The following is a 144179-nucleotide window of genomic DNA, read 5'->3' as shown; positions in this document are numbered from 1 at the left end:
CGTGAAATATTTTTGAGTTGAAGTTGGCAGGAAGTGGAAAGGGCTTGGATATGTGGTTTGAAGGAGAGATCAACATCAAGGATTACCCCGAGGCAGCGAGCTTGTGGGACTGGGGAGAGTGGGCAGCCATTTACTGTAATGGATAGGTTCGTTGGGGGGGTGACGTGAGATGGGGGAAAGATGATGAATTCTGCTTTGTCCATGTTAAGTTTCAGAAATCTAGCGGAGAAGAAGGATGAAATAGTGGACAGACATTGAGGGATTCTGGTTAGTAGGGAGGTGATATCTGATTAAAAGTTTGTAGAGACCTGTAATGCTAATTACAGAGCACATCTTAGTTTAACATGTCCCTATGGTTAAATTTCACTCTTTTCTAGGGGTACCGTCATTTTTGTCCAGGCCATTTTCATAACTTTGTTTTTATTTTTCTCTTTATCCACAATTTGAAAGCAAAGTCCGATTATCATTAGTTGATATTCAGTAAATTTAAATAAAAAATTGCTTATGTCAAATTCATGTTATTTCAATGACTATTGGGAGTTTCCTTACTTGAAATGGAAAATTACTTATGTCAAATTCATGTTGTTTCAGTGACTATTGGGGGTTTCCTTACTTTACCAAAAGACTAACAACCATTTTGTCCACGTGTGTAGGTATGTTTCAACTGCTCCCCCTGTCTCCTGAATAGCCGTTTCAGAAGTTTTGAGGAGCCAGTGCTGCTGGCACACTCCCTTTAAATCATCTCAAGTCAGAGCAGAAGAAGCCCCATCTGAATTTAGCCGATGTAGCCTTAGGTTCTATCAACATGAAAAAAAAAAAAAGAAAACAGAAAATGACATTTCAAAGAGATTGGTCTCCATTATATTACTTATCAGGTGTTGCTTCCAAGCAGGAGACACTTGGAATATTACAAGAAATTCATCATAAAACATTTTTATGGCATGCTGTATCTTTACAGGTCTACGAAAGTCACCAGTTTACAACATATAAAAGTGCCAGATTGATGACTTGCAGAGGCATGTTAATCCCCCTATACATGGGTATTTCAGACAGCTTGTCCCTCTTTATGGTGACTGCCCCCATAGAACATACTGTATGACGTTGTTGTGTCCTCTGCTTTATATAGTCAGTAAGTAGATTCTGGCATTAGCATCAAACGACAATAGGTCATATCATTTTTACTCATTTTTTTTGTGAAATCTTGAAAAAAAAGTCCAATTTCTACCCAATGACCATGAATAAGCTTCTGTTGACTGATCTATTGTATTTCTTGTTTTTTTCTATGTTGTTTAATTGTTAGGGTGTGGAAACCATAGACAAACTGTTGATTACCATCCTGTTAATCTCATTGTCTGTATCTTAGGCTTTGGTGTTTTCAAGAAACCATCATTCAAGCCAAACCAAGTTTTGTTTTTGTCCCATGAAATTTTGATACATGGAGACCGTCAGCAAGCTGCTTTTTTAATTCTGATGCTCTTTTCATATGTTGTTGTTTTGCCCTTTTCTTTTTTTTGTTGCTACCTTATAAAGGTAATTCCATTTGGTCAAACCCTTTTTTTTCTAGCAGAAGACCTGCTTACAATAAATAAAATGCTGGGAATTCAGTAGTTAAAGGGATTGTCCAGCATCCCTACATACCTGCCGAGACGAGTGAATGTTCAGCAAGCAGGTATCATGCACGTTTCCTATCATAATGATAATTTTCTGCTGTATGCCTCTTGGCAATTATGCAGAGTCATAAAGTCATCAGGATCACCCCTTTAAAATCTTTGACAATCAGCTGTCCAGTGCAATCTGTGAGCAGGTGCACTATTTTTCTGCAGTGGCCACTACAGGGGAAATATGGTATTACATGGTGTCCATTTAAATAAATACCATATGTGCTGATGAGGCGCCCCCAGGAGTATGGCCGCCACAGTGGCTTTGCCTTCCTCCACGGGAGGGTAATGCCAGGCTTGGAGGCAATGATGGGCCTCTCTCGCAGTCAATCCATACATGCAACACAGTACCACTCCAGGCCAGCAGGGGGAGCTCTTAACCAGAATTAAGGGGAGGAGTGCTCTCTGAGGGCCAAGAGGAAGGAGTGGTCAGTTAGTCTGCGGAGGGTGAAGTGTGCAGATGTGTAGAGAAAAGCTGGAGGTTGAGCTAGGAAAGGAGAGCTCCCTCGCAGTGAGAGCGCATGAACTGGAGCCTGGTCTCCACGGTTGTACGGATACTAACGGTCCTACAAAAGATACCAGAGGAGTACGAGGCTGTAAATGCCCTACTCCCATCCAAGACTTGAGGGCATAACAGCAGCTTGGATAGTGAGCCAGGACTCAGAAGAGAGGAGTCCCCAAGATAGGCTACAGCTGTCTGCCGTGCAAGTAAGGTTCTTGGGAACATCTGAGAGGAGGAACTTCAGTGTAACTCGGTACTGGAGATCCTGCAATTAAGCGCTAGTAAGGAGACTGCACAACCCATCTGCTGAGAGAGAATCCCTGAATTGCTTCCAGGCTAGCCTGCTCCAATACCATCTGTAATCAGGACCCTGGACTGCAATTATCAAGTAAAGGTACAGAAATTGCACCCCGCTGTGTCTTGTCTGCTTCCTACCCTTACGGCACTGCTACATATCTGTGCCAACCACATCTACACTGCCCTGGGACTACAGCTTCACCTGTGGGGAGCTACTACATCCTTGCTGCACCATGCCATCAGTCCCAGCGGATCTGCATGCAGCGTCGGCTTAACACCTCCCTTGCCGAACACCACAGGTGGCGTCACGAACTATTCCATTCCACCATTCACATCTTCCTATTACTTGGGCGCCCAGGGCCATGGTCCGGGTCACCGCTGCTGTGACACATCCCACCGATCCCGGCCCGGTACCGAGTACCCCACAGCCCTGGGAGGGCGACCCACTGATATAATGATGGAGTCATCCAGAGCCAAAGTTGGACACAGTTCTCCAATTTGCCAAAAAAAGAGGTGTATGGAACAAGGAACCCCCTTCTATTAAGCCAATATACCCTAAATAAAGCATGTGGATAGCGGTTGCCTTCATAGAGCAGCCCCTTTAATACCAGCTAAATCCTGCTCCTTATGGCATAGTTAGTAGCTATCCTGCTTGTTGATTGTTTCCATGAATCAGCAGGAGCAGCACAAAACAAAGAAACCAGATTTTACTTTTGCTGACAATAAGGACAACAATCAAGCAAAATGACGATCTAATACCGACATGAATAAAAATAACATCCTCTACCATAGTTTTTGGAACAGCGATTACGTTCATTTCATTTTATAATGCATTAGGAACACAAAATACGTCCGCAGAGTTAATGATGGCTGCAAGGTCTCTTGGAGGTCATGGATTACAAAAACTGACATCTTTAAGTGAAAGATGACACTTTATCTGTAAGATGACACAAAACTCCTGGGTAATATACGACTTCTACATCCAGTTTACAATCAATGTCTAATGGAGTCCTGCAAAAATTGTAAAAAAAAAAAGTCAAAAGGTTAATAGAGCGTTGGCCCTTGTTTAATTGGAAAAATGAGTGAAATATCATAAAGAATGGAGACTGCCGATGTAATAGAAAAATGTGACATCTTAAAGGGTTTGTCTGATACATAAAATCCCCTGTATAAATATCTGTTTTAAAGACCTAACCAACTTTGCAAGCTGCTTTATTTGAAAAGTCCTTCCTGTTCTCCCTATTTGTAACGTCACAGGAGGATGGTCCTGCATTCACTTTCCCACAGCTTCTATCATTCCCCTGGAACAGGAGGTTATCAGGGTGGGGTGTTGCGGTCACTTACCACAACTTCTGTCACTGCCACTCTTTGCTGATGTCCAGAATCAATTTTTCTTATAGAAGCAGTGAAGTGACAGCAGCGCCACCCCCTGAGGACGTTCTGTTCTGGGGGGTGGTGGTAGAAGCTGTGGGAAAGTGACTGCAGGACCATCCTCCTGTGACGTTACATATATGGAGAACAGGAAAGACTTTTCAAATAAAGCAACTTGCAAAGTTGGTTAGGGCTTTAAAGTAGATATTTATACAGGGCATTTTATGTATCAGACAAACCCTTTAAGATGTCACATTTTTCTATTACATCGGCAGTCTCCATTCTTTATGATAGACATTAGACATCGTTGGGACTCCCCTCGAATGGAACGTCATAAGAATCTTCATCAGGGTGCGGTGCTGCTGTCACTTATCACAACTTCTGCCACTGCCACCCTCTACTGATGTCCAGAATAAATTGTTCAGGTAGAAACAGAGAAGTGACTGCAGTGGCACTCCCTCATGATGTTCTGATCCAGGGGTTGATAGAAGCTACGGGAAAGTGACTGCAGGACCATTCTCCTGTGATGTCATGTTTGAGACTCCCCTCACAGGAATCGTCATCAGTTGACAGGGCTGCCATCACTCTTACTACTTCTACCAACACAGTTCACTGATGATATCCCGTTTGAAAATCCCCTCAAGCAAAAAGTCACAGGAAGTGAAGTAAAAAAAACAGATAAAGGGATTAACTGTATATGGAGAACCAGGATCAGAGGTCGCGACTGGGCCCATGCAGGTGTGGACTCCCTGATGCCAGAAGGACCTTCAACTGGATGAGTGTCCTCGAACGCACATCCAGTTGAAGTGTATTGCGGCACATAGACCTATTGGGTCCGTGCACAGCAATACACTCTGCCGGCCAATCAGAAGCCAGCAGCTGACGTCGGCATGCACGTGACTGGAGGCGCATGGCAGTGACATCATGCACTCCTGTTGCTTGCACGCTGAGGTCAGCTGCCAGCTTCAGAAGAGGATGCTGTGAGGCAGGGGAGCAGAGGGAAGGTGAGCATTTATTTTTTTAAATCAGTGAGTACACGGTGGCCATACTAATACATGGATGACTATGGGCTGTGCATTACACTGTATAGAGAGCATGGGCTGTGTATTGTATGAAGGATATTGGCCGTGTATTATACTATTATGGAGGTGTATTATACTATATGGAGGACTATGGAGAGTGGATTACACTATACGAAGGACTATGGGCTGTGAAATATACTATATGGAGGACTATGGGCTGTGCAGTATATATGGAGTACTATGGGGTGCATTATATTATATGGAGAACTATGGAGGGTGAGACATATTATATGGGGCATTATGGGGTGCATTATAATATATGCAGGACTATGGGCTGTGCATTATACTGTATGGAGGACTATGTGCTGTGAATTATATTATATGATGGGTATGGGCTGTGTAATACTAATATGGAGGAATATGGGATGTACATTATACATTGAGATGGATTGTACTATATGGAGGAAAATGTGGGTGCATTATATATGGAGGACTATGCAGGGTGCCTTATATTATATGGAGATCTATGGGGTGCATTATATTATATGGAGGACTATGGAGGGTGCATTATGTTATATGGAGGACTATGTGGTCCATTATACTATATGGAGGACTATGGGGTGTGATTTATACTATATGAAGGATCATGGGGGGTGCATTATAGTATTTGGAGGACTGTGGGGTGCATTATACTATATGGAGGGTTATGGGGAGTGCATTATACTTCTGCTATGGGGCCCATGACTTCTATATACCAGGATGGAGCCCAGAATAAGGGACATATTACCAGGATGGTAAACACGAAATGACAGTTCTGTGCCGACAGTGACAGTCCCAAAGAGGAAATAAGTAAAAAAAAAGTTTAAAAAAAAAAGTAAAAAAGAAATTGTAAAAATATATTTTTTAAATTACAAAATAATAAAAATGAAAACATTATAAACCAATAAATACACATTTTTTATGTAAAAAAAGAAACAAGAAAGTACACATATTTGGTATCGCTGCGATCTATAAAACTGTCACACTAGTTAACCCCTTCAGTAAACGCCATAAAAAAATGTAGCAATCAATGTTTTTCATCATACTGCTGGAATAAAAGTGGAGTAGAACGCTATCAAAAAGAGCAAAGTTAATAAAAATGGTATCACTGAAAATGTCATCTTGTCCTGCAAAAAAACAAACCCCCATACAGCTCCATCAGTGGAAAAATTCAAAAGTTATAGCTCTCAGAATTAAGTGTTGCAAAAATAATAAATTAAAAAAATAGTTTTTATTAGGGAAAAAGCGACAAAACATAAAAAAATTACATAAATGAGGTATCGCCGTAATCACACTAACCCGAAGAATAAAACTGCCTTATCAATTTTACCACAAGTGGAACAGCATTAAAAAAAAATCCTGAATGGCTGGTTTTCAAAATAGAAAGCAATAAAAAAATGTTATGTGCCTGAAAATGCTGAAAATGTTACCAATAAAAACGTCAACTTGTCCCACAAAAACAAGCCCTCACATGATTTTGTCAGCACAAATATGAAAAAATTATAGCTCTCAAAATATGGTGATGCAAAAACTAGTTTTTGCAAAAAAAAGGTCTTTTACTGTGTTACAGCACCGACCCAATGGAACAGCAAAAAAAAATAAAACCAATTCCTTAACTGCTCTTGATTTGTTCATTCTGCCTCCCAAAGATCGCAGTAAGGCTCTGCTCACATTTATCCTGCAATCGGAGCTGAGCACTTGCACCAGGGTTTCCGTGTCAATCTCTGAAATACATGATTCAGATGGATCCCCTGGCAGAAGATTCCTTATAGCGAAGCAGATGGAGGCACTATTGAAAGCCGTTTGATGGCCTATGATCCGGTGCTGCCCGCCTTTTTAGGCGCAAAAGCGCTGTCCATCAGAGTTTTGTGCACTTCTAAAAAGAATTACAATGTTGAACAGAGGCCAGAAGGAGACCAGAGTAAAGGGGGTTTTACACATAGCGATATCACTAGCGATATCGCTATAACGTCACCGATTTTGTGACGTTATAGCGATATCGCTAGCGATATCGCTATGTGTGATACTTACCTCCGACTGGCTCCCCCGCTGATTATCGCTGATCGCGCGAGAATGTCCGGCTCCATTTCTCGTCGTCTGCTTCCTGCTGGGAATCCTGCTGGCGCCGACGAGCGACGCGTGGAGGCGGGCAGGAGGACGTCAGGATCGCTGTGTGTGAAAGGTGAGTATCGTGCCCTGCGTCACTGCTGCATCGCTGTGAGGTCTGCCTGTGTGGCAGCTCACTAGCGATCATTTAGCGATGCACCAGCGATCCTGACCGGGTCAGATCGCTGGTCGGATCGCTGGTGCATCGCTAAATGTAAAGGGACCTTAACTCTGCTGCCTCATTATAGTGAATGGATCCCTCTGGGTTTTTATCTGAATGTCGTCACTTGGAGATTTAGATGGAAATTGTGATATAAGTGCTCAGCGTTGAGCACAGGATAAATATGATCCAAAATTTTATGTAAAATGTTACTAATAAACGCTTCAACTCAATCCACAAAAAAGCAAGCCCCACTCAGGTCTGTCATCTGTTAACGGAAATATAGGAGGCTTCCACGTTACTGGTAGTACAAAGTCTTTGGAAAACTGAAATGGCTCCTAACCCTCCAAAATAAATCCTGCGAATTCTGCGTTCCCAAATCCAAATGCCCCCTTCCCTTCTGATCCCCACAGAGTGCCAAAAGCACATTTAGCATCCACATGTTGGGCATGGGTGTTATTTGCAAAATGGGGTCGTTTAATGAGGTTTATGCTCTTGTAGCGCTTGGGTGCTATGTATATGGAGTCTGGAAACTATTCTAGGAAAATCTGCACTCCAGGAGGCAAATAGCACTTCATTCCTTCAGAGTCTCCCGTGTGGCTAAGTAGTACTGTATAGCCACATATGAGGTATTACCACGTTCAGCACAAATTGTATGACACACATTTTGGTGCCATTTTTACCTATCTCCTCACGTGAAAGTGTAAAATCTGGGCCTAAAACAAAATGTAAAAATGGTAAAAATGTAATTATTATTTCTTCACTGCCCAATGTTATAAAATTCTGTGGCACACCTATGGCGTCAATATGATAACTACACCCCTAAATGAATTCATTGGGAGGTGTAGTTTGTAAAATTACATCACTTATGGGGGGTTCTGCTGTTCTAGCCCCTCAGGGGCTCTCCCTGTGGGTCTTGGCACCCACAAACCATAACAGTAAAATCTACAGTATAATATGGTGCTTCTTCCCTTCTGAGATTTGCACAGTGCTTAAAATGTAGTTCCTGATTACATGTAGGGTATTGGCACACTCAACAAACTGAGAGGTCCATTTTTTCCTATTAGCCCATATAAAAATTAAAAATTTGGGGCTAAAACAACATTTTAGTATTAAAAACGTAATTATTCTTTCTTTACCGCTCAATGGTATAAATTTCTGTTAGGCGCATGTTGTGTCAACTTGTTCATTGCATCCCTGTATAAATTTATTGACAGGTGTAGTTTGTAAAATGATGTCAATTATGGGGGTTTCTGTTGTTCTGGCACCTCAGTGGTTCTGCCAATGTGGGGAGGAGGACTCCCAGACAGTGAATGGGCAGGTACCCAGGGGACCGCCATCAGGGTTCCTGAGGGAACGATACTGGGAGGACAGTAAAAGGAAAGATTTGACTGAAGTTGTCAGGGAAACAGGGGGCGGGGCAAGTTTAAAGGGTGCAGGAGGCGCGCTGAAGTGGCAGTTGACAGAGAGCTGGACAACAGACAGGGAGTCGTGTGAGACAGAGAGAACCGAGGGAGCGGACGGTGTGTTGTGGAGAGACCGACAGGGGCCTGTGAAAGGAAAGCTGCGGACGCACCGACACGTGAGACTTGAGAGCTGGTCACCGGCGGCCGCTCCCCTCATACGGTCGCATACAGCCGCCCCCGCTGTTTCCCGCCCTGTTGTGGCAAGTCCACGACCTCTACTGACCGCTGCGACGGCAGGCCATTCCTTTACAGCGGTCAGGACACTGCCCCCTGCCTTCTCCCTCAGCTGCGGCCCTGTCATCACCGGGCCCAGGAGGCGCCACCTCGCTACAGGCAGCAGGAGAGGCCCCCGTCCGGTTTGCTAAGGGGCCCCAAGCAGAGGTTGGTGAATGGTTATATTTAGAGACTGCGTCATAACTCCGCGGTGGGACGAGAGCCGCAAGGAGACGCCTGTTGCGCCCCACCGGCACAGTTTCTTCAGGGCCTGTTGTGCCCCACCGGCATAGTTTCTTCAGGGCCTGTTGTGCCCCACCGTCATCGTTTCTTCAAGGCCTGTTGTGCCCCACCGGAATCATAGAATCATAGAATCGTAGAGTTGGAAGTGACCTCCTTGGCCATCTGGTCCAACCCCCTGCTCAAAGCAGGATTCGCTAAATCATCCCAGACAGATGTCTGTCCAGCCTCTGTTTGAAGACTTCCATTGAAGGAGAACTCACCACTTCTCGTGGCAGCTTGTTCCACTCATTGATCACTCTAATTGTCAAAAAGTGTTTTCTAATATCTAATCTGTGTCTCCTCCCATTCAGTTTCATCCCATTGCTTCTAGTCTTTCCTTGTGCAAATGAGAATAAAGATGATCCTTCTACAATGTGACAGCCCTTTAGATATATGTAGACAGCTATTAAGTCTCCTCTTAGTCTTGTCTTTTGCAAACTAAACAATCCCAAATCCTGCAACCTTTCCTCATAAGACAGAGTTTGCAGACCGGTCACCATTCTGGTTGCTCTTTTCTGTACTTGCTCCAGTTTGTTGATGTCTTTTTTAAAATGTGGTGCCCAAAACTGGACACAATATTCCAGATGAGGTCTGACCAAAGAGGAGTAGAGGGAAATAATGACTTCACGTGATCTAGACTGTATGCTTCTGTTAATACATCCTAGAATTGCATTTGCCTTTTTTGCTGCTGCATCACACTGTTGACTCATATTCAGTCTGTGATCTATTAGTATACCCAAGTCTTTTTCACATGTGCTGTTGCTTAGGCCTATTCCTCCCATTCTGTATATGCTTTTTTCATTTTTATTGCCCAGATGTAGTACTTTGCATTTTTCCCTGTAAAAAAACATTCTGTTAGTTGCTGCCCACTTCTCCAGTTTATTTATATCTTTTTGAATCCTCTCTCTCTCCTCTCTAGTATTAGCTATCTCTCCTTGCTTGGTGTCATCAGCAAATTTAATCAGTTTACCCTCAATTCCTTCATCTAAATCGTTGATAAAGATGTTGAACAATACAGGGCCCAGGACAGAGCCCTGTGGTACCCCACTTGAGACATTCTTCCAACTGGATGTGCAGCCATTTACAACCACTCTTTGGGTCCAATCACTAAGCCAGTTATGAATCCACCTAACAGTTGCCTTGTCCATTCCATACTTAGTCATTTTTTCAATAAGGATTGTATGAGATACTTTGTCAAATGCTTTGCTGAAGTCAAGATATACTATATCTACAGCATTTCCTTGATCCACCCAATCAGTGATTCTGTCATAGAAGGAAATTAAGTTAGTCTGACATGACTTATTAGTTACAAACGCATGCTGACTCTGTTTAATCACTTCATTCTTATCCAGGTACTAACATACATGTTGTTTAATAATTTGTTCAAAGATCTTTCCTGGTATAGAAGTCAGACTCACCGGCCTATAGTTGCCTGGATCCACCTTCTTCCCCTTTTTGAAGATAGGAACAACATGTGCTCTTCTCCAGTCTTCTGGGACTTCTCCTGTTCTCCAAGAATTTTCAAAGATTATGGAGAGGGGTTCAAAAATTTCTTCTGCTATCTCCTTCAGTACTCTGGGGTGTAATTCATCTGGACCTGGAGACTTGAATTCATTTAGGTTAGCTAAGTGTTTCCTCACTATCTTTCTGTTTATATATATATCCTGGATTCTTCTATTCCCTTAATAGGACAGTGAAGAACAGTTGATGTTACATTTCCTTTCTGAGAGAAAACAGATGCAAAATAGGAATTTAAAAGTTCGGCCTTCTCAACATCCTGTCTTACCATTTCATCATTTTCATCCTGTAAAAATTCTATAGCATCTTTGACTTTTCTTTTACTTTTGACATATCCCCAAAATCCTTTATTATTGCTTTTGACATCTCTTGCAAGCCTCAATTCATTTTCAGCTTTAGATAATCTGATTTGTGCCCTGCAGGTTCTGCAGACAGCATTATATTCTTCTTTAGATATGCCTCCCTCTTTCCATTTTATAAACATTTTTTTCTTTCTTTTTAGCATGTGCTTAAGTTCTGTGTTCATCCATCCTGGCTTCCTTAAATGCTTCCTATTCTTCCCTCTTTTCGGAATTGTTAACAATTGTGCTTTGAGAATTTCATTTTTCAAGATTTCCCATCCTTCCTGGACATTTTTGTCTTTAAGGACATCCAGCCATCGGATCCCTCCAATTCTCTTTCTGAATCCCTTAAAATCTGCCTTTCTGAATTCTAACCTTGAAGTCTGAGTCTTCACAGGTCTTCCTCCTCTAGTCATCCAAAATTCTAAAATAGCATGGTCGCTACCTCCTAGGGTCCCAGCCACTTTTACCTCCTCAACCATTTCCTCCCTGTTTATAAGGATTAGATCCAAGGTAGCAGTTCCCCTTGTTTTCTCCCCTACCTTTTGGAAGATAAAGTTGTCAACAAGAGAGGATAAGAATTTCCTTGACCTGTTAGTTTTGCCTGAGAGAGATTCCCAACAAATGTCTGGATAGTTGAAATCTCCCATGACAACTATGTCATATTTTTTGGAGAACTTGGCCATTTGATGCATAAAGAGATCATCCATATCTTCAGCTTACACAGGCGGCCTGTAGTAAATGCCTACAATGGTGTCCTTTCCATTGTTCTGTCCTTGTATTCTTACCCAAACAGTTTCCACAGAACTCCCAGTCTCTGAAGCTTCAATCTCTGTGCATATATACGCGTTTCTAACATACAATGCGACACCTCCTCCTCGTTTATCAAGTCTGTTTCTTGCAAATAAGTTGTATCCTTCTAGTCTTGTATTCCAATCATGTGTATTGTCCCACCAAGTTTAAGTGATTCCAATGACATCATATTTCTTTTCCTGTGTTAGTAGTTCCAATTCTCCTTGTTTGTTGCCCAAGCTTTGTGCATTAGTATAGAAACATTTTAGTTTGTGATTGGTTTCTCTTTCTCCAATATTTTTATTAATTTGATTCTTTTGTCTTTGTTCTTCCTTTCCACTTCTAATAGCAGAGTTCTCAATAGCATTTGTCAGGTGTATGGCTTTTTATGGCCTTTTGCTTCCCTTCCCATGTTGTTCTAGTTTAAAGCTCTCCTTACAAGTGTAGCAAGGCTACTTCCAAATACATGTTTTCCAGTCTTCGTAAGGTGCACCCCATCTCTAGCAAGTAGTCCATCGTATAGGTAATTCACTCCGTGATCCATAAATCCAAATCGTTGCTGACGGCACCATTGACGTAGCCAGTTGTTCACCTGCAGAATCTTATTCCACCTCCTTGTTCCATGGCCATCTACTGGGAGGATGGAAGAGAAGACCACCTGCGTGCCCAGTTCTTTCACTTTCTTGCCTAAGTCTTCAAAGTCTCTGCAGATGTTTTCCAGGTTGTTTCTTGCGGTGTCATTTGTCCCCACATGTAGTAGCAGGAATGGGTAGTCATCTGTAGGTCTGAAGAGTCCTGATATCCTGTCAGACATATCTTTAATTTTTGCACCTGGAAGACAGCACATTTCTCTTGAAGTTATATCCGGTCTGCAGATAGCGGCCTCTGTTCCTCTCAACAAGGAATCCCCCATGACCACCACTCTCCGTTTCTTCTTCACAACATTTTTCTTTCTCCATCCAGGAGGTTTCTTCAGGGCCTGTTGCGCCCCACCGGCATCGTTTCTTCAGGGCCTGTTGCGCCCCACCGGCATCGTCTCTTCAGGGCCTGTTGCGACCCACCGGCCCAGTTTCTTTAGGGTCTGGTGTGCCCCACCGGCATCGTCTCTTCAGGGCCTGTTGCGCTCCACCGGCACCTTTCCTTCAGGGCCTTTTTCGCCCCACTTGCATTGTTTCTTCAGGGCCTGTTGCGCCCCACCGGTATCGTCTCTTCAGGGTCTGTCAAGGCCAGTTCCGTCCAGGAATATCGAGGCGTCAAGGCAGCCGCATCAGCGACCCCTACGCGGCCACGCTTGTGATCCTAACAGACCCCCTGGAAAGATAAGTTTAATATAGGAGATAAGGACCTGTAATTTGGTCATATGTGGCCTATAGCACCTGGGCAAACCGGGTTAATCGCATTACAATAAGGAAGTGTTGTTAGGAATGTTGAGTCCCTGCGTGGACTAGTTTGTTGTTAATACTTTTGGTTTGCTCAATATAGCCCCAGCGGCTACAGTTTATAAAAGTTCATTCCACAAACCACACTCAGTCTCGTGTCTCGTCACTGAATCCTGCGAACCTGCTGAACCCTACACCAATGTGACATGGCACCCTCAAACCATTCTTACAAAATCTGAACTCCAATATGGTGCCTCTTTCCTTTTGAGCTTTTCCCTGTGCTTCAAAAGTAGTTTTTGACCACATGTGAGGAATTGGCGCACTCAGGAGAAATTGCACAAAAAAATAATAAAACATTTGGGGCTAAAAGAACATTTTTGTGGGAAAAATGTGATTTCTTATTTTCACGACTCTATGCTATAAGCTTCTGTGAAGCATCTGTGGGTTCAAGGTGCTCACCACACATCTAGATACATTCCTTGAGAGGTCTACTTTCCAAAATGGGGTCACTTGTCGGGGATTTCCACTGTTTAGGGGCTCTCCAAACATGACATGGTGTGCACTCTCGATTCCAGCCATTTTTGTGTTCAAAAAGTCAAAATGTGCTCCTTCCCTTCCAAGCCCTGACATGCGCCCAAATATCCCCACATATGGGATATCGGCAAACTCAGGAGAAATTGCACAACAAATTGAATGGGGCACTGTTTCCCGTTATCCTTGTGAAAATAAAAAATCTTGCGCTAAAGTAAATTTTTTGTGAAAAAAGTAAAATGTTTATTTTTTCCTTCCACATTGCAATAATTCCTGTAAAGCACCTGAAGGTTTATTAAACTTCTTGAATGTGGTTTTGAGGACTTTGAAAGGTGCATTTTTTATAATGGTGTCACTTTTCTGTCATATAGGCCCCCCAAAGTCGCTTCAAATGTGAGGTGGTCCCCAAAAAAATCGCCGGCAAAAGTGTACCAGCGCACGACCAGCGTACCCAATGCTAACTATAGGGTACGCTGATCGCATGCAGTGTCATGTGATCAGAGGAGGAGCTGACCGGAGGAGGCGCGGCTGGGGGCGGAGCTTAGCGGTGGCCCTACGCTGCACCTCTGAACGCAAATCTGAAAGTAGCCTAACATCCTAACAAAAAAATGATGTTTCAAAATTGTGTTGATGTAAAGTAGACATGTGGGAAATGTTATTTATTAACTATTTTGTTAAGGGCTTAAGAATTAAAAGTTTAAAAATTGTGACATTTTCTAAATTTTCACAAAATTTCCGATATTTTCACAAATAAATGCAAGTCATATCAAATAAATTTTAGCACTATGATGAAGTACAATATGTCATGAGAAAACTATCTCAGAATCCGCGGGATCCGTTGAAGCGTTCCAGATTTATTGCTTCATAAAGTGACTCTGGCCAGATTTAAAAATTGAGGCTTGGTCATTAACGTGCAAAGTGGCTCGGCTAAGGGGTTAAAATAGATACAGTTGTGGCCAAAAGTATTGACACCCCTGCAATTCTGTCAGATAATACTCAGTTTCTTCCTGAAAATGATTGCAAACACAAATCCTTTGGTATTATTATCTTCATTTAATTTGTCTTAAATGAAAAAACACAAAAAGAATTGTCCTAAAGCCAAATTGGATATAATTCCACACCAAACATAAAAAAGAGGGTGGACAAAAGTATTGGCACTGTTCGAAAAATCATGTGATGCTTCTCTAATTTGTGTAATTAACAACACCTGTAACTTACCTGTGGCACCTAACAGGTGTTGGCAATAACTAAATCACGCTTGCAGCCAGTTAACATGGATTAAAGTTGACTCAACCTCTGTCCTGTGTCCTTGTGTGTACCACATTGAGCATGGAGAAAAGAAAGAAGACCAAAGAACTGTCTGAGGACTTGAGAAACCAAATTGTGAGGAAGCATGAGCAATCTCAAGGCTACAAGTCCATCTCCAAAGACCTGAATGCTCCTGTGTCTACTGTGCGCAGTGTCATCAAGAAGTTTAAAGCCCATGGCACTGTGGCTAACCTCCCTAGATGTGGACGGAAAAGAAAAATTGACAAGAGATTTCAACGCAAGATTGTGCAGATGTTGGATAAAGAACCTCGACTAACATCCAAACAAATTCAAGCTGCCCTGCAGTCCGAGGGTACAACAGTGTCAACCCGTACTATCCGTCGGCATCTGAATGAAAAGGGACTGTATGGTAGGAGACCCAGGAAGACCCCACTTCTTACCCCGAGACATAAAAAAGCCAGGCTGGAGTTTGCCAAAACTTACCTGAAAAAGCCTAAAACATTTTGGAAGCATGTTCTGTGGTCAGATGAAACAAAAGTAAAGCTTTTTGGGCAAAGGCATCAACATAGAGTTTACAGGAGAAAAAAAAGAGGCATTCAAAGAAAAGAACACGGTCCCTACAGTCAAACATGGCGGAGGTTCCCTTATGTTTTGGGGTTGCTTTGCTGCCTCTGGCACTGGACTGCTTGACCGTGTGCATGGCATTATGAAGTCTGAAGACTACCAACAAATTTTGCAGCATAATGTAGGGCCCAGTGTGAGAAAGCTGGGTCTCCTTCAGAGGTCATGGGTCTTCCAGCAGGACAATGACCCAAAACACACTTCAAAAACCACTAGAAAATGGTTTGAGAGAAAGCACTGGAGACTTCTAAGATGGCCAGCAATGAGTCCAGACCTGAATCCCATAGAACACCTGTGGAGAGATCTAAAAATGGCAGTTTGGAGAAGGCACCCTTCTAATATCAGGGACCTGGAGCAGTTTGCCAAAGAAGAATGGTAGAAAATTCAAAGCAGAGCATTGTAAGAAACTCATTGATGGTTACCGGGAGCGGTTGGTCGCAGTTATTTTGGCTAAAGGTTGTGCAACCAAGTATTAGGCTGAGGGTGCCAATACTTTTGTCTGGCCCATTTTTGGAGTTTTGTGTGAAATGATCAATGTTTTGCTTTTTGCTTCATTCTCTTTTGTGTTTTTTCATTTAAGACAAATTAAATGAAGATAAGAATACCAAAGAATTTGTGTTTGCAATCATTTTCAGGAAGAAACTGAGTATTATCTGACAGAATTGAAGGGGTGTGAATACTGTTGTCCACAACTGTATATATACAGGGCATTTTATGTATCAGACTTCCCCTTTAACTTCTTTCCATGGAGCATAATGATAGAGAACTTTGCATTGTCTGTAGAGAGAATTTCTCCGGATCTGCTTTACTTCTAATGTTAGTGTTTACTTGTACAAATGTGAATATATGAATCCTGGAAATAATAAATCCTCACCTTTCAACAGCCTTTGGTTCACCTTGCCCTGACTACAGGCTTTCTGTTCAGGTCAACAAAAAAATCTACCTAAAATTATAAAGCTGATAATGGGACATGTAGCTGCAGCTTTAATTCTTAAGTGTGACTTTGAGATTGCGTGCTGTGAGAGGGGAGAGGGAGCAGCAGGGGAGACATCTAATTGGCTCATAGCCCAAAGCAAAGCTATTATGAGTGTAAATTGGGTTGAGGATGTGTCTGTTATTGATGTTCAGTCCTTGTTTCATCTTGTTATCTTGTTGTAACATCTGTGTTGGTACCTGCCTCCTCTATTTTCTCCTCAGTCACTGGCCAGTGCCACACCTTTATTGCCAGTGTAGCAGAGTGACAACGTGACACGCTTGTTTATTTCCCTGGGACTTCTGGTATTATCCCAGGTGTGGTGACACCTGTGACACTCAATTTCGAGGAGCACTCCACCCTCCAGAAAATAGGAAGCCGGGAGGAAGAGGAGTGGTGTGCACTTAAAGAAAGATGATAAGGAAAACCTTTTAAGCCTGATACTAAGAAAATCCTGGAGACATGACCTGTTGGTGACTCTTGAGGATTGTAGTTGGGGAACACTGGTATAAACAATGGATGGTCCAATGAGAACCAAATCGTCTAGATCAGGGGTACTGTAAGTTGTACCCTACGGCCCCTTCATTTTATAGAGTGGCTCATACGGGAGCTCAGACATCCAATGATCAATGATGGAATATCTTAGCCATATGGTGTCACTTACTAGGATGAGAATGCCCTTATAAGACTGATAGTGTGCAGATAAGCTTGCAAACTTATGATTGGAGAACCAAAGAGAAAAAATAAATGAACTGATAATGATACATGACCCTATTGTGAAAAATGTGACACGCGTCTCATTTTAATTCAACACTGTTTTTTTCAATACGTTTTGAAACCAATTATCCACTTCTTGAAAATCTTCACTAATTACCCAAATACTGTAAAAGTATCACTTGACCCCACTTGACCTCTTTTATTGCTTCCAAACACTTGTACAAAAAGATGTCATTTTCACCACAGACACTCTAAAGATTTCTGTATTAAATGCTTTTTGCCTGGGCTGTAAATCCCCAAATACAACACAAGTAATGGTCCCCACAAAGGATTACCCCATAGAGAAGTCCTAAACCATATTATGTATTTCTCGTCTTTGAAAAAAATGCTTAAATGTGTTTTTTGCATTTTTTGTGGCACAGTTTATACATTTAATTCACGCTGTTTTAATTGTAAAAAAAAACAAAAACTATATCCTGTGGCCGAGTGTGTGGGGGGTCACAGGGTGCAAAACTTCACACGTAGGGTTATAATTATAGTTAGAACTAGGGTTAGGGCTAGGGATCGTGCTAGAGTAAGTGAAAGGATTAGGTTTAGTGATAGGGTAGTAAGAAAGTTACATTAAAAAACAAAATACAAAGTTATAAAAAAAAGTAAAGAAAATATAATAATGTTTGATATATACATACATCATTTTTGTCGTATTTCAGCAGCAAGCGGAAAACAATTAACGGGTCAAAGGACAAACTGTGATTCAATGTAGGTTCAATACTAGACTAGTAAAAGGGACTTAGAGTGCCAATGCTCGCCGGTTTAGAAGATGCAAAATTGTTGCCTTGCCCAAGGCAATGATACGAGTGCTTCTCATTAAATTAGAATATCAAAAAGTTAATTTATTTCAGTTCAATACAAAAAGTGAAACTCATCTATTATATAGTCATTACACACAGAGTGATCTATTTTACGTGTTTATTTCTGTTAATGTTGATGATTATGACTTACAGCCAATGAAAACCCAAAAGTCATTATCTCAGTAAATAAGAATAATTAACAAAAAACACCTGCAAAGGCTTCCTAAGCGTTTATAAAGGTCCCTTAGTCTGTTTCAGTAGGCTCCACAATCATGGGGAAGACTGCTGACTTGACAGATGTCCAGAAGGCAATCATTGACACACTCCACAAGGAGGGAAAGCCACAAAAGGTCATTGCTAAAGAAGCTGACTGTTCACAGAGTGCTGTATCTAAGCATATTAATGGAAAGTAAAGTGGAAGGAAAAAGTGTGGTAGAAAAAGGTGCACAAGCAACCAGGATAACTGCAGCCTTGAAAGGATTGTTAAGAAAAGGCCATTCAAAACTTTGGGGGAGATTCACAAGGTGTGGACTGCTACTGGAGTCATTGCTTCAAGAGCGACCACACACAGACGTATCCAGGACATGGGCTACAAGTGTCACATTCCTTGTGTCAGCCACTCATGACCAATAGACAACGCCAGAAGCGTCTTACTGGGCCAAGGAGAAAAAGAACTGGACTGTTGTCAGTGGTCCAAGGTGTTGTTTTCAGGTGAAAGTAAGTTTTGCATTTCATTTGGAAATCAAGGTCCCAGAGTCTGGAGGAAGAGTGGAGAGGCCACAATCCAAGCTGCTGGAGGTCTAGTGTGAAGTTTCCACAATCAGTGATGGTTTGGGGAGACATGTCATTTGCTGGTGTAGGTCCACTGTGTTTTATCAAGACCAAAGTCAGCGCAGCCGTCTACCAGGAAATTTTAGAGCTCTTCATGCTTCCCTCTGCCGACAAGCTTTTTGGAGATGGAAACTTCATTCTCTAGCAGGACTTGGCACCTGTCCACACTGCCATAAGTACCAATACCTGGTTTACTAACAACAGTATCACTGTGCTTGTGTAAGGGGATACAAAGACTGGGATACGCCCCTATATCTTTAAGCGAGTCCTGGTTCTTAATGTTGTATGTAAATGTGCTGCTATGTATATACTGTTTTATAATACTGTGTATTGTATTTTCATAGTTTTCTAGGGACAGTGTAGGACCTTAGTTAGGGCACATGACACCTTAGCATAAATACTGTATATAGTTAACTGTAGGAGGAGTAAACTGGTGTAAGGCAGGAACAGTTTCTTGGTAAGAGTCAGAGAGGCTATAGAGCCCAGACAGCTTGGGTGGGCTTTAAAGCCCGAGCTATCCAGTAGCTCTGTAACATTCGAAGCCAGGAACCCAGCCATCCAGGGCCCAGTGGGCCAGAAGTACAGCCTTAGCAGCAGTGTGACATCAGTGGTGGAACAGATACTACAGCTGAGGCCACATCAGTATGAGGACGCAGGTGGCTCTATAATGTGGTAGCTTAATTCATGGGTTGATGCCCTCGTATCTGGGATGAAACGGACGAGGGAACTTTTAAGTGTAGTAAGTCTCAACAGGGCGGACGCTGCATTACTGCAAGAGGTGGTACAACCTGGGCACATTCTAAAGGCCGTAGAAAGAAGGGCAAGGAAAGTGGAGAATGTGGACTGTATGGAACCCTATGCTGATGTTGTACCTAAAAAGGATATGCTGTGCAAAGAAAGAAGTAAAGTTCTGTGTTTTAAGTAGCAAATGGACTGTCTCTGTTTGTGCTCAAACTACTGGAGGGGGTCTGAGGCAATGTAGAGAAGACTCTGAAGGTGTGGATAATGGACAAGCAGGTACACTGACAATGAGACGTTCTTTGCATGTAACAGGAGACCAGGGCAGCGCAAGACCCAATATTCTCAGCCAAGACTATGGCCCTGGCGCTCCCTCACACTTGATTGGCCAGCAAACTCGCATGACCTTAACCCCATTGAGAATCTATGGGGTATTGTCAAGAGGAAGATGAGACACACCAAGACACCAGACCCCACAATGCAGATGAGCTGAAGGTTGTTATCAAAGCAACCTGGGCTTCCATAATACCTCAACAGTGCCACACTCCAAGCCCCAACCGAGTATAGAGTGCATTTACTCAACTTACATTTCAGTAGGCCAACATTTTGGATTTTAAAATCATTTTTCAAGCTGGTGTTTTAAAGTATTCTAATTTACTGAGATAATGACTTTTGGGTTTTCATTGGCTGTAAGCCATAATCATCAACATTAACAGAAATAAACACGTGAAATAGATCACTCTGTGTGTAATGACTCTATATAATATATGAGTTTCACTTTTTGTATTGAAGAACTGAAATTAACTTTTTGATGATATTCTAATTTTGTGAGAAGCACTTGTAACTCATGCAATGCCACTGTCTCTATCTACAGTGGATGAAATAAGTATTAAACACGTCACAGATTTTCTAAGTAAACCTATTTCTAAAGGTGCCATATATAATCTCACCATAACTTGGTTCCAGCCAGGTGCTCCCCACAACATTTCAGACAGGAGTGAAAAGAATTATTCGAATTGTCCAATAGCATTGGACCACCTATGGAGAGCTACAGAATGACCTGGAATCAGCAGGTACAATTGTTACAAACAAAACTATAAGTAATGCACTCAACCTTCATGATCTGTATGCATGCTCAATGTTCTGACTCATGGATATGTAGAACGTATGGTGCCTGGATAGACCTCTCTTTCTGGGCCCTTTCCGTATCGACCTGTACTCACGTTCATACCGATTAATCAGACAGCTTAACTCAGCCACGATCTCATGTAAGAAGACTCCAGGAAAAGAGGGATGCTTTAACTGAAATTCTTGTATTATGATGAAAGCAGCAGGTAAAAAGGAATGTTCTTCAGAGGACATGTAACAGGATGCATACAGATGGAGGGACGATCACAAAATGGAGAATGAAGGAGGGAACAAACATACATCACAGGACTACAGGGAGAGAGTTGGAACAAAATACAGGGAAAGGCAAACTTCTGCCTAGCAACAGATGATGCAACACAAACAATGCAAATATTAAATGATTTCCCAAGTCGTGGGACATGACACTCCTCGTCTGAAATCCTTGGATTTCACTTTGTCCGTAATTCTTCAAAGTCGTTCGAACCTGAAAAACAAGAGAAAAGAGAAAAACATGTATGCAATAATAAACATGAAACATTTTTAAAGTCCAACTCGTTGTTGACCCGTAGATCACACCGGAAGATAAGTCCAAGACTATAAACCCATCTTCGGATTGGGGAAGCCGGAAACATGCCAACTCTTCCACCAACCCAGCAATCCAATGGAAAATGTCAATGTTCAATAAAAAACTGGGGAATGAGGAGGAATGCTCCCCGCCGTGAGCAACGTCCAGGAGCAATGTTCAGTTCATGTGACGTCCTCCTTTGGCAGTAGCAGCACGAGATCAGTGACCGGACGGAAGAAGGTTCGGGTAGAGCCCCCTTTTGTCACCTTAACTTCTGTCTTACGAGTCTTTCCGTCCTCGCTGGGCATGACCTTGGTGATAAGACCCATTGGCCAGTCGTTACGATGTGCCTCTTTGTCTTTTAAGAGGACAAGGTCTCCTTCTTGGAGATTGGGACTGGGTGTCTGCCATTTGTGACAGTTTTGAAGCAGGTGCAAGTATTTGGTCTTCCAACGGTGCCAAAACACGTTGGCTATGTGTTGTACTTGCTTCCACTGACGTTTGTAAATGTCCTTGTTATCGAAATTCCCGGGAGGAACTGTAGCAGCTCCAATCTTCTGTGTAAGAAGTGTAGCTGGGGTAAGAATCATTGGAGAATAACAACGTGGGACTTGGAGTTGCTCTAAGAACTTCAAGGACTTCTTCCATGTCTCCCACATTTGCGGTTTGTGAGTCGGAAGCGGGGTGTCCCAATCAGTGTTCTCGGCAGTGAGCTGTCTTAACAGTATCTTGCCTTGAATAGTGATGGATGCTACAAACCCGAGAGGATCGTAGATGCTGTTTATGACAGATAGGACTCCTCGTTTGGTAAAGGGTTTGTCACAGGGCGACACTTGGAAGGTGAAGGTGTCCTGTTTGATATCCCACAGTAGACCAAGGCTGCGCTGTGTGGGAGGAACATCAGAACCTAGGTTGAGGTCCTTTAGGTTCGTGGCATGGTCCTCAGAAGGAAACGCACTCATTACTTCTTGACTGTTAGAGATGATCTTGTGGAGTCTGAGGTTTGACGTGGATAGCATTTCCTGTGTCCTGGAGAGTAGGTCAATTGCCTCTTCACTTGTGGGCAAGGACTTGAGCCCGTCGTCTACGTAGAAGTTCTTCTCTACGATTTGACGAGCATCGGATCCGTACTCTCTCTCACCTTCCTGGGCTGTCCGTCTCAGTCTGTAGATCGCCACAGCAGGTGAAGGACTGTTGCCGAAGACATGGACCTTCATCCGGTAGTCTATGACTTGATTGTTGACATTGTTCTCTTTGTGCCATAGGAACCTAAGATAGTTTCTGCTGTCTTCCTTCATGATGAAGCAATGAAACATCTGCTGGATGTCGGCCATTATAGCAACAGGTTCTTGTCTGAAGCGGATCAATACTCCAAGGAGGCTGTTGTTCAGGTTGGTTCCAGTTAGTAGCAGGTTGTTGAGAGAGAGGCCTTCATACTGAGCACTGGAGTCAAACACCACTCTGATCTGGTTAGGCTTGCGAGGATGATAGACACCAAAGGATGGAAGGTACCAACATTCTTCTCCTTCCTTCAGTGGTGGCGCAGGTTCAGCATGATCTTTGTCAAAGATGTTCTGCATAAAGTCAATGAAATGCTTCTCCATCTCTGGTTTCCTCTTTAGGGTACATTTTAAGGATGAGAACCTTGCAGTTGCTTGATGCAGGTTGTTTGGCAACCTCGCTCTTGGGAAACGAAAGGGTAAAGGAGCTACCCAACTGTTGGAGTCATCTTGAACAAATTCTTTGTCCATAACCTTTATGAATTCTTTATCTTCCCTTGTGGGTGCTAACTTGTTGTCTTCACTTGTAGAATCGAACACTGTTGACCCGAGGTTTTCGTCCCAGGGCTGGAGCATGTTCATGTTGTTGAAGGATTCCTGTTGCCTCTTGGTGTTGCTCACTTTCTCTTTCACCCAGTAATGATGTGGGCATGGCTGAAAATGAGTGCTGCGACCATTTGGCAAGATGTGTGTTTTGTAAGAGGAGATGTTATTAGGTCTCTTCATCTTGTGTATGCAAACATCGCCTATAATTACCCAGCCTAAATCAAAGCGTTGGGCAAATGGTGCGTCGTGTGGTCCGTTAATTTGCTGACGTACCTTGTGCAGCCGGAGAATGTCTCTGCCAAGCAGAATCAGGATATCTGCGCTGTTGTTGAGGGCTGGTATCTTGTTTGCTATCCCCTTGAGATGTGGGTGATGAAGAGCAGCCTCTGGCGTTGGGATCTCTTCTCGATTGGATGGAATCTGGTTGCACTCGACAAGTGTGGGTAAGGGTATCTCCACGGTGTTGTCGAGGGATGTCGCTATAAGACCACTGGCCCTTCTCCCAGAGACCTCTGTAACACCGCTGCAGGTACCTAAGGTGTAAGGGTAAGCATTTCCCTTTAAGTTAAACATATCAAAGAGTTCTGACCTTGCAAGTGATCGGTTGCTCTGATCATCCAAGAGGACGTACACCTTTGCGGCTTTCTCTGGGTGACCGTTGGGATATACGTTCACCAGGCAAATCTTCGCACAGGACTTGTCCCAGAGACCTTCTCTGCAGACTTCTGTGCATGAAGAAGATATTGTGGTATGACTTGCAGTTTGAGCTGCGTCCTCCCCGCCATGGCTCGTGGTGGGGGAAGGAGTACGTGTAGAGTCAGGACGGTATGGGTGGAGTGCTTGTACGTGATCCTCACTGTCACACTCCATACACTTAATTGTACTTTTACAGTCTTTAGCAAGGTGTTCAGTAGAAGCACAACATCTGTAGCATACCCCGAACTTCTTTAGAAGTTCCTTGCGTTCTTGGAGCAGTTTCTTCCTGAAGCCGATGCACTTTTTTAAGGGATGTGGCTTCTTGTGCATGGGACACTCATGATTTGGGTTCTCTATCTTTTCACCCTTGTTGCTCTTGCCTGGGGCTGATGTTGGTAAGGGAAGAATATCCGTCTTCTTCACTGAAACTGGACTCCTGCGGTTTCTGTCATTCGAGCGTGTGCTCACGTATTTAGAATTAGGTGAAGCTGGGCCACTGGATTCTCCGTAGGAAAAGCTTGGGTCGTTCTTACGCTCTGCAATGTCTTTTATAAACTCACAGAAGTAAGAGAACGGAGGAAATGACACTTGATGGTCTTTCTTGTATTTTGACCCTATTGCAGTCCACTTCTCTTGTACATTGTATGGTAGCTTGGAGATAATGGGGTTTACTCCACGAGCAGTGTCCAGGTAGCTGAGGCCAGGTAGGTGGATGTCTGCCTTGGCCAGCTGGAGCTCTAACAGCAGGTCACTGAGCTCTAGGAACTTTGAACTGTCCTTGCTTGATATCTTTGGAAAACTCTGTAGTCGCTTGAACAGTGCATCCTCTATGGCTTCTGGACTGCCAAAGTTTCTCTCTAGTCTTTCCCATGCAGCCATGAGACCAGCCGTTGGATTACTGATATGTACAGACCTGAGTCTCTTGACACGCTCTGTGGATTGTGGTCCTAACCATCTGATCAGCAGGTCCAGCTCTTCCGCAGCAGTGATGCCTGAGGTCACTAGTTACGGTTCTAAAGGCACTTTTCCAACCTCTGTAATTTTCAGGTTGGTCGTCGAACCTTGTGAGACCGGTTTTAGTAAGTTCACGGCGAATCATGTACCTTGCGAAGTCGGACATGTCTGTTCTTTCTGACTTGGGATGCACAATTGTAGGCTGAGCGGTGTTGTAGATAGGGGTGGAGACGTCTTGGCCTTGAAACATGGGGAAGTATGGAGTGGCATATGCATTTAGTCCAGCAACTGGTTTGGTGGGTATAGTTTCTGCTACCTGCGGAGGTGGCACTGTGCAGTTGTCGAGGGTATAATGACCTGCCAGCATATTGGGTTGCATGTAGGTATTAGCCTGTGGATTTTGGTGAGATGCAGGGTTTTGGCGCATACTGGAATATGAAGGAAGTTCAAGTTTGGGAGCATTGTACTGACCTTGAATGCAGGATTCTGTAAGTGGATCGGCATCCTGGTACTCTGGAGAAGCGTCAACACCATCAGGAGTGTTGGTGATGATCTGCGGTTCGCCATCTTGGCTTAGCACGTAGTCTCTTGTGCGTTCAATAGGGTCTTCTGCCTCCATTTCACACAAACTGACGCTGTCTCTTTGACTCCCACTGATAGCCTGCTCGAGTACCTTTAATTCTGCCATGGCTGTTGCATGCTCACATTCCTTCTCTAGAGCTTCCATGCGTGCCGCTTCAGCGTCCATTTCTGCTCTATTTTGTGCAGCAGCTGCATCCATTTCTGCTCTCTTTTGTGCAGCAGCTGCATCCATTTCTGCTCTCTTTTGTGCAAAGGCAGCTTGTACCTCAGTAGTTTCAGCCTTAGCACGTGCTCTTATAAGCTGCTCAGTAAGAGTAGAATATTTTGATGAACTTGACCTAGATGAACGTTTTGAGTGCTTACACGATTTGGATGAGCGAGTTGATGCATCTGGTGTTCGTGCGATTCTAGCCTCTATCTTGGCTTTAATGTCACGTACAGTGCAGTCTCTTTCAGAATTAAGCTGCTGGAAACCTTGCAATTCGTTTAAAGTCTCTGGGAGATTCAGTTTCTTCAGGAGAGTAATGTATTGGTCACTCTTCTGCATATACATTTGGTATGCTGTGCATAATTGTTCTAGGACTCCCTCTGGTGGTAACTCATGAGAAGCAGGCCTTGATGCAGTGTCTATATGACTCAGCACTTTCTTCCATACTGAAGACACATCACTATATAATTCACATTTTGCAGTCTCTAAATTCTCCATGACTTTCCATGTGGGTTTGACTGTACGTTTTCCCCTTTCGCTAGATGGTGGATGGGGGTCTGGGTCTCTTTCCTGTGCTTGTAAGTCTGGTAGGGACATTGTATTCCTTGCTTCAGACATGATTAGATTGCAGGCAGGAAGAGTTGATGATGGGGGTTATACTTCTCACTGTTCAGCAACAGGAAATACACAGACTCTGCACAGAGTTGATACTTTGTATCTAATGCTGGAGCAGCTGCAGGGTCCAGTGTAATGATGGGAGTTATATTCCTCTCTGTTCAGCTGCAGTGTGGCTTCTATGCACGCTGGGGTCTGGCTGGAACTGGGTTACAGTCTATCTGGAAAATGTCCTTTTCCACTGAGATTCAGCACAGACCTTGAGTTACTGTCTCTGAAGGCAGGTTATTCCTTTTTACTGTTCTGACTCATGGATATGTAGAACGTATGGTGCCTGGATAGACCTCTCTTTCTGGGCCCTTTCCGTATCGACCTGTACTCACGTTCATACTGATTAATCAGACAGCTTAGCTCAGCCACGATCTCATGTAAGAAGACTCCAGGTAAAGAGGGATGCTTTAACTGAAATTCTTGTATTATGATGAAAACAGCAGGTAAAAAGGAATATTCTTCAGAGGACATGTAACAGGATGCATACAGATGGCGGGACGATCACAAAATGGAGAATGAAGGAGGGAACAAACATACATCACAGGACTACAGGGAGAGAGTTGGAACAAAATACAGGGAAAGGCAAACTTCTGCCTAGCAACAAGGATACGACACAAGCAATGCAAATATTAAATGATTTCCCAAGTCGTGGGACATGACACTCAACATGCAAGACTGATTAACATAAAACATGTTCAAGCGCATTTAAAGTTTGCTCAACAACATTTAGACAAGCCTGTGAAATACTGGGAGTATATAGTCTGGTCAGTTGAGACCAAGATTGAACTCTTTCGATGCCATAATACACGCAATGTTTAGTGGTCAAAAGGCACTGTATATCATCCCAAAAACACTATACAACAGTGAAGTTTGGAGGTGGGAACATCATGGTGTGTGGCTGTTTTTCACCATATGGCCCTGGCAAACCTCATCTAATTGAAGGAAGGATGAATGTACAAATATAGTTGTGGCCAAAAGTATTGACACCCCTGCAATTCTGTCAGATAATACTCAGTTTCTTCCTGAAAATGATTGCAAACACAAATTCTTTGGTATTATTATCTTCATTTAATTTGTCTTAAATGAAAAAACACAAAAAGAATTGTCCTAAAGCCAAATTGGATATAATTCCACATCAAACATAAAAAAGAGGGTGGACAAAAGTATTGGCACTGTTCGAAAAATCATGTGATGCTTCTCTAATTTGTGTAATTAACAGCACCTGTAACTTACCTGTGGCACCTAACAGGTGTTGGCAATAACTAAATCACACTTGCAGCCAGTTGACATGGATTCAAGTGGACTCAACCTCTGTCCTGTGTCCTTGTGTGTACCACATTGAGCATGGAGAAAAGAAAGAAGACCAAAGAACTGTCTGAGGACTTGAGAAACCAAATTGTGAGGAAGCATGAGCAATCTCAAGGCTACAAGTCCATCTCCAAAGACCTGAATGTTCCTGTGTCTACCGTGCGCAGTGTCATCAAGAAGTTTAAAGCCCATGGCACTGTGGCTAACCTCCCTAGATGTGAACGGAAAGAAAAATTGACAAGAGATTTCAATGCAAGATTGTGCGGATGTTGGATAAAGAACCTCGACTAACATCCAAACAAGTTCAAGCTGCCCTGCAGTCCGAGGGTGCAACAGTGTCAACCCGTACTATCCGTCGGCGTCTGAATGAAAAGGGACTGCATGGTAGGAGACCCAGGAAGACCCCAATTCTTACCCAGAGATATAAAAAAGCCAGGCTGGCGTTTGCCAAAACTTACCTGAAAAAGCCTAAAACGCTTTGGAAGAATGTTCTCTGGTCAGATGAGACAAAAGTAGAGCTTTTTGGGCAAAGGCATCAACATAGAGTTTACAGGAGAAAAAAAGACGCATTCAAAGAAAAGAACACGGTCCCTACAGTCAAACATGGCGGAGGTTCCCTTATGTTTTGGGGTTGCTTTGCTGCCTCTGGCACTGGACTGCTTGACCGTGTGCATGGCATTATGAAGTCTGAAGACTACCAACAAATTTTGCAGCATAATGTAGGGCCCAGTGTGAGAAAGCTGGGTCTGCCTCAGAGGTCATGGGTCTTCCAGCAGGACAATGACCCAAAACACACTTCAAAAACCACTAGAAAATGGTTTGAGAGAAAGCACTGGAGACTTCTAAGGTGGCCAGCAATGAGTCCAGACCTGAATCCCATAGAACACCTGTGGAGAGATCTAAAAATGGCAGTTTGGAGAAGGCACCCTTCAAATATCAGGGACCTGGAGCAGTTTGCCAAAGAAGAATGGTCTAAAATTCCAGCAGAGCATTGTAAGAAACTCATTGATGGTTACCGGAAGCAGTTGGTCGCAGTTATTTTGGCTAAAGGTTGTGCAACCAAGTATTAGGCTGAGGGTGCCAATACTTTTGTCTGACCCATTTTTGGAGTTTTGTGTGAAATGATCAATGTTTTGCTTTTTGCTTCATTCTCTTTTGTGTTTTTTCATTTAAGACAAATTAAATGAAGATAATAATACCAAAGAATTTGTGGTTGCAATCATTTTCAGGAAGAAACTGAGTATTATCTGACAGAATTGCAGGGGTGTCAATACTTTTGGCCACAACTGTATACTGAGACATTCTTAATAAAAATCTGCTGCCATCTATCAGGATGATGAAGATGAAAGGAGGGTGGACATTTCAGCAAGACAATGATCCCAAACACACAGCCAAGGAAACCCTCAACTGGTTTAAAAGAAAGTAAATAAAGATGCTAGAATGGCCGGGCCAATAACCGGACCTGAATCCTATGGAAAACATATGGAAGGAACTAAAGCTCAGAGATTTGAAGGGTGTTTGTGTTGAAGAATGGGTCAAAATCACACCTGAGCAATGCCTGCAACTAGTTTCTCCATACCGGAAGGTGTCTTGAAGGTTCATCACTAACAAGGCGTTTGTACAATGTATGAAATACATTTCAGTAAGCGTGTTCAATGCGTTTTCCCTGTTTCATTTGTCATTATTACATGTCTTAGTTATGGACATCTATGGATAATTTATTTGCCTGTGTGGATTGGATGGATTGTTACCGAAATCTGATTAGAATTTCGTGTCAATAGCACCTTTTGAAATTTATTTACTTAGAAAATTGGTGACGTGTTCAATACATATTTCACCTGCTGTATATAATTCCTTCATAATTTTTTTACTTTTTTTTTTTACGCCGCTTACCAATTACTAGAGATTAGTGCATTAAAAAAGTGTTTTGTGTTTGATTTGTCCGAAGTGGCCATATATTTAGAGAGGTGTTTTAAAAAGACGTAGGCAGCACTGTGCATCAGTGTTTAGCACTGTTGCTTTATAGTACTGGGGTCCTAGGTTTAAATCCCACCATGGACGACATCTGCAAGGAGTTTGTGTGTTCTCCCCGTGTTTCCGTGGGTTTACTCCGGGTACTCCGGTTTCCTCACAGACTCCAAAGACATAATGATAGGGAATGTAGCTTGTGAGCCCCAATGGGAACCTTGATGATAAAGCCTGTAAAGTGCTGTGGAATTAATGGCACTATAGAAGTGAGTAAAGACCCCAAAGCGTAATAAGTTGAGACAAGGGAAGAAATTAAAAAATAATAAAAGATTATTATTACCTGTATGATGCTCATGCCCAAACCAACCCTGCTGCTGCAATTTTTGGTCCTCTGGTGCTGACTAGATCTCACGTGGTCATGTGGAGCGCTCCCGTAACTGGAGGAATCTTGTAGGAATCCAGCAGAGAACACATTGGTTAAATCCCTTCTGATCAATTCCCCTTTGGTCATTAGATGTGTTCCTAATACAAAAATATGTCGCTTAGGCTAGTTTCACACTTGCTTTTTTTTGCAGCGCGTTTTTCCCGCAAAAAAACGCATTAAAAAAACGCATACAAATGCATACAAACGCTGCGTTTTTTTCAAGCATTTTTATGCGCATGCAGGAAAAAAACGCAGCGTTTTTGCGCGTTTGTATGCGTTTTTTGTGCGTTTGCGTTTTTTTACAGATTTTGGAAAAACCCCACAAAAATGAAAAAACAACCATTCAACAACACACAAGACCAATGGGACTTCATTGTGGGTGTGGTATGTTAATATATAGACCCTGTCTACAGTATTCTTCACATTTGCTTGATTCTTCTCGTGACCATGGATCTGCGCTGGAAGAGTTTTCACTTCAACTTGGATTTGGACATCGCGATGGCTCAGGCGTATGCAGTTGCTTGCCATGAACAAAGGAAGAGAGAGAGGCAGCGAAGACGGCGGCGTATGTGGATACATCCGATTGTTGAACTCCGGGAGAGCCGTGGGGCATACCACACCCTCTACAGCGAGCTACAGGCAAACCCGGAGAAATTTACAGATTATATCAGGATGTCCCACGAAAGTTTCATGGATTTGCTTGCTCGTGTCCAACAATCCATCCGGAGACAGGACACACAGCTCCGTCGTGCGATTCCTCCTGAGGAACGGCTACTGGTGACATTACGGTATGTTTTAAAAACCAAGGGGTGCGGTCTGATGGTTTTTTTTTAAATTTAGTATTCAAAACCGTGGGTAATTAGTTTTCGTGAATGTACTAATATTTTATTTTATAGTTTTTTAAAATAATATACATAAATATTAATTTTACTTCTTTGTCTGTTCACAGATTCCTGGCGACTGGAGAAACCCTATCTTCACTACACTTCCAGTACCGTATTGGAATCTCTACCTTGTCTGGAATTGTTGCTGACACCTGCCGGGCTCTCTGGAATGTTCTTTGCCCAGAATTTATGCCCCTGCCCACCGCTGAAAAGTGGATGGAAATTGCTGACAAATTCTGGACAGTATGCAATTTTCCCAACTGTTTGGGAGCTGTTGATGGTAAACACATACGGATCATCAAACCCCAAAGAACGGGATCTGAGTACTATAATTACAAAAAGTACTTTTCAATAGTACTCATTGCGATTGCGGATGCCGGATGTATGTTTGTAGCAGTGGACATTGGAGCATTTGGCCGTGGTAATGACTCACAGGCTTTTAAAAACTCAGACATGGGCTGTAGGTTGTATGGCAACCAATTTAATTTCCCTATGCCACGGCCTCTTCCTCACACCGAAGCTCCGCCACTGCCCTTTGTAATGGTTGGCGATGAGGCTTTTCAAATGTGCGGAAACTTACTGAAACCCTACTCCAGCCGGGACTTGGACCACACCAAAAAAATATTTAATTACAGGCTGACCAGGGCCAGAAGAACTGTCGAGTGTGCTTTTGGGATTCTTGTTTCCAGATGGCGAATTCTGGGCACGGCCATTAATCTTAAACTTGAAACAGTCGATGAGGTGGTGAAGGCCTGTGTGGTTCTACATAACTTTGTGATGGCTAAAGAGCACCCGACCTTTGAACTGGACGATGATGCTCCTAACCCATTGCCTGAATTCACTCAGCACACTCTCAGGTCATCCGTTGAAGTTGGCCAAATGAGGGACCAATTTGCGGCCTACTTTATTTCTGATGTAGGACGGGTGCACTGGCAAGATGAAATGGTGTAATGTTTTTGTTTGTTTATGGTAATAAAAAACCTTATTTGATACCATTACTGAGTGCACTATATTTTTTAAACTCCAATTTAATAAAAAACTTCCCATGTATAACTGAATTTTTTGATGTTCACACACCTGGGCAGGTAAATACACATATGAGTTAAAATGCAGCATTGCTAGTCTGCGTGAAATATATTGGAACGAGCAAAGCTGCAGGCCATGAATCAGGAAACCATTTTTTTTCAAGAGAAAATTGTGCAACTAGTTGAAAACAAAGTATGTGATTTTCTCAAAACACAACCCTCAAAACCCAACCCCAATGAAAGTCCATGGGGAATACAAGTCAGCATTGAGTGGATGAATGTAATCTGCTCCATTCCAACTTACAAGTTATTACACTAGGCCTTGGAATGACTATACTAGGCCGTGGTATTTCAAATATGAGTATAGTATGCCTTGGGCCTACTAGTATAGTCATATGTGAAATACCACGGCCTAGTATAGTCATAACAAGGCATACTCAATTTTTGCCAACTAGGATCTTGTTTCACGAAAAACAAACGGGTGAAACTTGAAACCAACAGTTTGCTTTTCATGAAACCAGATTCTAGTTGGTAAAACTAGAGTTATTACACTAGGCCTTGGAATGACTACACTAGGCCGTGGTATTTCAAATATGAGTATAGTAGGCATTGGGCTAGTAGTATAGTAATATGTGAAATACCACGGCCTAGTATAGTCATACCAAGGCCTACTGTAATAACTCGATTTTTAACAACTAGCATCTTGTTTCACAAAAAAAAAAACTGGTGAAACTAGAAAGAAAATTATTTTTAAGACAAGTTTCAACAGTTTGTTTTTCATGAAACCAGATCCAAGTTGGTAAAACTCGAGTTATTACACTAGGCCTTGGTATGACTATACTAGTCCGTGTATTATTTCACATATGACTATACTAGGCCTTGGGTTGGTTTTTAACATGTATTTACCCATCAGTGTGTGTGAGCGGCGCAAACAACATTAATGAAACTTAGTAATGGTGAACCACAAATGTAAATTTATTTTTTATCACAAAAATAAACCAAAAAATTATTTTTTCCGGCGTTTGGGGGCAGATGGTTTCAATTTGGGGGTGTGCAGGGAATATGCAACACTTGCTGTTGAAGACGGTGTTTGAGGGGAAGGGGCAACAAAACTTGTGGGGGAAGGTAGTCCAGTTAAGGGAATTAAACTAGGAACACTTGGAGGAGAGGAAATCTGTTCAGGTACATTAGTTGTAATGGCATGTCGCCGTAGGCTTGTGTGCCTGGACCGACTTTGGCCCAATGCCCGCCTTGATAGATTTCGCCTTGAACTAGGGGCAAATATTGAGTGTAGGTCCCCCGTCTGCAGGTGTGGCTGCTGCTGCTGCTGAGGTGGCGGCTGCTGCTGCTGAGGTGGCGGCTGCTGCTGCTGAGGTGGCGGCTGCTGCTGAGGTGGCGGCTGCTGCTGAGGTGGTTGCTGCTGCTGAGGTGGTTGCTGCTGCTGCTGAGGTGGCTGCTGCTGCTGCTGAGGTGGCTGCTGCTGCTGAGGTGGCTGCTGCTGCTGAGGTGGCTGCTGCTGCTGAGGTGGCTGCTGCTGCTGCTCTTCGTTGTCAGTGCTCGTCCTTGCAGGAGGACTGGTGGCGGCAGTGATGGTCCAGGTTTGCAGAGTGGTGGTGGCAGGGCTACTACATGTTGTTGTAGCGGCAGGGCTGTTCCATGTTTGCCTAGTGGTGGCTGAGCTCCACGCATGCATGGGAGTGGCGGTGGTGCTCCAGACAGGAGCAGCGCTTGCCATGGTGGTGTCGGTGAAGTGACCAGCTGCACTCAGACTTGTGGTGGTGTAACGGTGGGTGTCCTGGCTTTGAATAGAGGTGTCCGTGCAGTGGTATGCAGCACAAGTCGGTAGTGAGGTGAAGCGAGTCAATGGTGGCACAGGTGGAAAGGACACCACTGACTGCTGACCGTACCGATTATGCTGCATAGCCTGCAAGAAAGCATTGTTGCAGGCCTGCAGCACATTCAGCTGTTGATCAGGACTAAGGTGTTCAGCCATGCCCTTTTCAATCTTACTAAAAAAATGGTGTGCTGGTCTGTTGAGGTCGGCCTCCAGACGGTCAAGGCGCTGTTCTACAGAATTGAAGCGGTGTTCAAAGTGGTTAAAACCACATTCCATGAGTGCAAAACCGCTTTCAACTCTGTCGGACAGTGACTTGAGGCTGGAATTAAATGTCTCGCTCAAATGCATAAACTCGGGCAAGACATTCCTGTCCAAGGCCCTCTGCCGCTGGCGGGTAGTGCCCGCATAACCAGTGGCAGAGACCTGGGACAGGGGAACACCTGATGGCCCAGCTTCCTGGTCACCAGCTGTGTGTGTGGTTGACCTGCAAGGTGCTTCCTGGCTGTCGGATGGCTGGGACGGGTCAGAGGACGTCCGAGGAAGGACCGCTCCAGGGCCAGGTTGCAGGGTGCTGCTCCAGGTGCTGTTGAAGAAAGGAAAATCATTACTACCATGCCTTTACAAGAAGCATCAGCTGTGGATTAGAAAAACACAGATTAATAAAAATAAAAACCCAAAATTTATAATACTTACGATCTCGTGGCAAGGACCGGTCTTAGGAACTGCAACGCGTGATAGTGACGGTATCTAGTTCTGGTCCTTGATGCAGATCCACTGCGAACCTGGCCCTCAGCACGAACATCACTGTTGAAGCGGTCCTTGATCGAACGCCAACGTGTTCGGACTTTGTCCACTGTTGATAAAAAAAAAACAGTGCCGTCAAGGACAACAGTCACTGCGGCACAATGTAGCAATACAATACTCAAAGCAGTCACTGTAGACCCCGATGACACTGTTGGGTTTCCTGCTAGAATATGCCTAGCACGAAACCCAACAGTGCCATCAAGGACAACAGTCACTGCGGCACAATGTAGCAATACAATACTCAAAGCAGTCACTGTAGACCCCGATGACACTGTTGGGTTTCCTGCTAGAATACACCTAGCACGAAACCCAACAGTGCCGTCAAGGACAACAGTCACTGCGGCACAATGTAGCAATACAATACTCAAAGCAGTCACTGTAGACCCCGATGACACTGTTGGGTTTCCTGCTAGAATACACCTAACACGAAACCCAACAGTGCCGTCAAGGACAACAGTCACTGCGGCACAATGTAGCAATACAATACTCAAAGCAGTCACTGTAGACCCCGATGACACTGTTGGGTTTCCTGCTAGAATACACCTAGCACGAAACCCAACAGTGCCGTCAAGGACAACAGTCACTGCGGCACAATGTAGCAATACAATACTCAAAGCAGTCACTGTAGACCCCGATGACACTGTTGGGTTTCCTGCTAGAATACACCTAGCACGAAACCCAACAGTGCCGTCAAGGACAACAGTCACTGCGGCACAATGTAGCAATACAATACTCAAAGCAGTCACTGTAGACCCCGATGACACTGTTGGGTTTCCTGCTAGAATACACCTAGCACGAAACCCAACAGTGCCGTCAAGGACAACAGTCACTGCGGCACAATGTAGCAATACAATACTCAAAGCAGTCACTGTAGACCCCGATGACACTGTTGGGTTTCCTGCTAGAATATGCCTAGCACGAAACCCAACAGTGCCATCAAGGACAACAGTCACTGCGGCACAATACAGAGCAGGGAAATACTCACTAAACGCCTTTTTGGAGGATGCTGTGGCGCTGTCCCAGCCATCCATCAACGCTGCGGCCACCTCATTCCATAGCCGCCGGGTCACCACAATGTCCTTGTGCAGCCGGTCACGGCTGTCCCACAACGGCGAACGCTCCTGGACCAGGCTGATGAGCTGCTCATTATCCAGGTACACGTCTTCATCTCGTTGTGGAACCTAGACAAAACACATTCATTAGAATAATCCAATTTAAATTGAATAAAAAGTTACAAAAAAAGAAACATAAAAAAGAGTAAAAATAGAAGATAAAAAATAAAGAACATTACAAATCATTTGATACTTACATTCCGTATCACCACCGGGACTTGGCTTCGCTGCTCCTGCTCTTCGCCCTCACTAGTCCCGTCCACAGAAGAGGATGATGACGATGTCTTAAAAAAGTTGAAAAAAACGTAAGAGATTTGGAGAAGCAGCAGATATACTTACCAGATGCACAAAAATAATCACCTCACGGTCTGCTTGCGCCAATTCCTGCCGCGATGGGGAATACTCTGATTCTGAAGACATACTGCATGTAAAAATAATAAAAATCATTAGTACATACATAATTTAAAAGGACAGGCATATAATGTAATATACTCACATTCTTCGCTGATATAATGGGTTCTTGGTTGACTGTCTGCTCTTCAATCTGTCAGTGTAGTAGTGGCAGAGTTTTGGCAGGCACCTCCTTTATATAGACTTTTTTTTTTTGACTTTAGAAGATTATAACTAGGACAACAAGTGGACACCACCAAAAAAACGCAGCGCTAAAAAAACGCATACCTGCGCATGCCAGTGCGCACGTATGCGTATCCATAGGCTATAATGGCCATTTTTAGCGCAAAACGTGCGCATACGTACGCATGCGCTTTTTTCAAGGGCCAAAAAATGCAACATGCTGCGTCTGGAAAATACCAACGCACACCCCAAAAAAACGCAGAGCATGAAAATCGCATACATGCGCTTACCAGCGCGCAGGTATGCGCACCCATGTTAAATATAGGGGAAAAAACGCATGCGCAGGTATGCGTTTTTTTCCAGCGCTAAAAAACGCAAATGTGAAACCAGCCTTACTAGTATAATTGTAGTAGTATGTCCTGGCAAATCCACTTCCAGCTAGCCTCCTTCTCTGTAATCGCCAATGCAGAGACCAGTGATCTCCAACCTTTCTGACCTTGAGAGCCACATTCAGCACTGAGAGAAGGCAACATCCTGTGCCTCCCCAGTAGTGATACCCAGAGTCCGCTATTACTTTATAATGACAACGAAAACTGTCCAGCAGGAACTTCAAGAACTTGTGTTCTACTCCCTCATAAGAATCTAGGGATTACTACTTTACCGTATATTTGGAATTCTCACATCAAGCACACTCATTAAACTGTGGGTCCAGTTTCAAGCACCTCTCGAACGGCAGTATCATCCTGTCTATGCAGGGCTACTCAAAACAGTCACCATCCAGACACCTTCTTCTCATAACTGTTTGCCTGACCTGGTATTATTGCACTGAGCTGGTAGACTGCAGAGAGCCACATATCATGGGCCTGTGAGCCACATGTATCTTCCAAGCCACAGGTTGGGGACATCTGGCTTAGAGCAAAGACAGAAAGGGGCTGGCTTGGCTATTAAAAACAAAAAGTCTGAGAGCTGCCTTCACACACAGTATTAATGGCATGCCAACAAAGGAGAAGAAACCGGAAGTGGACCTGCCCGAAACATAGCTGGAAAAGTGGAGTTGCAATGGAGACTAGATGTAGCAAAGGGGTACAGCGGAGTTGTAGTGGAGACTAGATGTAGCACAGGGGTACAGCGGAGCTGTAGTGGAGACTAGATGTAGCACAGGGGGTACAGCGGAGTTGTTGTGGAGACTAGATGTAGCACGGGAGAACAGCGGAGATGTAGTGGAGACTAGATGTAGCACAGGGGGTACAGCGGAGGAGCTGTTGTGTCGACTAGATGTAGCACAGGGGTACTGCGGAGCTGTAGTGGAGACTATATGTAGCACAGAAGGCACAGCGGAGTTGTTGTGGAGACTAGATGTAGCACAGGGGTACAGCGGAGCTGTAGTGGAGACAAGATGTAGCACAGGGGGTACAGCGGAGTTGTTGTGGAGACTAGATGTAGCACGGGAGAACAGCGGAGATGTAGTGGAGACTAGATGTAGCACAGGGGGTACAGCGGAGGAGTTGTTGTGTCGACTAGATGTAGCACAGGGGTACTGCGGAGCTGTAGTGGAGACTATATGTAGCACAGAAGGCACAGCGGAGTTGTTGTGGAGACTAGATGTAGCACAGGGGGTACAGCAGAGTTGTAGTGGAGACTAGATGTAGCACAGGGGGTACAGCGGAGTTGTAGTGGAGACTAGATGTAGCACAGGGGGTACAGCGGAGTTGTAGAGGGCTACAGTGGAGTTGTAGTGTAGACTAGATGTAGGACGGTGGGTACAGTGGAGTTGTAGTGGAGACTAGATGTAGCACAGGGGGTACAGCGATGTTATAGTGGAGACTAGATGTAGGACAGTGGGTACAGTGGAGTTGTAGTGGAGACTAGATGTAGCACAGGGGTACAGCGGAGTTGTAGTGGAGACTAGATGTAGCACAGGGGTACAGCGGAGTAATAGTGGAGACTAAATGTAGCACAGGGGAACAGCTGAGTAGTACTAAAAACTAAATGTAGCACAGGGGTACAGAGGAGTTGTAGTGGAGACTAGATGTAGCACAGGGGGTACAGCAGAGATGTAGTGGAGACTAGATGAAGCCCAGAGGGTACAGTGGCGTTGTTGTGGAGACTAGATGTAGCACAGGGATACAGCGGAGTTGTAGTGGAGACTAGATATAGCTTAGAGATAAACGGAGCTGTAGTTGAGACTATATGTAGCACAGGGTGTATAGCAGACTTGTAGTGGAGACTAGATGTAGCACAGAGGATACAGCGGAGTTGTAGTGGAGACTAGATGTAGCACAGGGGGTACAGCGGAGTTGTAGAGGGGTACAGTGGAGTTGTAGTGTAGACTAGTTGTAGCACAGGGGGTACAGTGGAGTTGTAGTGGAGACTAGATGTAGCACAGGGGGTACAGCAGAGTAGTAGTGGAGACTAAATGTAGCATAGAGGTACAGCAGAGTTGTAGTGGAGACTAGATGTAGCACAGGGGCTACAGCGGAGATGTAGTGGAGACTAGATGAAACACAAACGGTACAGTGGAGTTGTAGTGGAGACTAGATATAGGACAGTGGGTACAGCAGAGTTGCAGTGGAGACTAGATGTAGCACAGGGGTACAGCGGAGTAGTGCTAAAAACTAAATGTAGCACAGAGGTACAGCGGAGTTGTAGTGGAGACTAGATGTAGCACAGGGGTACAGCGGAGTTGTAGTGGAGACTAGATGTAGCACAGGGGTACAACAGAGTAATAGTGGAGACTAGATGTAGCACAGGGGTACAGCGGAGTAGTAGATTAGATTAGATTAGATTAGATTAGATTAGATAAACTTTATTGATCCCGGAGGAAATTACAGTATTACAGCAGCAGAACAAAGATCAAGAACATTACAAGAACAATACACACTTTACAAAATAAGTCTATATGGACAGCAGATGCGGATAGACTGGTACTTGTAACTCACCAATTCCCCCCCATACACTTTGAACTTCATTTAGTCTTGGGATGCTTTACACTTATACATTTGTTAAACATCCCCACAGCTGTCGGAACAAACGATTTTCTATATCTTTCCTTTTTACACATTAGTTGGAGTAGACGCTTGCTGAATGTGCTCTTATGCTTCGCAAACAGTTCATAGAGCGGGTGTGTATTGTTGCTCATTATAGCCTTGCATTTCTTAGTAATTCTATCCTCTAATACCTCCTCGAAAGTCCTGAGTTGTAGACCCACCGCCGCACTAGCCTTCTTGATAAGTTTATTCAGCTTATTCGCGTCAGCTGTGCGCACACTACTACCCCAGCATATAATTGCATCAAAGATTGCACTCGCCACAATGGATTGGTAGAACATTTCAAGCATTTTGCTACACACATTAAACGACCTTAACTTCCTTAGGAAGTAAAGTCTACTCATCCCTTTCTTGCAAACCTTCTCCATATGGCACCTCCAATCAAGCTTGCTGTCCAGGTGAACCCCCAAATATTTGAAATTCTCCACCATCTCCACATCCTGACCATCAATAGTGATAGGTAAGCAATCCTTCATGCACCTTCCATAACTCAACACCAGCTCCCTGGTTTTCTTTACGTTGAGTTCTAAATGGTTAGCCTGGCACCAGTCAACAAAGTCCAAAACCACCCTTCTGTATTCCTCCTCCCCCCGGTCTCTCTCAATACCTCCGACTATCACTGAGTCATCAGAGTACTTCTGAAGGTGACAAAGGTCTGATTTATACTGAAAATCAGCTGAGTATAACGTAAAAAGGAATGGCGACAGCACCGTTCCCTGAGGGGCTCCAACACTACTCCGCACACTATCCGATACGGCCGCCCCCAACCTCACAAACTGTGGCCTGTCCGACAGATAATCAATGATCCAATTCACTAGTCCCTCATCAACCGCCATTTCAACCAGCTTTTTACGTAATAATAGTGGCTGTAAGGTGTTGAATGCACTGGAGAAATCGAAGAACATGGCACGCACAGTGGTTCTATCATTGTCCAAAAAGGAATGTACTGTTTGTAGTAGATACGCTACAGCATCGTAGTAGTAGTAGTGGAGACTAGATGTAGCACAGGGTTACAGCGGAGTTTTTGTGTCGACTAAATGAAGCACAGGGGTACAGCGGAGCTGTAGTGTAGACTAGATGAAGGACAGGGGGTACTGCGGAGTTGTAGTGGAGACTAGATGTAGCACGGGAGTACAGCGGAGATGTAGTGGAGACTAGATGTAGCACAGGGGGTACAGCGGATTTGTAGAGGGGTACAGTGGAGTTGTAGTGTAGACTAGATGTAGCACAGGGGGTACAGTGGAGTTGTAGTGGAGACTAGATGTAGCACAGGGGGTACAGCGGAGTAGTAGTGGAGACTAAATGTAGCATAGGGGTACAGCAGAGTTGTAGTGGAGACTAGATGTAGCACAGGGGCTACAGCGGAGATGTAGTGGAGACTAGATGAAACCCAGACGGTACAGTGGAGTTGTAGTGGAGACTAGATATAGGACAGTGGGTACAGCAGAGTTGCAGTGGAGACTAGATGTAGCACAGGGGTACAGCGGAGTAGTGCTAAAAACTAAATGTAGCACAGAGGTACAGCGGAGTTGTAGTGGAGACTAGATGTAGCACAGGGGTACAGTGGAGTTGTAGTGGAGACTAGATGTAGCACAGGGATACAGCGGAGTAATAGTGGAGACTAAATGTAGCACAGGGGTACAGCTGAGTAGTACTAAAAACTAAATGTAGCACAGGGGTACAGAGGAGTTGTAGTGGAGACTAGATGTAGCACAGGGGGTACAGCAGAGATGTAGTGGAGACTAGATGAAGCCCAGAGGGTACAGTGGCGTTGTTGTGGAGACTAGATGTAGCACAGGGATACAGCGGAGTTGTAGTGAAGACTAGATATAGCACAGAGATAAACGGAGTTGTAGTAGAGACTATATGTAGCACAGGGTGTATAGCAGACTTGTAGTGGAGACTAGATGTAGCACAAGGGTACAGGGGAGTTGTAGTGGAGACTAGATGTAGCACAGGGGGTACAGCGGAGTTGTAGTGGAGACTAGATGTAGCACAGGGGTACAGCGGAATTATAGTGGAGACTAGATGTAGCACAGGGGTACAGTGGAGTTGTAGTGGAGACTAGATGTAGCACAGGGGGTACAGCGGAGTTATAGTGGAGACTAGATGTAGCACAGGGGTACAGTGGAGTTGTAGTGGAGACTAGATGTAGCACTGGGGGTACAGCGGAGTTGTTGTGGAGACTAGATGTAGCACGGGAGTACAGGGGAGATGTAGAGGAGACTAGATGTAGCACAGGGGGTACAGTGGAGTTGTAGTGGAGACTAGATGTAGCACAGGGGGTACAGCAGAGTTGTAGATGGGTACAGTGGAGTTGTAGTGGAGACTAGATGTAGGACAGGGAGTAGAGCGGAGTTGTAGTGGAGGCTAGATGTAGCACAGGGGTACAGTGGAGTTGTTGTGGAGACTAGATGTAGCACGGGAGTACAGGGGAGATGTAGAGGAGACTAGATGTAGCACAGGGGGTACAGCGGAGTTGTAGTGGAGACTAGATGTAGCACAGGGGGTACAGCAGAGTTGTAGAAGGGTACAGTGGAGTTGTAGTGTAGACTAGATGTAGGATAGGGAGTAGAGCGGAGTTGTAGTGGAGACTAGATGTAGCACAGGGGTACAGCGGAGTAGTAGTGGGGACTAAATGTAGCACAGGGGTACAGCGGAGTAGTACTAAAAATTAAATGTAGCACAGGGGTACAGTGGAGTTGTAGTGGAGACTAGATGTAGCACAGGGGTACAGCGGAGTTGTAGTGGAGACTAGATGTAGCACAGGGGTACAGCAGAGTTGTAGAAGGGTACAGTGGAGTTGTAGTGGAGACTAGATGTAGGACAGGGGTACAGTGGAGTAGTAGTGGAGACTAGATGTAGCACTGGGGGTACAGCGGAGTAGTAGTGGAGACTAGATGTAGCACGGGAGTACAGGGGAGATGTAGAGGAGACTAGATGTAGCACAGGGGGTACAGCGGAGTTGTAGTGGAGACTAGATGTAGCACAGGGGGTACAGCAGAGTTGTAGAAGGGTACAGTGGAGTTGTAGTGTAGACTAGATGTAGGATAGGGAGTAGAGCGGAGTTGTAGTGGAGACTAGATGTAGCACAGGGGTACAGCGGAGTAGTAGTGGAGACTAAATGTAGCACAGGGGTACAGCGGAGTAGTACTAAAAATTAAATGTAGCACAGGGGTACAGTGGAGTTGTAGTGGAGACTAGATGTACCACAGAGGGTAAAGCATAGTTGTAGTAAAGAACAGTTGTAGCCGAAATGAAACTTGGATGGATTGTAGAACAAAGTAGTAACAGGAATGTCAACTACCTGAATACTCAGGCAGCATCCTATTACCTGAGCAGAGTTTAATGACCTGGTGGCATGAAATCATTGAAGTGTGTCGGGTTGCTGTTGCAACTAGATGCCAAGGAGAAGAGGAAGAACTGTCTGGAAGAGAAGTGTGACAGGTGAATAACTTGATAAAACCAATAAGGCTGGTTGAAGATTATTACACCTCAATAATTATTTAAAAAATTCTAGTGGTTGATTTTTTTATCACTGGAATCTTCTTTCTGAAAATACGTTATCACAAATAACATGGCTGACATTAAAGCTCCAACAGTGGTTGACACCCAGCTTGAGTAAAGATCTGGACATTACAATGCGATACATCTGACAGTTCTAAACTTAGATATTTTTCGGTGCCCTGACAAAAGCTTTGCCGAAACACGCGTCGGGTGGACACATGTCCATTCAAGAACTCCGGAATATGTGGTGACGCTCATCCCCAGGTGATTGCTTGCACTGTTTATCATTTGGATTAATGTGCTATATATTTGTAAGGTATCAAGCAGGAACGTGGGTGGGTTGCAGTGACAGGACGCAGGCAGAGCAAGGGTTAACAGGTTTATTTACAGGGGAAATACTCCACACAGGGATGTAAAGAGTTAAACAGTATTAAAGGCACAGTACAATACAACAGTTCAAATATTAGCAAACGTATAAGGAAGTCATAATAATGCAGCTCCTGCTGCAAACTCAATGGTGCCGGCAACGTCCGAGACGCAGTGTCCTTATTAATGGGTTCAAGCAGACAACAATACCCCCGTCTTCTGGTGATAGTGGTCGGTCTCCGGTACCTGCCACTGCCCCTAGTCCATATACTGCAGATGCCTACAAGATTACGAGCCACGGTACTGTCTAAGCCCAACGTGTCTCCTGCGCAACTCTCCTGACAGTCTCGGTCAAACGGGCCCAAAGTGGCTGACGGTGATACGGATCACGCTCTTGTACGAGCCCAACGTGGCTCGGCAGGTGTTTACTGGCACAGTCAGGATACAAGTGTCTGTCTTGTCCCCGGTCACTCTTATGGGGCACGTGTGTTGTACTCACAGGCACAGTACGTTCTGCATATTGCTTTCTGGTAGTCACCAGCACACCCTGAACGTTCATATCCCCCTCTGGTCCCTGCTGCTGGTGAAGGGGAACGGTGGTCGCTGGCCTGCACAATGCTGGTGCTCCCCGGATGGAACATTTCACTCTCTGTGGCTTCTGCACGGCCGGCTCTGCTCTGTTCTGTGTGCACAGCTCTGCTCTGTCCTGTGTGCACAGCTCTGCTCTGTCCTGCACCCGGCTTCTCTCCTGGCAGCAGTCCCTCTGTGGCCGGTTGGACCCTGCTGCAGTGCCTGTACTCCGTCGGGGAAGGGGCAGCCGAGAGCTCTGCTCACCGCTCTGCACGCTGCTCTGCATTCGCGCCAAAACTGCAATCCTTTGCGAGCTTTTCCTTTTTATATCCCGGCTGCGGCACACCCTTTTTGGCTCTCCTCGCCTCTCTGGGTCTCCAGGAAGGTCCCTCCCACTCAGGCTTCCCTCAGGCTGCAGAGGAAGGTCCGCCTCCACAAAGCTGTCCCCCGGGAACAGAGGATGTAGCCTTTCTAGTTCCGGTAATGGCATGCAGATAACTGCGGTCCGGCCAACCTCCTTACATATTCACTAATGTTCACATTGCTAACCTGTGGTGCAGATAGGTTATTTTATTATTTGTCCTAATTTGAGTTCCAAAGACCAAAACCCAATTCAGCAAAGTCTTGACCTTAAAATCATAGATAATTTTGCAACAACTTAACACTGTCTGTTATACTGTCATATCTATTTTTTGATTACCTGAGTTCAATCCATTTAAACTCAGATCATCAAAACTTTGCCAGACACATAAGATTAAAATTAGCTGACAATTGACGGATCAATCGTGTGTCAGATTGTTTACACAACTGATCTGACCGGCGTGACAGACCGAACTGGGAGATCAATGACAAACGGATAATTAGTGAGTAAAATGTGCTAGGGATCTAATGGAATTTGTGCCAAAACGGTGAAGTAGCAGTTGTGCAATCATCATTCTGTGCGCACTTTTTAGACAAATTTATATTATTGCGCTGCTTTTGTTTCCTAGGTTTTTTGTTTGCTTTTAAAATTCTCACCTAGAGTTTTTAGAAAATCTGGTTCCAAAGAAGCAAAATCCTTATTGGCAAAATATTTCATATGATATACCAAAGTTGTAGAAAAAGATAAGGGAGGAGGATTCAAAAAGAATGGAAGAGAAGAGGAATATTTTAATTTTAACTCTTTAGGCATAACTCTCAAGTTTTCCTGAAAAGAAAAAGTGACAAACTATGCGACGAGCATTGTGCGCTGGTGGGTGCAGCTGGCTCTGCCGCCGTTGAGGTGAGAACTGGTGGGTGCTCTGGCTCTGCTTCTATTGAGGTGAGTACTGGTGGGTGCAGCTGGCTCTGATACAAGTACAGGGACCTGAGAACTGACAAGCGTGTTAGGAACAAAATCACAACATTGCTGTCATGATCCAGGCTGGATCATGACAGATAAAAAGCTCAGGTAACCTTTTTTTTCCTTAAGCTGTGTGCTTAAGTTTGGTTTTGCCCCCGGTGGCCATTAGGATTATTACACAGTGGTGTCTTTTGTTATAGTTTGCCCCCGGTGGTGGTGAGCATCATTGCACTCTGGTTTCTTTAGTTAAGTGCATGTGATTATAAAGCAGGTGTGATTGCTCTGGCTATGCTATAGAAGAGTCTCGGGTGTTGCAGTCAGTGTTGGTGATAGTGTTCATTTCAACCATCCTTGGTGAAGGAAGGAGCTGGAGAGCGTTCCTTGCAGCACTGTCAGAGAGGATTTCCTTGCAGCTCTGACAGAGCTTGCTGGCAGCTATTCAGGAGGAAAGCTGCATTCTGGTGGTGGACTCTGTTGCTAGGAGCAAGAGCAACAGAGCTAAGCTAAGTGGTGTTTCCCTGTTTGTATTTTCCCTGGTGTGTATTAGTACAGCGGTGGGGCCAGTGCCTGCACCACCCAGCTCCCTAGCAAGGGATAGGTGTAGGGTGTGCTAGGGTGACAGGTATCCTGATCGGTGCCCGGTGTGGAACCGGCATACGTAACGTTAGGAGGGTTAGGGACACTGGCTCAGGGGAGTGTAGGAGGTCTCCACGTCCCCGTTCCCTATCGCAGGGCCCACCATTGTAGCTGTTTCCCCTTTCCCTGTGTCTTGTTTTAGTTACCGGCCTTCGGGCCATGTCACACAGGACAGTTTCACGTGCCGTGTCTTGTTGTTTCAGTTACCGGCCTGTGGGTCGTGTCACATAGGACGGGTCCATGTGACAATTGCACAGGGACCTCCATGTTGGAGGAGGCGGTTTAAATAGAAAGAGATCATTGGCTGGGGACACTTTAGAGGAACACGCGCGGCTCCTTTAAGAAAGAGGAAGGGTGCGCATGCGCGCTCTAAGCACAGTGCTTGGAGACCTGCTGGGAGTGCACGCACATCGGGCAGCAGCAGACCCGGAAGGGGCAGGATGGGATCCTTGGCGGCGAGTACGCTGATGTCTCTGCAGGGAGGGAGGAACTGCAGGCAGAGATGCGGGTGCTACACTTATTTCTCACTTCAAAATGCAAATAAATTTATATAATTTATACAATGTGATTGTCTAGATTTTATTTTTGATGTTCTATCTCTCAATGTTAAAATTAGCCTACCCTTATAATTATAGACTGTTCAAGTCTTTGTCAGTGGGCAAACGCACAAAATCAGCAAGGGATCAAATACTTATTTCCCCCCTGTATACTGTAATTGTTTTACTAGAGTAGCAACTCACTCGGGAAAATAGGTAACAAACTAACAACAACAAATGACCATGCAGGTTCCTGTACAGATTAGAGATCCTGACCCGCAGTCCCTAAAGGTTCCTGCATGAGCAGAGATAACCCTATCCACAGCTAGAAGATGACAGCTCGTACCTAAACTGCCTGAAAGGCCATTGAGTGCTTCAGGTTCCTCTTAAATAGCCGGAGGACAGAGCAGAGTGCAAATTACCTACAAAAGGGAAAGTTTGCTGAAAAAAAGCAAAAATCCCAGAGTGAGTAAAGTAAATCATGAAATACAAAACAAAGTGTAAAGGTTGTACTGTTAGATTATATGCTGCCTACTTCCTAAACAGAAACAGAAGGTAGATACAAAGTAAAGTACAGAAATAGCAAGGAGATAAACCTTAGCCAGAATTTCACTGACTGGCTTTAAGCAATAGCAGAATGGCAGAACATCTACAAGAAACTCTCACCAGCTGGAAATGCCAACAGGGGGAAAGAATATAAAGCTGCACCCAAAAGGTGATACGGCAGACAAAAAAAACCCTCTGTGTGGTATGCTAAACAGACTGCAGCCAGAATAACAAAACTTAAATACCTGGAGAAAAGTTGTGTCTGCTGTGGCTCGGCGAACAGAGAAGCTGCCCACAAAACACAGCTACAAGCGTACATGACAACAATAAAGGCATATTACAGAGTAACACATAATTCCACAAGTTACATATGGGGAGTTAGTGGGAAAGCTTGTGAGCAAGGCCCTATGAAAAACTAGTCACCAGCCAGTGTCTATACAGTTACTGCTGAAAGTGTTGGCACCCTTGAAATTGTTCCAGAAAATGAAGTATTTCTCCCAGAAAATGATTACAGTTACACATGTTTGGTTATACACATGTTTATTTACTTTGTGTGTATTGGAACAACTAGAAAAAAACCTGAAAAATTGCAAATTGGAAAAAAAAATTACACAAAACCCCCAAAATGGGCCTGACAAAATTCTTGGCATCTTTCCAAAAATGTGGGTAAGCAACTTTGTTTCAAGCATGTGATGCTCATTCAAACTCACCTGTGACAAGTAACAGGTAGGGGCAATATGGAAATCACACCTGAAACCAGATAAAAAGGGGAGAAATTGACTTTATCTATGCACTGTGTGTCTGTGTGTGCCGCACTAAGCATGGAGGACACAAAGAAGAGAAGAGAACTGTTTGACAATTTGAGATCCGAAATTATTGAAAAATATCAACAATCACAAGGTTTAAAGTCCATGTCATGGTTAGGGCATGGTTAATGTCCTGTTCTCACAGGGTTAACTTTTGCCGGCCTCTCTTTGGATCTGGGAGGGGTATTTATACTCACTCCAGACTAGCATTCTCTGTCAGCTATACTGTTATTCTGGCTGTGTGTCTGACCGACCCCCCTGGTGTGCGTGTACTGCATTGCTTGTTTGATTCCCGTGTATGACCCGGCCTGTCCCCTCACTCTGAACTCCGTCTCACGTTTTAGGTACTATTGCCTTCTCTGGTTCTGACCTCCTGGCTTGGCTATTGTTACTCCGCTACCGTTTGCCCCTACTGTACCGTCAAATGCCCGTTCTGGTTTTCTGATCTATTGCTACATCCTGACTATCCGCTCTGACTAACCATTTGGTACTGTCCTGCTATCTCATGCATTGACCCCGGCTTGACCTGGTTTCCGCCCCTGTCTATGCCCGTTGGTAACTTGTCCCGTAGTTACCTTTCTAGGAATTTCCCTGCAGCTCCTAGCTCTGTGGAGCTTACGCTGTTATGATTGAGTCACCGTAGGAGGCAGACACAAAAATAGAAGCTACGTCCAGAAAACCAGAGAAGTTGGCAACTATCAGATTGCAGACCCCTGAACCTATCAACACAACTAGCAGTAGCCGTGGGGGGTTCCTACGATGCCCTAGACCCCTCGATCACAGCCGGAGCGCTAAATAGCCTAAAGACAGAAAAGGAAATCTAAACTGCCCCAGAGCAGACCCCAAAGTAAAAGGCAGCCCCCAACATATAATGACGGTGAAGCAAGATGAAAAAACACTCACACAGATAGAAAGATAGGCTGAGCAAACGATGGGGCCCAAGCTAGCTAAACAGAACAGGAAAGGAAGGTTGCTGTCTGCAATCTGCCAAAACCCTATCAAAGACATAAGCCAACAAGCTGATATGAAAAAGACCCTGAAGCAGCTAGGCTTCAAAAACTAAATCAGCACTCAGGTATTTTCAGAAGACAGAGCTAAAGGAATTCAGCACACCCCAGCAGGGAATGGCAGAAATCAGAAAAACAAAGCAAAACAAAGACTAAGCACAAATGCAAAAAGCCGAGCAGAAAACTTAGCTTTAGAGGAGCAGGAATTCAGACCGGTCTCCAAGGATCCCACAGAGAAATCACCCGCAGGGCAGAAGGGCGTCGGCAGCCTTATATCCAGTCAGAAACTCCACTCAGCCAGTCATCATCATCAGACTCAGGTGTTTGATAATCAGGCTCACTACCTTTCTTTACCAGAAGAGGGAGTTCCTCGGGCCTCAGTAGTGAAGGGGAAAATGAACTCACAACAGTACCTCCCCCTTGAGGAGGGGTCACCGAACACTCAACCACGCCACCAGGGCAATCAGGGTGAGTCCGATGAAAGGCACGCACCAATCTTTTGGCATGAATATCAGAGGCAGAGACCCAGGAATTATCCTCCTGACCATAACCCTTCCACTTAACCAAATACTGGAGTCTCCGTCTAGCCAGACGGGAATCCAGTACTTTCTCTACCTCATATTCCATGTTACCTTCAACCAATACAGGGTCTGGAGGTGCCACCCCCGGAACAACAGGTTCAACAAACCTCTTCAACAAAGATTTATGGAACACATTATGGATTTTAAATGTGACAGGAAGAGCCAAACGAAAAGAGACCGGATTAATAATCTCCAAAATCTTGTAAGGTCCAATAAATCTAGGCTTAAACTTAGGAGAAGCCACCTTCATAGCAATATTTTTTGATGATAACCACACCATATCACCAACCTTAAACTGGGGACCAATGGTCCTATGTCGGTTGGAAAACCGCTGGGCCTTTTCCTGGGAGAGAGACAACTTATCCACCACTTGGTCCCAGATCTGGTGCATTCTCTCCACCACAGTGTCAACACCTGGGCAGGCAGAGGGCTCCACCTGCCCTGAAGAAAATCGAGGATGAAACCCAAAGTTACAAAAAAAAGGTGACATCAAAGTGGCAGAACTAGCTCTATTATTTAAAGCAAATTCGGCCAAGGGCAAAAATGAAACCCAATCATCCTGATCAGCAGAAATAAAACATCTCAAATATGACTCCAAGGTCTGGTTTGTTCTCTCTGTCTGCCCATTGGTCTGAGGGTGAAAAGCAGAGGAGAAGGACAACTGAATTCCCAGCTTGGAACAGAAAGTTCTCCAAAATCTAGACACAAACTGGACTCCTCTGTCAGATACAATGTTCTCAGGAATCCCGTGCAAGCGAACCACCTGTTGTAAAAACAGGGGCACCAACTCAGAGGAAGACGGCAACTTAGGGAGTGGTACAAGATGAACCATCTTAGAGAACCTATCACAAATCACCCAAATAACAGTCATCCTTTGAGAGACAGGCATATCAGAGATGAAATCCATTGAAATATGGGTCCATGGCCTCTTGGGGACAGGCAAAGGCATCAACAACCCACTAGAGCGAGAACACGATTTAGACCGGGAGCACATCCCACAGGACTGCACAAAATTCCTGATATCACGAGACAAGGAGGGCCACCAAAAATACCGACTCACCAGATCTCTAGTACCAAAAATACCTGGATGACCAGCCAAAGCAGAGCAATGAATTTCAGACATCACTCTCTTCTTCCACTGGTCAGGAACATACAACTTTCCACTGGGACAACGCTCAGGTTTGTCCTCATGGAACTCTTCCAGAGCACGTCTCAAATTGGGCGAGATGACAGAAAGAACTACCCCTTCGCCTAAGATGGTAGCAGGCTTGGTCACCACAGGAGAATCAGCAAAGAAGCTCCTAGAGACGCCTTGACATTCTTAGTTCCAGGAAGAAAAGAAACCACAAAATCAAAACGTGTAAAAAACAAGGCCCACCTAGCCTGTCTAGGGTTCAAGCGCTTAGCCGACTCTAGGTAAATCAAATTCTTGTGGTCAGTGAGGACCACGACTTGATGCTTAGCTCCCTCCAACCAATGTCTCCACTCCTCAAATGCCCATTTCATGGCCAACAGTTCCCGATTCCCCACATCATAGTTACGTTCAGATGGAGAGAACTTTCGGGAAAAGAAAGCACAGGGATTCATTTTAGATGTTACAGGATCCTTTTGGGACAAAACAGCTCCTGCACCAATCTCAGAAGCATCCACCTCTACCTGGAACGGAAGTGAGACATCAGGTTGCCGCAAAACCGGGGCGGAGGTGAATCTTCGCTTCAGCTCCTGAAAGGAAGAAACAGCCTCCGGAGACCAATTTAACACATCAGCACCCTTCTTAGTCAAATCAGTCAATGGCTTGGCAATACTAGAAAATTTTGCTATAAATTTCCGATAAAATTAGCAAAACCCAAAAACTTCTGGAGGGCCTTCAAAGAAGTGGGCTGAACCCAATCGTAAATGGCCTGTACCTTGGCCGGGTCCATTTCAATAGTTGACGGGGACAAAATAAATCCCAAAAAAAAAATCCTCTGTACTCCAAAAAGGCATTTAGATCCTTTGACATACAGGGAATTCTCCCTCAAGATCCGGAACACAGTCCGAATATGTTCCACATGAGAATCCCAATCCTTGGAGAAAATATCATCCAGATAGATAATCAAAAATTTATCGACAAAATCTCAGAAAATATCGTTCATGAAGCACTGGAAGACAGAAGGGGCATTAGTGAGCCCAAAAGGCATCACCAGGCACCAATCTCAGAAGCATCCACCTCTACCTGGAACGGAAGTGAGACATCAGGTTGCCGCAAAACCGGGGCGGAGGTGAATCTTCGCTTCAGCTCCTGAAAGGAAGAAACAGAGTATTAAACGCCGTCTTCCATTCATCCCCATGCTTAATGCGAATAAGATTATACGCCCCCCTGAGGTCAAGCTTGGTAAACCAGCAAGCACCTTTAACTCTGGAGAATAGATCAGAAATCAGGGGTAACAGATACTGATATTTAACAGTAATTTTGTTGAGGGCATGATAATCAATACAAGGTCTTAATGATCCATCCTTTTTGGCTACAAAAAAAAACTGGCACCTAAGGGTGACGAGGATGGCCTAATATGACCCTTCTCCAACGCCTCCTTAATATAGGATCGCATAGCCTCGTGCTCGGGTACAGATAAATTGAAGAGCCGACCCTTGGGAAATTTACACCCCGGGCTCAGTTCAATTGCACAGTCATAACTCCTATGAGGAGGCAGAGACGCAGACTCATTCTCACTAAATACATCATAAAAGTCCGCCAAATAATCAGGAACATCATGCGACTGAGGAGAGGTGGAAAACACCGGCGCCTCACTAAAGGCACACCGACAACCCCAACTCACCACAGACACAGATTTCCAATCCAAAACTGGATTATGAATTTGTAACCAGGGAAACCCCAGAACAATAGTATCATGCAGATTATGCAACACCAAAAATCTGCAATTTTCTTGATGGTCTGGGGCGACCCGCATTACCACCTGGGTCCAAAACTGAGGTTTATTTTTAGCCAAAGGAGTAGCATCAATCCCCCTCAAAGGGATAGGCGTCTGCAGAGGTGTCATCGGAAATCCACAACGTTTAGCAAAATCCAAGTCCATTAGGTTTAGGGCTGCTCCCGAATCCACAAAAGCCTTGGCGGAAAATGTGGACAGGGAGCAGATCAGAGTAATAGCCAGAAGAAACTTAGGTTGAACACCACCAACAGAAAACGTGTGTGCAAAGCGTTACTCTCGTTTAGGACAGACAGAAATAATATGTGAGGCATCTCCACAGAAAAAACACAACTTATTACGCCTTCTGAACTCCTGACGCTGCTCTCTGGAAAAAACTCTATCACATTGCATAGGTTCAGACATTTGTTCAACAGGTGGCAACACCTCTCGTGCAGCTTTGCGTTCGCACAAACGCCGATCAACCTGAATGGCTAATGACATAGAATCGTCAAGACCAGAGGGAACAGGAAATCCCACCATAGTATCTTTTACGGCTTCTGACAACCCCTTCTGAAAGAGAGCAGCCAAGGCATTAACATTCCAGGTAGTAAGTACTGCCCACTTTCGGAATTTTTGACAGTACAGTTCTGCAGAATCACGACCCTGGTTCAATGCCAGCAGGGTCTTTTCAGCCTGATCAATGGCATTAGGTTCATCATACAACAACCCCAAGGCCTGAAAAAATGCGTTCACATTAGTCAGAATAGGATCATCTGGTTTCAAAGAAAACGCCCAATCCTGGGGATCGCCACGCAGCAAAGAGATGACAATTTTAACCTGCTGCGTGGAGCTCCCTGACGAGTTAGGCTTCAAGGCAAAAAATAATTTACAATTATTTTTGAAATTCAAAAATTTAGACCGATCCCCAAAAAATACATCAGGTGTAGGAATCTTTGGCTCAGCAGCATGTGAATGAGCAAGGTAGGCGGAAATTCCCCGCACTTCCGCAGCGAGCTGCTCCACATGATCAGACAATTGCTTTATCTCCATTGAGAGAAAAAAAAAATCCCCCTACGGCCTCAGAGATATAGAGGAAAAAATATACACTTTTTTTTTTTTTTTTACAATTCTTTCCTGCTATTGAGTACCCTAGGATCTGCGGTATGGCGGGTGATTCTGTTATGATTGAGTCACCGTAGGAGGCAGACACAAAAATAGAAGCTACGTCCAGAAAACCAGAGAAGTTGGCAACTATCAGATTGCAGACCCCTGAACCTATCAACACAACTAGCAGTAGCCGTGGGGGGTTCCTACGATGCCCTAGACCCCTCGATCACAGCCGGAGCGCTAAATAGCCTAAAGACAGAAAAGGAAATCTAAACTGCCCCAGAGCAGACCCCAAAGTAAAAGGCAGCCCCCAACATATAATGACGGTGAAACAAGATGAAAAAACACTCACACAGATAGAAAGATAGGCTGAGCAAACGATGGGGCCCAAGCTAGCTAAACAGAACAGGAAAGGAAGGTTGCTGTCTGCAATCTGCCAAAACCCTATCAAAGACATAAGCCAACAAGCTGATATGAAAAAGACCCTGAAGCAGCTAGACTTCAAAAACTAAATCAGCACTCAGGTATTTTCAGAAGACAGAGCTAAAGGAATTCAGCACACCCCAGCAGGGAATGGCAGAAATCAGAAAAACAAAGCAAAACAAAGACTAAGCACAAATGCAAAAAGCCGAGCAGAAAACTTAGCTTTAGAGGAGCTGGAATTCAGACTGATCTCCAAGGATCCCACAGAGAAATCACCCGCAGGGCAGAAGGGCGTCGGCAGCCTTATATCCAGTCAGTAACTCCACTCAGCCAGTCATCATCATCAGACTCAGGTGTTTGATAATGAGGCTCACTACCTTTCTTTACCAGAAGAGGGAGTTCCTCGGGCCTCAGTAGTGAAGGGGAAAATGAACTCACAACATTACGCTACACCCCCAGCAGTCACATGCTTCAGGTCCTGATAGTTTGAAGCATGCATTGTCACCGCTGCTGCCCTGCTCCACAGGTATCTTGGAGCACGGTTTTTTGTACTCAGGACATGCTCACTGGCTCAGTGAGCGAGTGTAGTGCGGAGTTCCTGACAGTCCATCTCCAGAGATCCTGATGTTCCTTTGTACATGGTGTGCAACATAATCAAGAAGTGTACAACCCATGGCATTATAACTAATCTCACTGGATGTGGATGGCAGAGAAAAATTGATGAAATGTTGCAACGCAGGATAGCCTGGATGGTGGATAATCAGCTCCATTCAAGTTCCATAGAAATTCAAGCTATCCTGCAAGCTCAGGGTGCATCAATGTCAGCGCAAACTATCTGTTGACATTTGAATTAAATGAAACACTATGGCAGGAAACCAAGAGGACTCCACTGCTGACACAGTGATATAAAAAGCTAGACTGCAGTTTGCCAAAAAGTACATGAGTAAGCCAAAATCCTTCTGGCAAAGAGTCTTGTGGACAGATGAGACCAAGATAGAGCTTTTTGGTAAAGCACATAATTCTACTGTTTACAGAAAATGGAATGAGGCCTGCAAAGAACAGAACACAGTACCTACAGTCAAATATGTTGGAGGTTCAAAGTTGTGTTGCTGACTCTGGCACTATGTACCTTGATTGTGTTTAAGAAATCATGAAGTCTGAAGATTACCAAAGGATTTTGGGTCACAGTGTTGTGCCCAGCATCAGAAAGCTGGGTTTGTGTCTTAGGTCAAGGGTCTTCCAGCAGGACAATGGCCCCAAACAAACTTCAAGAAGCACCCAAAAATGGATGGAACAAAGCACTGGAGAATTGTTAAGTGGCAGCAATGAGTCTGGATCTAAATTCCATTGAACATCTGTGGAGAGATCTTACAATTGCTGTTGGGAGAATGTGCCTTCATATATGAGCGACCTTGAGCAGTTTGCACAAGAAGAGTTGTCCAAAATTCTATTTGAGAGGTGTAAGAAGCTTGTGGATGGTTATAGGAAGCGATTGATTGCAGTTATTTATTCCAAAAGATGTGCAGCAAAATATTAAAGTTGATGGTGCCAAGATTTCTGCCCAGACTATTTTGGAGGTTTTTGTATGAAATTATGTCCAAGTTGCCTTTTTTTCTCTTTGTTTGTGTTATCTCAATACACACAAAGGAAATAAACATGTGTATAACAAAACATGTGCAATTGGAATAATTTTCACGGAGAAATACTTCATTTTCTGCAACAATTTCAAGGGTGCCAACACTTTTGACCATGACTGTATTTAGGTACAATGTCTTACTGAGTGCATGGAGGGTGTGGGAACATATTTAAAGGACTAGATTCTGAGGAAAATATAGGAAGAGAGAACTGAGAAGAGATTTGTGAGGTGAGGTGATAGGCCTGGCTAAAGGAATGCGTTTATAAACCATGCTAACAATGATGGACTGCAGAAAATATCCTGACGACATGGGTTAGAGCATTCTAGAGAACCAATGAAGCACGAGAAAAGTTGTTGAGACAGGAGTGAGAGGTTTGAATCATAGAGGAGATTAGTCTTAGCTCATTAGTGGAATGGAGAGGATGGGTAGGGTGGAAGACAAAGAGGATGGTGGAGCAGAACTATGGAGAGCTTTGTGAGTGAGTATGATAAGTTTATGTTGTATTTTGCAGCAGGTGAGCACCAGTGCAATGACTGACACAGGGTGGAGGCATCAGTGTAGCAGCTGGACAGAAATAGGAGGCTGGCTGCTGAATTCAGGATGGATTGGAAAGGAGAGAATTTAGAGAGAGGGAGACCGACTGGTAGAAAGTTGCATTTTTCAAGATGAGAATGAATAAGAGAAACTGTTAGAATTTTGCACTTTCAAAATTAACAGAAGAGTGATTTCTGGAGATGTTTTTGATGAGAGACTGAGTGATTGGATATAGTGAGTGAAGGAAAGATCTGAGTCAAATAAAACCCCAAGACAGCGGGCGTTCTGCCTGGGAGTTATAGTAGAACCAAACATGGAAATGGAATAAATATGTATTTTAAAAAAAAAAAAGGCACCAAAAAATGCATGGCAAAATGCAACCTCATAGAGAAGCAACAGCAATGAAAAATGGTAAAATAATAATTTAAAAAATTACTACTAACAAAATAATTTTTTAAAAATATAAATCTCGGAAAGCACTGATGCAAAAATAGAAAAATTTGCAGAGTCCTAAAGGACTTAAGGGGGTTAGTAATGTCTATAATCCAAGCACACACATACAGTATATATATATATATATATATATATATATATATATATATATATAGAAGATTGCTAGGAGTCACATTGCCCATCTAGAGAGTCGTCCAGCTGCATCTTTAAAGATGATTATTACCCCGATCCCCGGACTCTGGATAAATTTGTCCGGCCAGGCTTTCATGCTGTATTGATCTGGAAGAGATGGGGGATAAGGTGGCACGTAACCGTGGCAGGATATTGCAAGATTGAGCTTCAAGTGGCCAGTTTAAGAAGGAAACAGCTCATTTAGGAGATGATTAGGTGTCTGCTGGAATATCTATGGCCATTTGGTCGGTCTGGGGTCGCTGATTGCAAGAAAGAGTAATGGCTGCTTGCAGCATGTATTTTGGAAAGGAATGCTTGAGTTTGGTAGGTGTCATTTTCATTAAGTGGTTGTGTTTTTCACATGCTGTGAAAAAAAAATCTTTTTTTCATTTTGCTTTTTTTAAGGATGGAGCTAGAAAAATATTTTACTTTTTATCAACAAACGGCTGCGAATATTTGTCCTCCTTGATTGGGTTAGAAGATAGGTTTCCCTGTGTCTAAGAGCATTTTCCAAGTGGTCCTTGGATAAGTTGCAAGAAGGTAACAGGATTGGGGCCTCCACCACCTTAAAGACCCAGAGGACCTCCAACAACCAAATTCTCCTGATCTGCTAGCCCCAAATTTTCTAGTTCTACCCTGCCAGGGTTAAAACTATTCACTGCTAACTACTGAAACCCCCATCTGTTGAGAGTATAGGGGGCCCCGTGTGTCCATTTCATCATTCTATCCGGTCTTGAAGTTGTAGTAATGTGACTAAATATGGATGCATGTTCAAGCTCTCATGATCCGTTTTTTTTCCCATTGACTTGCATTAGCAGCGGATTTTGATGGATGGTCATCTGTTGGATCCGTTTTTTGACGGATCCGCCATAATTTTGGCATCCGCTGACTTCAGTGGATGGACAATGAAACGTTTTTTTGTCTGTGTCAAAATAGCGGATAGCAATGGATCCGCCATTCGTTATAATGGTCGCCTATGGGCGGTGGATCCGTTGCCAACCGTCTATTGACGGAATCCGGCAACGGATCCGCTTTTTTACACTGAGCATGCCCGGAATAATTTCTTTGCCAGAAATTTAACCCCAAATTCCGTTCTGGTGCCGGAAAATCTCTCTCTCATGTCACTTTAAATTTCATCACCTTGGCACCAAAAATGGATCCGTCAAAAAATGGATCCTGTGACATCCGTTTGTGGCAAAATGGGAACGGATCCATTTTTTTACACTCTGGCGGATTTTGACTGACGTAAAAAAACTGAAGTGTGAAGCAGGCCTAAGGAGACTCAAAGAACCATACTTCCTTCTCGGGAGGGTTTCTCTGATCTGCTGAACCCAACATTTTCCAGATTCATCAAGACTGGCTTCTTTCCCACCAATCTTGATGAAGAATGGGCTTGAGAAAGATGCATCAGATTCCTTCACTTTTCAAAAATGAGCCGGAAAAAAGCAAGTAACATTTTATTTTGTGACATTCCAAACAAACCAGAATTCTGGCGGAAACCATTTGTTGAATGTGAGTTGTTGTTTTTTTTCTTGGAACCCCCTTCCATATGAGCATATGCCTCTTTCAGGATTTTATTTCAGTGCCTATACACATTAGACCAAAGTTGGCAAAACCCACCAATATTGGCGGGATGGAATGACAATCTAGCGTGTATGGGGGCCTCAGACTCTTCCCTGACAGATGAAGTCAGGGGAGATAGAAAGTTGGGCAGTTTTAATTGTAACTCCTGACCCTTTTATTATTCAGGGGGTAAGCCGCTGCCAGGCTTTCTCCACTCACTATACGCCACGTTTAACCACCTGTGACTTCTCGCTGGCCCACCCGAAAATCATAAGCAGGGATCCTGGAGGGTAAGGAGATTCATGCAGCTCCTGTTCACGCCCAGATATCACTGACCTGGACCGTGGAATGGGGTCGTGCGAGGCGATCTACTTTACCATTAAATGGAATCTGTCATCAATTTTTTTGACTATCAGCTGCGGCCACCGCCATCAGGGGACTTATCTACAGCATTCTGTAATACTGTAGATAAGCCCCCAATGTACTCTGAAAGAGAAGAAAAATTAGTTATATTATACTCACCCAGGGGTGTTCCGGGTCCGGTTCGGATCCGGAGGGAGACGCGGTCCGGTCCGACGCCTCCCATCTTGTAGCGATGACGTCCTTTTCATTCCTGCCATTGCGGATCCGGCGCAGGCGCACTGCTCTGCCCTGTTGAGGGCATAGCAGAGTCCTGCAGTGAGCAGGTGCTGGACCTCTTCCGGCGCCTGCGCACTGCAGTAATCTGCTCTGCCCTCAACAGGGCAGAGCAGTGCACCTGCGCCAGAGCCGCGACGGGCAGGAATGAAGAGTAAGTCATCGCTGCAAGATGGGAGGCGCCGGACAGGACCGCGACTCCCTCCGGACCCGGAACGCCCCTGGGTGAGTATAATATAACTCTTTTTTCTTCTCTTTCAGGGTACATTGGGGGCTTATCTACAGTATTACAGAATGCTGTAGATAAGTCCTTGATGGCGGTGGCTGCAGCTGATAGTCAAAAAAATTGATGACAGATTCCCTTTAAATATCACATTTACCATGTAATGACCTTGGAGGTGAATGTGCTCGACTGGCTGCAGCATCCATTGACAATCAAAACTGATTTTACGTACCCCATGTAAAGGGACTATATCATCAGGCAATGACCTATTGTTTAAAAATCAGTTTTCTATGTTTTTTTTTCCAAATCTGACATTATTTTGTTTTTATCCTCCACACCATGATCTGTATTAAAATAGAAAAGTTGCAATTTTCACACCGGCCACTGGGGCTTTTTTAGACTTTGAGTTCCTGTTGTTTCAGGAAACAACATACGTACATTAGCCACAATAAATAGACCCCGACCCTATCTTTTGTATTGAAGCATCTAATGAGTGTGTTCATCTGTTCCATGTCCTACTGTGATTGATGGATCCTGTGTTATCAGCTGTGTATAGAAGTTGATATCAATCATTGTACAGGAGGAGGAGGTGAGCTGTGACATCACCTATTGTGAATGGTGGATCCTGTGTTATCTACTGTATATAGATGTGTTATCAGTCATTGTACAGGAGGAGGAGGTGAGCTGTGACATCACCTATTGTGAATGGTGGATCCTGTGTTACCAGCTGTATATAGAGGTGTTATCAGTCATTGTATTCCTGTCTCTGCTAATAATGAGTCTGCTGAAATCTCTTCCTAAAAGAACAGGAAATATGAGTCTAAAAAAGCCCTAGTGGTCAGTGTGAAAATTGCAAGTTTATTCATTTTATTTTATTTATATCAGATCGATGGGGTGTAACTCTTAAAAATTCGTATACATGACGTAGGATTTTATCCTTATTCTCTGGGCTGCATGAAGCGGGCCAAGAATTTACATACTAGGTTCAGACTGCACATCAAAACCGGGGAAAAAAAAGCCATCTATTTTTCATTCGCACACCAATCAATACTCTATCAGGCTGTTTTTGGTTCCCAGAGGAATCTGTTCATATGGAAAGGTTCATATTATAAAAGGGTTTTTCTAATAGAAGTCAGAAGATTGGTGAACTAAGATACATAGGCTTTATATCAGAAATGACACCAAAAGAAAAAAAAACAGCGAGCGAGATGGTGAGCGAGCGCTCCGGCATACTAAACACTCCGCCGGTAATTTAGTGGCGTGTGAATGGAGAGCTGAGCATGATAATTACAATGGCGCAATATAATATTGTTCTGCGCTTGTCAAATTATTTCTTCGATATTTATTTGTCCGGTCAGTATTGTGATTGCCTGCAGCTCGCTACGGCGCTCCGATCCTCCAGAGAATGATGACAGCGAAGAGGCAAAGGTGGAACGAGAGACAGCTTAAGCCATCAGGATAATTGTCCCCGAGGAAAAAAAAAAGCGTTTAAGAAAAATGAAAAAAAAAAAAAAATGGTAAAATGACAGAGAGCCTATGAGAGCTGCCATTTTAATCTTGCAGATGTTTCCCCTCCCCCCATACAACATGAACACATTCTGCAATCAGAAGTGTGGAAATATCATTCAGACTTGTATTGTCGACTCCAAAACTACATCAAATTCGACATCTGGTTTACGGGATCCATTTTACCCTCTTCGCACCGCAGACAATTTTCATTTTTGCTATTTTTGCTTTTTTTTTTCAATTAAGTGGTGAAAAATAGCAATGAGCGAACGTGCTCTGATCAGGTGTTATCTGAGCATGCTCGGGTGTTAACCAAGTGTCAACAGCATACTTGAATAATATGCTTGAGTCCCCGCAGCTGCATGTCTCGTGCCTGTTTGTTGGCATGTGTTGCGGTAGTTGAGGAGTCGTGGGGACGCGAACACATTTTTCGAGCACGCCGAAGTCACTCGGTTAGCACCCGAGCATGCTCAGATAACACCTTATCCCAGCACGCTCGCTCACCACTAATGAAAAACAATTTACAAATTTGCAAAAAAAAGGAAAGCTGATTTGTGTCGCCATTTTCAGCATCCCGTATTTTTTTTAAAATTTTTTTCGTCAGTGGGCTTGTATTTTTTAACCCCTCCAATTTCTATTTTTGCTTTATCATTTTTCTCCTCCCCTTCTTCCCAGAGTCATAACTCCTTTATTTTTCTACCCAGATAGACATATGAGGGCTGTTTTTTTTTTTTTGCAGGACGAGTTGTACTTTTGAATGACACCAGTCATGCTAACACATAATATACTGGAAAATGGGGGAAAAAATTCCAAGTGGGGAGAAATTGTGAAAAAAAACCCGCAATTCTGAGATTGTTTTTTTGGGAACAGTTTTTACATTGTACATTTTGTGATAAAAATGACCTGTCGGTATTATTCTGATCATCAGTACGATTACGGCGATACCAAACATGTCCAGATTCTTTTGTTTTATTTTAGCGGTGATAAAAAAACTCAGAAATTTAAAAAAAAAAAAAAAAAAAAATTGGGGGGTTATGTCGCCATTTTCTGGGACCCATAATGTTTTTAATTTTGAGCCGATGGAGCTGTTTAATGGTTTATCTTTTTGCAGGATGAGATGATGTTTTTACTGATACCATTTTGGACTAGATGTGATGTTTTGATCGCTTGTTACAGCATGTTTTGTGGAATTACAGCAACCCAAGAAAAAAAATTTATTTTGACGTTCTTGAATTTTTTTATCGATCTGGTTAATTATTTTTAGATTTTCATAGATGGGACTTTTCTGAATGCGGTGATACCACATATGGGCATTTTTTAAATTTTTTATTATCTTTATTTCTACTAGGGGAAAAGAAGGGTGATTCAAATTATTTTGTTTCAATTTTAAAAATATATATATTTTTTTAACTTTTCACTGTTATTGGTAGCCCCCTTAGGGGACTCGAAGCTGCGAATGTCTGACCACTTGTGCTGTATACAGCAATGGTATAGCATTACTTTATGTAGCAGAAATCACAGTTCCCATTGAAGTCGGGCCACAGACAGAGTATCAAGGGAGCTCCGAGAGCAAGTAATTACGCTTCCCCATCACTGCAGGTGTAAAATGCCGCTGTCAGAGATTGACAGCAGCATTTACCACGTTCACAGCTCCAACCTCGACTAGGCTATGTGCACACGTTTCGAAATTGCTGCGGATCCGCAAGTGATTTACAGTACTATGTTATCCTATGGCACCCCCTGACGAAGGTGTTCCGAAACGCGCGTTGGGGTGGACACAGGGACCCCTTGTTTGCCAGCAGCCATTGCGTTCAGGTAAATAATATAATACATATTGTTCACATGCATATGTGTTGTGAACTCATTTTCTGGTTTATCTCTGGCTTCTGGTGAGGGTGGTGGAGCTGGCTGTGTTGACAGAGGAGTCGTGAGTTCTCCATCCGGGCTCCCTCTAGTGGTGACAGTAGGTAATGAAGCTGATCTAAATGGCAGAGACCTGCCACCTGAGGAGGAGGACTGTGAGTGGACATCAGGAGTTTCTGACTGGATTTAAGACAGCCGACTCCCTAATTTTATGCTGGTGATTTTTCCTGCCCTGAGGTTCTGGTTTCCAGTTCTGTTCCTGCCTTCTCAAGCTAAGTGTGCTCTGCTATTTTTTCACATGATATTTGGTCTGGTTTACTCAGTTTTTGTGGTCAGCCAGCCCCTGCTGGGGCTGTGCTGAATTTCCATTCTTATGTCTCTGTTTATGCCAGTCTGCTTTTTGTCCCTGATCAGATTGGTCTCTTTTTTCTCTGTCTTCAGAATATACCAGAGTGCTGATATAGGGAATTGAAGTCTAGCGACTTCAGGGTTTTTGTTATCAGAAAGTGTTGGTCATTTTTTGGCAGGGTTTTGTGCGTGATTGCAGACAGCATCTTTCCTTTCCTTTCTAGTTAGTGTGGGCCCCATCGTTTGCTCAGCCTATTTTTCTATCTGTGTTTGTGTTTTCATCTTGTCTCACCGACAATACATGTTTGGGGGCTGTCTATTGCTCTGGGGTCTGCTCTGGGGCAGTTTAGATTTCCCCTTTTCTTGCTTTAGGCTTATTTAGTTCTCCGGCTGTGACGAGGTGTCTAGGATTATCGTAGGCACGCTCCACGGCTACTGCTAGTTGTGTGGATAGCATCAGGGGTCTGCAGTCCGCTTAGTTACCAACCTCTCTGGTTTTCTGTGGCTTAGCTTGTTTTTCCTCCTCGGTGACTCATTCATAACACATATGTATTCCTGACTGTTGCCTGGATTTATTATCATCTAGCCTGGCCATCCTTTTATATATTTTGGGCATTATATCAGGTATTACCAGCTGCTAGGCTTCTTATTGTATGGTACACATCAATACCATGTAACCTATAATTACTTCAATGTGTTGTTTTGGTAACATGGGCCTCTGTGTCCCTATCTGTTGCTTTGATTTTATGGCTTTATAGCATATTATGTTTGTACCTTGCCTTACCATTTTAATATGACCACTAGTTGTATTTTGGATTTGTCCTCCCCCCTGTGTTATGTTTAATATTGCAACTGGTGTACATGTGGGTGGTATGTTGTTCAAAACAGTATTTGATTATTATACTAGATTCCCCCACATGTTCTATATACCGAGTTATACTACCCTCGCTCTGTATACAGCAATGGTATAGCATTACTTTATGTAGCAGAAATCACAGTTCCCCTTGAAGTCCGGCCACAGACAGAGTATCAAGGGAGCTCCGAGAGCAAGTAATTACGCTCCCCCATCACTGCAGGTGTAAAATGCCGCTGTCAGAGATTGACAGCAGCATTGAACAGGTTCACAGCTCCACCCTCGATTAGGCTATGTGCACACGTTTCGGATTTGCTGCGGATCCGCAAGTGATTTACAGTACTATGTTATCCTATGGGGAAAAAAATTTGCTGTGCACGTGCTGCGGAAAAATCCACGCGGAAATGCAGCGTTTTTTTTTCAGCAGCATGTCAATTCATTGTGCGGATTCCGCAGCGTTTTTACACCCATTCCATTATAGGAATCCGCAGGTGTAAAAACGCAGGCCAAATACACAATAAATCAACATAAAAAACGCACGGATTTTGACCTACGGATTCTGCCAAGAGATGCAGATTCCACGTGGAAAAATCTGCACAGCAATCTGCAACGTGTGCACATACCTTTAGAGGCAGGTCCTAGCTGTAGTTCACCCCCTTCAGGGTTAAAATGGGGTTAAAATGCCAAATTGACGCTTTTATTGATACCATCTTGGCACACGTACAACGTTTTGATCACTTTTTTTGCTGAATTTTTTGTGAGGAGTGCAGCAACCCGAAAAAAAAGCAGTTTTTCCTTTTTTTTAACTTTTTTTTCGGATTTTAGCATATGGTTAAAATAATTTTAGATCTTGATCGACTGAAGTTTTGCAGACCCAACGATACTAATAATTTTTTTTTTTTTTTTTAAATGGGAAAAGGGGGATCATTTAAACTTTTAGACTCTTGTTGTAAACATTAAAAACAAAAGTTTTTACAAAATGAATATTTATTTAAGTTTTTATTTTTTTAGTCCCCTTAGGGCACTTGAGTCTACGATCACTTGATCACTTTTACTTTATATTTCAATACTTAATATTGTAGTACATAGGTAAATTGCAATTATCCTTAGAAGGTCAGTCACAGACAGGGCTTTGTAGGAGGACTAACATGGCAGTCATAGGGGACTTCAACAGACCACCCCAGCACATTGCAATTGCATTGAGGGGGCGGTGGGTGCTGGTGACATTTAAATAGTTAAAGGAGTATTTCCATCTTCAAGATCCTAGCACAATATATAGCAGGTGTAATAATAATATTATTAGCAAATACCTCCAATTAGAAATGTAGTATAGTTCTTCTGATGTCGCTTTCCTCATGCATAGGCATTGCAGGACCTTAGGAATCCAAGGTTACCACTACTAGCAACTAATTAATTGCCACTATCAGTGGGCGTAACCATAGATACCTAAGGTCCTGCAATGCCTGCACATGAGGAAAGAGACATAGCAAATCAGAAAAACTATACATTTATAATTGGAGGCATTTGGTAATTTTATTATTTTACACCTCAACATGTTAAGATAGGAATACCCCTGTAAACAACAGTGATTGAAGAAATCTCCGGTCTGCAGCAGTTAAAGGCAGATGCCATCTATGTAACATAGCCACTATCTGCCGGGTACGGTGCAGGCTCAGGTCATGAGCAGCTCAATATATCCACCGTGACCTTATCAAGTAATATTACATGATGTGGTCACAAGAGGATTAAGCGCTCATCAAGACTGAAGTACAAAACGCCAATGTCAATGAATCGGGGGCCGCAATTTGAAGAATTGGTGAAAATTCAAAAATGCTTATTGTTTAAAAAAAATGTTGTGCTTTTTTGTAGCGAAGTCACTCAATCCTTTCAATAAGATTTAAAATGTTGCGCGTTAATTTTCAACCTTGCAAAAAAAAAAAAAAAAGAAATTGGAGTATAAGGCACAAACATTCTGCAACTTTTCAGAGAGTCACAAATGATGAATTATGCTAAAACTTCCAGATAATAAAAACTGCGGCCATAATGCTGAAAGAAAAAGAAAAAAAAAAGACGGAACAAGGTAAAGTAAAGCTAAAAGAAAGTCGCAACTTTGAGAATGAATAAGGCGTAAATAATAAACCAGAAAAAAAGGCGCCAAAACAATGATGAATTGGAGTCATAATCTCTATGTTCCTTGTTTTCCCAATCTATAGATAACAACCTATTAGATAAGTGTCTCTTGCTGCATCTTTCCTGCACACCTTTGACCTGCCATGTAGGCAGGGAATCCCCGTGATGTCATTAATGACTTTATTGGTTTCCATAGAACTGGCTGAATGCAGTAGCAGCTCCTCTGCATTAGAGAAGACAACGGTCAGGACGAGTATTGGGTTGGAGGCTTGTTGATAACAAGAAACTGATCATTTCAGAGAGCGCAGTGCCTTGCTCTATTCCCACCATAATTTCTCCATTGCAAAAAACAACTGTGTGTAGAAGGCATTAGACCCAAAAGTAAGGGTGTTATATGGTGACAAAAACAAATACTGCCGCACTGTGACCCTGTGACCTTGTAATACAGCCTGTTGTCTCATGGTGACTGTGATGGTGTGATATGTTATGTGGGTACCATTTTGTGTCTATTTATATTTTACAGATTTCCATAGTGTTCTCTTGTTGCCCTGTATCATTCCGTGTATTCCCCATATTGTCTAGAGTCTCAATTACCTTCCAAAAGTCTGATAATTGAATTAGCTCACTTAAGGGGGTTTTACACATAACGATATTACTAGCAATATCGCTATGTGTGATACTTACCTCCGAACGGCTCCCCCGCTGGTTATCGCTGATCGCGCAGCTCCATTTCTCGTCGGGCGCTTCCTGCTGGGCTTCCTGCTGGCGCCGATGAACGACGTGTGGACGCGGACGGGAGGATGTCAGGATCGCCGTGTCTGAAAGGTAAGTAATGACCGCTGTATCGCTGCTGCATCACTGTGAGATCTGCCTGTGTGGCAGCTCACTAGCGACCATTTAGCAATGCACCAGCAATCCTGACTGGGTCGCATCCTGGTTGGGATCGCTGGTGCATCGCTAAATGTAAAGGGGCCTTTACTGTCTGCAGCCTGACTGTATCTATGCCTCTTGATGAACCCCCTGTAGTGCCTTAATCGCCAAGGCACCTTTGTCAGGTCTGGGAGGCCTGAAAACCATCCCAACTTGTCTAACTACCCCTGGACATAAGGAGGGGGCTGGGGAGGACAGGGGCTGTTTAAGTCAGACCCTGTGTGGTGATGATCATGTGAAGACAGCACATCAGAGAGAAGGGGAAGCATATGGACCCATTTTATTCTCTGCTGGATTATTGGACTCTCATATCCTTAGAAGTTCATCCTGTTACTGAACTGCATTCATGTTCTGGACTATTGTATCCTCAGTGTGGTGGATTGTTTATGGACCTTTTAGTTTTGCCTATAATAAAGGTCTTGGAATTGTTCACACTTCCCTTCTCTCTGTTGATTGTGTGGTATCGGAGAAGGACCCCGTGACAGTGACAAAAAATAATACTGCCACAGTGTGTCCCAATAATACAACCTGCTCTCTTATGGTGATGAAAAAATAATACTGCCACATTGTGTCCCAGTGATACAGCTTGCTGTCTTATAGTGACAAAAAAATAATACTGCCACACGGTGATCCAATAATACAGCCTGCTGTCTTATGGTGACAAAAAATAATACTGCCACACTGTGAACAAGTAATACAGCCTGCTGTCTTATGGTGACAAAAAAATACTGCCACACGGTGATCCAATAATACAGCCTGATGTCTTATTGTGGCAAAAAAATAATACTGCCACACGGTGACCCAACTGTCATGATCTGACATTGCACTGGGTGAACTTTTTTTACTTTGGAAAGTTCCAAGGTGTCTTGACTGTCCCCGGTGGTGGTTTTGATATTGCACTTTAGGTTTTTGTGCACTTAATCATGTATCCGGTGTGACACCCTATAAAGGTGTGCTAGGGGTGTGCAATCACTGCCTGTGAGATTGTTCACTTTGAGTTGGAGAGCCTGGAGGAAGGATGGAGCTGGTGAGGAGTCCTGCGCAGCTTAGCCAGGGGGGACGTGTTTCAGCTATGGTGTCTGGATGAAGGGCTGGCATGGCGTGGTGGAGTCGCAGTGATGGTGTCAGCGGGAAGTGTCTGCATGGGCTGGTGGAGTGGCGACTATGGAGAGTGGCACTCACCAAGTGGGACTTGGCTGCTGAACTGGACTCAAGCATGCTCGACTTCGTGTCAGAAGCTGAACTCATCCTTGGGACTCTGGTTCTAAGCTGCTGCAACTGGTGGTGGACTCTGCTCCAAGGCTGCACTAAGGTGAAGGATCCTGTTATGGTGATGGATCCGGGTGGAGGAGAAGACGCACGCAGGTGGTGGGCTCTGTTGCTGGGAGCGCACGCAGCAGAGCAAAGCTAAGTGGTGTTTCCCCTGTATTGTCTCTTTCCTCATGTGTGTTATTAGTGCAGTGGTGGGATTAGTCTCCGCACCGACCCATTCCCTAGTGAGGGTTTAGGGTCAGGGTGAGCAAGGGCGTTAAGGTACGCGTGCGGCGACAGGTGCGGAGCCTGTTTAGGGAATGTAAGGAGTGCAGGGACACTGGCTCAGGGGAGCTTAGGAGGTCTCCATGTCCCCATTCCCTATCGCAGGGCCCACCATTGTTAAAGTTTCCCAGGTTCCCCCTTTATTATTTGGTTATTGTATGTATAACGTGTAATACCTAAATTCGCCAGGTGGAGGCGGCGTATCCACCTGCACGTTTTATTATTTAAATGCGCCCCACTGGAGGCGGTGTATCCAGGGTCACGTGTGTTATGGGTCCGCCTTGCGGAAACATCTGCGCCCTGACACACGTGACCATGACACCAACAATACAGCCTGCTGTCTTATGGTGACATAAAAATAATACTGCCACACTGTGACCTAATAATACAGCCTGCTGTCTTATGGTGACATAAAAATAATACTGCCACACTGTGACCTAATAATACAGCCTGCTGTCTTATGGTGACAAAAAAATAATACTGCCACAGCCTGCTGTCTTATGGCGACAAGAAGCCAAGATAACTCTGGAAAAGTGATAATAAAGTTGTGACGCTCCTGTATGATGGGAGTTATAGTAATATAACCTCCGGAGAGGCGCAGGTTGCCGTGTCAGGTTAATACCATCCAGTGAAGCATTTGATCGACGATGATCAAGACGGGTTATTTCTCCGGAAAGCTACAACTTGGCGTTTCTAAAGATAAATAAGAGCAGTTATAAGATCGGAACTTATCCGGAGTGAGACATTAAAGGAATATGACTGCTTCACAGCCGGAAGAAGTTGACTCTTTTTTTGTCATAAGAAACAACCACTTGCCCCTGGATACAAAAGGATAAGAATTCCCATGAGGCTCGCCGGTGCGCCGGGCCGTGCAGAGAGGAAGATGACTCATTGCTCATTTTAAGTGCCGGCCGGGAAAGGAACATTTTCCTTCATTTTTATAGTTCTACCTCTTACATCGCCGGCTCAGTATTCTATAAAGTACTAGACACATAAAATAATGGAAAACAAAAAGAATAAAAGAAGCAGAAAATAGCGACACGAAACGTCAGCGATAATACACACGAAGGAGCGTATGTAAATGTATGCTGCTTGGAAATAAAGCATGATCGATGCAGAATAAAAAGTTCTAGAACTTTCTCATACACTTTGTGTTAATTTCTCAGCCGTTTCAAGACCTTTGTTTGCTGTCAATAAATAACAGCAATAAATAGAATACAGGCAGCAGATGAAAGTCTGTACAGATCTACAGTGGATACAAAAAAGTCTACACGCCCCTGTTAAAATCCCATGTTTTTGCCATGTGAAAAAAAATCCTACTAAGAAGAATCATTTCAGAACTTTTTCCACCATTAATGTTGTCCTTAATCTGTAAAAATCCAATGTGAAATGAACTGAAAGATGAAACAAATTTGAAAACAGGGCTTGCTTTACAAATGTCCTTTTTGTGAATGCAACCCCAGGGTTGACTTATGAGTCTCCATGGTTACAGACTACAAACAATCCATCTGTAGTCACATTCCATTCTGAGATCTGCAGACAAAACAGCATTTTTTTATTTAAAAAGTCAAGACTTTATTTTTAATTTAAATGCAATGAAAAAATATAAATTTGGTTAAGATTAACATATTGAAAGTACTTTTTTTTTTTTTTGGAGAGCTGGCCAAGTTGCATAACCAGAGTTGTAATTCTCAAAGTAATAAACCTAAATAATATAGTCATAAAGTTACCATATAACTAATATCCCCATACTATTACTGAATAAAGTCCATTATACCAAGACCAATATACCAGTATTACCATGTACAAGGGATAAATACCGCCACAGCGTGACCATATATAACACTACCATACTGAACATTAATAAAACCCAGAGTACTAACACTAATATGGATTTTATACTTCAATAAAATATCAGATTTTTTACCAGATCCATCTGCTGCTGGATATCGTTCTCTTTTCAACACTAATATTACCTCCATACAGTGAGTGACCTTCTGGTGGAAAGTATCAGCATGTATAGTACAGGTAGCCCCAGATACTCACTCACAGGTGACGCCTCCAATTGAAGTAATTCATTTGCAGTTTTCTTCTCCTTCCGGCACAGACCGCTATGCCTTCTTCCAGCCCGGGCTTGTTCCTGCAAAATGTAAGATTCATATCTATGGCTGCTCGCTTCTAAATCACCCCTTCCACTATTCCCCCACTTCTACATTACTAATATCTCCAGTTTGTCCCTCAGTAACAGTATCTCCAAACATAAAATTAAACATAGTAGTGATGCTCTCCTATGTATCCCCACCTATAGTAGTAATGCTTATGTCCCCTTAGTGCCCAGATACAAGAAAATTGCCCCCACCATGGCACCCATACAGTAGTATTGTCCACCTATTATGCCCCCATACAGGGGTAACATCCCTTCTTGTGTCCCTTTTAGAGTAGTACCCTGGTATTATTTTCCTATGTGGCCCCATGCATTAACAACATTCCTCACATGGCCCCAATATAGTAATAATGTCCTCCAACTCTGGCCCCCATATAGTAATAATGCCCTTCCCCTACGTGGCCCCTGTGTAGTAATTATGACTCCCAAATTATGTCACTCATAAATTAACATTGTCCTTTATGTGGCCCTAATATATCATAGAATGGTAGAGTTAGAAGGGACCTCCTGGGTCATCTGTTCCAACTACCTGCTCAAAGCAGGATTCACTAAATCATCCCAGACAGATGACTTCCATTGAAGGAGAACTCACCACCTCTCGAGGCAACCTGTTCCACTCATTGATCACCCTCACTGTCAAAAAGTTTTTTCTAATATCTATTCTGTGTCTCCTCCCATTCAGTTTCATCCCATTGCTTCTAATCTCTCCTTGTGCAAATGAGAATAAAGATGATCCTTCTATAATGTGACAGACCTTGAGATATTTGTAGACAGCTATTAAATCTCCTCTCAGTCTTCTTTTTTTGCAAGCTAAATATTCCCAAATCCTGTAACCGTTCCTCATAGGACATGGTTTGCAAACCGGTCACCATTCTGGTCGCTCTTCTCTGAACTTGCTCCAGTTTGTTGATGTCATTTTTAAAAATGTGGTGCCCAAAACTGGACACAGTATTCCAGATGAGGTCTGACCAAAGAGGAGTAGAGGGGGATAATGACTTCACGTGATCTAGACTGTATGCTTCTGTTAATACATCCCAGAATTGTATTTGCCTGTTTTGCTGCTGCATCACACTGTTGACTCATGTTTAGTTTATGATCTATTAGTATACCCAAATCTTTTTCACATGTGCTGTTGCTTAGCCCTATTCCTCCCATTCTGTATGTTTTTTTTCATTTTTATTGCCCAGTTGTAGTACTTTGCATTTTTTCCATGTTAAAAACCATTGTTAGTTGCTGCCCACTGCTCCAGTTCATTTACCGTATATACTTGTGTATAAGCCAACCAGAGTATAAGCCGACCCCCCCCTAATTTTGCCATAAAAAACTGGGAAAACTTATGGACTCGCGTATAAGCCTAGGGTTGGAAAATGCAGCAGCTACTAGTAAATTTCAAAAATAAAAATAGATACCAATAAAAGTAAAATTAATTGAGACATCAGTAGGTTAAATGTTTTTCAATATCCATATTGAATCATGAGCCCCATATAATGCTTCAAACAGTTCTTGATGGCCCCATAAGATGCTCCATTCAAAATATGCCCCATATAATGCTGCACAAAGGTTAATAATGGCCCCATAAGATGTTCCATAGAATAATATGCCCCATATGCTGCCTCATAAAATGTTCCATAGATTATGCCCCATAAGATGCTCCATAGATTTTGCCCCATAAGATGCTCCATACATTATGCCCCCATTTGATGCTCCATACATAATGCCCCCATAAGATGCTCCATACATTATGCCCCCATATGCTGCAGCTGCAAATAAAAAAAATGACATACTCACCTCTCGTCGCTGGGGGCCACGTGCCGGTGTCCTGAGCAGGCGAGGACACCGGCGTGCTATAGGCGCCTGGTGCCGGTGTCGCCGCTGGCTCAGGACCCCGGCACTGGCGATATTCACCTGTCCCCAGTCTGTCGCTGCGGCCACTCTGTCTTCCGGGTCCCTCTGTCAGTGACTGTTCAGGCAGAGGGCATGCACTGACTATGTCATCGCGCCCTCTGACCTGAACATCACAGCCAGAAGACGTGGAGGGCAGAGCGGCCGCAGCGTTGGACCGGGGACAGGTGAATATCGCATATACTTACCCCCTCCTGGCGCAGTCTCTGCAGCCCCTTCTCCCACATTCTCTGGCAGCTATTCCTTCCTCCAGCGGTCACGTGGTACCGTTCATTAAAGTTATGAATATTCACATATTCATGACTTTAATGAGCGGTACCACGTGACCACTGAAGGAAGGTGCCTGAGACCATGGGAGAAGCGGGGGGCTGCAAAGACTGGGCCGGGGGGTAAGTATGATCTGACACCCCCACTCCCCCTCTCCTGCTGACCCCCGGTATATGACTCGCGTATAAGCCGAGAGGGGAACTTTCAGCCCCAAAAATGGGCTGAAAATCTTGGCTTATACACGAGTAAATACGGTATATCTTTTTGAATCCTCTTCTCTAGTATTAGCTATCCCTCCTAGCTTTGTATCATCAGTAAATCTAATCAGTGTACCCTCAATTCTTTCATCTAAATTATTGATGAAGATGTTGAACAATACAGGGCCCAGAACAGAGCCCTGTGGTACCCCACTTGAGACATTCTTCCAACTGGATGTGCAGCCATTTACGACCACTCTTTGGGTCCGATCACTAAGCCAGTTATGAATCCACCTTACAGTTGCCTTGTCCATTTCATACTTATTCATTTTGTCAATAAGGATTGTGTGAGATACTTTGTCAAATGCTTTGCTGAAGTCAAGATATACTATATCTACAGCATTTCCCTGATCCACCCAGTCAGTGATTCTGTCATAGAAGGAAATTAAGTTAGTCTGACATGACATATTAGTTACAAACCCATGCTGACTCTGGTTAATCACTTCATACTTATCCAGGAATGTACATACATGTTGTTTAATAATTTGTTCAAAGATGTTTCCTGGTATAGAAGTCAGACTCACTGACCTATAGTTCACTGGGTCCACCTTCTTCCCCTTTTTGAAGATAGGAACAACATTTGCTCTTTTTCAGTCTGATGGGACTTCTCCTGATCTCCAAGAATTTTCAAAGATTATGGAGAGTCGTTCAAAAATCATTCATTGTCAGCTTTAGCCAATCTGATGCATCTCCTGCAGGTTCTGCAGACAGCATTATATTCTTCTTTAGATATGCCTCCCTCTTTCCATTTGATAAACATTGCTTTCTTCCTTTTTAACATGTGTTTAAGTTCTGTGTTCATTCATTCTGGTTTCCTTAAATGCTTCCTATTCTTCCCTCTTTTCGGAATAGTTAGCAATTGTGCTTTGAGAATCTCATTTTTCAAAATTTCTCATCCTTCCTGGACATTTTTCCATTTTTCCAGCCATTGGATCCTTACGATTCTCTTTCTGAGTCCCTTAAAATCTGCCTTTCTGAAATCTAACCTTGAGTCCTTCACAAGTCTTCCTCCACTAGTTATCCAATTACTAGTTATAGTAATAATATCCCCCAATTCTGGCCACTGTGAATTAATAATGACCCCCTATGTGGCTCCTATATAGTAATAATGTCCACCAATTCTTGCCACTATAAATTAATAATGTCTCCCTATGTGGCCCTCATATAGTAATACTGTCTCCTATTTTGGCCCACATAAATTATGGCCCCCTATGTGGCTCCATATTGTAATGTCTCCGAATATTGTTCCCCAAAATTATGTTCCGCTAGGTGGCCCCCATATTGTCATAATGTCCCTAAATTCTGGCCCCCATATGGTAATAATGTCCTTCAATTCTAGCCCCCATTAATGTTGGTCCCCACTGTGCCCCCACAGTGCTGTACTACTTGTTTCCAATCCCATGCCAAGGGCTTCTGTCTTCTTCCTCTTTCTCCCAGCTGGCTCCCTGCCCCGTACTTACTCTACAGCCGCAGGTCTACAAGAGGTCCACAGCTGCAGAGCATGCTGGCATCACATCGCAGGCCTTTCTTGACATCTTTATGTTGGACTGCTCTGCATCAATGGACCTCTGACAGTACTACAGCTGAATTGTAAGTGCAGGGCAGGGAGCCTGTGGCTCTCTGCTTCACATTAGTTTTTAACTGGAGAAGCATCCAAGGACACTGTTCCAGTTGAAGATACCGCTGGCGCCGACAGACCCCTTACACTCACGTGTTTGTTCACGGTCACACGCACTGTGCCAACAGTTGTTACCCCCCTGGAGCAGAATGACAGCCAATTACTGATATAACACTGACAAAAAAAATATTTTAAAGAAACAGTAGACTTTTAAATAAAAAAACCAAACCAATTATGCATGTGTATAGGGAAGACAAGAGAGCTAACTGTCGGTCGTCAAATGATCATTGGCCTGATGTCCATCTAAGGTGCATGGTCATGGTGACCTTTTGTCAGTAGCATAAAAATTTACTTATGAGCTCTTTCTTTTTCAGAAGACAGATTACTGATCGGTTAAGTTTAATAGATCGGTGGTACTCAGCATTCCTGTTTTTCTATCGCAGTAAGAATGATGCGTTACGGTTTCTGCTGAAGCCAGTTGCCTCACAGCCAAAGACAAAGACTGAGCTATGGTGAAGAAAGGGGACCCATAAAGAATATATATATATATATATATATATATATATATTTGAATGTACTGTATGTGTGTATGTATGTGTGCATTACCAACCAATCATGAAGCATCTTTCATTTCACCAGAGCTGTTTAAAAGAAGCTGAGCTGTGATTGGTTGCTATGAGCAACAGTTTTCCCACTCCACGACAACACCTCAGCAGACACCGACTGGGTGGAAGAAATCTAGCATCCCTGGGAACATAAGCTCACAGCCATTGTCTGCCCCTCAGAAAGGAGCAGAGAGCACATGACAGAAATGAATCCCCCTCTCCCTGCCCATATCCCCATCACACATCCTCCATCCCATAGTCCCATAGGCACATCTTCCCTCTTAAATGGATCTCCGGTGTGGAAGTTAGGGCAAATCCCTCAGCACTCTGATTCTGACCCCAGGCTTCTATTAAAGGGATCATTGGTATGGAATTCAGGGCAAATCCATCCAGCACTTTGGTTTTGACCCCAGGCCTCTCTTAAAGGGATCCCCGGTATGGAAGTTAGGACCGTTCCACTCAGCGCTGTGGTTCTGTCCTCAGGGTCCCTTAAAGGGATCATTGGTATGGAAGTTGGAGTAATTCCACCCAGCGCTCTGGTTCTGACCCCAGGGCTCAATTAAAGGGATCATTGGTATGGAAGTCAGGGCAAATCCATCCAGCGCTTTGGTTATGACCCCAGGGCTCGATTAAAGGGATCCCCGGTATGGAAGTTAGGGCAATTCCTCTCAGTGCTCTAGTTCCGACTCCAGTCTCTCTTAAAGGGATCATTGGTATGGAAGTTAGGGCAATTCCACTCAGCGCTGTGGTTCTGACCCCAGGCCCTTCTTAAAGGGAGCCCCGGTATGGAAGTGAGGGCAAATCCGCTCTGATTCTGACTCCAGGCCCCTCTTAAAGGGATCCCCAGTATGGATGTGAGGGCAAATCCACTCTGCGCTTTGGTACTGACCCCAGGCCTCTCTTAAAGGGATCTCCGGTATACAAGTTAGGGTAAATCCCTCAGCATTCTGATTCTCACCCCAGGCTTCTATTAAAGGGGTCATTGGTATGGAAGTCAGGGCAAATCCACTCAGCGCTCTGGTTCTGGTGCCAGGCCTCTCTTAAAGCGATCCCCGGTATGGAAGTTAGGACCGTTCCACTCAGCGCTCTGGTTCTGATCCCAGGCTGATGGGATGATGTGAGATATTAGGGGTAGTAGTCCGGTGGCTCTGGCTGATGGGACGATGTGGGATATTAGTGGTAGTTGTCTGGTGGCTGTGACAGGATGATGTGGGATATTAGTGGTAGTTGTCTGGTGGCTCTGGCTGATGGGATGATGTGGGATATTCGGGGTAGTAGTCGGGTGGCTCTGACGGGATGATGTGGGATATTAGGGGTAGTAGTCCAGTGGCTCTGGCTGATGGGATGATGAGGGATATTAGGGGTAGTAGTCCGGTGGCTCTGGCTGACGGGATGATGTGGGATATTAGGAGTAGTAGTCTGGTGGCTCTGACGGAATGATGTGGAATATTAGTGGTAGTAGTCTGGCGGCTGTGACGGGATGATGTGGGATATTAGTGGAAGTTGTCCGGTGGCTCTGGCTGATGGGATGATGTGGGATATTAGGGGTAGTAGTCCGGTGGCTCTGACAGGATGATGTGGGATAATAGGGGTAGTAGTCCGGTGGCTCTGGCTGACGGGACGATGTAGGATATTAGGGGTAGTAGTCCAGTAGCTCTGGCTGTTGGGATGATGTGGAATATTATAGTGAATGTGCTATGTGGAGTGGGCGGGGCTCTACACTCAGCTTTATATATAGATATAATCATTATAATTTGTTATAACTAACCGCAGTTAGTTACTATGGCTGGGCAGCGCCGGGCTCTTCAGCTAGTTATTAATAAAAATACTTCACACAATTTGAGACAGAATAGGGTTACTGTCACAATGCTGTTGTCAGGTTTCCCGGCACCAGGGACTACTTCCACATCCCCACAGCTAGGGGCACCCTAGCTTGCCCTGTTCACCGGATTACTTCTGATGGTGAAGACGCCAGGGTCACGTACCTTGCCTTAGCTTTTGAATCCATCCTCAGACTGTACCCTTCCTCCACCCAGTGAAGAGGGGAGTAGTAGTGTACCATAATACACCAACCACACTAAGGGTACCGTTACACTTATCGACGCTCCAGCGATCCCGACAACGATACGACCTGGTAAGGATCGCTGGTGCGTCGTTACATGGTCGCTAGTAAGCCGTCAAACAGGCAGATCTATTCAACGACACAGCAATGATACGGCGATTCGTATAACGACCTCGGCGGCCGTTGGGACCTTGTCACACAGCAGCTATTCTGACGACTCATGCCTGCGACCATGAGTTCTGCGTCGCCAACTAGGTCACTCGTTGGCATCAAACACAGCGATGCATGCTGACCAGCAGTACGCCAACGTTCAAAAAATGGCCTAGGACATTCGAGCACGATCAGCGATATCCAGCGGGCGGGGGGCTGATCGCCGCTATGTGTCACACATAGCGAGATCGCTGGCGAGGTCGCTGTTGCGTCACAAAATCGGTGACATTTCAGCGATCTCGCTAATGAGCTTGTTATGTGAGACGGGTCCTTAACAAGGTAATACAAACAGAGATAAAGGAAGATACCAATCATACAAATATACTCACACAGACAACAGAGGTAAACACCGGGAAGTGGAGTATGGGGTAAAACCAAAGTAGCAGAAGGTAGGGAATTAGCACACAACCAAAACCTCGCAACAGTCTCAGATAAATCCACCAAATGCCTTCTCTAACAACAAACCACCATCTCCAACCATGCAGCATAAACTAGCTCTGGCAATGAGTGCTTGCCAGGGCCCAGAATATAGAGAAGAGGGGAATGGCAAACAATGAACAGCTGAGAGCCTTAATGCAGAAAAGCTTCCAAGCGCATTCAACTGAGCAGATTAATCCCTGCACTGCTAAAAGAAACATGAACCATTTAATATGAAGGTGAAATGCTTCTAATCAAGGCAGGAGTAGGAGAAATCAGACGCTGCGGTTTTCTGCTCCTCTTAGTCGTGGTAAACCTGTGATAGTTAAAAGAAAAAGAGAAAATTATATTTTTATGAATGTTATATATAATTTTTGCGCATTTGAACAAATCCCTGGGTCAACTGATTCAAAGTCACCCCTTCAGTCAAGTTGTAAAACTTCAATAATAATGAGATTTTGGAAAGTTCGTTGACAACAAATATGACCACCATTACAGCTGTAGCAAGGGTTATCAGACAGATTTGCGACTGGCAAATTTAAGAGACCACTGCAAAATTTTCGGTTTGTCTGATTTTTCTCTTTATAGGTATATTTTTGAGTAAAGTGTAAATTGCTCTTTTATTCTATAAACTACTGACAACATGTCTTCGAATTTACAAGCAATAAATTTTGTATTTATTTTCAGAAAATGAGAAATGGTCAAAAGAACAAAAAAATTCAGTGCTTGCAGACCTCAAATAATGCTAAGAAAACAAGCTCATAATCATTCAGAAACAACAATACTAATGTTTTAAATCAGGAAGAGTTCAGAAATCAATATTTTGTGGAATAACAATGATTGTTAATCACAGCTTTCATGCGTCTTGGCATGCTTTCCACCTGTCTCTCACACTGCTTTTGGGTGACCTTATGCCACTCCTGGTACAAAAATTTAAGCAGCTCTTATTTGTTTGATGGCTTGTGACTATTCTTCTTCCTCTTGATTACATTCCAGAGGTCTTCAATGGGGTGCAAGTCTAGAGATTGGGCTGGCCATGACAGGGATTTGATGGGGTGGTCCTTCTTCCACATATTGATTGACCTAGCAGTGTGGCATGGTACACTGTCCTGCTGGAAAAGGTCTCCGTCTAACCATTAGACGACCAGGTGTTGGGCAAAGTTGAAAATTAGACTCATCAGAGAAGATTACCTTACTCCAGTCCTTTATGGTCCAATCCTTATGGTCTTTGGCAAACTTCAGCCTGGCTCTCCTTTGCTTCTCTTCGATGAAAGGCTCTTTTCTTGCTTTGCATGACTTGATCCCTGCCTCTAGGAGCCTGTTACGAACTGTTCTTGCTGTGCACTTCAACCCAGCTGCCATTTGCTATTCCTTTTGTAGGTCACTTGATGTCATACTGCGGTTGCTGAGTGACATTCAAATAAGATGACAGTCATCCCGGTCAGTGGAGGGTCGTTTTTTCCCTCTGTTGGTCTGTAGCTTTGTTGTCCCCAATGTCTGCTGCTTGACCTTGTTGTAATGGACTGCCGTCTTAGAAATTTTAAGGATGGAGGCAACATGACGCTCACTGTACCCCTCTGCTAGTAAAGCTAGAATTTAGCCCTTCTTTTCCTCACGCAAGACTTTTCTTTTCAACTCCTTTGGCATGGTTAAAAGTTATTTTTTCATTCCTATTACTAGCACTTGTTTTGCCATCCAGCTTGTCCTATTACAAGAGGATTGTGAACACCACAGCAGGGTTTTTTATACTTTCCTTCATTAAATAAGATTTGGTTCAGGTGATCACCTAATCAGAAGCACATTAAGTAGACTGAGGTGTACTCTGGTTGGAATTCAACTGACACAGGAATGGAATGGCTGTCAGACATGGAGAGAAGCTGATTTTGATAAAACTGTGCAGCTGTCTCTTAATTTTTGCCCGAGCTGTAGAGGGTGAAAGCCCAATTAAAATGTTTGCTATGGGGGCCCCATGAATTTAATGTCTGCTCCTGATTAGATGGAATGTTTTTTTTTTCTAATATTCTTATTCACCATTGTATTATTCTCTGTGTTTCATTCTTTACACAAAACACTTTCCTTTACATCATATTCTCTCTAGATACAATCTATTTATCCCTGCAATGCCCTAGGCTACTGAGAAATAGTAAGTGAAAGCCTGCAGGCACCGAATGAGCCTAACACGCAATGTAAACGCTCCAAACAAAGCAAAAAAATGCAACAGTCATGTGAACAAATCAAGTTCTATGAGGTCAACAAGCCCTTATCTGACCCAGGGGGCTTCATATAGGGAAATATACTTTATATATATATATATATATAATAATAGTAATCTTTATTTTTATATAGCGCTAACATATTCCACAGCGCTTTACAGTTTGCAAACATTATCATCACTGTCCCCGATGGGTCTCACAATCTAAATTACCTATATCAGTATGTCTTTAGAATGTGGCAGGAAATCGGAGTAGCCGGAGGAAACCCACGCAAACACAGGTAGAACATACAAACTCCTTGCAGATGTTGTCCTTGGTGGGATTCGAGCCCAGGACCCTAGCGCTGCAGCCTGCTAACCACTGAGCCACCGTGCCACCCCATATATCTTCAGTGTCTGCCTAATTGACCTATTCTTCCAATATAAATCTACATAAAGCCAAAGAGATATAACTTGGAGCTACCGTGTTTATAATACTCTTATTGGGGGCGTTCGGACCCCTCTTGGCATCAGATCTTTGAGGAAATTGATTCCTTTGCATTCTGGATTATCATGCCCTTGCATAAAGCACAATTTTGCAAACGTTTAGTGTCAGCAAACAGTAAAAATTACCAACAAGTATCCGACCACAATCACCCCTACGGATCCTTAAAATGGGCCAAGCGCTGTGTTTAGCTATGTGTCCTAAAGTCCCATAAACTGGGCAATTGACAGCCCTTTTCTTAGTATATGTTGGGGGTCCCAGCTGTTGGTCTCCCACCGATTTTCAAGGATAGGTGATATCTTTAAATGTCATGAATAAACGTTTTACGGTGTCTCCTGTGCCCATTGGTGGTGAGTCTTGGTACTTTGCGGATCCCAGGACTTTTATCCATGGTGGTTATCTGATGAGTGATGACACGGCCAATATTGGTGGAACCAAGGCTTAAAAAAAGAGTTATAAATAATAAAGTTTTGCAAAAGTTACAAGTCCTTGACTCCTAAAATGTAGGTTAAATCTTTCCATAAAGATACAAATAATCCTAAAAAAAAAAAAAAAGGTATAACACTAAAGAAGCGAATCAGTAACGCTCCATCGCTCCAGAACAAACAGCACAGTAATCCGGAGGTGTGATCCCATTTACACTGGAGTCGAGGATAAGTGTCAAAAAATGTAGAAAACAAAGAAAAAAGTTACTAAAATATGGAAAGTGAAAGCATTTGCGACCCTCTAAAAGCCATTTCATAAAGTAATTAGAGGGCATTGCTACAAATACATGAGATGGAAGCAGGCGGCGGGATGTTCATGTAGATTGTGCTAAAATCTGGACATCTTTTAATTTGTTTTTAACATGTTTGCTTGTGCTGACCCAAAAAGCTCAGCTAAATTTTGTGACCATGGCCATCATACAATACCGTGTCTCATTATAGGAACTCTGGAATTAGGTCAGCCATTTCACTGCATGATTAATTCGCCTCCTTAGGATATGGCACGCTGCCCCCAAAGAAAGCTAAACACAATGTTCCTGTTAACGAGCCGGCTACAGTGCCATCATCCTGTGATATCCAATTATATACCCATAATGAGGCCAGGTACAGTGTCCCCAGGACAATACCATCCACAGTGTCCCCAGAAGAGAACATGGCGTAATGCCCCTGCCCTGGCAGCCACAATGCCTCCTAAGCAAACCCAGCCGTACACCAGTGCCCATTACCGTGCCGCCATACTGTGGGCAATAACGCCCTAATAACGAGCCTGTGTAGTGCGTATACGGTGTATGCTCTAAAAATATCTATGTGCCCGACAGTCTCCACAGTAATGCTAGTTCCCCTGTATACCCCACTGGATGGCATGTTAGGAGACACATTATGATAGATACAGTCATGGCCGAAAGTGTTGGCACCCTTGATATTGTTCCAGAAAATGAAGTGTTTCTCCCAGAAAATTATTACAATTACACGTTTGGTTATACACATGGTTATTTCCTTTGTGTGACAGATAGATAGATAGATAATGGATAAGACCCATCATGTGATAATACAATCGGGGAAGGAATCCCAGAGTCGTAGATATAGGATTAGTGGGGTGAAGAGATGTTCGGGCTCAGGCCTACAGATATTCCCCCATAGGTCGGCACATACAGAGCAATATGCAGTCATTTGTGGTAATCTGCAGCTGATGGTGACCTACATCTGGCCACGTCGGGGGAGACGTGATAAGTGCATTATGGAAATCATCGCTCCACATTAACAATCCTATCACCCAATCTCACAAATGATGGATATATGGAAATAGCTGGTGGGGAGATGTCACTCGAGGCCATGGCAGTGGATGAGCTGTAGTGATCCTGCCCCACAGAATGGAGCGACTATCCAGGCAGAGAGAGAAGGACAGATAGCAGAGGTTACACGGTGTAAACCAAATATCTAACGCCTCGTCAGGACATTTCGCCCAGCCCCATCCCATCCGTCACAATAGCAGCAAATGAGCCAGACTGCGTGACATAGCATAGCAGAGCTCAAATTATCATTCACTCTTATGGGTCTGGGATGTCAGCCATCACTTCTCTGTTCTGGAAAATATTCTCCTACTTGTTAAAGAATTGAACACATTTCTTAGCATTACCTAATATATAGCCATTACCTAAACTGCGCCCTCTACAGGCAGGGGGATTGAGGGGATGGCGGTAAGCATGTTCAGCATTACCTTTCTTCATAATACAGCGCCACCCTGCTCCATGGTAGAGATTGGTTCTTTATCTAAGGCCCCATTTACTTCAATAGACCTATTTATTGGGAATGAGATCCTTCTGACTGGCACTGGTTACAGGAATTGATGATGGGGATAGTCTGGTATATGACTTTCTCTGGCAGATACTGTTAACAGGGCTCATCTCTTACACTCTGTAAATGGCACTGATGACGAGGGTACGCTAGCATTGTTATTATGACTATTATAAAGACAATGTGTGCATATACCCTAATGAAAATAAATCATTAAAAAAGCAAGTGCATTAAATAATTAACATAGGGTGCATAGTAAACACAATTTTTGATAAAAAAAAGCATAAAGCTGTCCCACCGTGACAAGGTGTACCCCCTTTGTGACAGTAACTACACACTCTTATGTTAAAACCTACCTAGTGTGAATAGTGGCAGAGTGAAACCGGGTCCCAACCGGACACCCAGCTTTGGAGGGACAATATATAATACACCCTCCGTATAGTATAATGTGCAGTCCATAGTCCTCCCTATAGTATAATGCACCCCTTATAGTCTTTCATATAGTATAATGCACAGCCCATAGTCAAATATGTAGAATAATACACAGTTCATAGTCATACATGCAGTAGTATAATGCACAGCCCCTAGTCATACATGCAGTATAATATACAGCCCATAGTCATATACTGTATGCAATAGTATAATGCACAAACTCTAGTCCTCCCTATAGTATAATGCACCCCTTATAGTCCTTCATATAGTATAATGCACAGCCCATAGTCCTCCCTATAGTATAATGCACCCCTTATAGTCCTTCATATAGTATAATGCACAGCCCATAGTCATACATGTAGTAATGCACAGCCCATAGTCATACATGTAGTAATGCACAGCTCCTAGTCATTCAGGCAGTAGTATAATGCACAGCCCGTAGTCATACATGCAGTATAATACACAGCCCATAGTCATATACTGTATGCAATAGTATAATGCACAAACTATAGTCCTCCCTATAGTATAATGCCCTCCTTATAGTCCTTCATATAAAATAATGCACAGCCCATAGTCCTCCCTATAGTATAATGCACCCCTTATCGTCCTTCATATAGTATAATGCACAGGCCATAGTCCTCCCTATAGTATAATGCACCCCTTATTGTCATTCATATAGTATAATGCACAACCTATAGTCCTCCCTATAGTATAATGCACCCCTTATAGTCCTTCATATAAAATAATGCACAGCCCATAGTCCTCCCTATAGCATAATGCACCCCTTATCGTCCTTCATATAGTATAATGCACAGCCCATAGTCCCCCTATAGTATAATGTACCCCTTATAGTCCTTGATATAGTATAATGCACAGCCCATAGTCATACATGTAGCAATGCACAGCCCATAGTCATACATGTAGCAATGCACAGCCCATAGTCATACATGTAGTAATGCACAGCTCATAGACATACAGGCAGTAGTATGGCTAAGGGGCACATGGACTCACTGATTTAAAAAAAATAAATAAATAAACCCCACCTCCCCTTCACTCCCCAGTCGTCTTCTTAAGCCGGCAGCTGACTGCAACGTGCAAGAGACTGGAGCGCATGACATCACTTCCATGCGCCCTCAGTCACGTGCATGCCAACGTCAGCTGCTGGCCTCTGATTGTCCGGCAGCGTGTATTTCCATGCACTGACCTGATGGGACTGTGCGACACAATACAGTTCAACTGAATATGGGTCTGAGGACACACATCCAGATGAAGTATTTGCTGGTGTCGGCATGCCCCTCGCCCACACGGGCCACGTCTCAACAACGACCGCTGTGACCATGGTCATTACGCTGCTTCATATCAGTTCGAGATGTGTTGAATTCACCTTGAATTCGCCAGAAAATTAGGATTTGCACGAATCAGAATTTTTTTGTGATTCACTTTGGGCAAATCCAATAAAGTGGAGGCTGGCCGCCCTTTTGCTGGATTGTAATGGATTGAGAAAGAAGTGAAATAATAATAAAAAAAAAATAGTGTACTTACCTTGCTGCTCACCTCCGCAGCTCACCTCTCAGTCCTACCCCAAAGCATAATAAAGCACATTCAATTCACATTGAATACATTTTAAGCAAATCCAATTTTCTGGCCAAATTCGAGTAAACTGCGGAATTGAAAATTCGACATATTTGATCACTACTAAATGACTTGTCACTACTAGGTGGAGACTAGCTACTATGATGTCTCACACAGCTGTGAGAGATTCCTCATGTATCACATGTTCACAAGAAGCAGCAGCTTGGAGAACATTATACAGCAGCACTGAGCAATGTAGCTTTGAATCGAGCACTGGGCTGACATAAAACACTTACTGATAAGCAGCAGCATGTAAGATATTCTAAGGCATTACTGAGATGTGTAACTGTGAATCCAGCATAGGGGTGAGGTAAAACGCTTACTATTAAGCAGCAGCACGAAGGATATTATATGGCAGTACTGAGATGTGTAACTGTGAATCCAACAGTGGGGTGAAATAAAATGCTTGCTGATAAGCTGCAAGAAAGATATTATATGGTAGTACTGAGATGCTTAACTGTGAATCCATTACTGAGGTGAGATATAACACTTACTAATAAGCAGCACAAAGGATATTATATGACCGTAATAAAATGTGTACCTGAATTTAGCACTGGGATGAGATAAAACACTTACTAATAAGCAGCACGAAAGATATTGTACGGCAGAACTGAGATGTGTAACTGTGAATCCAGCACAGGGGGGACATAAAACACTAGAACGTTGCAATACAGATGTGTGTTTCTCTGCCTCTCTTTCATACTGCTTTTCACTAACAATAGTTACCCTGGGGGCCAGACCACTCTTAGTTCTCCCCTACATTACTCTCTTTAAACCATTGTTACCATAACCTCATTTGATGGTTATAAAAGAGGACCTGCTACTTGCCATAAATATGTCATTTCTTTTCTTGCTGTAAACGCCGCTGTTCTCCTGAATCTGCTGTTTTCCTGAATCTGACGTGGTTTTTCATTACTTCCTTCGTCTCTCTGTTCATGAGTTACAGCCCCATTTTCGCTGTTTCTAAATCTAGTCTTGGTAGCCAACTGGGCGTGGTCCTAAAAAAAAAAGAGAAGAGTTGAGGGCCACACCCACTTGTCAACAAAACTACATACAGGGAAAAGAAGGTTGTAGCTCAGGAACGGAGAGGCACAGGAACAAAAGAAAAACATCGCCGGATTCAGGAGAACAGCGGCATTTACATCGGGTAACAATAATTGCATATTTACGGCAGGTAAAAAAAATTCCAGGAACAACAACTGAGGAACAGCACAAAACAGACTTTCTAGTAAGATTTTATGGGATAGTTTTTTTGGCTTTTTTAATAAATTACAGGATAGGTGGCAGATCCGGTAATGTTGCAGGTTTTCACTACATTTTTTTCAGCTGTGCTACATTTGCGCTACTTCACTACATAGTCCTTTGTGGTTTACGCTGTGAGACCTTAATTTGGGCGAGTAGACCGTCATGTAAGTAACCTTTTGTATCTGTGGACTGAACCCGGTGATTTGATAGACGAAGAATCAGAGTCAGACAGAAGCCTCGGTACAAATTTGGAAAAACGTACATCTTTCAAACACGCTCCCATCAATTAGGCCAGAAAGCTGGAGCCATGACCTTCAGGCGCTATCACAGGCACCTCAAGATCCAGTGCAGCTGTCTGGTCCTCCGAAGAGACTTCTTAATTATGACCGTGTTACTCACAAAAGGCCAGCACTATGCCGGGGAACTGAAAACAGCATGCCCTTCAGTTCAAATGAAAGCAATTAGGGAGTCGGGCAGAGATGAGTTTGTCATTTGGAACAACTCCTGCTATCACCTTGTGCTATCTGTGGATTTACATGGGACTGTGGGTTCTACTGATATTTTTTCTTAAGTTGCAAAATTACATAAAAGACAATAAAAAACTATTAAAAATCACAGAATAAATTCAGCTCTGCTACATCTGTGATTAATAATACTTTGATTCCATACTACGCAAACATACAGCGGTGGTATATGAGTGCTGTACGGCACTATATGGCAATGTTGTATGGCTGCTGTGTGATACTGGATGACGGTATTATTTATGCACAATATAACAGCCATATTAAGCTCGATTTCACTTTTTCCAAAATAGGGCAGGAGGCACTAGATTGTTCTGACATTAGACATTCACTGAAGATAAGCCTGTCATATCTCATTATTTCATACTGAAGTTTCGGTGTTTGATTTTACATGGGACTGCTGGGCTCTGAGCTGTCTCAAGGCTAAGTACACATTTGAGTTAAAATGGAACTGTCCTTTCATCAAACTTTGAATAAATCAATAGTAAAGGCGAATATAAGAAATCTTTTAAATATAGATTATAAGAGAAATCTGCTTCTTTCTCCACTTATGAGCCACATCGTTCTCTGTCCCTTAACACAAAATGGACTATCTTTTCAATGAGGGGTCAGATGACATCTCCTATTATACTTTATGAAAAGAGGAGGGCAGAGGAAGAGCAGAGAGAGAAAACAGCACAAACAGAAGGAGACACAGAAAGATTGCGCTGAACTGTCTAACAAATCTTTTACCTCTCTCCAGAGCTGGATTCACATCCACACTGATTAGTACTGTGGATAATATCCTACATGTAGCTAATCTTCCTTCTGAACATCTTGTACATAGAGACAGGAGAGCATGAATCCCTCATGTCTGTGCTGTGTATGATAGGCATCATGGAAAGTATGATTACCATTCAGCATTTTTGGTTTTCTCACAACGGAGTACCAGATCTATCAAATGACGGATCCCATTGATGCCCGACAGCCCGAGTCCATTGGTCGCCATGATGTTATTTCTTCTGACAAATGCGATGAAATCTGCGACTGATCCTAAGGTCTTCTGCACACACTGACTTTTTGCCGTATTTTATCCGCACATTTTTGCTGCAGAAAAAAAACATTGTTTTACAGTACCAACAAAGTGCATGAGACTTCTGAAATCACATGTACACGTTGTTCATTTTTTTTCCTTGCAGATTTGAACCATGTGGGATCGCTACACAAGAAGTCTCGGCCGGGCCCTGCGGTGTTCTCACGTAAGTTCATCATTGTTCTTGCGCCTTTTCTCATATGTGCAAAAAAATTAGAAACGATTTTGATCAGTTTGGTCAGTGTCTCTGTGTTTTCCAATCTCGTATGCAAAAAAATAAATTATGATAAGACTTGTCCTATCCATTGACAACACACGGCTTGCACATGGGTGGCGTCTGCGTGCTTTCTGTGATTTCCCCACACCCTTAAACTTTGAAGAATGACTTTGATCTGTGATGGCTCATACAGACATACTTTTTTTTATCACGTACGATAAAAACGATCCTGGTTTCATCAGTGATTTTGATCAGCGTTCCATTTGATTTTCAACAGAGTGTCATCAGAGTTTCATCCACGTTTGGCCAGAGTTTCATCAGTTTTTCTCTGATGCGGAAAAAAAATAGTTTCTCCATCTTTTCCCATCTAGCGGTCAGTACAAAACAGACAGCACATGGAAGGCATCCAAGTGATGTTTGATTTTTTTTTTTTTTTTTTTTGCACCCATAGATGTGCATTTCTGATTTCGATGTGAGACTCGGACCAATACCGGCCATGTCTCCGCAATGTTTTTTTTCTTTGTTTCTCATCCAAGAAAAACTAATGAAACTCGGACCAAACTGATGGTAAAAACTGACACAATGACCAAACGCCAATAAAAAATGTACTGATGAAACTCAGACCGTTTTTCCCATGCAAGAAAATCACCGATGTCTACTTGAGCCCTAACTTGGGTCAAAAGATTTTTCAGACACTCAGTCAACAAAAAAACCCACATTGGAACAGCCACATAGACTATAATGGGTATGAGCGTCGTATTGTAAGGGGGACGACCGGACCGCAGGTACCTGCTTGTCAGGGCCGGAACTATCGAGGCTGCATCCCCTGTTGCCTGGGGGAAGCTTTAGCAATGCAAACCTTCCCCTGCTGCTGAGGGAGGCTCTAGCGATGCGGACCTTCCTCCTGACTGAGGGGGCGGTGAGATAAAAGGAGAAAGCGCACGCAGCAGGACGTTTTGGCTCCGCTTCCCCTCCTCACACAGAGCATCGGTGCCACGACAGGCCGCACTAACAGGGTCCCCCGATGTCTGCAGAGGGACCGCTGCACTAAGGGGAGCTGTGTGTCCAGCAGCAGCCAGGCAGAGGAGTGCCACGTCCTGGGAGCATCAACAGTGTGCAGGCCAGTGTCCGCCATCTCCCGACGCCAACAGCGGAGACTAGAGAGGGAGAGGAACGTGCAGTGTGTGCCCGGTGACTACAGAGAGAGGTGCAGTGTGTGGCGGGCGACTACCAGAGAGAAAAGCGCCGTACGCTCAGTGTCCGTGAGTACAGCACACATGCCACATAAGAGGGACCGCATACGGGTCAGACACCTGCGCCCTGATTTTGCCAGTGTATATCTGCCAAGCCACGTTGGGCTCATACAAGACTGTGGCCCGCACCCTTGTCAGGTACTGTAGTATATGGACTAGGCTCAGCGAAAGGTAACAGAGATTGACCGCTGCTGCAGAAGGCGAGGCATTGTTGCCCACAGGACCCCATTGGAAAAGACACCGCACCAGCCGTTGCCAGCGCTATACACTTCATGGACTTAGAAACCACTGACTTTCATCAGAACTGCCGTTATCTGAACCGTTGTTCTTCAACCCACAATATCTTTTTCCATTTGAACTGTTTAATCCCCCGTTTAAACCTTTACCTCCCTGCATGGAGTATTCCCCTGTTATTAAACTTGTTAACCCTTGCTCTGCCTCCTGTCCGTCACTGCATCCCGCAACCTGCTTACAGCATAACAAATCGATCAAAGTTTCATCCAGAAAAGTGGGAGTTCACCCAGACCGAAAATATGGTCTACGAGCCTCTATAGTTAATTTTTAAAGTGTACTTTATTTGGTTTTGCCTTCTTGTTTTGTTTTGTTTTTCGGCATTATGGACATGGTTTTTATTATACAGAAGTTTTAGCCTAATTCATCGTTTGATATTTTTTGGAATGTTGCTAAATTTTTGCTCAGTTATACCCCAATACCCTACTGGAGTATGAAATCTGTTTATTTTTATCACAACGGAAGACTTAACGTGCAACATTTTAAAGTTTTATTAAAACTTATTTCACTAAAAGAAAAGCATTTGCACAAAAATTCATGAAATATTGTGAAAAATTTTGATGAATCAGACATCAAAATACGCAACGGAAAAAATAGAAAAGAAAAAAAAACTATAGGTGCAAATGATGCACGCCTCTTGAGAAAAGACCTAATAAATGCGCCCCCTCTTGTCATCCCATTTCGATTGCTTTGGAGGACTCAACAGTTTGCTTACAAACTCTTCCCATTTATTACCTATTGGCAGACCCTTTAGTGGATTTCTGTTTTAGGAAACCTAATAGAGAAGAAAAAAAATCTGATCTGGACTATACAATGGCATGCAAAAGTTTTGGCACTCCTGGTCAACACTGTTACTATGAACAATTAAGCAAGTTGAAGATAAAATTATCTCTAAAATGGCTAAAGTTATAGATGACACATTTCCTTTGTATTTTAGGCACAAAAAAAAATTGTCATTTTTTACACTTTAAAAATTACAAAGAGTAAAATGGGCCAATACAAAAGTTTGGGTACCCTTAGTGATTTGTGTTGACCAAGGTTTCAGACCTTAGTTATCTTGTTAGGGTTATGGCTTGTTCACTATAATTATTAGGAAAAGCCAGGTGATGCAAATTTCCCAGCTTTATAAAAACCCAGCCTCCTCTAACCATGTGCCAAAAAACTGCAGTCATGAGTTCTTCTAAGAACTCTGAAAATGAAAATGGTGGAGTCCCACAAAGCAGGAGAAAGCTGTAAAAAGATGGCAAAGAGTTTTCAAGAGTTGCTGTTTGTTCAGTTCAAAATGTAATTAAGAAATGGCAGTTACCAGGAACAGTGGAGGTCAAGATAAGGTCTAGAAGACCAAGCAAAATGTCAGTGAGGGCTGCTTGTAGGATTGCTAGAGAGGCAAATTAGAACCCCTGCTTGACTGCAAAAGACGTTCAGAAAGATTTAGGAGACTGGCGTTATGGCACATTGTTCCACTCTTCAGTGACACCTGCACAAATATATACATCATGGAAGATTAGTCAGACGAAAACCTCTCCTGCATCGTCACCATAAAATTCAGCATCAGAAGTATGAAAAAGAACATCTAAACCAGCCTGATGAGTTTTGGAAGCAAATCCTGTGGACCGATGAGGTTAAAATAGAACTCTTTGGTCACAATGATCAAAGGTACAGTATGTGTGGAGAAAAAGGGGCACAGAATTTCAGGAAAAGATCATCTCGACAATCATTAAGTATGGAGGTGGATCAATCATACTTTGGGGTTGTGTTGCAGCCAATGGTACGGGGAAAATTTCACGGGTAGAGGGAAGAATGGATTCAATGATATTTCACCAAATTCTTGATGCAAACATAACACCATCTGTAAAAAAGCTGAAGATGAGAAGAGGAAGAGGACGGCTTCTACAAATGGATAATGATCCTGAACACACTTCAAAATCTACAATAGACGACATCAAAAGGCGCAAGCTGAAGGTTTTACAATGGCCCTCACAGTCCCCTGATCTGAACATTATAGAAAATCTGTGGCTAGACCTCAAAATAGCAGAGGATGGAAGACGCCCCAGGAATCTCACAGAACTTGAGGAATTCTCCAAGGAAGAATGGATGAAAATCCATCAAACATGAATTGAAAGACTCTTGTCTGGCTACAAAAAGTGTTTACAAGCTGTCATACTTGCAAAAGGGGGTGCTACTAGGTACTAACATGGCCCATTTTCCTTTTCATAATTTTAAAAATGTAAAAGATTAAAATACACATATATATACAGTGCCTACAAGTAGTATTCAACCCCCTGCAGATTTAGCAGGTTTGATAAGATGCAAATAAGTTAGAGCCTTCAAACTTCACACAAGAGCAGGATTTATTAACAGATGCATAAATCTTACAAACCAAAAAGTTATGTTGCTCAGTTAAATTTTAATAAATTTTAAACATAAAAGTGTGGGTCAATTATTATTCAACCCCTAGGTTTAATATTTTGTGGAATAACCCTTGTTTGCAATTACAGCTAATAATAGTCTTTTATAAGACCTGATCAGGCCGGCACAGGTCTCTGGAGTTATCTTGGCCCACTCCTCCATGCAGATCTTCTCCAAGTTATCTAGGTTCTTTGGGTGTCTCATGTGGACTTTAATCTTGAGCTCCTTCCACAAGTTTTCAATTGGGTTAAGGTCAGGAGACTGACTAGGCCACTCCAACACCTTGATTTTTTGCCTCTTGAACCAGGCCTTGGTTTTGTTGGCTGTGTGCTTTGGGTCGTTGTCTTGTTGGAAGATGAAATGACGACCCATCTTAAGATCCTTGATGGAGGAGCGGAGGTTCTTGGCCAAAATCTCCAGGTAGGCCGTGCTATCCATCTTCCCATGGATCCGGACCAGATGGCCAGGCCCATTGGCTGAGAAACAGCCCCACAGCATGATGCTGCCACCACCATGCTTGACTGTAGGGATGGTATTCTTGGGGTCGTATGCAGTGCCATCCAGTCTCCAAACGTCACGTGTGTGTTTGGCACCAAAGATCTCGATCTTGGTCTCATCAGACCAGAGAACCTTGAACCAGTCTGTCTCAGAGTCCTCCAAGTGATCATGAGCAAACTGTAGACAAGCCTTGACATGACGCTTTGAAAGTAAAGGTACCTTACGGGCTCGTCTGGAACGGAGACCATTGCGGTGGAGTACGTTACTTATGGTATTGACTGAAACCAATGTCCCCACTGCCATGAGATCTTCCCGGAGCTCCTTCCTTGTTGTCCTTGGGTTAGCCTTGACTCTTCGGACAAGCCTGGCCTCGGCACGGGAGGAAACTTTCAAAGGCTGTCCAGGCCGTGGAAGGCTAACAGTAGTTCCATAAGCCTTCCACTTCCGGATGATGCTCCCAACAGTGGAGACAGGTAGGCCCAACTCCTTGGAAAGGGTTTTGTACCCCTTGCCAGCCTTGTGACCCTCCACGATCTTGTCTCTGATGGCCTTGGAATGCTCCTTTGTCTTTCCCATGTTGACCATGTATGAGTGCTGTTCACAAGTTTGGGGAGGGTCTTAAATAGTCAGAAAAGGCTGGAAAAAGAGATAATTAATCCAAACATGTGAAGCTCATTGTTCTTTGTGCCTGAAATACTTCTTAATACTTTAGGGGAACCAAACAGAATTCTGGTGGTTTGAGGGGTTGAATAATAAATGACCCTCTGAATAAACTTTTCACAATTTAAAAAAAAATTAAACAAAGAAATAACATTCTTTTTTGCTGCAGTGCATTTCACACTTCCAGGCTGATCTACAGTCCAAATGTCACAATGCCAAGTTAATTCCGAATGTGTAAACCTGCTAAATCTGCAGGGGGTTGAATACTACTTGTAGGCACTGTATATATATCTAAAATACAAAGGAAATGTTTTAACTTTGGGCCTTTTAGAGATCATTTCATCTTCAAGTCGTGTAACTTTTCACAATAAAAGCAATTTTGACCAGGGGTGCCAAAACTTTTACATGCCACTGTAAGCTGGTAAACGTGCAATGTGTAAGAGCTTGTTCAAACTGAGTCTATTTCACAGACAAAACCCAAGGGAAAAAAAAATCAACATAAGGCAAGTAAATAGGCAAATAGTAATAGTTAGAGATGAGCGACTTTTCCTTTTTTAGGGTCGAGTCGGGTTTCATGAAACCCGACTTTCACAAAAGTCGGGTCGAACGAAATTGGCCGACTATAGGGAAAAGTCGGAGCCCGACTGAAACACGAAACCCAATGCAAGTCAATGGGGAAGCAAAGTCGGCAGGGAGTGGAGGACAGGAAACACACCTACAGTGCCCATTTCAATGCCAAAAACATCAATTCTTATTACTGAAGCTTGTCAACCTTAATTTACTTCATAATAATAGTTACGCACTGAAAACTGGGGGTTATTTGGCTAAAGTTGTGGGGGGGTAGGGCTGGCTCCAGGTTTTCATGTGCCCTGGGCCAAAGAGCGCCCCTTTAACACATACCACAACTCATGGTGCTCCGATACGGCACAGAAATATTTGCATAGTACAATGACAAATACTTCACTGCTTACATGACATGACTGATATCTATTTTAAATTGTACAATAGCTCAAAAAAAGGACAGTGTATTACTCCATACAGTATTATGGCCACCACATTATGCACCATACAGAATAATGAGCCCCATATATTTCTCCATGCAGAATAATTGGCCACATATAATGTTCCATACAGTATATGATGAGCTCCACATAATGCTACAGTATATGATGGTCCCCATGGACGATGCTCCAGTGTGTTATGGGCCCAAATAATGCTCCATATATAATGGGCTCCATTTCTAATGCTCCAGAGTATAATGTCCCCGTATATGCTGCTCCAGTGTCTGATGTCCCCAATCTGGAATTCTCCAGTATATGATGGGCCTCATGGATGATGCTCCAGTGTCTTATGCGCCCAAATAATGCCCCATATATAATGTGCACCATTTCTAATGCTCCAGTGTATAATGGGCCCTGTAAAAGCTGCTCAAGTGTCTGATGTCCCCCATTTGGAATGCTCCAGTATATGATGGGCCCAATTTTTAATGAACCGAGGCATGGTATGTGAAAAAAGCTCCATGGAGTTACCTGAAGTGTGTGCTGCCGCATCCTTCACTTTTGATGTGGGTGAAGGACACAAGGAAAGGGGTTGCTCCTGACCAGAAGCCTGCACTGACGATTTTTTTTAAACTTCAGAAGAGTAGGCGATAGAGCTGGAGCCTGTTTCAGCAATGTAAGCCAATAAAAGTTCCTGATGCTCCGGCTTTAAAAGCAGTCTACCTACTCCCAGAAAAGGGAGCCTTACAGGCCTTCCGGAGCTAGACCATGACGCAGGCTCAACACCTCCTGCCTTAGCTGCCATTGTGCTTTTGGCACTACCAGCAGATCCACCACCATCAGTACCAGGTGGCCCACCACGCCCGCGACCTCTTCCACAATACTTCCTCATGTTTTGGAAAATGGACCCAAAATACTAGCAGATATATGGTACTGTATCAGAAACGTACAGCTCTAGACAGTCTAGGAATAATAGTACATCTCCGTATATATTTCATGAGTCATACACAGACGCTCACAGGCTCAGTATGGATTACACAATAAAATAAAAAGTTGAAAAAGGGTACAGTATCACCAGATACAAGGTATATATAGTATAGTGTAAACATTCTGAATGTCCGTATATATTTCAGGAGGCAGACACAAACGCTCTCAGGCCCAGTATGGATTACACAAGAATATGAAAAGCTGTATATGGGTAATGTAACACAAGCGTACAGCTGTATACAGTGTTGGGGTAATCTTAAATCTCCAAATATATTTCCGGAGTAACAGACAGACGTTCACAGGCTCATTATGGATTACACCTGAATCTAAATAGCAAAAAAGTTACTGTATCAGAAGAGTACTGCTCTCTACAGTGTTCGTCACATTTGAAATCTCCGTATATATTTCCGTAGTCACCCTCAGACACTCACTCAGTCTGGTTTTGACCATAATAAAAAATGTTGCTAAAAAGGTACTGGAAAACAGGATAGCAAGTACATATATATATTATAGTGTACAATTAAAATCTCTGTTTACATAGTCCCGTAGTCACTCTCAGACACTTAATCAGTATGGATGTGACCGTAACACTAAATGTGTACTAAAGGTACTGTATAACAAGATACAAGCTGGATCGAGTATAGGGTAAAAATTGGTATCTCCGATTCAACGTCTATATAGAAGGCGGAAACCACACACGCTCACTCATTATGGATGATACCTTAATAAAAAATTTTGAACAAAGGTACTGTATCAGCACATAACAGGTGTATCCAGTCTAGGGGTTACTGTAAATTTCCGTCTACACTTCCGGAGTCAGACACTGACACTCACCGGCTCACTATGTATTACACCAGAATTTAAAGAGTAGAAAAAGGGAAAGGTATTCGAGGCGTACACCAGTATACAGTGTTGTGGTACTTTTAAATCTTCGTATATATTTCAATCTGAGTAAGCCAGTCCAGACTCTCCGCTACTGCAAATTACATAGCTAAAAGTACAGACGGAAAGTCGAGTGTTTGCAGAAATGTGGGAATTACTCATCACGGGAAAACATGACGGTAGATGTTGCAGAGGCGATGCAGACCCTCACTTACTGTCTCTGTGGAGACAGTGAAAACGGTTATTTGTGAAGAAAGGATTGCTTTATCGCAGTAGCGTGGATCACATCACCGTTACTCGTCTCCATCAAATTGTGATCACAGGGAGAGATGTAGACATGGTCCTCACTGCCTATCATGATGTGTCTGGGCATTTTGGAGGGCAAAAGACAGAAGCCACAGGCCGTAGGCGATTCTATTGGATTGGCATGAGAGGAGACATTGAAAAATGGTGGCAGGAATGTCACACGTCTGTGACTATCACAACTGTGAAAGGTGATCATAAAGCACCACTGCATCCGCTTGTAAGTTGACGTCCATTACAAATGGTAGCCATTGATCATCTGAAGGTAGAGGCCAGCAGGACAGGCCATAGCTACATCTTAACCATCATCGATCAATACACCAAATTTCTAGTGGCCGTCCCTGTGAAGGAATTAACTGCCCAGACTACACAGCGGTGGAACAGGGAGAGGTAAGTATTGCAACTTGCAAGTGCTGTGGCCATGACCAAGCAGGAGGGGCACAATCGTGGGCGACGGTACTGGCACAGGGCCCCTCATAGTACGCTGTTGTGTCTGACGGCGAGTGGCCCCCCCCACCGTCAGAGACACTGTGTCAGTGGCCCATCCACCTATTCAGAACAACGGCACTTGCACGGGTGCGCCAGGTGTTGACCCCAGCCCAGTTAGGAAGGTGTAAAAAATGGCATATGTTGATGTGTAGGCTGGACATTCAGCAGCTGTAAATGGCGGAATTGGGCAAGTCAGAGGAAGAAAAGAACAAAAGCGAAGCAGTTTTCTGGCAACCTAAGTGTCATCAGGGGAAGGTGATACAAAATCCTTTGAAACTCATGCATGGTTCATTTTAATGAATGTTAGAACATCAACATTTTGGGTCGACAGACGGGTCCCTTTTTCTGTCAGGATTGATCCAGCAGCACTGAAGACTCTTTCAGATAACACACTAGCAGCAGGGCAAGCGAGCTCCTGTAAGGCATATTGTGCCAATTCAGGCCAGGTGTCGAGTTTAGGGGCACAATAGTCAAAGGGGAATGACCTGTGAAGGAGAACATCGATATGGGAGGATAAGTAGTTTGTAACCATAGTTGACAACTGCTGTCTCCTGTCACTTTTAATCGATGCAGTATTAGGAGTCGTGTGAGCGGTACTTGAGTAATCAGTCCACAACATGGTCATGAAACCTTTGTCTCCAACGCCACTTCGGCTGTGTGCACCACGAACACCTCTTCCATTGTGCCCACTACGGCTCGTGGGAGAAACAGCACCGCTGCTGTGTGCTGGGAAAGCCTCAAACAAACGGTTTACCAGAGTTGCTTGTTTGTTAGCCAATATTATCTTGAGGTTCTCCTGTGGCATGATGTTGTGTAATTTGCCTTTGTAGCGTGGATCGAGGATGCTTACCAGCCAGTAGTCATCCTTCATCATTTTGGCAATGCGGGGGTCCTTTTTTATGATCCACAAGGCATAATCGCACATGTGGGCCAATATTCCAGGTGTCAATAATGCACTGCCACTGCTGGGTGGAAGAGCAGTTTCTGGAAAATCCACATCCCTACAGTCACGCACAAACACTGTACCTGACTTTGGAACGCCAACATTTTCTCTTGCCCCCTGAGAAGCATCCTCCTGGCCAAAATAATCATCCCCCTCATCCTCCTCTTCCTCTTCTTCCTCCACCTCGTCCAGGACAGTTCCCTGACCAGACAATGGCTGACTGTCAGCAAGGCTTCCCTCCTCCTTCTCTTCCTCCTCCTCATGTTCCTCCTCCGCTGCAGACGCCTGTTCCTTAATGTGCGTCAAACTTTGCATGAGCAGACGCATAAGTGGGATGCTCATGCTAGTTATGGCATCATCTACGCTTACCAGCCGTGTGCATTCCTCAAAACACTGAAGGACTTTACAGAGGTCTTTCAGCTTTGACCACTGCACACCCGACAATTCCATGTGTTCCCTCAAACTGCCTGGCCGTGTATCGTCCCACAAATGCATTACAGCCTGCCTCTGTTTGCACAGCCTCTCAACCATGTGCAGGGTGGAGTTCCACCTTGTTGCAACGTCTATAATTAGGCGGTGCTTGGGGAGGTGGAGCCATCGCTGCAGCTTCTGCATACGACTGGAGTGTACGGCCGAGCGACGGATGTGCGAGCACAGTCTTCGCACCTTATGGAGCAGGGATGTTAATTCTGGATAATTATTAAGGAAGCACTGCACCACCAGGTTCAAAGTGTGAGCCAGGCAAAGTATGTGTGTGAGTTTTGCAAGGCCTATGACTGCCACAAAATTACGGCCGTTATCACTGAATACCTTGCCTGGCTCAAGACTGCCCAGCCATGACTCAGTTTGTCGCTGCAAGTAGTAGTCCAGTACCTCCGCAGTGTGTCTCTTGTCGCCCAAAGACATCATCTTTAACAACGCCTGCTGATGCTTACCACTAGCTGTTCGATAGTGGGACGCCTCGTGTGCAACACTGACAGCTGCGGATGGAGTCCTCATGCTACTGCGCTCTGTGGACGAGCTTTCGCTTATGGAGGAGGAGGAGGGTCGAAAGCCTACAGCCAACTGCTTCCTATACCGTGGGCTAGGCAGCACTGTTCCACTGCTGCTGTCCCCTGTGGAGCCTGCATCCATCACATTAACCCAGTGCGCAGTGATGGACACGTAACGGCCCTGGCCATGCCTACTGGACCATGCATCTGTTGTGAGGTGCACCTTTCCAGTCACTGATTGCTTGAGTGCATGGACAATGAGGTTTTTCACATGCAGGTGGAGGGCTGGGATGGCTTTTCGAGAAAAGAAGTGCCGACGGTGTAGGTCATAGCGTGGGACTGCGTAGGCCATGAGCTCGCGGAAAGCTTCGCTTTCAACCAACCGGTAGGGCATCATCTCTAATGAGATTAGTTTGGCAATGTGCGCGTTCAAACACAGTGTACGCAGATGAGATGATGAGTACTTTCTTGTCCTACTCAGAGTGTCTGGTAGGGTGAGCTGGAATGGAGAGCTGCATATGGGGAACTAGCGGTGGACCGGACGGAGTGAGAGGGAGTTGGTGATGGTATTGGTGGTGATGGCCTAGATTCAGTGTTGTGTTGCAAAACCATTGTGATTCCCTTAGTGCTTTGGCCTTGCGACGACACCTCAACATTTAGTGCTGGTGGTGTGCTTAACGGTGGCGGTGGTCTTACAGTGGGGGAAGTGATGGAGCATTGCTGGCTACGTTCAGTCGGAGCAGGTGCACATGTGCTACCTGAGGTTTTGTAGTCCGTCCACGCTTGCAAGTGCATGTTGTTTAAATGTCTAAGCATGCAACTGGTATTCAAATTTCTGAGTTGTTTACCTCGGCTAAAGGTCCTTCCGCACTTCTTACAGGTTACCTTTGCCTCATTAGTAGGATTTTGGACAAAGAAATGCCACATTGCACTCTTCCTACTATGGTATACATTTTCTGGCCTTGCACTCTGTGCTAACTTGACCGTCTGGCCAAGCTGTCCTGCAACTCTTTTTTTTTTTTGTTCTACGTTTTTGCTCAGCTACGGGCCTGCCAGATAACCGCTGCTGCGATGTCAATGCCTGCTGCGGATCCTTCTCCTTATCTGAACTATTGCCAGCGCCACCCTCCTCCCCCAATGGATGCCAATCTGGCTCAAGAATTGGGTCATCCATCACATCCTCTTCAAAGTCATCTGCACCTTCCTCTTTTTCTTCCTCTGTGTCACCGTGTAAGGTGGTATAGTATGCGGGAAGGGGCACCTGAGTTTCATCAGTGTCAGATTCTGGCTCAGTAGACTGTGAGGGCAATGTAGAGATCTGAGTCAATGTACCAGCAGAATCATCTAGCAGTGGCTGTGCATCAGTGCACCCCATATCAGATTCATCTTGGACTGGGGAATTCATGATTTGACTGGCTAACCCAGGCATGGTATGTGAAAAGAGCTCCATAGAGTAACCTGAAGTGTCGGCTGCCGCATCCTTCACTTTTGGTGGGGGTGAAGGACACAAGGAAAGGTGTTTTTCCTGACCAGAATCCTGCACTGACGACTCTGTGCTTGCAGGTTTGGAACGTTCAGAAGAGGAGGCAATAGAGCTGATGGCTGTTTCGGCAATGTACACCAAAACCTGTTTCTGAAGCTCCAGCTTTAAAAGCGGTTTTCCTACTCCAAGAAAAGGGAACCTTACAGGCCTTCTTGGGCCAGACAATGACGCAGGCTCAACACCTCCTGCCTTAGCTGCTATTGTGCTTTTGCCAGAACCAGCTGATGCATCACCACCATCAGTACCAGCCGCACCCCCCTGCCCACGTCTGCGGCCTGTTTCACCATACTTCCTCATGTTTGGGAAAATGTAACCAAAATACCAGCAGAGAGATGGTATTGTATGAGGAGCGTCCAGCTGTGTAAGGTGTATTAAAAAAATTAAATCTACGTTTATATTTTGTTAGTCACAAACGCTCTCCCAGTATGTATTTGACCGTAATACAACAAGCAGATATACGGTACTGTATCAGAAGTGTAAAGCTGTATGCGATTTTTGTGTAACTAACAATCTCCGTATATGTATTTACGGAGTGTCACACACAGACGTTGACTCTGTATAGATGTGACTGTAATGCGAACGGCAGATATACAATAATGTTTGTGAATCGGACAGCTCAATACGGTGTAGGTCTTGAAAAATGGAAAATCTCCTCCGTTTGTTTTTCCAGAGTAAAACACAGATAGCTTGTATTTATCCGTGATACCAGCCGGTACACGGTAGTGTGTGACGAGCATACACCGCTAGACGGTGTCTGTATGGAAAATTGTCACTCTCAGGCTATGTTTATACAGAGTGACACACGCTGTCTCTGTATAGTTTGGACCGTAATGAATCAGCAGATATACTAAACTGTTTGAAAAGCGGACAGCACTCTAAGGTGTCGGTCTGGAAAAACGGAAAAACTCCTCGGCTTCTTTTTCCAGAGTAACACACAGCTTCTATTTGTCCGTGATACCAGCCAGTACACGGTAGTGTGAGGAGCGTACACCGCTATACGGTGGCAGTTTTTTGGTTCTTCTTCCCTGCCTAACGCTCTCCCTACAGAATCAGCAGCAGCAGCTCTCCCTATTGTAAGATCGGCAGAAGTAAGATGGAGGTCGGCGGTCACGCCCTTTTATAGCCCCTGTGACGCCACACAAAGCCAGACCATCACTTGAATGCCCTTCTCTAAGATGGTGGTGACCGCTGCCCATGTCATCGCATTGCCCACAGTGTGCATCCTCTATCATTGGCTGAAAAAGGGCGCTGGAAGCATAATTTGAAACGCAACTTTGGTGCTCTGATCGGCGACCCCATGGCCGACCTCACGCTATGGTCGGGTTTCGTTTCATGAAACCTGACTTCAGCGAAAGTCGGCGTCTTATGAATTTGACCGTCCCGTTTCGCTCAACTCTAGTAATAGTACATGTAAATAACATTATGTACTTAGTTAATGCTATATTGATTAAAAAAGCTTAAACCATCCCACCGAAACAAGGTGTACCTATTGGGACGGTCCTAAGGAGTAAGGAGTTGTAATAAAGCTTTTCTTCAGCTTCATCTATGTCCTAGGCGAAGTGACTTGTTGGCACCCCATCCTCCCTGGTGCCCAGTACATGATTTGCCCCCATATTGTAGTATTGCAGGGACGGGTGCCAGGCCTGACCACTAATTTATTATTCCACCCAGTGCACAGTAATGTACCGTATATAATTACATTGCTGTGTGAATAATCCATCTGCCGGGGAACATTTTACGGCATCCATAATGACTCCATAAAATATGGGACATTTTATTAAAAAAAATGTTCTAATCAACATGTGGAAGTGACCTTTTAGAATAAGCTCATCTGATCATTTACAGCTCAGCATAACGCGGGCTCCGGAAAAAAAAAAAATTGTAATTGTTACCTTTAATATATCTGCTGAACATCTTCATAATTAATAAATGAAAAATGTTATTGCAGCCAATCAATAAAGTTGTTAGGAAGGATTGATCTAATGCCGGAGTCTTTTGTGGGCAGATTTCTTCACCTTCAAGGAACAAATGATTCCCCGGGGCCCTGTCTAACTGATAGACACTTAGGAGCCTGACCACGTCGGGAAGAAAAAAAAAAAGCCATTAATTAAAATTTCCAGCAGTGACATTCATAATCATTTATATGGAAACCAGAGTTATTCCGAGAGCTTCAGCATGGTGCAGTGCCTAAGTGTATCATCGTCCCTGATGAGTTCTCAAAACATGCGGCCCCCATGCCCTCCTTTATACTCAGCAGCACCAGGAGAGTAAAAGATCTCAGTGGGGTCTTTCTTGGTAAAAAAAAAAATGTAAAGGGCTCAAACTGCTTAAAAAAAATTAAAGTAAGTAGGAAGAATTACTCACCCTCACCGATCCCTCGCAACTCCCTTATCAATGCTCACCCGAGTCCCAGTGGGTTTCCACTTCCCGATCAAGTCTCAACCAGCGGAAAAGGTAAAAAATGCCAGATCCACCAATCACTGGCTGAGTGAGCTCTGATTGGACACTGCCAAATTGTAAAGGGGCACATCCGTAACCGGCTATCAATATATTCGTAACTTTCCAAGAGAAATAATGGAGGAGCGACACAAAGCAGGGATCTAAGAAAACATATTCTAGCATTGTTATTTCATGGACGAGATGAGTATTTGCTACAGGACATGTCAGGAGAACGGACAAGGGCTCTTTAAATGATAAAATTCTAGCACACTGCATTTACCACTGGGGGGGCAAACCAGGTAAGAGATTAAAGAGGACCTTTAATTGATTTTTGTTTATACTGAGGACCTCTTCCAGTTCCTGCTGCTACCTACGCTGATTCTGGATCAGTTTTTATTTTTCTTCTGTGTCCCTCTACTCCAAAGTTATTCCCCATGGAAACAAAGGTGCAAGTTTTCCCTTTTACAAACTGGGCGTATAAAAAGGCGTGTATAATTATGTGGATAATTGTAAAACACTGGGCAAAACTGTCACTGAAAAAGACCTGGGTGTATGGGTGGACGACAAACTCACATTTAGGCTATGTGGACACGTTGCGGATTCACATGCAGGTTTTTCCGCATGGAACCGCAGGTAAAGTGACCTGCGGTTTTCCTGCAGTTTTCCCCTGCGGTTTGGCACCTGGACAATGGAATAGGTGCCAAACCGCTGTGGAATCCGCAGAAACAATTGACATGCTGCGGTTTGTAAACCGCAGCAAAACCATGCGGAAAAAAACGCAGCGTGAGCACAGCGGTTTTTAAAACCCATAGGGTAACATGGTACTGTACCATGTCAGCGGAACTGCTGCGGTTCCGCAGGGCCAAAAACGCTGCGGAACTGCAGCAGAATCCGTAGTGTGTGCACATAGCCTTAGTGGCCAGTGTCAGGCAGCTGCTGCAAAGGCAAATAAAATAATGGGATGCATTAAAAGAGGCGTAGATGCTCATGAGGAGAACATAATTTTACCTCTATATAAGTCACTAGTGCGACCGCACTTAGAATACTGTGTACAGTTCTGGTCTCCGGTGTATAAGAAAGACATAGCTGAACTGGAGCGGGTGCAGAGAAGAGCGACCAAGGTTATTAAGGAACTAGGTCTGCAATACCAAGACAGGTTATTACACTTGGGGTTATTTAGTTTGGAGAATCGAAGGCTTAGGGGTGATCTTATTACAATGTATAAATATATGCGGGGACAAGACCAAGACCTTTCTAATGATCTTTTTACTCTTAGACCTGTGACGGGGACAAGGGGGCATCCTCTACGTCTGGAGGAAAGAAGGTTTAAGCATACTCACAGATGCGGATTCTTTACTGTAAGAGCAGTGAGAGTATGGAACTCTCTGCCATATGATGTTGTAATGAGTGATTCCCTACTAAAATTTAAGAAGGGACTGGATGCCTTTCTTGAAAAGTATAATATTACAGGGTATATACACTAGTTTCCTGAATATTGCGTTGATCGAGGGAGCTAGTCTGATTGCCGTATGTGGAGTCGGGAAGGAATTTTTTTCCCCAATGTGAAGCTTACTGTTTGCCACATGGGTTTTTTTTGCCTTCCTCTGGATCAACATGTTAGGGCAGGTTAGGACAGGATATGGGTTGAACTAGATGGACTTAAAGTCTTCCTTCAACCTTAACAACTATGTTACTATGTATACTACAGAACCTTTAAGTGGGGGTTTCCTGAGATGCTAACCAATCAAAACACAGCCGCACCCACAAAGAAATTCTATGGGATACACCCAGTTGACAAAAAGCGAAAGAAAATTTCCTTTATTAATAGGGGTATAACTTTGTAAAGGAGAGGCACAGAAGAAAAAGAAAAACTGTTCCAGAGTCCGTGGAACAGGGGTAATCAGAGGAGGTACTTGGTTTAAGTAAAAAAAAAAAAGAAGAAAAACATTGAAAAGTTTTTGTCAGAAGCTCCCACTGGAGTCATACAGTATCAGCTAATGAATTGAGGTCCCGTGGATGCAGCAAAAATCGACTCAATTTCAGGGAAGCCCCCTTCGTAGACCTCACACCACGATTTTGTAATTTTATTTTTATAGCCAAATGATTTTATATATCGTAAACAAAAAAGTGTCTCCTGTAAAACAGATATATTTTAACATAGTTTTTGCATAGAATAGAATGGGAATACGGTATGTTAAAGTTGTATCCCTGTGGCATACGTTGGTCCACAATTCTGTTTCCATCCCCCCCTTTTATTTTACAGGATGCAAAAAATGCAGTCTCCTGTGCTTTTTCATCCTTTTTTGTAAGTAAAGACGCCTTCAAACTTACTGCTATACTTTTACATCCGTTTTTTTCGACCTTTTTTCTTTTTCCAGAAACCAAGTCACACGATCTTGTGACACTTCTCTCCATTTCACTTAAAAAAAGGATCCATTTTTTTTTTTTTTTTTTTTTTTTTTTAAAAAGCAAATATATCCACATTTTTAATATAAACATTGCATCCTTTAAAAAAAAAAAAATGGTATCTTTTTTTAAAAGGTCATGGGGGAATGTCAGAAGATCATATGAACTGTTTTCTGGAAAAAAAAAAGTAGAAAAAAAATGTATGAAAACGTTTGATAATGCATTTGTTTTTGCCACCTGGAACCCTGAAAAAGTGAATTTTGGCGAAACCCTTGATTGGGCCATTGCTTTTATAGAGGTAGACGGAGTCACTTTGTCACATCCATTTTGGAAGCGTGCGCCTTCTTGAGTAGGGCACATAAGCGCAGTCAGGAGGATAGTGCCAAAAGTAGTCCAGACAGCGCACAATGTGACACTGTTTGCATCATTTACGTCAATGGGGGTTTCGCTCAAACGCCATTTTTCAGGAGCTCAACTGATGTATGGCAAAAATGAAATGGAACATATCTTTGACCACTAATTTGTCTCTCTCCGCTCATAGACGTAGCTGCTTGGAAAAACTTGCAAATTATGGAAACAGTCAGCACTTTAACTACACCCTCCCTGACCTAACAGCCTAAGACCTCAGGAATATGCACAGAACCTGTCTGGTAGCGCTCAGTGTCCTATGACTCCGTACTATGTAAGTGTAGGCTCTCCATTTACCGCCACATAGTGCGGCTGTCACATTTCTAGGTTCTTCCCCCAAAAAAAGTGTCATGGTAATGAAGATTACAGTTTGCCAGGAGAAATGTAGAAACCATACTGTAACAGAGAAGACAAAGAGTTTACTAAGTCTGTATTTACACAGGCACTATGTGGCGGTATCATTTTCCATTGTTGACCAAAATATATAAATTCCAAGGAAATTAGTCCTCACCGAGCAGTTCCAGGGCCGTATAATACTGTCGAGATTTAAGCTTCACCAGATTATCGTAACTTTTATATATTTGTATGAAATGGGAATTGTAAAATATAATAAAACCATAAAGACATAATAATCATATATAAACGCCGCCATATAGCAAAGACAATAAGTTCTTTTATTTTCCTATCGAATTCCAAACCTCACCATAAACCCGTCATAGTATATCTCCGCTTAGGCTTCTTATGGTCCTATGGGCCTAAAAGAAGAAAAAAAAATGATAAAAAATACCGTATTATTATCATTGCAGTCAATAACATGGATTTTCCCATATTTCATGACATTTGCTTTTAATATTAGGTAGGTAGTAAAATTAATAAATAATGAAAACCTCCACATATTGATGACGGAAATAACCAAGGAGATGAGTAAACATTAGGAACATAGAATATTTCTCGCATTGATCAGAATTATTATTATTATATCTCAATATTTACTATGCTATGGACTGAGCACATTATCTGGTAGATTTTGGTATATAGTGCATGTAAAAAAAATATATATATAGATAAAAAATGTAGAAAAATATATATATTAGGCTAGCGTTTTTTTGCGCAGCGCATCGTGCGCAATATAAACGTATGCAAAAAAAACATGCTTTTGCGTTTTTTATGCGCATTCGTTCTCTAGGGGTTAAACCAGTGTCTACACATTTTTACGCCAAAAACGCATGCGCACGAAAATGCAGACGAATGCATGTCAATGCGCACACCTGCGTTCCCATAGACTGTAATGAGTTATTTTGTCGCATTCCGTGCGCCAGCGTGCACATGCGTTTTTTTAAGCCTTTTGGCGGACCCAAAAATGCAACAGGTTGGTGCCTAGGGGCACAGCTTGAAAAAAATGCATGCGCACGAAAACGCATATGGACGCGTGCAAATGCAAGACCATGCCCCCCCATGTTAAACATAGGTACGCATGGACGCGCATGATGCGCTGCGCAAAAAAAGCTAATGTGAAACCAGCCTTATTGTTATTTTCTACATTTTATATTTTTTTTGTATATGTATATTACATTTTTTTAAAGATTTTATGTATTAGAGATTTTTTATTATATATATTTATATATTTTTTATTTTTTTATATATATATTATATATGCTTTACATGTTATATATATTATATACCTATTATAAATATATATTTTCTTTATATATTTATAATAGGTAAAAATGTATAAAATATATTTAAAAAATCTTTATTATATTATATTTCTTCCTTAAACCTTTTTTTTTAATATATTTTACACAGTATATCTTTTATATATATATATATATATATATACCGTAATATACTGTATATATACTGTATATATTGTGTGTGTGTGTGTATATATATATATATATATATATATATATATATATATGTATGTATATATATATATAATATAGAGTCATAATAAATATATATTTATCTAAGCCTAGGCCATTCTGTTTATTCTAAGCCATTTTATCATATAATTGATTCACCATATTTTAGGGGGAATTTTTACAGAATAAATGCTAAACTGGAACATTCTGAGTTGTAAAGATTAATTTCCCGGCTGTATTCAATATGAAATTGCTTGTCTACTACACCCCGGCAGAAGATTATTGGGCTGCGCATTTATACTTTTCTATTATATTGAAGCTTTCAGGTTTTTGTGAGGTTTTTATTTGTTTTGTTTTTTTTTGGAGCAGAAGAAACTATTTTTTTATTTCATTTTATTCTGCTTCGAGGCCTTTTAAAACAAAAATTAGATTACACATACCTATTCCATCGGAGAAGATTGTGCTGGTCATATAATCGGGTTAGGTCTCTTTGACGTCCAGACTGGAATCACTTTTGAATACAAATGACCAGAAAGCGAGTGTTACAACCTGGATGTTTGATCATTTATTGTAGTATATGTATAGATATATTATCATTTTGTTTTATTCAATTTTTGTTGGTTTTTTTTGCTGTTTACATGGCTTTCAGTATTGCTAAATGAAAAAGGCTCGAATACATTTGTCCTCACCAATGTAATTCTTACAATTCATTCCCCTATATATATTTATTTTATGAGTTTAAAAGTAAAAAAAATATGGTGTTTTTGTGGTGATAGTGCTTTTTGTCATCCAAACATGGTGTGTATTATGGCATCCAAAGAGTTCAATTTTGGTCTCATCTGACCAGACTATATTCTCCCAGTATTTCACAGGCTTGTCTAAATATTGTTGAGCAAACTTTAAACACACTTGATCATGCTTTTTATTCAGCGATGTAGTCTTGTGTGGTGAGCTTGCATACAGGCCATGGAGGTTGAGTGCATGATTTATTGCCTTCTTTGAAACAGTTATACCTTCTGATTCCAGGTCTTTCTGTAGCTCTCCACAGATGGTCTATAGCTCTTCGAGAACTCTTCTGATAATTCTTTTCACTTTTCTATCTGAAATCTTGAGGTGAGCACCTTTATGGTGAAATGATGTTCTTTCCACTTCTGGATTATGGCCTCAACAGTGCTCAATGGAACCTAGTAGTTTAGAAACTCTTCAGTAACCAATGCCATTAAAATGTTTTGCAACAATAAGGTTGTGAAGGTCTTGAGACAGCTCACTGGTTTTACCCATCAGGAGAGGTTTATTGTGTGGCTCCTTGTTAACGAAATACCTTTTTATAGGCCATCAGTTCAGCCAGTTGATATTATTTTTCACTAACTGGCAGGATTGCTTTCTAACTATTGAAAGATTTCAGCTGGTGTCATGACTTTCCAGGGCATTTTGCATCTCTCTTTCTTCATGTGTTCAATACTTTTTCCCTGTGCCCTTTCTCATTATTGCACACAACTCAATTTATGGACATCTATGGTTTGATTTCTTTGCCTGTGTGTACTGGATGGGTTGTTACCGACAGCTGGTGAAAATTTCATGTCAATAGCACCTTTAGAAAATTGGTGACATGTTCAATAATTATTTCACCTGCTGTATGTTTTGTAAATTATACCAAAAGGATCATAGAATTTTGTGTCACTAATATAGAGGTACGGCTCTAGGTGGACAATGGTAGCAATTGCACTAGGTTCTGGGGCTTTAGGAGCCCATAGGTCCCAATGTCAAAAGGGGTACAGAATAACATTTTTAACTAGTCCCTGGATCCTTTAGTGCTCATAGGCCTTAAGCCCAGAGGGGGTATGCAGGGTCTGAGGAGCCCATAGACCACTAAACTCCAGAGGGTACAGTGAAGGAACAAAAGTAGAAATTCAATAAAGCCCTGGTTTCTCAAGAGCCCCTTGCCCCTTATGCCCCAGGAAGTAAGGAGATAGTACTAAGGTAGCAATTGCACTAGACCAATTGGCCTCAGTAACTTATAGTCAGGGGGTATAGTGCGGGAACAAAACTTCTGGTGTCAGAGGTACTCTGGTGCCAAGTGTGTACAGAGGCAGTGGTTGCCTTGAGAACGGCAGTATTACACATGGCAAAAGGTAGTTTGGGGCCCTGGGAATTTTTCAGGAAACTTTTTTTTAGGAAACCCAATTGCAAAAATTACAGTAGTTTTAACCACAAATGCAATACATGCATTTAAGAAAAAAAAAGTTTTTGAAGGTGGACAATCCCTTTAACTCTTTGGCATAAGCCATATACATTAAATATATTATAGGCAGAACATTAAAGGGAAAGTCAGAAGTATCCAGTGTCATATAGATATGAAAAATGTATGTGTCAAATGCAGTAAAAATGTTAAGAGCCTGTCTGTACGGACAGCGGGCATTCTCATGAGGTCACTCCTCGATGTAGACACTCATTAGGAAAAAGTCTCATCATCGTGGCACTTTTATGGCTTTACATTAAGACTCTGCGCAGCGCTCATCATCATCACCCTTAATGTATGGTGAGTTCATGGATATCTCCAAAGCGAAGCAGAAGCATTGATTGGATCATATTTTCTATCTCTATCATGAGAACTGTTATCCGGATAGGAACATATCTATCGATCTAGGGGTGTAAAGAACCAATATCTCGGGATCGGGAAGAGTTTATGGCCCAAAATCTTCTGCAGTTTGCATAGTAAAAAGTAGACCGTCATCATATATTGTACTTAAAATACAAACTGCTTTATCCATGCTGGGTTAAAGGGAACCTGTCATCATGTTTTTGCAGCCTGCTCTGTGATCTGTGCCACCTAATGAAATGTGAAGGATAGAGGCTGAATGTACATTTAACATTTTCTGAACTTGGTGCTAACTGATTTGAAGGATCCAGTCCAGCAGTCAGGTCTGTATTCTGTGGCCATCAGATAGGAGCCCTCAGAACACCTCCAAAATCCCACCATCCATGACTCACCTTTTGATCAACGAGCCTTCCGCAATGTTAAATGTGCATCATGTCGCAATGATGATGTTGCAACAGGCCAGCTAAGATAAGAGTAGAGGATGCCATCAGATAAGAGGTGGTATGCAGGACTTCTGTCCGGCAGCCACAGGTTACTGCAAATCGATGCACTGCATCTCTAATATACAAGTGGGAGCGAAGATGCTCTTTAGAACTAAGCGTGCATGTGCATAGTCAGTTTGGAGAAATAGGACTTGAAGAGTTGAGAGGCCTCATATCGTGTCTCTTCAGTGGAAGTCCATTTGGAGATACTCCAGCCTAATATAATACTAAATTATTATTGGAATAACCCATTGTGGAAAAGAAGCTATCCTGGGAGTTGCCGAAAATGTAGCATTACATGGCATCTAGTCACATGAATGGTCAACCATGTACTGCTTGATCTTGTTGAGTTCCATAGAAAAGAAACAACTGATAGTTTTAGCACTAAAAGGAGGTTTTCTAGATGAGCCAACTTCTATAACCAGGGCCAGTGCTAGGAGCAGGCAAACTAGGCATTTGCCTAGGGCCTTCACTTCCCAAGGGGCCCCCAGTCAGTGATGTGCCCCTAATAGCAGCATACCAAGTGGCCGCTATGGGGCCCGTGAGTCAGGGGGCCCAGGTACAAGCACCGGCTTCACCCTCCTGCGTCGCACATTCAACTGTATCAGCTGTATCAGCATCTGTTACCACGGCTGGTCAAGAGACAAATCTCCAGGAGTGGACCCTCTGGACTGTGGCACCGAGGGGCCCGGGCGAGCTGCCAGGTGGAGCCAACCCCTATACAGGGATCTTTAGGAGCAGGCCCAGGGGTTCGGGTACCACGATAGCCGGTACCGTGAGGGGCGGCTCAGGATGGACTGGAGTAGGAGTGCGGGACTGAAGCGTAGACAACAGAGCGGGATCACTGGAGACTAGACCGGAGTAGGACTGCAAGACTGGAGCATAGACAACAGGACGGAGCAGGAACACGGGAGGCAGGACTGGAGTAGGACTGTAGGACTGGAGTATGGATAGCAGGATGGAGCAGGAACACCAGAGGCAGGACTGGAGTAGGACTGAGGGACTGGAGTGTGGATAGAAGGATGGAGCAGGAACACTGGAAGCAGGACTGGAGTAGGACTGAAGGACTGGAATGAGGATAGCAGGGTGGAGCAGGAACACCGGAGGCAGGACTGGAGGGCAGATAGCTGGACCCACGGAGCACCGGACTGCGGGGCTACTGCAGGGACCACGGAAGGCAGGACTGCGAGACTGCAGAGAGCACATGAGGAAATAGGGCCCAGTGTGCTAGCAAACACAACGATCAGGCGCCTCCCTCAGGGGGGAGCGGCCTGATATGGCCCTGTCAGGTCTGCCATTGGTCCGTAGGTGCTTTCGGGTCAGGGCATTGCCGGAGCACAAGTAACAGGAGGGAGGTGCGGCCGCGGCCTATGGCGCATGCGCATTGCATGCTGAGACCCCGTCAGCCGTGAGCCTGTCAGAAGGGACCGCAGTGGCTGTAGGGCGGCGGGAGGCTGCAGCATGGGAGCGGAGGCTGGGTGAGTATGCGGAGGCGGCGTGACATTACCCCTCCCCTAAGCCTCCCTCCCCTGAGATTAGCAAAAAATCTCTTGAGGATACGGGCAGCATTGATATTCTCCCGAGGTTCCCAGGATCTTTCCTCAGGACCAAAGCCCTTCCAGTCAATAAGAAAAAGAGTCCTACCTCTAACCTTCTTCATGGCGATGATGTCCTCCACCTCAAAGACATCATCGGCACCAACCGGCTGAGAACCAGGATCAGACACGGAATGGAAGCGATTCAGTACCACAGGTTTCAGGAGAGAGACGTGGAAGATATTCGGGACCCGGAGCAAAGCAAGCAATCTCAATTTGTAGGCGACTTCGTTGATACGTCCAAGAATTTCAAACGGACCGATGTATCGTGGACCCAACTTGTAAGAAGGCAGTTTCAACCGGATAAATTTGGACGAGAGCCAGACTTTGTCCCCAACATGATACGGTGGGGAATCCAATCTCTTCTTGTCGGCATAATTCTTCATCCGATCATCGGCCCTCTTGAGTGACGTGTTGGTCTCAGCCCAGATCTTGGAAAATTCAGAGGACAAGGCATTGGTCGCGGGTACCTCGGAGGCAGGGGTTATCAGAAGGGGAACACCAGGATGTCTGCCAAACACAATGAAAAACGGAGACTTGGCTGAGGACTCACCAGCATGGTAGTTATAGGCGAACTCTGCCCAGGGGAGTAAGTCAACCCAGTCGTTCTGTTGGGTGTTGGAGAAATGACATAGGTACCCAGTCAACGTCTGGTTGGTACGCTCCACCTGCCCATTGGACTGTGGATGGTAGGCAGAGGAGAAGTCGAGGGAAACATTCATGAGCTTACAAAGTGCCCGCCAGAACTTGGAGGTGAACTGAACCCCTCGGTCAGACACAATGCGTTGAGATCATCCATGGAGTCTGAAGATCTGATGGATGAAAACTTTGGCCAGCTCAGGAGCCGAGGGGAGACCGGGCAGAGGGACGAAGTGGGCCATCTTGGAGAAACAATCCACCACCACCAAGATGACTGTACAGCCAGAAGAACGGGGTAGGTCAGTGATGAAATCCACGGCAATGTTTTCCCAAGGAACCGCAGGGACGGGCAACGGAAGCAACAAGCCAGACGGAGGTCATCGTGGCACTTTGTTTTTTGCACAGGAGGGACAAGAGGCCACGAAATCGAGCACATCTTGGTGAAGCATGGGCCACCAGTAGTGACGCGTGATAAGGGCAAGGGTCTTCTTAGTTCCGGCATGGCTGGCCAGTCTGGAGGAGTGCCCCCATAGAAGGACCTTTAGCTTGAGGTTTTCAGGCACAAGAGTCTTGCCAGGATGTGGAGGAAGCCAGTTCACTGGAGCCACTGTGATGATTCTAGTGGGGTCAATGATATGCGAAGGTTCCTCCACTGTGTCGTGTGGCTGGAAGACCCTGGACAGAGCGTCGGCTTTGGTATTCTAGTTGCCGGGGCGAAAATGGAGCTCGAAGTCAAATCGGGCAAAAAATAAGGACCATCTGGCCTGACGAGGGTTGAGTCTCTGGGCAGACTGAAGATAGGCCAGATTCTTGTGATCCGAGAAGATTACAAAGGGATGGACAGCCCCCTCCAGGAGATGACGCCATTCTTCTAAAGCTGGAGTCACACATAGCGACTTACCAGTGATACCGACACCGATATCAAGGTGTCAGGATCGCTGGTAAGTCGCTATGTGATCGCTGGTGAGCTGTCACACAGACAGCTTCACCAGAGATTAGCACAGCGATGCCGAGCGCCCGGTGTCGCTTGCCATCCCTGTAAAAAATAGAATTAAAATAAAAAATATTGTTATTCTTACCTTCCGACGTCCCACGCAGCCATCCTGCCTCTCTCCACGCTCCGGTCCCAGTGATCCTTTCCAAGAATGACCGCGAGACGTCACGGTCTCGCGGGAGCGCGAAGTCTCGCGGTCATTCGTGCAAAGGATCACTGGGACCGGAGCGTGGAGAGAGGCAGGATGGCTGCGCGGGACGTAGGAAGGTGAGAATAACAATATTTTTTATTTTAATTCTATTTTTTACAGCTGATCACTGGTCTCCCGCCTGTCACACGCAGCGATGCGTGCTGGCCAGCGGGAGACCAGCGACGAAAAATATGTCCAGAGGTTTCTTACAGCGATCAGCGATACCGGCAGGGGGGGCCGCTCGCTGATCGCTGTCACACACAGCGATCTCGCTGGTGAGATCGCTGTTACGTCACAAAACTTGTGACTCAGCAGCGATATCGCTAGCGAGATCGCTGTGTGTGACTCCCGCTTAAGGCTAACTTTATGGACAGGAGTTCCCGGTCGCCGATCGAGTAGTTACACTCGGATGGAGAGAAGGCCTTAGAGAAGAAGCCACAGGGGTACAGATGACCGGAGGCGGATCTCTGGGACAATACTTCCCCAGCACCTGTCGAGGATGCGTCCATTTCGAGTACAAAGGGTTGGTTGCTCTCGGGACGATGCAGCACCGGGGCCATGGAGAAAGCCCGTTTTAGGGTCTGAAAGGCCTCCTCCGCCTCAGGAGTCCAATCATTGGGAGTAGTCCCTTTACGGGTGAGAGCAGAAATAGGTCTGGTTAATGAGGAAAAGTGAGAGATGAATTGCCAGTAATAATTGGTGAATCCGAGAAACCGTTGTATCGCCCTTACTCCGACAGGGGGAGGCCATTTGAGAATGGCAGTCAGCTTCTCGGGATCAATCCTTAATCCAGTGTCAGAGATAATGTATCCCAGAAACGGCAGAGAGGTCTGTTCAAAGAGATATTTTTCTCTATCTTAGCATACAGGCGATTTTCCCGAAGACGCTGTAACACCAAACGGACACTCTTTCTGTGGGACAAGAGATCTGGAGAGAAGACGAGGTTGTCGTCCAAGTACACGACCACACAGGAGTACAAGAGGTCCTGGAAGATCTCGTTGACGAACTCTTGAAACACTGCAGGAGCATTGCAGAGACCAAAGGGCATGACCAGGTACTCGTAATGGCCGTCTCGAGTGTTGAAAGCCGTCTTCCACTCTTAACGCCGGATGAAGTTACCTGCCGAGCCCAAATACACATAGGCCACCTCGGACCCACGTCTCTCCCCTGAAACCAAAATAACAGATATAGTAAGAGGTTGAGAGGAATCATTAGCACCTAGGGAGGCCTCTCTTACCTGACCTAGGTGGAGGAGTTTCCCTGTATCTCAGGACAGATACGGACAAAGTGTGACGAGCCTCCGCAATAGAGGCATAGACCTTGTGCCCGACTCTCTCTCCGACGCAACTCGGCCAACTTGAGGCGATCTACCTGCATAGATTCGACCGAGGAGGGAGACGAGGACCCGGCAGGACGGGGACTGACAGACCGGATGGAAAAGGACGCTGGCCTGGTGGACCTCCTGTCTCTCGCTGACTCCCGGGCACACTCCTGGAAGCGTAGGTCAATGTGGGTGGCCAGCGAGATAAGGTCCTCCAAGGAGGTCGGGGTATCCTGACCCGCGAGTTCATCCTTTATTCTGCTCGAAAGGCCGCGCCAGAATGCCCCTACCAAAGCTACGTTGTTCCAGCCGAGCTCAGAGGCGAGAGTGCGAAAAAGAAGACTCGGTGAGAGAGGCTAACCGACCCGGCTCGTCGAAAACCCTGCGAAAAGTATCCAAGAAGACCGGAAGACTCGAGACAACGGGATCGTCAAGTTCCCAGAGAGGATTCAGCCAAGACAGGGCCTCTCCCTCCAGATGGGACATAATAAAGGTCACTTTGGCCCAGTCAGAGGAATATTGCTGAGGCAACCATTCAAAATGTAGGCTACACTGATTTAAAACCCCCTGCAGAGATTGGGATCACCAGTAAACCGTGGCGGCTTGGCGAGGCGGGGCACCCAGAGAGCTGTAGACACGGGGGGATGAGTCGGGATCGCAGTGGCAGACTGGAGGACCGACAAGCGGCTATCAATGGAGGCCATGTAACTCAGAATATGGGCTTGAGTATCTCGCTGCTGACCCAGCTCCTGTTGAAGACTGGCCAGTTGAGTGGCATCTCCAGGATCAGCCACCTGCAGGGCCGACAAACGGGTGTCCATAGACTTCATGATGGACATAATGCGTCCCTGATTCTCCCGCAAAAAGAGCAACTCCTTCTGGGTAGCAGCAGTAGTACCCGCGGAGTCCATGGCCTGATCGTACTGTTACCACGGCTGGTCAGGAGACAAATCTCCAGGAGTGGACCCTCTGGACCGTGGCACCGAGGGGCTCCGGGCGAGCTGCCAGGTGGAGCCGACCCCTATACAGGGATCGTTAGGAGCAGGCCCAGGGGTTCGGGTACCACGATAGCCATTACTGAGAGGGGCGGCTCAGGACGGGCTGGAGTAGGAGTGCAGGACTGAAGCGTAGACAACAGAGTGGGACCACTGGAGACTAGACCGGAGTAGGACTGTAGGACTGTAGGACTGGAGCATAGACAACAGGACGGAGCAGGAACACGGGAGGCAGGACTGAAGTAGGACTGAAGGACTGGAGTGTGGATAGCAGGATGGAGCAGGAACACCGGAGGCAGGACTGGAGTAGCACTGAAGGACTGGAGTGAGGATAGCAGGGTGGAGCAGGAACACCGGAGACAGGACTGGAGTGTAGATAGCTGGACCCACGGAGCACCGGACTGCGGGGCTACTGCAGGGACCACGGAAGGCAGGACTGCGAGACTGCAGAGAGCACACGAGGAAACAGGGCCCAGTGTGCTAGCAAACACAACGATCAGGCGCCTCCCTCAGGGGGGAGCAGCCTGATATGGCCCTGTCAGGTCTGCCATTGGTCCGTAGGTGCTTCCAGGTCAGGGTATTGCAGGAGCACAAGTAACAGGAGGGAGGTCACTAGCGGTGGATGCCGTGTTCACACAGGTCCTGCTGCCACCCACCAACAAGACATTTGAAACTACAGCCAGCTGCTGTTCTTACAGCATGAAATTGGGGTTTTCTATGAGTCACAGGATTTAACAATCCCACAAGTAATCCCCTTTGGGACAATTCCCTTCAGGCATAGCCATAGGATGTTTATGCCTACTTCTGGTTGGTGCAACCTTTGGAGCTTTTCAAAGTCACAGATCTAATAGTTTATATACCAGTTCTTACATGGTGGATGGTATCACCTCCAATAGCACCTAATTTACTATTGGTCATACAATATAATGTCCAGAAAATTATAGAGATAGGAGCAGTCTTGTTTACTGATGAAGGCTAGTTGATACAGCCGAAACGTCTATATTTGTGACTGCAAATAAAAATTCTTCATCTTTGCAACGAGTTGAGTGCCAAAAATTTTTTGATTATATTATGACTATGACCTCATCACAGGTCCTTCAACCACTCACACTCTTTACAACAATGTTCTTTAAACACACCCCCTGGGTGGGTTTGTAGGTAACTGGCCCGCCCATCTCCCTAGTTACCTGGAGACTTCTCCCTGTCACATTAAAGCAGCACCTCAGCAGTATCACTGCTGATCAACACATAAGTCTCCATCTCAAAGCCACCCACTTTGAGATACATAATGGCCATTCAGTATTCTGCCATTCATCCTTTCTCCTGGGACATCCACACAGCGCCCCCTAGAGGACACAGTGGTTACTACACCACATACCTCCCCCCTCTGTTCAAACTTGTGGGGTTGAACACACATTACACCAGGGTCTCGTGACGGGGCACTCACTACACATTGCCCCACAGGTCGAGAGAACCGTCTCCATCCATACGGCCTCATTCCTACGTTAGACCTCCCCCGCCTCCAGCGGTCAGAATATCGGTCATTGGCTTTGATCCCCCAGTCACGGTCTGCCTGCGTCGTCAGACACTGGTTAGTCACCATCCTTTCTCTATCTAAGCGTCTTGTAAAAAATGGTACCCCACCACATCTATGTTTACTTTTCAGTGCATTAACCTCACAGTTCTTTGCATCTGCTGTCTCCGTAGCAACCTCCAGTTCACACTGTAACCTACGGTGCAATGTATTGGCACGTTGAACCTCTTTCTCTGCTTCTTCCACCTGGCATTTCAACTGTTTCAGACGCACATCATTTCCCTCTGCCAGGCCTTTGTACTGCTCAGAATTACGCCTTTCATCATCCATTTGCCTTAGTGCAACCTTCAGTTTTTTCTCCGTACGACGTACTTGTTTGCTAGCAGATTGTCGCACTTTAATTTCTGCATCAAGCTGTTCCTCCAGTAGTGCAACCTTTGCTTCTAAGTTCTTATTCTGGCGAACTAATTGCTGACAGGCACTCTCATTCTTCTGAGCATTACTACGTTCTGTCTTCAGATCAGCATTCATCTGGTCAACCTGAAGTGTGGCCTTTCTCAGCTTGTCATTGGCTAATTCAACGTTGCCGTGTTCTTCCTCCACTTCTTCTTCAAGCTGAACAATGCGAGACTCTAACCGCCTCTTTTCTTCCAAAGCCAGAGCACCTTCACCTCTGTTGTTGGCAATCACATCAGCCAGTTCATCTCTTTCCTGCTGTGCTTGTCTTTTAGCACACTCTGCAGCAGCAAGCTCAGTCTGCAAACGAATCACCTCTGCTTCCATACTTTTCAGTTTCTTTTTGTCTTCACACTGTTCCTCATTCAGGCCTGGCCGCTGTAAGTCTTCGTCCCACTTCTTCTCCCGAAGAAGACCTCTTACAGTTTCTGTTAGTACTCCTACCTCTTCTCTGAGGGACTTATTCAGACCTTGCCACGATGCCAGGTGACCTTTGAGCTCAAATACTTCTTTCTCTAGGTCATCTAGTCTGAGTCACGCCGATCATCCGAGTCAACCCTCCAGTTACCCTCTGACCGTGTGTCCACTCCAGTCACCTCATCTACCAGCCCACCATCTGTCTTGTCACGAGACGTCAGGTCCGTCAGTTGGGCAGATGTACTTCTTTTCCCGGTCACTTCTACTTCTGACCTGTCCACTTTAGGAGGCGTCACCATCTCAACGTCTGTTAATCCAACAGTGGAAACGTCTCCCTCATTCGACCATACATCATTAAACAACACAAAGTCCCGGCCCCCTCCAAGGCATAGACTAAGTCCCATGGTATCCCGCCCCCTTGGCACGCACCACCTTTGGTCCCCTCGAACATTACTCGGTCTACTGCATAGTTCACCGTGACCCCATGTTTACAGCGAACCCTGGCGTTTTTCTCGGTGAGAGATAAAACGAGCAGAGTTCCTGTCAGAGTCACCTGACTGAGTCCAGTCTACCAAAGACTCCTTCCCGATGCAGCATCACGGTACACACCTGTGGCCCATCATTATCCAGAAAATACATACCGCACTCCTCAAAACTCAAACACACACACTGCGGTTCCCCAGACCTACCCACTGAGGCAACCAGTGCTGCCATTTCCTGAACCACCCCAATTTGGGTCGTCGCCCCCTCCCGGGACTCCACCCCTTTTTGGGTTACCACCCCAATTTGGGTCACCGCCCCTTCTGGGACTCCACCCCCTTTTGGGCTACCACCCTGATTTGGGTCACTGCCCCCTTCTGGGACTCCACCCCCTTTTGGGCTACCACCCCGATTTGGGCCACCACCCCCTTTCGGGATTTCCCCATGTCCGTTATACCGGTCTTCTCAGACCACAGTTCACACAACACAGTTTATGTCTTTTAACGATACCACACAAGTCCTTGCTGGCACCACCACAGCTCCTGCTGTCACCGATCACCGACACCACCGGCTGCTGTTCACACACAGCGGCTGGTGTCCTCTTCGTACCGGAAGCCGCTTGTCCCCTTCGTAACCCCGCCGAGTTACAAGAAGCCGCTTGTCACCTTCTTGACTTCCACTGAGCTACTGCAGGCTGAGTTGAGAAAAGAAAAAAAACACCACACAAAAAACTCACATGTCCTTTCTGTGTGCTATTCAGGACATTCTGTCTCCGCCTGAGACCGTCCAACACACAGGGCGCACCGGGTGCTATTCAGGGAGCGACCCTCCTCCCAGGGTTTCCCAACACACTGGCCACACCAACACACCACACAAAACTCACGTGTCCTGTCTGTGTGCTATTCAGGACGTTCCGGCTCTGCCTGAGAACGTCCAACACACAGGGCGCACCGGGTGCTATTCAGGGAGCAGCCCACCTCCCATGGTTTCTCAGCACACCGGCCTCACCAGGTCCAGGGGCTTAGAGGGTGCTCTTCAGGACATTCATCTCTTCCTGAGACTGCCCAACACTCACGCCTCACCAGGTCCAAGGTCATACCACGTGCTCCAGGGATCCAATTCTTCTCCCAGAACCTCCCAACACTGACCGTCCAGGACCTTGCTCACTGAACCCTCCAGGTACACAGTCTTTCACACTGACCCAGGTCAGTACAACACGAACACCCGTCCGTCACCTGTGTTGGCCACACAGGTCCTCGGATACCTCTTCTCCACAGAGGCACCCTATAGCAATCACCAGTCTCTTTCTCACTGACCCCGGTCAGTACAACACGGTTTTCACGACCGTCACCTGCTGGCCGCACAGGTTCTCGGACCCCTCTACTGCAGAGGTATCCTATAAGTCTCTTTCTCCTGGGGAAACAGCCGCACTGGGCTCATCAATCCGGACAGTGCCTTACTCACTAGGCCGCCCCACGGTTCCAGAACCACAGCCGGGCAGTGGCTTCCCCAACCGTCAGCCTTCCTGGCTCAGCGTTGCCAGCACTGCAACATGCGTTTTTGGAAACCGTTGCCCTTAGCAACCAAACTTTGCAGTTCTCTTCCGTTGCTCCTAGCAACAAGGCTACAACACTGCCCGCATTCTCAACCAATTGTGAGGTAGCGCTGTCATTCTGGTAGGGGATACTCGCTCAGCAGCCACAAAATCAGATCCGGCACAGATTTTCCATAAACTAAGCATAGTCCATGCGGTTTAAAGTTCGCTTAACAGCATAGCGTCTGTGACAGAGTTCAGCTCTGTTACTCTGTAGTCATACAGGTTATGCATGCACAGCATACAGGCTCTCTTAGCCTCACTTATCTCACCCACTTCCGGGTTTCCTCATGGTTCCTTTAGCTTACTGCAGACGTTCATTCCCTCCCCTGGGAACTCTCAGACATGTGCAGCCATTCACCACAGCCACTTCACAGGCTGTTAGCCAGGAAGCTCCATATCAGCGGGACCTTCCACACTGGACCAATCGGGTCCCAGCATTCACCTCATGTGACCTACCCTGGCCACATTATATGGTCCATAGCCACGCCCACCGGGTCACATGACTATGACCTCATCACAGGTCCTTCAACCACTCACACTCTTTACAACAGTGTTCTTTAAACACACCCCCTGGGTGGGTTTGTAGGTAACTGGCCCGCCCATCTCCCTAGTTACCTGGAGACTTTTCCCTGTCACGTTAAAGCAGCACCTCAGCAGTATCACTGCTGATCAACACATAAGTCTCCATCTCAAAGCCACCCACTTTGAGATACATAATGGCTATTCAGTATTCTGCCATTCATCCCTTCTCCTGGGACATCCACACAGTGCCCCCTAGTGGACACAGTGGTTACTACACCACAGCCTGTAGTCAGCACACATTCTCATGGTACCATCTTTCTTTTTAACAAGGACTAGTGGAGCTGCCCAGGGGCTACAACTATCTCTGATTACCCCAGCCTCCTTCATCTCCCGTAACATTTCCTTGGCACGTTGATAGTGTGCTGGAGGTACAGGCCGGTACCACTCTTTAATGTCTCGACAACTTTGTGGGCCTGGCTGTCTCACTCCTGGGGGTTGGCCCTCTGCCCCATGGGTTGCTCATTTAAATTACATGATCTTGCGATGTGCCCCACCTTGTTGAGGCGGCGACAGATGGGCTGTCCTTCCTCGTCATAATGATCGCTGTCTCTTCCTCTGGTTGGTGGGATTCTCCTCTGCCATCACCACAAGACGTCATCTGTTGGATCTTCTTCTTTGGGGCCACTTGCATGGTCTGCACTGTTTTAGTAAGTGCAGCCACACTTTTGGTCAGCTCTTGGACCTGGAGACGTAGGTCTGCAGCAGAGTCATTTTCTTTGGTTGGAGTGTCAGCCTCAATAGGGGCCCAGGAAAAGGATGCTGCCTCCTGCTGATATGTAATGGCTGGGCGCCTAGGGGGCACTGTACCGCTAGGATTTGGTTCATGCAGCACCCGGATGGCCCTATCCTTAAAGTGTGCAAAGTCCAGTTCAGGATTTTGTAGGGCCATTATGCGCAGCTGTGTCCTTTGATTGTTAGACAGGAGTCCCTCTATAAACTGCTCCGTTAGCAATCTATCTTCATCTTGCACGGTGTCAGGGTCAACCTGCTTTATGGCCCGTAGCTCTTCCTGAAGGTTAAGGGCATAGTCCCGTATACTGTCCTTCACCTTTTGTTTGCACCCAAAGAATCTCATTTTTATCTCTGCTGCAGTGCGTGTGTCAAAGGTGTCCTTCAGCCTGGCCAAGATTTGCTTGACAGTTCCTTTATTAGTGTCCATCCAGGACTTTACTTCCCTCTGGGCCGCACTAGTTAACTGGCCAGTCAGGATGCTGACTTTTTGATTTTCAGATAGGGGGTACACTTCAAACAAGCTACATAGTCTCTCCTTGAATTCACTCAGGGTGTGCGACTCCCCTGAGTACTGCGGTAACCAGGCTGCTCCTGGTATTTACGGCATTGATGGCGAAATAATGGGGGCTGTGGAGTAGGAAAAGTGTTGGATGTTGGTATTACCTGGCTAAGGGACTCTTCCTTGCTTCCAGGCATATCATCACCTCCTGTGAGGTAGGCAATGCCACTGTGGCAACCGGACTCCTGGGGTGCCACAAAGGATTCACCCCATTTCATAAAAATAAAGTGAACTCTACTGTTGAGACTGGTGAAACCGATGTACAGTAGGTTTTACAGAGCGGTACAGACTTAAGAGTGTCATATGATGGCACAACACTTGTTAGCAGCAACATTTCAGGAATACGGCATGCCTGACTTACACACTCCATTCTTTCTATCTGTCCTTCCACTGATGACAACCCACTTCAGTGTGGTACTCATGCTCCGGCCTAGCAAGTCCATTATTTTCTCACTAAGACTCCCAGGCCAAGCCTACACGTTTCCTCATCTACCCCACTTCACCTATGCTGTCTTAGGATTACCTAGAACCCACAGCTCTTCCTCTTTGGGCCCCTAGGTGTACTGCTCCTTCCTTGTCTTTTCCACTTCCTATTATCTGGGTGTTCTGGCCGTATTAGGATCCAGACTGCCCCATTATCCGGTACCGTTACGGGGCTTGCTATCTCATAATATTTCTTCCTTGCACACAAATCCTTTTTCTGACCTATTCAGCCACCGTACCTGTGACTAGCTTTGCTTCACCACTCACTAGTAACAGAAAATAATCCAGAAACTCTCTCCTATCTACAGGGCAGGCTAACTGTAACTTTGCTGTGCCCTGCATCTATGCTGTTAGTTTCACTTTCCGAATGCAAGTGCATACAGGGGCATTAATCACACATTAAACAAATTAATTAAACTTCAATATATGGAAAATTCAGCAATATAACACATATCAGCACTATAAAGTTTTTGGGAGGGGGTTTCTTCTCTTTCCCTACTCTTACCTTTGCTGATATGAAACCATTGTCTCTTGTGAAAATGTTGTAACTATCAAGCATGTTGCCTCTTCATGAGTAAGGCTATTCTTGAATTGTCTCTTGTGTATATCTGCATTACTACCTGAAAAGGAAATGACTTTACCATGGACGGTCACAGGATTTTATATATTTGAAAGGGGAATTCCATCCCTATCAACCACTTACATGTGAACTATTATTATCTATCCATGTCAGGGGACAGCTGGGGGATCCTGTAGATATCCCACCGCTGCCACAAATTTGTCACGAACAAGCAGTCAGCTGTCTCCAGTTGTCAGGATAATTACGTAATTGACTGACGATTGATGGACGAGGCCAAGGTTGTTTTTGCTACTGGGCAGGTTATTCGGCACTTTACAGTGAACATATAGTATATAAATATCCGATTCCAACTCATGGACTATATATATACTTCAGTATGGTCACCATCAAGCTCCGCGATAACCCAAGAAATCCTAGCAGTCACTGCCATTCATTTATACATGCCAATTAGACACCTGTGATTGGTAGCGTATGACCTTATGAAGCTTCAGGGACGCACTTTATAGAGTAAGAGGAATGACGCTATTATATTTTATAGATTTAGCTCTAAAAGTAGGTAGTGTTTATAAAAAATATACAAAAGATATTACAAAAGGGGACAAAACAGAACAATGCATACTGTAAAATAGCATAAAATAAAAGGGGGTAAAAATAAAATAAAAATAAATAAAAAAAATTACTAAACCTAATGTCATGGAAATGAAGCTCTCCTATTGGAAAATAGTGCAGTCCTACAGAAAGTTATATCTCACACTACTGAACTATGATAATAATCAGAATCTGTTTTTATCAGATAAGAATCACTCCAATATACCTCCTTTTTGTGACCTTAGATGTGGCTGGTCAATGGGATGCGGGTCAGGTCCCAAAAAATAGAAAAATCCCCGAGCTTCAGGATATCTATCCCCTAGCGGTCCTAGGTGGGAGATATTAATGTTATATTTCCTATAATGATTTTAGCTTTCGATACATAGGAATAATTGCATATATTATCCATAGGTACCGACATTAATTCGGGGCTGATGCCCAGACCGCACAGAAATGTAAGTAAATGCGTTACATTCGCCATTTAGTAATGAAGACAAAAATATGTCTCCCATGACTATAGGACCTACAACTGTCACAAAATACCCCTATATATTCATAATAGGACTTGGTTGCCAGAGCATTTGATATCGTTGGTCTGTGTTTCTTTTGAACAGAGGAAGACTTTCCTCCACAGTTGCTAAAAGTGTCACCTCCCAGTCTGTTACGTAACCTACTTCAATTCAGTTCACAGCAGGGGGTCATAACTGAACAGGGTCATGTGAAGTGTTTGGAATGCTAGCTATTTTTCCCTTCCATTTATGATGAAGCCATGCTTCAAACTTCAATATGAGGGTGACATGTCCCCTCTCAAGAGATGGTTTAATAGATTGGTCCTATTTTACCATTACATTATTACAACCCATCACAGCTTGAGGATGAGACAGGAGTGTAGTCAGGAATGGAGCCAAAATGAAGAGCCAGGAGGACTATCGAGGAACCATTGCTGAGGTCAAGGTCAGGATCAAACTAGGAGTCAAGTCATGTTAAAAGTCACAATGAACAGGAGCAAGAGAAGGTTAATAGTTTGCTCTTCAGGAGAGGAATAGCCAGTTGACTGTTATTAGTGTTTTCACGCAACATTGCCAGTTGTGGTGGACCAGAGAGTCATGGTCAGATGATCCATCAGAGCTGTAACTGAACATGGGATCGAAAGATGAAATGTCCAGTGTCCTAGTATAGCCAGAGACCTGCAGCAACTCACAAGAGGTCATCATGGGAGCTAGGTGAGGGGAGTAATACTCCAACCAGTGATACATAGTTCCATAGGCTGGAACAGATTGCTTCTGGAACACATCGACTCTTGATAGATTTGTCTCTTTTAGGATTGAATCATGATTATAATTAGATCTTAAAAGGGTAATTAATAGGGATGAGCGAATGTGCTCATTGATACTCGGATATCACTTGAGTATCTGTGTGCTCGAATGTGCTAGGCACTCGGCAAGCATTAGCCGGTGCTCGATTTCAAACTCGAATCCCCGCCTCACATGTTTAGCGCCTGTTTCACAGCCAATTAGCATGCAGAGATTGGCTGCAAGTCACTATAATGCCATATCCATCTTGGTAGTGGCATTACTGTGATTTTTCTGGCTGTATGACATCAGGGGTTATGAAAGGACAGGCGCCTCCAGGCTCGACACAGTGATGTCATTGCACGGCTCTGTGACAGTTCTTCTTCTAGGGAGAGAATAATTGTCCAGGCATGTGTGTGCATAGTTTAACAAATCAGAATCATGTAGTGTTGATACTGATGCTGAATCTGAACCATCATACTAGTAGACCTCGCAAGGGCTAATTTTGTGCCTTCCTGTTCATATAAGATACATTATGCATTTAGCCTAGAGAGGGAGAGAGATGCAGGAGCAGGAAGAGTGGATGAATACAGTCTACAAAAAAAGCATTTAAAAAACGCTCTCTATGCAGGTACTCATCAATTACGTGCTCTGTGGTACATTTCGGAAAAGCATTGAAAATTTTTTCTGGATTCAATTACTCATCCATAGAGTATTGCGTGCTTTGCGGTGCATTTCAGAGTTATATAACACTTCCAAAAAAGTTGAAATATTTTATGGATTCAATTACTCACTCATAGAGTATTTAAGTGCTTTGTGGCAGATATCAGTGTTACGTAACATTCCACAAAAGCGTTGAAAATTTTTTCTGTATTCAATTACTCATCCATATACTATTACTTGCTCTGTGGAACATTTCCTAAAAAGCGTTGAAACATTTTTCTGGATTCAGTTACTCACCCATAGAGTATTACGTGCTTTGTGGTACATTTCGTTGTTATATAACACTCCAAAAAAGCATTGAAGAATTTCTCTGAATTGATTTTGTCATCCATGCAAGCCTTTATGAGTGTAATAGTACAACTACGCTTTCAAAATATTTACATTCCAAAATTTTTTCTGGATGCAATTAGTCGCCATACAGTTTACAGCAGTTATTATTACATCGTTAATCTCGTCCACATCAGCCGGAGGCCTAAAGCTGCAGCACTGCCTCAGCGAAGCGGCAATAGGCTCTGCTGAAACTAATTTGTCCAGCAGACAAAACATACACCACAGCAGACAGAACTCTGGCTGCTGAACCTCCAACCAGGCATGGTCATGTGTGATAATGGCCGCAACCGTGTGGTGGCAGTGAAGCTTCGCAAGATCACACACTTACCATGTTTGGCCCACTTGCTCAACTTGGTAGTTCAGCAGTTTCTGGAAACCTACCCAGATTTGCCAGAGCTTCTGGTCGAGGTACGCCTTGTCAGCGCCTATTTCTGCAAGTCAGCTACAGCTGCCGCAGCTCTGGCATTGCTGCAGCAGCGTATGCAAGTGCAAGCTCACCGGCTGGTGTGCGACATGCCCACGTACTGGAACTCCACAGTGCATATGTTGGAAAGGCTTTGTGATCAACAGAGTCCAGTTGTTGAGTATGGGCTCCAACACGCCCGTCGGTATTCTGGTGAGCCTCCACACATAACAAACGAAGAGCGGGTATGGATGCCTGAAACTTGGCAGTTCTCCAAGACTTTGAGGACTCCACAAAGATGGTGAGCGGCGATAACGCCATCATTAGCGCAATGATCCCACTTCTGTGCTTACTTAAACAGTCTCTGCTGACAATTAAACATGAAGCTTGGCATTCGGACCATATGGAGACAGTGGAAGACATGATACAGGGAGATACTACCAAGCACAGCAACAGCAATGAGGAGGTGGAGGCTGAGGAAGAGAATGAGCAACAAGAGCTGGCTGATAGCTCAAAAGAGGATAATAACCACACACGCTTCATCCTGTGTCTCCTACATGGTTACGCTGAGGAGGGGGAATGGGGAGGAAGAGGAGGAGGAGGAAATGGGTAGTAATAATCATGGTGGAGACAGAGAAGGGTTGGCTGTAGGGAACTTGGCACATATGGAAGACTGTATGTACTGGTGCCTTTCCTGTGACCCTAGCATTACTTTCATCTTGGCCAAAAAAGAGTACTGGTTGTTCATCCTGCTAGATGAGCACTACAAGGAAAACCTTGCATCTCTTGATCCTGAGATGGAGAGGTCTACTAAAATGATGCTATACCAGAAGGCCATTATGGAAAATATGTTGAAAAAATTCCCATCAGACAATGCTAGTGGCAAGGGGCAAGTTTCCTTGCTCAATAAAGGAGGAGAAACAGCAGAGACAGGGGTACATTGTCAAAGACTTAGGCCAATTGAATTACTCCCTCCCAGGGTCCATGCTCTGATGACCGGGTATTCTAGACAAGGAGGGAAAAGTTTTCAAAAATGGTCATACAATACCTGGCTGACAAAACCAGTGTGCTCCCTAATTCCTATGCGACCTTCAGCTACTGGGTCTCAAAGCAGAACACCTGGCATGAGCTATCCCTCTATGTCTTGGAGGTGTTGTGTTGCCCTGTTGCTAGCATCTTGCCTGAGCGGGTTTCTAGTGCTGCCGAGAAGATCATAACACACAGGCACTTTCGCCTGTCAACAGAAAGTGCTGACAGGCTCATTCTGTAACAAATGAACAAAGCCTGGATTAGACCTCACTCTTCCACAGAACCAAATGATGGCAGCACATAAAGTGTTTTTAATGTTTAATATTTGAATGGGTCCCGCAAGTTGTTGCCTTTTAGGGTCTATGGATGACTGAATGACCCTACTTATAATTTTTTCCTGGCTTTGCACTTTGTACAAAGCCTTTATGAGTGCAGAAGTACCCTAACTACACTTTGTTCACAATATTTGAATGAAGCACTCCAGTTGCTGTCTTCAAGAGTGTATGGATGACCCTGCTTGAAATTATTAGCAGGCTATGCGCTTGTGCATAGCCTTTATAAGTCTAGGACTACCACAGTGTGAGCATAATGTGTATGAGGCCCTCATTTACATCCAATACAGGGTGTATCTGAGTCCCTCTGAGTCCCTAATTTAGGCACTTCTTGCTTTCTTCACAAATTACACTGAAATTTCCAAAAACTTTAATAAAAAATCCAACTTTGGTTTATTCAATTTATATATTTTTTTAATCCTTTCTAAATTTAGTCTTAAATAGAAGTAGTTTTATAGGAAAAAATGTTTAACATTTTTTTCTCCTGTAAACTCCAATTTCTTGTCGATTTTGAATGTTTTATTGTCAGTCCTTAAAGTTAAGTAAAATTGTGACACCATTGTTCTCAGAAGCGATCTGGGAGTCAGAGATGTTTCCAGGGGCCTTCCCCATGTTGTTCTTCCATTCAGCACATTTTACATCCATTTCAACATTTTCACTGCCCCCCAGTCCTCCTTGTAGGGTCTGACTGAAAAATGCTGGGATTTTCCATTGACCCCCAGTATACTCATTACTCAAAACGAGCATCCAAGCATTAGAAATTGCTCAGCTCATTTTATCCCATATACCAGGGATCAGAACCCCAATGACCCTGAGAACAGGGCTCTGGAACTTGCCGCTTTGTCCAGAATGGAGTAGAGGTGCTAGTGTTCAGCCTTCGCTCCATTCGTTGTCTAAAGAACTGAAGGAAATAGTTGAGTGCTGTTCTCAGCAGTCCCATAGACAATGAATAATGTAAAGGGTGCACATGTGCAGCTCTTCTTCATTGTGGTCGGTACTACAGAGCCCTGTTTTCGAAGTTCCGTAGCCCCGATTTCATGATCGCTGGGAGTTCCTGCAGTTGAATCAGCATGATGTTACCATTCACCTATCTTGTGGGGATATGGATCAGATAACATTTTTTGGGGAATAACCCTTTAGTTATTGCACAATTGAAGGAGTTTTTCTGGGACTTTAAAGGGAATCTGTCACCAGATTTTCCCATTTAAACTAAAGCCTCCATCTTTAACTACTCTATAACCGCAGTCCATCGACCTGGAAGTAAGATCCTAACTCTTAATGCATAGGCCAAAAAATACTTTACACACTTCCGGCATTCGGTGCTGTCTGGTCTGATGGGCGCCTTTTTTATTTTCCTGGCGTCTCTTCAACTCCTGAAGCTGCCGACCTCCTGGCTTGAATGATGTGGATGAAGCGTCCTACACCATCCACAGATTGCCGTGAACCTTAGTAGGGCAGAGCATGGAGCGCCTTCAAAGGCCTGCGCTTCAACTGTGCAGGTACAAGATTCAATAAGTTTCACACTGTGGTTGATGTAATATACATCATTTACATCAGACAAACCAAGAGGATGACAGCTGTAGGGACTGAGGAGGTGCCGAGAACATAAAGAAGATGCCCTTCATTCGGAGTTGGAAATCCATCAACCTCATATTGATGACTTATCGTGGGGAATGATCATCAGTATTAATGTCCTGTAAAACCCCTTTTCTTTTAATTTAGCAAAAATGCTGATTTTTTTCTTTCCAGCAAAAGGTGTCTTTATATGTATCTTAAGAATTGTCTGTGAACGATGAAATCACCTTTGTCATGAACCTGAAGATTGAACATTAATGAAGTGATAGGATAAGAGTAAAGTCACTAATATATGACTCCTTCTCCTTCCCATCCTGTCTCCATAGCATGGAGATTAGACATGAGTGGCGTCTACCTCGGCCTGGTAATCTCTGGGCTAAGTGTTTGCTCAGCCTTATATAAACATGTTATCACCTGAGCGGACAATGGGCTAACACAACGTGCTGATACCTATTCTTCCACCGCTGATAGCGGCTGAAGGAAGTGATTGTGTCATTATTCTAATCAGTTGAGACTGGTAAATTCATAATAATTGTTTTGATTTTATTATAAGTTTCACATAACTATGTTAAAGGGGAGTCCTGTAAGCCAAAATATATCATGAATGCTAAGTTATGGCGGGTCTATGGCCTCTATGCACTTTAGAGAAGAGTGCGGTAAACTTTCTGATTTTGACAAGACCATCGTAAAATATTATGAGTTGTGCTGTCCAACTCTCTCCTAACAGATGGAACCAATGGAGAAGGATCGAGCATACTGAACTCAGGGAAGACAAGCCACCAGCATAGGTGTCTGGCATTGGCTTATTCCCTTGTCCTTGGAAGGAATAGCAGCCGGATGGAATGAGTCCCCTTAAATGGTCATTGCCTCCTCAACTAACTTTGCCTCATGTGATGACTAATGAAAAGACTAACAAAATTTTACCAAAATTACATTTTCATCCTAAAAAATCCCTACAATGTTCCAGCCACTAGGCTTCTCCCTTACGTCCATCTTGCTGTCACTGCCTGTTGTAAATTGTAATAAAGAATAAGAAGTAGGGTTGTGTCTTTGTCTACCTACAGAATGTGGGGTGGTGTCTTTGTCTACCTACAGAAAGTGGGGTGGTGTCTTTGTCTACCTACAGAATGTGGGGTGGTGTCTTTGTCTACCTACAGAATGTTGGGTTGGGTCTTTGTCTACCTACAGAATGTGGGGTTGGGTCTTTGTCTACCTGCAGGAATTAAGAATGGGTCTTTTTCTTTCTTAAGTGGGGGCTGGTTTTTGACTACAGAAGTAGAGATGTCTCACTACAGAAAGTGGAGTAAGTTTCTTCCTTTGTACAGGAAGTGGAGGTGGGTCTTTTTTTAACTCTACAAGAAGTGGAGGTGGGTCTTTGTCTCTTTACAGGAAGTGGGGATGGGTCTTTCTCACTCTACAGGAAGTAGGGACAGGTCTGTCTCTCAACAAGAAGTTGGGGGCATCTTTATCTCCCTAAAAGAAATGGGGGTGAGTTGTTGCCTTTTTACAGAAAGTAGGTTCGATTTTATCTCGCAAATAGGATACGGGGGAGGGTCTTTATCTCTCTCTTAAAGGAAGGAATGGAGGGTTTTTATTTGTAGGAATTGATATTTGTCTGTTGACAGTCAGTGGGTGTCTTTTTTTTCTACTGTAAGTAGTGGTGTGTCTTTGACTCTCTATTGGAAGTGGGGGGTTGGTCTTTAGCGCTTTAAGTGGAGTTGGATCTTTATCCATCTACAAAACAAAGGGGTTGGTCTTTGTCTCTCTACAGGAAGTTGGGGCGGGACTTTATCTCTTTACAGGAAGCGGGGGCTGGTATACGTCTTTCTACAGATAGTGGGGCTAATCTTTGTTTCTCTACTGGAAGTGGAGGCAGGTATTTGTCTCTTTACAGGAACTAGAGGCTGATCTTTGTCTCTCTACAGCAGTGGTTCCCAAACTCCAGTCCTCGCGGACCCCAACAGGTCATGTTTTCAGGATTTCCTTAGCATTTCACAGGTGATGGAAGTATTATCAAGGCATCAGGAATTCTCTCAGATGTGTAACACTATGGAAATCCTGAAAACATGACCTGTTGGGGTCCGCGAGGACTGGAGTTTGGGAACCACTGATCTACAGGAAGGGGGGTGGGTCTTTGTCTCTCTACAGGAAGTGGGGGGTGGGTCTTTGTCTCTCTACAGGAAGTGGGGGCAGGTCTTTATCTTTAGGAAGTGGGGGTGGGTCTTTGTTTTTCTTCTTCTATACCATTAAACTGCCTTCAGGACAAGCATGTCCAGGGATTGTGCAGTACATTCTGGGAAGAGAGGGAAAGTAAGTCCCTGCTCCTGTAGGCTCCACAGAATGCTGATGACGAGAAACCACCCACTCAAAAAGAGATGGCTGAAAGTTACAAAGCATGAGTGTCAGGACAGTCCTAAGACATGTTACACTGGTATGTGGGGGATGAGAGCAGCCAGAGCGTGTTTTTACAGTGCACAGCAAATGGCATCAGTATTTTAATAAAATCTTAGTGACTAGTATAGAAAAGAAAATACCATAATTTACTAGAAAATAAGATAGATAATCCTTTAATCTTGGCTCTGGAATTGTATTTCTTTCCATACAAAGTAGTATTTCCCTTTTATTCTTTTTTTTTTAAATTGTGGATTATTATTTTTTTTTCCCCACATCAAGTCAATCAGAAGAATATTTGTCTCTAAACAATGGCAGGAAATTTTTTGTGCCTACTCCAAGATGATCCACAATTTTGCATGAAAAGTCCTGAAAAAACATAACATATGAGGGATGCCTGCTTTCTTTTCTTGGTTACATCTGTTTTGGGGTAAAACTGGGTGATATTTAATATAGGTGATTTCTTCCTAGTATTTAATGATCATTAGTGTAGGGGATGAAATAGCTAGCCATGTCTACCATTCAGAAGTCCGGGAAAGCTGGGTAGGAGGTGCAATGGTGGCCATATTGCTTTTCCTCCAGCTGATTGACATTTGCTGATTTTCCGAACGTCTTTCTCCCCTTTATCTTCCATTATTGGCGGAGTGCGATAGCTTAACCTTGGTGCCCACAGTGACAGTCAGCACTAACAGCAAGCACCTCTCGACTGAAAAGGTACCCCCGCCGCTCGCTGCTCACAATTGATCTCGTGCCATGTCTTAAATGGCGCACAGTCACTTAGTCATTTTCTCTTCTTTGTCTTTCTGTCATCCCCAAGGGATAATTGCATTGACGCCACATATGCCCCTACATTGGCACCACGCACAGTTCATCTCTTCTCTCCCGTTACTGTGGCTTTCCCAGAATTACGCCGCAGATGTTAGAGACAGCAGTTTATTAGCAGGCTTTTAACATGGAGCGCATTGTTGTTTTATGATCTCAGCCAGGGAAATGGACGCCCCGTTGTTACCAGATTTCATATAATAGGATCTCCGGCAAATAGTGCCTGAACGGACTGGAGAACCCCACATTACCTGCAAAGCCATTCATTAACCCTTCATGACCAGAGGGCACTGACGCCAACGCATCCAGAGTAGAATGTAACTTTCTGTAACTTGCCTTGTTTTCTTTTAATGGTACCAAATGGTTTCAATTTTACTTTTTGCCACATCATTCTGACTGTCATTTTATTTTATTTTTAAAATTAGGGTCAATGTGGATTTTGCCTTTTTTGGGGTCAACAGCTTTTACTTCAAAACTCAGACTGATACAAATATAAAAAAAATAGAAACACTAAAAAAAACTTGTAAAAAAAAAAGTATAAAAAACGCTTTTTTGTGACTTTTTTAAGAACTAAAAAAGTAGGTGTAATGGAGCCCAAATGTCTGCTTTATTTTTTTTTTTGCTTTCTACTACTGTTCAGTACTATTTTCATTTATTAAACCCATAAGGATAGATACAGTAGATAGATATGAGATCGATAGATAATGCATAGATAATGGATAGATAGACAGATACTGTAAATAGCTAGATGATAGATAATAAATAGATAATGGATAGATAGATGATAGATAGATGATAGATACATAATAGATAGAATAAAAGAATAGATAGATAATAGATATATAGAGCGATAATAGATAGATATAAGATAGATATTAGATAGATAATAGACATAATAGACAATAGATAGATAGATAGATAATGGATGGATAGATAGATCGATAGATAATGGATAGATAGACAGATACACGGACAGTTGTTCTGGCAATGATACACTCCTATGGACCCCAACAACAAGTGCTCCATTAGACAGTGAAGTTTCTTTATGGACTATTTCACACTATTATAGTGGGGTCCTTCAAGGAGTTAAATTGGGTTTCTCATAAATTCTATTTTTTTTTTTAACAATCTTTTCATCTGTTTTTGTAATGAAAATGAATAGTCCATCAAACGACTCTTTTGTTTCTTGTATTTTTTTTCTTCTTTTTACAAAATACATATTAAAGCGATGTAAAGAACAATGATAAAGTGAAGCCGGCAGGTAGGAGAGAGAGACATCAGAGCGCGGAGCCTCGAAGGAGCCCGGCTTCTAACACAATAAGGCTCAGGCTTCACGACAATGCTAGGCAAAATCGCAGTGAAGTTGTCTCTGCAACACAACTACAAAGCTGATCTCGGGGAAATATCTTTATTATTTCGCCCCCTTATTCTTAGAGAATACAAGGGATTTGCACTACAATGTCTGTAAAGAAGAATGGCCTCCCTCCAGCACCTTCTAAACTGAGCGCCGCCGCACGGAAACATTGTGAGACGGGCGTCTTTGCACGGTGTCAATCCCAGGTATACTTGGAAGCAGTGTCGGACTGGGGTGCCAAGGGCCCACCAGTAACATTGACTTTGAGGGCCCACTTTTCACTTGCGTACAAGTATTACACAAACCTGGTTCACAAATTTAAATATATCTCTATATAATAATAAAGTGAGTAGTTTGGTTAATGAATGAGATCCAGCTTTTTTCTGTACAGAGTGAATAATGTTAATTATGACAAGTACTGCACATACAGTAGGGTTGGGGGCCCACCGGGGGATTCCCCTGTTCCCCTATGGGCCAGTCCGAGCCTGCTTGGAAGTGCAGAAAGAATGAAGGGGTTGAATAGCCATGGTCGATGATTACATACTCACTGTACTTATCAAATCTGGGATACTGGAGATATGACACAAGAGACCACAGGGTCATCACGTATATGAGGTCGCGCGTCTGACTCCCGGGTATTAGAGGATCAAGAGACGTAAGAAGATTAGTTAAAATCTCATGTAAAATTAAATCACATTTCCTGGACAGTATAGGACAAGGGATAAAATGTCATTAATAAATGGCAAAGTACCACAACATGCCGCACAGGGCACAAACTGATTTTAAAGAAGGTGGTCTGCTCGACGGTGCACTTGAATGACATGCCCCAATAACATACAAAGGAAGGATGAAATAGAAAGTATCTGTATTCAATAAAATAGTTTTTATACCTCCCCAAATGGTGAGTATAGATAATATCCAACGTTTTGGACGTCTTGGCCTTTGTCAAGCTTATCTACGTATAAGAAATATATATGCATATATACCGTGTGAGTGTGTATATATATATATATATATATATATATATACTAGCTGCCCGGGCATAATAACCAACTGTGGTTAGTTATAACAAATTATAATGATTATATTGCACATAAAAACATTTCACATCATATACAGTGGGGCAAAAAAGTATTTAGTCAGTCAGCAATAGTGCAAGTTCCACCACTTAAAAAGATGAGAGGCGTCTGTAATTTACATCATAGGTAGACCTCAACTATGGGAGACAAACTGAGAAAAAAAAATCCAGAAAATCACATTGTCTGTTTTTTTTCATTTTATTTGCATATTATGGTGGAAAATAAGTATTTGGTCAGAAACAAGCAATCAAGATTTCTGGCTCTCACAGACCTGTAACTTCTTCTTTAAGAGTCTCCTCTTTCCTCCACTCATTACCTGTAGTAATGGCACCTGTTTAAACTTGTTATCAGTATAAAAAGACACCTGTGCACACCCTCAAACAGTCTGACTCCAAACTCCACTATGGTGAAGACCAAAGAGCTGTCAAAGGACACCAGAAACAAAATTGTAGCCCTGCACCAGGCTGGGAAGACTGAATCTGCAATAGCCAACCAGCTTGGAGTGAAGAAATCAACTGTGGGAGCAATAATTAGAAAATGGAAGACATACAAGACCACTGATAATCTCCCTCGATCTGGTGCTCCACGCAAAATCCCACCCCGTGGGGTCAGAATGATCACAAGAACGGTGAGCAAAAATCCCAGAACCACGCGGGGGGACCTAGTGAATGAACTGCAGAGAGCTGGGACCAATGTAACAAGGCCTACCATAAGTAACATACTACGCCACCATGGACTCAGATCCTGCAGTGCCAGACGTGTCCCACTGCTTAAGCCTGTACATGTCCGGGCCCGTCTGAAGTTTGCTAGAGAGCATTTGGATGATCCAGAGGAGTTTTGGGAGAATGTCCTATGGTCTGATGAAACCAAACTGGAACTGTTTGGTAGAAACACAACTTGTCGTGTTTGGAGGAAAAAGAATACTGAGTTGCATCCATCAAACACCATACCTACTGTAAAGCATGGTGGTGGAAACATCATGCTTTGGGGCTGTTTCTCTGCAAAGGGGCCAGGACGACTGATCCGGGTACATGAAAGAATGAATGGGGCCATGTATCGTGAGATTTTGAGGGCAAACCTCCTTCCATCAGCAAGGGCATTGAAGATGAAACGTGGCTGGGTCTTTCAACATGACAATGATCCAAAGCACACCGCCAGGGCAACGAAGGAGTGGCTTCGTAAGAAGCATTTCAAGGTCCTGGAGTGGCCTAGCCAGTCTCCAGATCTCAACCCTATAGAAAACCTTTGGAGGGAGTTGAAAGTCCGTGTTGCCAAGCGAAAAGCCAAAAACATCACTGCTCTAGAGGAGATCTGCATGGAGGAATGGGCCAACATACCAACAACAGTGTGTGGCAACCTTGTGAAGACTTACAGAAAACGTTTGACCTCTGTCATTGCCAACAAAGGATATATCACAAAGTATTGAGATGAAATTTTGTTTCTGACCAAATACTTATTTTCCACCATAATATGCAAATAAAATGAAAAAAAAACAGACAATGTGATTTTCTGGATTTTTTTTTCTCAGTTTGTCTCCCATAGTTGAGGTCTACCTATGATGTAAATTACAGACGCCTCTCATCTTTTTAAGTGGTGGAACTTGCACTATTGCTGACTGACTAAATACTTTTTTGCCCCACTGTATTCCACACTACAGATTTGCAACACAAATTAACTAAATGATTACCCAAGTATTGATAGTATTTTATTTTCAACTCATTCAAGAGCCTTTTGATAAACAACATATGTATCTGTGTATACTGACTGCTGAGCCGTGTGTCTAATCCTATCCTGTATGATACTGACTGCTGAGCCGTGTATCTAATCCTATCCTGTGTGATACTAACTGCTGAGCTGTGTACCTAATCCTATCCTGTGTGATACTGACTGCTGAGCTGTGTATCTAATCCTATCCTGTGTGATACTGACTGCTGAGCTGTGTATCTAATCCTATCCTGTGTGATACTAACTGCTGAGCTGTGTATCTAATCCTATCCTGTGTGATACTGACTGCTGAGCTGTGTATCTAATCCTATCCTGTGTGATACTGACTGCTGAGCCATGTGTCTAAAGGGGGTTCTACACATAGCGATATCGCTAGCAATATTGCTAAAGCATCACCGATTTGGTGACGCAGCAGCGATATCGCTATGTGTGATACTTACCTCCGACCGGCTCCCTCGCTGTCTGTCACTGATCGCACGAGATCGCGCAGCTCCATTTCTCGTCGGGCGTTTCCTGCTGGGCTTCATGCTGGCGCCGACGAGCGACGCGTGGGCACGGACGGGAGGACGTCAGGATCGCCTCGTCTGAAAGGTGAGTAACGACCGCTGTATCGCTGCTGCATCGCTGTGAGATCTGCCTGTGTGGCAGCTCACTAGCGACCATTTAGCGATGCACCAGCGATCCTGACCGTGTCGTATCGTGGTCGGGATCGCTGGTGCATCGCTAAATGTAAAGGGGCCTTAATCCTCTCCTGTGTGACACTGACTGCTGAGCTGTGTATCTAATCTTCTTCTGTGTGATACTGACTGCTGAGCTGTGTATCTAATCCTATCCTGTGTGTTGCTGGGCTCCTCCTGCAGTCTGTGTCAGAGGGTGGTCTGTGTTGGCACGGTAATAAATTGTGTTATTTCCAGCTTTACAGAAGGACGATAACACCATAGAAATGATAAGAATGATAGGCCAAATTGTTTGGTGAATTGGAACGCGCAGGGTTAAAATTTCACCTCACAACATAACCTATGACGCTCTCCGGGTCTAGACGTGTGACTGTGCAAAATTTTGCGGCTGTAGCTGCGACGGTGTAGATGCCAATCCCGGACATGCACACATACATACATACATACATACATACACTTTTTCCCCATTATGTACATAGGGGCAAAATTGTTTGGTGAATTGGAATGCGCGGAGTTAAAATTTTGCCTCACAACATAGCCTATGATGCTCTCGGGGTCCAGACATGTGACTGTGCAAAATTTTGTGGCTGTAGCTGCGACGGTGCAGATGCCAATCCCGGACATAACATACACACATACATACACACACAATGAGCTTTATATATTAGATATATCCCCATCTGGTTCATGGGGACGGGAACAACATGGGCCTGTGTGATTTCAAATGCCAGGGCTGAATTTCATCCGCAGTCCGTACCTGGCTCCATTCATTCCTTATTGGACTGGCATAAATAGACAAGCGCCTTGCTGTGGACACTGAGGGTCTCTTTAAGGATAAGCCTCTTGAACTCAAGAAATTTAACCCCAGCATGCCCCTTTGTTTCCAAAAACTTTTGTATAAGGGTATAGAAATAAGTTTTTGTTTACTTTACTATATTTTCCAGGCTGTACTAGCAGGGAGGGCACTAGAGAAGAAGCTTGGCAGAACAAGCTTTGCTTGTACAAAACATGACCAGTGTTGAATGGGTTTTCTAAAAATAAATGAAACTAGTGGAATATATTTGCATCAGTCACTGCCAAAGTTATCAACTTGTACAAAGCATAGTCAGATGTTGTGTATAGATGGAGAACCTGTGATGTCATGATGACGTCACTATTAACAGCCAGCATGGAAAAATAAGAGCTTCAAAATTCAGAGCCCTTATGCAGGCTGACCACCGAGCTTAAGACCCTTGAGGGAACCCATGGCATGTTAGTAGGATCAGGCTGCACCGCTGCAACAGTACAATTGGCGCTCACAATATAGCGTGATCTACGCCGATGGCATCATGATGTCATGCAAAGAGAGGGTTAAGGAAAATGCTTAAAAATCTGCAGGCCTCCTCTTATCTCCCATAGATAAATCCCATAATGATTGAAAAGCGTTATCGCTAAATAGAAGGGAATATTTCAGAGATTTCCCTAATGTGTTTATTAGGTTTATCTGGTGGGGAGGGGGGTGAGAGGCCTGCTCTGTGCGCTGAGCCCCAGGAGATAGCAAACACATTGCTGTACATTACCTTTTAGCCTCCTCTTAACCTTTGCCTATGAGCTCCTAGCAACTTTCACAAGCGAGACAGCACAGGGGCAGCACAAGAGAAGAATCTATTGATTAGATACAGTTAGTCATCATTATGGAGAGAGGTGTGATGTCCAAAACATTAACCCAAGCGCAAATAATCGGTGTCAGGCATAAAGCTGGAGTCATACATAGCGACTCACCAGCGATCCCGACAACGATATCAACGTGTCAGGATCGCTGGTAAGTCGCTATGAGATCGCTGGTGAGCTGTCAAACAGACAGCTTCACCAGCGATCAGCACAGCGACGCCGAGGTGAGGAGCGAGCCCGGAAGCAGCGGACAAGTGTGTCTGCTGTTCCCGTCCTCCATCAGCAGAGGGCGCGCCTGCATCCCTGGCCTCTCCTGGCGGCGTCCTGCTGCCTCCTGGTCCCCAGCGTGCGGCAGCGGCGGCAGACTTAAGGTACACACTCCGTGGGCTCCTGGTCCCCAGCGTGAGGCGGCACCTGTAACTCGCTGGTAACTAGCGTACACATCGGGTATCCAAGGGACGCGCGGATATCCAACTGGGCACTTTCGCCCATCTATCCTAGATGCTACTAATAAGCAGTCTCATAGAATCGTAGAGTTGGAAGGGACCTCCTGGGCCATCTGGTCCAACCCCCTGCTCAAAGCAGGATTCGCTAAATCATCCCAGTCAGATGTCTGTCCAGCCTCTTTTTCAAGACTTCCATAGAAGAAGCACTCACCACTTCTCGTGGCAGCCTGTTCCACTCATTGATCACTCTAACTGTCAAAAAGTTTTTTCTAATATCTAATCTGTGTCTCCTCCCATTCAGTTTCATCCCATTGCTTCTAGTCTTTCCTTGTGCAAATGAGAATAAGGTTGATCCTTCTACAATGTGACAGCCCTTTAGATATTTGTAGACAGCTATTAAGTCTCCTCTCAGTCTTCTCTTTTGCAAACTAAACATTCCCAAATCCTGCAACCTTTCCTCATAAGACAGGGTTTGCAGACCGGTCACCATTCTGGTCGCTCTTTTCTGAACTTGCTCCAGTTTGTTGATGTCTTTTTTAAAATGTGGTGCTCAAAACTGGACACAATATTCCAGATGAGGTCTCACCAAAGAGGAGTAGAGGGAAATAATGACTTCACGTGATCTAGACTGTATGCTTCTGTTAATACATCCTAGAATTGCATTTGCCTTTTTTGCTGCTGCATCACACTGTTGACTCATATTCAGTCTGTGATCTATTAGTATACCCAAGTCTTTTTCACATGTGCTGTCACTTAGCCCTATTCCTCCCATTCTATATATGCTTTTTTCATTTTTATTGCCCAGATGTAGTACTTTGCATTTCTCCCTGTTAAAAACCATTCTGTTAGTTGCTGCCCACTTCTCCAGTTTATTTAAATCTTTTTGAATCCTCTCTCTCTCTTCTCTAGTATTAGCTATCCCTCCTAGCTTTGTGTCATCAGCAAATTTAATCAGTTTACCCTCAATTCCTTCATCTAAATCGTTGATAAAGATGTTGAACAATACAGGGCCCAGGACAGAGCCCTGTGGTACCCCACTTGAGACATTCTTCCAACTGGATGTGCAGCCATTTACGACCACTCTTTGGGTCCGATCACTAAGCCAGTTATGAATCCACCTAACAGTTGCCTTGTCCATTCCATACTTAGTCATTTTTTCAATAAGGATTGTATGAGAGACTTTGTCAAATGCTTTGCTGAAGTCAAGATATACTATATCTACAGCATTTCCTTGATCCACCCAATCAGTGATACCGTCATAGAAGGAAATTAAGTTAGTCTGACATGACTTATTAGTTACAAACCCATGCTGACTCTGTTTAATCACTTCATTCTTATCCAGGTATTGACATACATGTTGTTTAATAATTTGTTCAAAGATCTTTCCTGGTATAGAAGTCAGACTCACCGGCCTATAGTTGCCTGGGTCCACCTTCTTCCCCTTTTTGAAGATAGGAACAACATTTGCTCTTCTCCAGTCTTCTGGCACTTCTCCTGTTCTCCAAGAATTTTGAAAGATTATGGAGAGGGGTTCAAAAATTTCTTCTGCTATCTCCTTCAGTACTCTGGGGTGTAATTCATCTGGACCTGGAGACTTGAATTCATTTAGGTTAGCTAAGTGTTTCCTCACTATCTTTCTGTTTATAGATATCCTGGATTCTTCTATTCCCTTAATAGGACAGTGAATAACAGTTGATTTTACATTTCCTTTCTGAGAGAAAACAGATGCAAAATAGGAATTTAAAAGTTCAGCCTTCTCAACATCCTGTCTTACCATTTCATCATTTTCATCCTGTAAAAATCCTATAGCATCTTTGACTTTTCTTTTACTTTTGACATATCCCCAAAATCCTTTATTATTTCTTTTGACATCTCTTGCAAGCCTCAATTCATTTTCAGCTTTAGATAATCTGATTTGTGCCCTGCAGGTTCTGCAGACAGCATTATATTCTTCTTTAGATATGCCTCCCTCTTTCCATTTTATAAACTTTTTTTCTTCCTTTTTAGCATGTGCTTAAGTTCTGTGTTCATCCATCCTGGTTTCCTTAAATGCTTCCTATTCTTCCCTCTTTTCGGAATTGTTAACAACTGTGCTTTGAGAATTTCATTTTTCAAGATTTCCCATCCTTCCTGGACATTTTTGTCTTTAAGGATATCCAGCCATTGGATCCCTCCAATTCTCTTTCTGAATCCCTTAAAATCTGCCTTTCTGAAATCTAACCTTGACGTCTGAGTCTTCACAGGTCTTCCGCCTCTAGTTATCCAAAATTCTAAAATAGCATGGTCGCTACCCCCTAGGGTCCCAGCCACTTTTACCTCCTCAACCATTTCCTCCCTGTTTATAAGGATTAGATCCAAGGTAGCAGTTCCCCTTGTTTTCTCCCTTACCTTTTGGAAAATAAAGTTGTCAGCAAGAGAGGATAAGAATTTCCTTGACCTGTTAGTTTTGCCTGAGAGAGATTCCCAACAAATGTCTGGATAGATGAAATCTCCCATGACAACTATGTCATATTTTTTGGAGAACTTGGCCATTTGATGCATAAAGAGTTCATCCATATCTCCAGCTTGCACAGGCGGCCTGTAGTAAATGCCAACAATGGTGTCCTTCTGTCCTTGTATTCTTACCCAAACAGTTTCCACAGAACTCCCAGTCTCTGAAGCTTCAATTTCTGTGCAGATATACGCGTTTCTAACATACAATGCGACACCCCCTCCTCGTTTATCAAGTCTGTTTCTTGCAAATAAGTTGTATCCTTCTAGTCTTGTATTCCAATCATGTGTATTGTCCCACCAAGTTTCAGTGATTCCAATGACATCATATTTCTTTTCCTGCGTTAGTAGTTCCAATTCTCCTTGTTTGTTGCCCATGCTTTGTGCATTAGTATAGAAACATTTTAGTTTGTGATTGGTTTCTCTTTCTCCATTATTTTTATTAATTAGATTCTTTTGTCTTTGTTCTTCCTTTCCACTTCTAATAGCAGAGTTCTCAATAGCATTTGTCAGGTGTATGGCTTTTTCTGGTCTTTTGCTTCCCTTCCCATGTTGTTCTAGTTTAAAGCTCTCCTTACAAGTGTAGCAAGGCGACTTCCAAATACATGCTTTCCAGTCTTCGTAAGGTGCACCCCATCTCTAGCAAGTAGTCCATCGTATAAGTAGTTCACTCCGTGATCCAGAAATCCAAATCGTTGCTGACGGCACCATCGACGTAGCCAGTTGTTCACCTGCAGAATCTTATTCCACCTCCTTGTTCCATAGCCATCCACTAGGAGGATGGAAGAGAAGACCACCTGCGCTCCCAGTTCTTTCACTTTCTTGCCTAAGTCTTCAAAGTCTCTGCAGATGGTTTCCAGGTCGTTTCTTGCGGTGTCATTTGTCCCCACATGTAGTAGCAGGAATGGGTAGTCATCTGTAGGTCTGAAGAGTCCTGATATCCTGTCAGACACATCTTTAATTTTTGCACCTGGAAGACAGCACATTTCTCTTGAAGTTATATCCGGTCTGCAGATAGCGGCCTCTGTTCCTCTCAACAGGGAATCCCCCATGACCACCACTCTCCGTTTCTTCTTCACAACATTTTTCTTTCTCCATCCAGGAGGACTCTGAAGGCGTACAAGGTTGCTGTTTGTTGGCAAAGTCTTATCCTGATGTATTTCTTCATCGTTTTCCTGCGTGAGAGCCTGGTACTGGTTCCTGAGCAGTATGGGTGCTGACTGCCTCCTGATCCTCCTGCTTCTCTGGGTCACATGTCTCCATTCCTCTGTTTCTTCAGGTGCACTTCGAATTTCTTCTCTTTCTGTAACATGAAGAGATAATTCTGCTCTGTCCAAGAACTCTTCACCTTCCTTAATGATCTTCAACGTAGCTAACCTCTCTTCGAGATTTTGCAACTTTTCCTCCAACAGGGACACAAGCTTGCATTTGTGGCATGTGAAGTTTGGCTTTTCCACTGGTAAATCTGTGAACATGTAGCAAGAAATGCAGCTCACCAAATGGCTCCTGGCCTCTTCCATCTTGAGATTTCTTAAAAACGTTGAAAGATGAGCCGGCGCACGGTTTTTCCGATTTCCTCTTTTCAGCTGCAACGGCCAAAACCCAGTGATCGTTGAGCTCGCGGAGACTCTTCACTTATCCCAGAAGGCACTGGGAATATGCAAATGATCTCCTCAAGACTCTTCCCCTGGTTTTCCGATTTCCTCTTTTCAGCTGCAACGGCCAAAACCCAGTGATTGTTGAGCTCGCGGAGACTCTTCACTTATCCCAGAAGGCACTGGGAATATGCAAATGATCTCCTCAAGACTCTTCCCCTGGTTTTCCGATTTCCTCTTTTCAGCTGCAACGGCCAAAACCCAGTGATCGTTGAGCTCGCGGAGACTCTTCACTTATCCCAGAAGGCACTGGGAATATGCAAATGATCTCCTCAAGACTCTTCCCCTGGTTTTCCGATTTCCTCTTTTCAGCTGCAACGGCCAAAACCCAGTGATCGTTGAGCTCGCGGAGACTCTTCACTTATCCCAGAAGGCACTGGGAATATGCAAATGATCTCCTCAAGACTCTTCCCCTGGTTCAGACATTGCAAAGCTGTAA

The 144179-nt window shown here is 44.0% G+C and overlaps 1 long non-coding RNA gene across 1 annotated transcript; it reads left to right on the top strand.

Moving 5' to 3' along the window:
* Positions 1 to 56521: 56521 nt before the first annotated feature.
* LOC141097587 (uncharacterized) lies at positions 56522 to 130443 on the top strand. The gene is made up of 4 exons (XR_012234005.1): positions 56522 to 56718; positions 87468 to 87527; positions 124179 to 124222; positions 130179 to 130443. It is a non-coding gene; the product is annotated as an uncharacterized lncRNA (long non-coding RNA).
* Positions 130444 to 144179: the final 13736 nt, after the last annotated feature.

This window comes from Dendrobates tinctorius, unplaced genomic scaffold, assembly GCF_039654945.1.
Source record: "Dendrobates tinctorius isolate UK_male_01 unplaced genomic scaffold, ASM3965494v1 ptg000085l, whole genome shotgun sequence".
Classification (NCBI taxonomy): Eukaryota; Metazoa; Chordata; class Amphibia; order Anura; family Dendrobatidae; genus Dendrobates; species Dendrobates tinctorius.
The sequence above is the reverse complement of the archived record's forward strand: the minus strand, read 5'-3'. Positions and strand labels throughout refer to the sequence as shown.